A 144,179-nucleotide genomic window follows, 5' to 3' on the forward strand; every position below is an offset into this window, starting at 1 on the left:
GGGCTACTGGAGTCTGCCCGGGACGGAAGAGAACACGTCAGGAAACTCCGCCACCAGACCGTGAGCCTGACATTTCTGTGCTGGTGTCAGATTCTCCGCAATCTGTACCGACCCTTTTCTTGCCAACACAGAAAGATCAGGTCAAAGGTCTGGGACATCATCTGCGTGCACCACTAGCAATGCCTCCGGTTGCAGCCAAGGCTTTAAGAGGTTGATATGGTAAATGTGTCTCTCTCTCCATCGCTCCAGCTGGCAGATTTCATAGTCCACCTTCCCAACCTGGCATGTAACCTCAAAGGGTCCTTGCCACTTAGCCAAGAGTTTCGACTTGGAACTGGGTAATAATAGAAGTACCTTATCCCCCAGCTGAAATATGGGCAACCGGGCTCCTCGGTTGTACCTTGTCTCTTGTCTGTGCTGAGTCTGCTGCAAATTGTCATCCACCCATTTCCCAACAGACTCAAGACGTTTGCGCAGGTCCAACACATACCGGACGGTATTGGTCGAATTGTCCTGCTGCTCCTCCCACATCACTCTGATCAGATCGAGCATGCCCCGGGGTCTCCGCCCATACAACAGCTCAAATGGTGAAAACCCTGTGGAAGCCAGGGGTACTTCTCTGATCTCAAAGAGAAGGGGAGGAATCAGCTGGTCCCAGTAACGCACATCACTATGAATAAACCTGTGCAACATGTTCTTAAGGGTCTTATTAAAGCGTTCCACCAGACCATCGGTCTGAGGATGAAACATCGAGGTCCTAATGGTTTTAATTCCCAAAAGCTTTCATGTTCCGCGGATTAGCTGGGACATAAAATTGGTGCCTTGATCGGTTAGAATCTCCTTGGGGATCCCCACCTGGGAGAAAACCTTCACAAGCTCGTTGGCAACAGACTTAGTGGACATAGAGCGTAGCGTAATACAGAATGACCAGTAGGTAGGTGTATCCTGCCGCGCTCCTCTCCAGTGGCCCAACTATGTCCATCCCAATACTCTCAAACGGAGCTTCCACTAGGGGCAAGGGCACCAGTGGGGCCCGTGGAACGGCTCTAGGGCTGGCCTTCTGACATTCCCCACAATGCTTACAAAACCGCTTGATGTCGCCATCCAGCCCCAGCCAGAAGAACCATGACATAAGCCTTGCTTTAGTTTTATCCCTTCCCAAATGACCAGACAGGGGAATAGCGTGAGCCAGGGGTTTTACAGGGTTTAAATTTATGGAAAAACCACTCTGGATCACGAAAGGGAAAAATCTCTCCAATTATTTCCTCTTTCTTATTCAATAAGGAGGACTGGGCTGTCAGGGCAGCCAACCAATCTTTAAATAAATTGTTCCCGTCCCAGAACTAGAGGTACTGGCAATTGAGGACATAATCCTACCTGCACCTGCATCACCTGCTGGCCAATAGTCATATTCACATTGATCTTGGGATAGGAGCGTACATCCCCATGAATACATTTAATATACACCCGTCCCAATATATGTTTGTGCCCCAGTGAGATTAAGCTCTCCTATACTAGAGACTGACCACACCCTGAATCCAGGAGAGCCTAGGTTTTTGCACCATCCACTGTCACAGGAATAACAAAACCTGTGTTCTGAAGTGACTGAGGTAATTGAACGCGCCTACCTGGTCGGCCGGGGTCACACTCCATCACGGGGCAGTCCCGGGCGAGGTGGCCCACCTCCCTGCACGTCCAACACCTCGGTGAGCTGGTTTCTCTCCACGAGGCTTCGGCAAAAGGTGGAAACACTGGAGCCATAAAAGGGGCTCTCCGATAAGGTGTCCGCCGAGACCCAGGTCCAACACTGCAGCAGCCCGTGGATAGCCACACCCTGACCCAGTTCCCGGACCGGGAGCTCCCGCCGACACCCCCCGACCAAATCCTTGACTACCCCTTCCCCCCAGTCCCTTCTTCCTCTCCCTGGCCAGTTGAGGGGACGATCCGGCAGCCACATTCCTCCCAGGCAATCTAGCGGGTGTTGGCTCCACTGCGTGGTACTGCTCTGCTAACTTGACCGCCCGGTCCAGAGTATCAAGTGCCTGTTGCTGGACCCACAGCCGAGGTCCTGGGGCTAGACACTCCAGGAAGCGCTCCACCATGATGATCTCCACCAACCTGGCTTTGGCGTTCACGTCCGGGTTCAGCCAACCTAGGGCGTAATCTTTTAGGTGGTGGGCAATGGCTCGTGGGTGCTCCCCTGCCGCAAACTGCTCCTCCCGAAATTTCTTCCAGTACCCCTTGGACGTGGCTCCCACGCGATTAAGGATGACCGTCTTCAGCGTGGGGTAATCCATCATGCGCTCCGGGGGACAGCGTCCTCACCGCTGCTTAAGCCTCCCCCATGAGCTGAGGCAGCAGGTAGCTAGCCCACTGCACCTGAGGCAGCAGGTAGCTAGCCCTCTTTCCCATCTCCCCGTGTCACTGCCATGACTCACAGGCAGTTGTTGGAAGACTGCTGCCCTCTTCCTGCTGCACTGTGAACACGCCAGCAGAGTCAGCACAGATCTTCCCCTGCTACAATACTATATAATACATTACACGTATATTTATCTTTTAAAGAATATGTGTCTGGAATTCAATTTTTGTCACCAACAGACAATGCAAAGTCTATAACTAAGGCCTTATCAGCAACTGAAAAGAGGTCCCTGTTCATTTCAGATTTAAGCCCGTTGTTAAACTGCAAAGGAGTTTTGGACCGAATGGTTAAAATTGCTGTAAATTGAGCAGCTGCCCATATTCACTCTGTCTTATTACAGTCTTCATATTTTTGAAACATTACCCGGACAACGGGTTTGTATACCTGGTGCACTTTCTGTAAATGGCTTTACAATAGTTTCTCAAACCCACTATAGGATGTCAGACTGGACAGTATACCAGTGTATTACCAATTATAATAAATATTAATAAAATTAATCTTTTCATTGTGTAGTGTCAGAGGGGGGTCATCATATCATTCTGTGCATGAAAATAACAGAATTGGAATATACAAGGGGGAGTCTTAAACCATTCTCTCAATCTTCTTGGTTTCTGGTCTCCAACTCTCCCACTGACAAAGAATGTTTTTAGAAAGAGTCATAAACTAACTGCTGGACAAGAGTTTTATATCTACCTGTCACTGAATGAGTCATTTTGGTGCCAGTAGTGTTTTGTTGAGGGAAACTTCCAGACAATTCTGAGTTACATGACACTAAGACAAGAAAAAGTACTTGTCGTAAATCCAGCTGACAGGGGGCGAAATAGTGGACTAATGGAGAACAAGACCACGTTGGTACGAGAACAACCAATGAAAGACACTTCACGTGGACTCAGGCACTGCCCAAAATAACCCGACTAGCCAATCACAGGGTTGAAGAGAGAGTCATAAAACCTGCTGACTTTCGAAATGTGAGCTGCGAGCTTCTGCTGCGCCCAGACATGCATGCTGGCCGCAAAGGAAGTGTGCACAAGTAGTGTCCTCCTGCTAGAGTTGTCTTGAAGTTAGGAGGGACGAATGGATGCTACACTGCTCTGGACAAAGTTGCATGGGAGAATACATGCTCTAATTCACAGAAGGCAAGGAAGCCATGGGAGAATACATGCTTGAATTCACAGAAGGCAAGGAAGAACCAATGTTCTGAATAATAATAATGGCTAGAATCATCTTCTGAGGAAGGGCCGTGCCGTCTGTCCTACGAGAGACTGGATCAGTGACAGGATACTGCATTAATCGGAAAGCGGGTCGTTGTTTCTACGTATCTGCACGAAACAAACTAAAGCAAAGCCGTACAGAAGAATTGCCACAAGAACACTTTTACAAACTATATAACTTTTCAATTGCAACACATTAGTTGAACTGAGTTACGTCTGATCAACAGAACTAGTCCCAGTGGGAAAACTGCCAACAACACAGATAATGTTGCAAGCATTTGAGATCAACAAGCTGATCTCCATTTGAAAAGGAACTATTGGTTATTGCGAGCCTACGCAATACAATGTGTACAGCAAAGTACCATTTACATTGCAACTGCGGGAGAGCTGCAGTATTCATCAACACAGATTGACGTCTGTATATGAAAATCGATAAGTATTCAACATGTCTAATATTAAACACTTCATGACTTGAGAAAGTAATTGAAGCAAATGCTATCAAGTTAAGTGGAAACTGTTCTAGAAATAGAATATAACTTCCTGTTTTATAGTGTGTAAGAAATGTTTGTTTGGAATGTGCAACTCAAAAGGAGTTGCCTCGTAAATGCGGAGAATTTCATCATTGCCCCATTTGAGTTAATTTGAATATAGAATCAACTGAGGTTGATAACATATTAGTTTGATACATCACATCTAAACTAAATTAACACAGTACAACTAATTTGCTAAATTAGGAACTGGAATGTTTGATTCCTTGCAGAATGGGAAGTTGAATTATTACTTGTGCATATTGACATGATCTATTACAACGAGAAATGGGTGTTGAAAATACTTATGCAAAGTAGACACTCTGTGTGATAAGACATATTCAATATTATTATATTAACCATGTATGCTAATGATGTTATGTTCGTTGTAATTGTTTGACTATGGAACCAATGAACTGTATATTACTATTCACGCACATCTCTAACCAATAGCCTTTCCTTTCTGTAATATTCAATTAGTTGTGCACCCCTTTTTCCCTTAAATAAACAATTGTTTTATATTTCTGACATGTTGTATGGCTGTCAATTGTTGTCAAGGGAATCCGAGTTCTACGTGATATCCCCGAACTATTATGGTATGTCTCAGTTACTAATATTTGGCCATTCTTAAACAGTGCGCCTAGAGACTAATTTATATATAAATAAATTGTATACAAAAGTCACTTCAATTGGTTAACAGATTAATTGATTAATTGATTACTAATCAGTTAATTACATACCTTATATACCCCAATATGATATGGAATTGAAGAATTAGTAAACCTCCAAAACATTTACTAAATTAAAAACACTGACATTAAAATTAAGGAATTAAGCAAATAAAACCTTTATTCTAGATATGGTAAAAATTGACATTCAAGTGCCCCTAATGCATAATAACAATGTAATAATATGTAAGTACACATGTATTTACTAAGTAACTACTATGTAAATACACAGTAATTAGAGACTCGTCATGTAGTGTTACCCATGATATATGTGGATTTTATTACACTCTTGTGACACGTTAATGACAGCTAATACGTTAAAAGCAGCTGCGGACAATTTTATCAGCATTTTACAGCTCTGACAGGGAGATGTTTGAATAATAAATAATAATTGAATAATAAAGCATAACCCTTTTAAGATGATTTATCCAGTACTTCTCATGCATAACAAAGATTATATATGTGCCTGTATATTGTAACAATAACTTCAATAGAACTATATTTTGACATTTTTACTGTGGCACAGCACATGACATTCATTTAATTTAATTTAGAAAGTGAACTGGGAGTATTTATTCACTGATACAGAGGTCTCATTCGCCAGGTATTATTATTATTATTATTATTATTATTATTATTATTATTATTATTATTATTATTATTATTATATTTAACTACCTCTATGATAGATTCTGTGACCTGCATATCCAGTTTGGTAGTGTGCAGGTTATATGCAAATGTACATTTCCTGTCATACTGTTGGTAAATATGAAGATGTTCTAATAAATACAGTCACTCACATTATAGGTTTGTTGCCAAGTTACTTAGGCTCGATGTTACAGGTAAATATACCTAAGTGCAGTTTGCAAACTAGTCTTGCACTTACTTGTGCCTTGTTAGATACAGCACACCTATGGCATGGAATAGTCTGGACCCTAAGAATTCGGGATAAGATAGCGCATCAGATAAATAGCACATATTTATCAGTTAAATGTCGAACCTTGCTTGTTTGATCTGAATGGCTCTGTGTGGTGCTGATTTTGAATCCTGTGGGTTGGATGACTGGCCAGCCAGTATCTGATCTGGCTGCTGTGGAGAGGATGAGACATGGGGGGCAAGTCAATCAAAAACATCCCTGCAGGGAGGAAGTACGTGTTTAGGGCAAAGTTTGCGAAGTCGATCCGCTCAACTTCTCACAACTTCCCAGTATTTACAGAGAAGGCAGGTGTCATATTTCTGTTAGGAATGGGGCCTGTTCCCCGGTAATCAAGAAAAAAACCTGAATGTACTGCAGAAATAAATGGCAAGAAATTAATTGTACTAACAACATTTACAAATGATTTATAAAAACGTAAGAGATGATATCATCAAACTACAATACACTTAAATATAAAACCTCTTATGCACAGCTACGCAATGAATGGATGTCAATCTTTTAGAAATCATATTTTAATGTCATTTCATTAAACATGAAGTTTTTACTACTTTTTAAGTGTATGTGACAATGTATGCTAGATAGCAGTTAATAGAAATGTCATACACGAGCAGATAACTGGATTACATCATAATGCAATTCTATTGATTCTGGTCCTGGAGTTTGTGCAAATGTATTTATCATGTGAGAGTGCCCTTTAAAATAAAATGCCTACCCATAAGAGCACATATTTAAAAATAGCAAAACATCTGTCTCTTTTCCCAAAGCACTGACAGTCAGCTTCAGGTTAGTATTAGAGATGTTAGATTGCAGACAGTCTTGCTTCTAAAACACAGCTGTATGCTTCATTGATTGGACAGTTTTTAGAAACTGTCAGGTTAGTCCGTTAAAACCTTGACTTTGGTACAGCAGGATTGCAAGCACTGCGGCGGACCTCTGTATGAGCAACTCCTTTAACAAAAGAAAATCAGACACAAAATATTCTACTCGCAATTATAGATTCCAGGTAATCATCTCTCCTCAGTGGCGGGCTACTGGTTGTCTGCAGAGGTGTTAAATGAAAGTTTGCAAAAATAAAATTCATTATAATTGAATGTATACTTTCATAACATCCTTCACCCACAATCAACTGAGGAAGCATTACAATGAGATACAAGCCATAGAGCTGCTCCTGAGCACGGACCATACTGACACCCAGCCTTATCCTTACACAGTCTAGATTGAAACATTGATAATAAAACTTAAATCATCCAGTAAACAAGCACATTATTAATATCCAGCTCTAAATATAGCCTCTTGTACTTTCCAGCATCAATATTGTAAATAATAATCGGTGGCAAGAAGTCTTGATTCGAACTAATGTAAACAAAACATAAATGCTGTATGTAGTACAGTATTTTTTATGCATATACTACGGTGGCCCTGAAGTGCAAAACACAAACACAAAAATAAAAGCAGAAACACAAAAAGAAAAACACAACGACACTAAGGAAAACACAACAACATTAGGAAAAACACAATAACATTAAGGAAAACACAACGACATTAACTTCAAACCGGAATGGGTAGGTACATAGGAAAAGGGGTTTCTCATCACTGATTGTGTTTGTGTTTTGCATTTCAGGGCCACAGTAATATACTGATAGACAACGATTTTTCACCATATATGACTTGCTACAGAAAAGGTCATTTGGTTTCCATGAGCATTTTAATCCCTAAATATGTGCTTGATAAAATAGAGCGGCCAATGCACATTTCATCTGATAAACAGAAATCTCATGAATCTTTGCTGGCATTTAAAAAAAAAGACTCATTCCTGGAATTAGACTTCTTCGTGAGAAAGCAACTCAGACACTTCCCAGCATACCTTATTCTGCCAATTTCTCCTTTTCGTATCACACAGGATTTAGGGTTAAGTGAAACCTTGCCCACAACATTTAGCACGCACATTTGAAGTTACATACGCATTAGAATAAGTTTTATTGACATGATGTTTAAAACAGATTGAGGTGGAGATAAAGATTATCCTTAGAGTATGATATGTAAATATTAATACACAACCTGTCGGATTACATTACATTTTGTTATAGATATAGATTAAAGGCATGTAAACTTCAGTCTTAGATTTATACGAATAGAATTGTAATCCATGTTCATCTGGTAGTACAGTTGTCTAGCAATTTATAACATGAAGTGAAAGTAATTCTCATTCCTAGCAAAGTATAATCTGTGGTATGTATTCAATGCCTGTAGTATAGTCATATTAACTTCAGGAGTACCTCAGGCAATTTGAACCTGCCTATTTGTGGTCTATGAAGTGCCTTGGGCCCACGGCTGCTTTTACTGAGCTCTGAGACTGCTAAGGTCCACACAGACCTAACATCTTAATTGATGCAGAAAGTCCCTTGTTTATGGTACATCTGCAGTAAAATCCTGGTTTCCATAATGGAGCAAGCAACATTAAAATGAATGCATGTCCCTTTTGTGCTATAAGTCATTAGATCCTTTTACGTGGAAAGTCTCGGTTGCAAGGGTGTGGGGTTCTCTGATGGACCTAGATTCACTTAAAATGTGTTTGCTCTCTGATGACGGGAATTAGAATGCAGAGAGGGGAGCCCCGCTAACAAGACTGAAGTTTTTACAATTTTAATTGGACTCAAAATATTCTGATCCAGCGAGAGCAGAATGGCAGAATCTATTGAGCACAGTTAATGTGCCAGAAGCAATCAAACTAGGTTTGATTATAGTAAGAAAAAACAAAAGTGTTTAAATAAATAAGAAACCTGATATAATAACATTAAGCAAATGTTAAAATATTCAATTAATATTAAAAATTAGCCTCTTGCCTTCTGTGAAGTAAAATAGAATTGCAGTTCATAAGAGATTGCTATATTGACACACCTGAATTGGAGATACATGTTATTAAATAATTTAAAATATAAACTGTAACTTTAAATATACAGTGAAGCGATTTGTAACCCTGCTTTACCGGCCTATAGTACAGGTAGTGTTGAAGATGACTCATTGGTTTTGGTCAATGTAACTGGGATGTTTTGATGGTCAAAGATTTAAAAGCCAAGATTCTTTTTATAATGAGCAATCTTGTTAATATTAACAAACAAAATACCTTTTGGATAACAGCAGATGGGAGTTTATCTTACAATAATCATTTTCTATATAATACGGAAATTAATTAGAACCTGTCAGGAAGAGATGGGAATGGAAAGTGTAGGATGTGTTAATATGTTCAGTTAGATATTGGTTTGAAATAATGAGCATTGGAAAATGCTTAAACTTGGCGAAAAGCAAAGGTTGTCTTAAAACCTGCTTTGACTGGATTTTGAAGGAACAGTGAAGAAGGTCAAACTTAGTTCAGTCACTATAAAACTATTACATTCTAATATATTAACAGTGGCTGGAGTTTAGATATAAATAACTGGACCTTCCATTAAAAGCTACAGTTACAATTTCCAGGAGCAACTCTTATACATAAGTAATTTAATTAGAAATACATCTTATAATGCCATTTCAAGTTAAACTGTTGAAAGAACATATTAAAAGTTTATTATAACAGAAGCATGGCTTTCACAATATTGCAAACATATTGTTAAGACACATTTGCAATACTGTTCATTTAATTTAATCAATTTAAGAATTAGTTCAGTTTTTCCAACTAAACAAAAAGTCTTTTAGACATTACAATATCAATTAATCCAAGGAATATACATGCTTAGTTTATATAAAGGTTTTACTGCAGTAATAAACAGATGTACTTGTTTGCAGAAAAAAAAAATACAGTTTGAAAGTGAAATAAATAATTTTAAGCTCTACAGTTTTTCTGTAAATGTTTATCTCAGTCACACAGTATAATTTTGGAAGGGCATTAGACCTTCAAAAGATAAGGCTTGGTTTTTGGCACCTCAAAGCAGGATTCTGCATTGGCTTGTTAAAAAGCGAGATTCAGTGGTAGTCAACAGTTCTGAATCGAAGGTCTTTCCAAAATGAACTCTCTTCATGATATCATAGAAATTAATGATCACTTAGCAGGCGAACAAGCATTTGATTAAAATAGAAAAGTCATCTACAGTATCAGTCCTTATCAGATAGGTAGTGATTTTATTTGAGAGCCAAAAATGACTTCATGCGGTGAATTTGGAAAAGTGCTTTATAATTTCATATTAAAAAAAAGAAAAGTTTCATATTAATTAAAACATTAGGCTTGGCAAGTAAACAAGGTGTGTGGAAACCTACTTGTGCAGGCGACTCTAAGAAACAAAGAGAGGTTAGTTTTAGTCCAAGCATGGCACAAGTTAATATAAGGTTATTATATTTAACAGTTTTTATATATAGCTTAAATTTAGTTAGAAAACGATTGAGTGCAAACAACCAGTCAGTCTAGCAGGCTTCTCTTAACTGTGAATTATATTTTAAAATCAATCCGCGCACAAATACTGTTTTTTTCCAATAACATTCTAATCTACAACTAATCTGATAACATAAAAATCTAATTAAACATACTTCCTGACGCTGGTCTAGAGACAAGGGAAATCATGTCTGTGACAGGACACCGTAATGAAGGCTCAATTCGCAGCTACTGGACAGCAAATCAACAGGGAAGACACGATTGGTCCACAATTCTGTCATCGGTTGTATCCAAACAACACCCTCCCTGAAAATCATCCAGTCAAACTGCCAACCCTGTTTCAGGTCTTTCAGCACCAGCCAATCCACTGCCTGCCTGCTTGAATGATGCCCCGCCTCCAACAACAAGTTTCGAGACAGATTCAGTACACAGACTATTCAACAACTGTACATGACCAGATAAATTATAATAAGAAAGCGTAAGACCCCAATAAATATATGAAGACATTATAAGAGAAGGCCTGATCTTATTGATACCCAAAGATGGTAAAAATGTACTGGTTTTGGATAATTGGTGGCCTATCACACAGCTAAATTCAGATTATAAAATGATCTCTTTAATTATGTCAAACAGACTGAAACGCACCTTACCCTATAAATGAAGCTCAGTCAGGTTTTATCTCGGGCAGACATATCATTAATAATATCCGACTGGTTTTTGACATGTTGGATTATGAACATTTGATTACTTCTGATGCTTAGATTTGTTTCTTAGATTTTTATAAGGCTTTTGATTCTGTAGAGCATTATTTTTTATTTTCAATTTGGTAACCAATTCATGAATTATATTAGGATTCTATACAAAGACAGCAATCGCTCAGTTGGCCTTTCTAATGGTACATCACCGAAATTTAATCTAATAAGAGGTATCTGACAAGGCCTCCCTTTGTCGCTCTTTCTTTTTGTTTTGGCTGTGGAAACACTCTCCATCTTAATAAGATACAGTAATTTATTTGAGGGAATTAATATTGGTGATTGTCAGATTCTTATTAGCCAGCTTGCCGATTACACAACTCTTCTTGAAAGAGAAAGAGCAGGTTGCTGGAGCTCTAAATACCCTACACAATTTTACCAATGCCTCTGGTCTTTATCTAAATTTAAATAAATATGAACTGTTCTCAATCAAAAATTCTGGCATTCCCTCAGTTGAAAATATAAAGGTGTGTGATAAGATGAAATATTCAGGGATATATGTGTGGAAAAATATAACCTATAGAATCGAGCATAACTTTTCTCCCAGGATAAAAAGGGCCTCTCAGATATTCAATATCTGGCTTCAAAGAGATCTCACTTTACAAGGGAGGGTTTTTGCTCTCCAAAGCAGAAGGGATATCCAGGTTGGTTTATCCAGCTTTAGCGCTTTATACGCCCTCTGTATGGTCAGATAAGTTAAATAAAGTAATTTTTAACTTAATATGGAGAAATAAAAATCATAAAAGTAAAAAAACTGTCATGTCCAATTAATATTGTATAGGTGGATTAAATGTTATAAATTTCACAATTTTAGTGAACACTTTTTGAGTAAAATGGATCAGGAAAGCCTTGTCAGGGGATAACTCAATGTGGTTTCATATTCCGAAATTAATCTTTAGAAATTATGGGGGTCTTAGCTTCTCGCTTAAGTGTGACTTTGATAATGAGAAATTGCAGAGTAAACTCACTGGATTCTATCTTGAGGTACTGAAAGCAGCAAGATTGACGTTTGTCACAACTTCTCTCCTCACAGACTTCCTATCTGGAACAACAGATGCATTTTGTACAAACGGAAATCTATATTTAAACACAAATGGTTTGCTAATAATATTATATTTGTTTATGATCTGTTAAAAGCCAATGGAGATCCTCTAAATTACTTATCATTTTTGGATAAATTTAACATTCCAGTGTCTCCAAAAGAATATGCAATAGTATTTGGCACCATTCCTAGTAGCATTTTTCACCTCTGTAAATCATCGTTTGAATACAGTCATCTTCACTCTACCTTTCTAGATTTGCATATTCATAATGTTAGTTTATTTGACTCCAAGTGCAGCAATAGATTTGTAAGACAGCACTTCTCGGACTCTCGGACTTGGAAGAAAACATGGACCATTTCTCATAAGTATACCCTATTGTATATGCCTCATTGTTATTCACTGCACCATTTAGCTTTTTTGAATATTACTGAATCTTACTATATTAAAGTTAATAAATGAAAAAAAGAGTGTTGCTGTTCGCTATTTGCTAAATGAAATAGTTATTTATTTTGGAAGATAAAAGTTGTATGTATGGATTCTTACCCTACAATCAGGGTCCGTTTCTGTCTGTAATATTATGATACAAGTCATACTTGCAAAATAAATGACTCGTATGGCAATCAACGTTTTAATTTTCTTTCATGATGCAATCTTAGTTTTTATTAAGTGGAATGCAAAACAAGAAATAAAACAGTGAGTAAATATTGTTTCTTTTTCATTGTACAACACCTTCTTTTTCAAGTTTGTTTTATTTGAAGTGTTTCTGCAAGTTAAAAACTAATGTTATTACTTGATGAAAACGGGTCAATGGCCACTTTGTTTGTTCCGAAGACACAACAATGGCAGAGATAATTAAAAAAAAAATGTGTTGTCTTCTTTGCTTTAATTAAAATACACACAAGATTGAACTACTGTATTGCTTTCTTGTTTTGTAGTTAATTCACAAGGGTAATGTACGGCCTTTCTTACATCTGGGATATTTTTCAACTTTAATACAGTGTTACATATAATGGCTTTGATAGCGTTTTGAAAACGAATATCTGAACTAATATCTAAATCTTGAACAACTGTCTGAACATGAGACCTCCATGTTCATCCCGGCACTAAAAACAATTGCGAAACCTAAATAGATACTGATTATTTTTTTACTCGCCAAAAGACAAAGAACATTAGTGACACTGCTGCTGCTGCTGCTTCCTGATACCTGGAACCTGTGCTTGAACCAGCGCAGCAACATCTGGAGACTGGGCTGAGGATATCTTGAGTATCGAGTTGAGCTGTGTCAGTAAGTTGATAACAACTTTTTGATTTGTTGGCATTCATGACTGAGAAAACTTGCCGCTTCTTGGGACAGTGAGTAAAATAATCAATATTTATGGGAATGTAAATATGCCATGTATGATCATTTTTGTTAAATACAATAACTTTGAGTTTTTGGGTTCGTCTTTGTATTTTTTTAACTGTCATTCGGCCCGCGCCAAGCGCCAGGGTATTGGATCAAGCCCGCCAAACTTAATGAGTTTGACACCTCTGTTATAAAATGATACATGTTTTTATTATCTGAGATCTCTGTGCTACCTCCAGGTCTGTGGCACATGTCTATGCCCACATCCTGCCCTGTTTTGTAAAAGGTTAAAAGCTGAAGGTATTTGCTAGGGCTGTGAACTTTGCTAGGCTGCTCAGAGTGAGCAAAAGGTAAGATTGACCATGTGTTTAATAAGTAGGGCATAACAGTAGTAAGTATTTCCATCCAGATCTGGTCTATGTAATTTGTTTATACTGCAGTGTGTTTGCAAATTCCCCAGTCAATTTTATATTCAAGATGAGCTTGTCTACCCCTGCGCTTCTGCTGTGTGCCCTCGTGAGCGTGTTTCAGGATGCCTGCACGCTGTGTCAATGCACATGCCTACTAAGTGCCAGTCTGTTAAAATATTCAATGGTTACAAACACAAAATGTATTCTTTCGAGAAAAAATAATATTTGTTTTCTACGGCTAGTTTAAGTAGCAGATGTTCAATTAAGATACTTCTGTTGTTAATTTCAGAGTGTTCTAAACTTTTAAATCAGCAGTGCAACAGTTTAATCATTCCTGTATATAAAAGCAGTGTGGAGATTTCTTCCCTTTTAATTGCACTCTACCTTAAATAAGCATAAACTCTGTAACCTCCTCTAAACAGACACTGTGCTCCCCTCAGTGTTTAGACAAGAACTAGTCAAGAGTGACCTCACAAGATGAAGGTTGCATGTATTCGGACCTCACTGGCACTCAATATACAGTTAGTACTGAGGCCTTTAACAATTCCAGCTGTATGTATTCAGGGAGATGGAAACCATTGTATTACTGTATGGAAGCAAGGCCTCAGACTGAACCAGAACCTGAGACCTGCTAATGGACCCCGGCCATCAAAAGGAACCATGACATAAGAACATAAGAACATAAGAAAGTTTACAAACGAGAGGAGGCCATTCGGCCCATCTTGCTCGTTTGGTTGTTAGTAGCTTATTCATCCCAAAATCTAATCAAGCAGCTTCTTGAAGGATCCCAGGGTGTCAGCTTCAACAACATTACTGAGGAGTTGATTCCCATGATTCTCTGTGTAAAAAAGTGACTCCTATTTTCTGTTCTGAATGCCCCTTTATCTAATTTTCACTTGTGACCCCTGGTCCTTGTTTCTTTTTTCAGGTCGAAAAAGTCCCTTAGGTCGACATTGTCAATAGCTTTTAGAATTTTTAATGCTTGAATCAGATTTCTGCTTAGTCTTCTTTGTTCAAGACTGAATAGATTAAATTATTTTTGCCTGCCTGCATATGACATGCCTTTTAAACCCATAATAATTCTGGTCGCTCTTCTTTGCACTCTTTCTAGAGCAGCAATATCCTTTTTGTAACAAGGTGACCAGAGCTGAACACAATATTCTAGATGAGGTCTTACTAATACATTGTAAAGTTTTAACATGACATCCCTTGATTTAAATTCAACACTTTTCACCTTTTCACCTGGCCTTTTTTATAGCTTCCCCACATTGTCTCGATGAAGACATTTCTGAGTCAACATAAACTCCTATGTCTTTTTCATAGATTCCTTCTTCAATTTCAATATCTCCCATATGATATTTATAATGCAAATTTGTATTGCTTGCATGCAGTACCTTACACTTTTCTCTGTTAAATGTCATTTGCCATATGTCTCCTCTTTGAATGTTCTCTTGCTGTTATAATATTGGAAAACATTTTTGGAATTGGTTTTAGCCCCATTAGCAATGTTCATTTCTATCTCTCTCTTGGTCTTTCTAACTTTCTTTTTGACTTGTGTTTGCTGTTCCAAGTACTCTTTCCATGTACTTTGTTCTTGGTCCCTTTTAAACGCTCTGTAAAGTGTCCTTTTCCACTGAATATTTTTTTTAATTGATCTATTAAACCATTAGGCCATTTTATTTTAGATTTGAATTTGTCTACTTTTGGGATGTAATTGTTTTCTGCCTCTAGTACTACTTTTTTTAAAAAAAACAACCATTCCTTTTCTGTGGATGTTTCTCTATTTAACTCCAATCAGTCTCTGTTTCATATCTTCATAGTTTACCTTTCTAAAATTGTAAACTTTAGCTTTAGTCATTACTTTTTGGGTTTTAAAAAGCACTTCAAATGTGACCATGTTGTGGTCTGAGTTTGCCAGTGGTTCTCTGACCTCTGTTTTAGTTATTCTGTCTTCGTTATTTAGAAAGACTAAATCAAGGCATGCCTCCCCTTTAGTTGGTGCCTTAACAAATTGCATTAGGAAGCAGTCACTTGTCATTTCCACCATTTCAATTTCATCTGTCGTGCTCCCCACTGGGTTTTCCCATTTTATATGGGGGAAGTTGAAATACCCCATTAGCTACATGCATTTCTAATGTAGATTATTTTGCTCGGCGTCTGAATTTGACGGTCTATAGCATGCCCCTTTTATTATGAATTTTATATGAATTTTTGTCCATTATTCTGACCCATATTGATTCTGCACTGTTTTCTTTGTCCAGATTTAACACCTGGGCTTCAAGACTATTTTTGATGTATTTTGCTACCCCTCCACCTCTTCTGTCCTGCCTTTCCTATACAGTGTATACCCACTAATATTATATTCATCTCCATCACTCTCGGATAACCAAGTTTCTGTAACACCTATCACATTGTAGTTACTTGTTAGTGCAGTAGCTTCAAGTTCTACCATTTTGTTTTTGAGACTTCTAGCATTTAGATAAATACTTTTAATGGCTATCTTACCTGAGTTTGTGCTCTTGTTTTGATGTGGTCTCCTTTCTGTTTTTTTTGTGATTTGTCCCCCCTTGTTTTCTAGTTTAAATGCTTCTGAACCTCCTCGAGGATACTTTCTCTGAGTAGAGTGAGTGCAAAGACAGGTATTTTCGTGACGGTAGTGCAGTGGTGATCCAGATTGTGCTGACCCTCAGCGACAGCTCCGGAGGTGTGCTTTAACTGTCTGGTGATGCAAAAACACGGACAATTACAACACAGACAAACACAACACAAAACAAGGAACACATCTTCCTTTTTTATATGAGTGCTCCTCTCTCAGTCCTTCTCTCCACCGAGCTTTACCCAAATGAAGGAAAAGATCAGCATTACCCTGGCCCCTATATGTAATCCCGCATGACATCTTGGTAAACAGTTGCAGCTGCTTTATTACTTGCAGCTGCCCCTCGTTTACATTTCAGGTCAATACGTTCTAACAACAGAGTCTCGCTTCTTTCCAGGCTGACCAACTTCCTGGTCCCGGAAAACTAACTGTCAGACCAGCCCTTCCAGATACTTCTCCTCACGTTCTTTAGCGCCCTCACAGGTCAGGAGGGAGATTTATCACCAGAAATCATTATCTTTCTGTCACAGTGCAACACAAACTTCTTTGGGCAGCATTTGATTTTTTCAGCGTACCAATGACAATAACAAACTTAGTGAAAGCCTACTTTGGAGATTTGCAATTTAGTTTTTCAACTTCAGAATTAAGCACTACATTTCAATGCCTAGAAGTTGGAATAATGGCAGGATGTACCATTTCTCCACTGGCTTTTACCATGGCAATGGAAGTAATTATAAAGGCATCAAATGGGTAGTGGGAGGAGAGCGCTTGGCTTTTGGAATGCGACTACCACCAATTCGAGCATACATGGATGACATGACAACAATGACTACAACAATAGCCTGCACTAATCAGTTATTAGGCAAATTAACCAATAACATTGAATGGGCATGAATGCAATTCAAGCCCACTAAATCAAGGAGCATCTCTATAATTAAAGGTAAAGTAGTAGATAAAAGGTTCTACATTAATGGTGAGGCAATACCAACAGTGTTGGAGAAGCCAGTGAAAAGTCTAGGGAGATGGTACGAAGGGGGTCTAAAGAACACAGTTCGTGTGGGAGAAGTTAGACAACAAGCAGTGGAAGGATTGAAGAGCATAGACAGCAGCGCTTTACCAGGCAAACTGAAACTCTGGTGCTTTCAGTTTGGTCTACTGCCAAGACTGCTGTGGCCACTGACTCTGTACGAGGTTTCTTCTGTGAAACTAGATGTTTGAGAACGATTCTCCAGCTTTAAAAAGGTTAGACATGTAAACCAGTGCCAAGGTAGGATTAAAGCTGCCAATTCCACTGTGAACTGCAAAGTTTTTAATGAGCTCTTTTCCTTATTTAAAGCAGCTACAAGGAGCAATTATTTGGACCCCCTCTCCCAAATGATGTACCAATATAGAATCAATTGTCCAGACTGACTGAGGACATGGTTTTGCTGGTAACTACACCAATTAAATGTGCTTTTCATGTTTATACTTGCAGTGGAAGGGTTGAAGAGCATAGACAGTAGCGCTTTACCAGGCAAACTGAACCTCTGGTGCTTTCAGTTTGGTCTACTGCCAAGACTGCTGTGGCCACTGACTGTGTACGAGGTTTCCTTGACAACAGTTGAGAAGCTGGAAGCTTTAATTAGTTCATACGTCAGGAAATGGTTGAGAGTTCCACGCTGCCTCAGCATGGTGGGACTTTATGGTAAAGGTATACTGCAGCTACCAATCTCTGCTCTAACCGAGGAGTTTAAGTGTGCCAAAGTCTGACTGGAAATGACATTAGTAGATTCATGTGACAAATGCATAAGGGAGGCAGCACCTGTGTTGAAAACTGGAAGAAAATGGACGGCAAAGAAAGCTGTGGAAGATGCTAAGGCTGCCCTTTAAATCGAAGATATTATGGGGCAAGTTCAGCATGGAAAAGGAGGTTTTGGTCTCAGTTCAGCTCCTCCTACATGGCACAAGGCAACCCCGGCTCAACAGAGGAAGCTGGTAGTCAATGAGGTGCAAAAGCAGGAGGAGAGGATCAGGTGTGTAAAGGCCGTTTCCCAGGCCAAGCAGGGAGAATGGATGAGATGGGAAAGTGTGGACCAATGCAAGATCGGCTGGCAAGACCTATGGACAATGGAACAGAGCAGGATCAGTTTCCTCATCAGATCAGCATATGATGTTCTCCCATCACCACAGAACCTAAACCTCTGGGTGGGTGAGGATCCCTCATGTCCTTTGTGTTCATCACCTGCAACATTAAGGCACATTTTGGCAGGATGTAAGGTGGGTCTTAGTCAAGGATGGTTTACTTGGCGCCATGACCAGATGCTGCGATGTTTGGCCTTAGCATTGGAAGACAAGTGTAACCTGACCAATGAGTTGCCACCAGTGCCATCAAAGCATTACACACAAAAGACAATATTTCTCCATCCAAGAGAGCAACCACCAAGAAAAGGTGTTAAAATCAAGCCTCACTCAGGACAACTGGAAGCTGCTAGAGACTGGAAGATGCTGGCAGATGTTGATCAACAGCTTATTTTTCCACCTGAGATTGTCACCACTAACCTCCGACCAGACATTGTCTTGTGGTCTGGATGTTCATCTGGTAGAGTTAACAGTGCCATGGGAAGATGCTGTGGATGAGGCATATGAGAGGAAGAAACTATTGTATGCTCAACTAGCTGCTGAAGCGGAACAGCGAAGATAGAGAATCCGAGTTTACCCAGTGGAGGTGGGTTGTCGACACACTTTACAACCCGGTTTCTCAAGGATGTCGGGTTCAGTGGCCAAGAGTTGCGTTGCACAGTGAAGAACTTATCTGAAGCAGCAGAAAGGAGCAGCAACTGGCTGTGGTTGAGATGGAAAGATTCCGGATGGGGATCTCAAGCACAATAGAAAGAAAGCAACGCTGATGTACAGGTAAGTAAGCTGGGCTGAGCTGAGTGGGAGATGGAGGGAGATGATGCTGGGATGCCAGAATCCCTGCTGAGCACTCTTGAGGTGTCGTGGGCTAGTCAATGAAACACCGAGGATGGAAGGTGCCCACTTAAAGACCCCAGAGATGTACCCTACTTAGCTCAATCCAGACGGTTGTCATGCTGATGCGCTGGGGAGACCGCACTGGGTTGATCCCCGGATCCAGCATTGTAGCCGATGTGTGTGCTGATGCGCTGGGGAGGCAAAAGGAACTGATCACTGGAGCCAGCATTACACTTCAGCAATGAACACCAGGCAGAAGGATATCTACATCATCAAATGGAAAACAACGCAAATAGATGGAAATGCAGATGGATCACATTAGTTTACTGCAAAGCTACATCTTAGTTGGTGCTTATCTTGGCTAGAGCCGAGTTCAAATCAGCATGAAGTTCAACATCTACTCTCATGTAATGGAAATAAAAATCATGGTTGGGCTATTTGCTAAGCGCAAATGGGTTTTTCAGAAATTATTCCACATGTTTAGTTAGAGGCTAAACACTAAATGCTTTACACAAGGGCTGACAATTTAAGGGGCTTTAGAAAAATGAGTAATAAAATACGATTGGAACAGGCCATTGAGATAAATTTAAATTGCATTAAAAAAACATTTGCATTCCACAGAATATATTTTAGAGATTTAATGGCAAATGTGTCATATTCTTGCAAGTTTTTCAGTTTTTCAGTCTCTTAAGTGGCGTTCATTTCAAATATTTGACTGGCGTCAGGTCTATTTGCCAGTAAGAATGTTTCCCAATGATATAGTTCCAAACACAAGAAGAATGAACGCTATTTTAATCAGCTCAGCATTACCACATCCTCCTAACTTTTGACTATGGCTAGTTCAATGGGAGGACAGGTCTACAATTGTTTTTGACCAGTCTAGAATGAAATGAAGTCACTGCCTGGCTGGTACATTGATGCATACGGCTCATTCTCTGCTTCTCATTATGACCTTAACAAGATTTAAAGGGTGTTTCTTAAAGAAGGCTGTCATTTGTAATTCTGGCCTAGGCAGGAAATAGTTTTGCCTTCTTAGAGGACACAAAATAGTCATTCATTTAAATGTACCCTGCTTCCTGCTCTTGTCTTTCTTGTCTTTGTTTGGTTTTCGTATAAGCTGCAGGAACCTCCTTGTCGGATTCTCCTCAAAATATTTTTAATTTCTCCGATGGACCATCTACTTTTAATACAGACCTCTACCTAGCACACAGACCTGATGTCCCGGAGATGAAAACGCCCCCACCAGCAGGCTCAGCCTCCGGAGCAGCTGTTTAATAAGGATCCACCACTCGCCAAACTTAAAAAAATAAATAAAAACCACTGCACGACAACAATATCAATATCCTGGCTGGAAGCGAGCGTATATTGCTCAATAATAAATGTATCTTTATATCAGCTTCATCCATGTTGCCTACTTCACTCAAACGCGCTTCAGCAAACTCGCTCGCACAGTCACTGGACAAGCTGCAGTTCTCACCACAGCAGCAGTGTAGCAACCAGGAGACGTACCAGAACTCATCCTTCAGCTTCATAACAATATTTCTATGACATGAACTCCCTCATTCACCTCATCATCATTTCAATTGCTCAATTAATACACGGTTCTACAATATTTCATCCTCTCATGAGAATCTCCACCTCTCCTTCATTACATCTTCTGTTTGTTACCCACATTAAAGGAGCAATTGGTCCTCAGGTTCCGAAGCCTGGTTCCCAATGCAGATTCTCTTCTCCCAGTTTGTCCCTTTCAAGGACCTGACATTTGTCTGAACACTACCCTCTCTGGTCTTCTCTGCACAGCATGACAGTTCATGTCGGAGGTTTTAACTCTTTCCTCCCGGTCCGCTCACTCCACCGCCTGGTCAACATTCCTCCTACCCAGAACCAGATCTCTTACTCAGTCTTCAACCTGGACCACTTCCTCGCATTCATTACCTACCTCCAAGTCTCCTTGAACCGTCTCCCTTCATCTATCAGATGCTATGTCTCTGACATTCAACATCAGTTCCATCTTCTGTCCTTCCCTGCACCACAGCTCCTGTTGTCTCGGCTATCCACCTGACTCTCCGCTGCTTGGAAGTGCTCTCCCGTAGCGGTGCCTTCCAGGATATCAATATCTTTGGACGTCCTTCGACTTCTGATCTTCACATTCAAGAAGGGCTGCTTCAATCATTTGGATGATCTCACCATGGAGGTACTGTGCCTATGTGCTATCTTCAGCTTCATCCGCCGTTTGGAGTTCTCTGTTCCTTCTCCAACCAACTTTCCTCCGTTCCTATCCCAGCTTCCTGGTAGTCACTTTGTTCTTCTCTCGAGGTCCTCCAAGATGGATCAACTCCATAGAGGTCAGTTCGTCCGTCTGTCAAAGATTCATTCCTCTCTCTGCTCTAGCTCGGTTTTCTCTCCACAGCGCGGATGGCCTCCAATCCATAGCTTGTACCTACTAACCTGTCCATACTCTCCACAACTGCTTAAGGAGCTAGCGGACCTCCAAGCAGTAGGGGACCTGTCCTGTCTGTTCGATTTTGTCACTAACAGTCTGTCGCCCAAGTCCCTTCTGTCACACTCCATTCCCTTGTGCCTTCGCAGGTGCCCCATGAAACAATTGTGGTGAAAAATTATAAGGCAAGAACATTTCAAATACAGTCCATGCGCAGATTCTACAATGATTCATGAGAAACCTATATTGAACTGGCGTGGGCACCCAGGAGTACAAATAAAATGAGGGCTGTCAAGAGGTATTCACAGTGCTGCCTTAGGGTCTTTCATTCTATGTGCAGTAGGTGTTTTTATTGTAAAATAACATCTGTCTGGTTTCCTTCTCTTCTGTCTGAGCTATGGCAGTCCCTTTCCAATTCAAGTGTTCTACATCATGGCATGATGTGCCTCTAGAACCTGTGTGCAGACAACTTCACTCTGATGGTAAAGTCCAAAGTTAGTCAGATTTATATTGGGCAGGGCTGGCCCAAATTAGACCTGATTATTAACCAAAGTATTCAAACAGCTGACCTTAACTATCCCTTTAATTAGGTTGAGTTAACTAGGGGGGCGGGTAATAACTTTTTCACACCTTAAGATTGCATGTTTGATTACCTTGCACACCAAACAAATGAAAGAAGCACCAAACTTTGGTGTTATTTTTACTCTCAGACTCTATATAATAAATATAAATATATAAACTCACAAAAAGATCTGACTAGATTCAATGCGAAATTTGCAAAAATGCAGAAAATCAAACGGGGGGCAAATACTTTTTCATTGCACTGACGGTAACCCACGGGAACTTAAAGTGATGTTTTCCAGATGACTCAGTGAGCCTTGAATGTGTTTTTTTTAATAAAGATATTTAATGCATTCCTAATTGGTTTTCTCATTATTGGATTGGAAGAGCTGCTATTTTAATTCAAGCACTATGGAAAAACACTGGGCGGTCTTTATATCCTGAACATCCTGGTAATAACTATTCACTTTAAAGCATCTTCCTTAGTTAAACAATTTGAAACCAAACAGTACAATTAATATATTCATTATTCAGAGAAGGGGTTAAGTTTTCCCTGCCAAAAGGCATGTGAGAATGCACATTTGGGTGTTTAATTGTTTGTTAATGGTTTAACTGTTTTATTATTAGTTATCCCCTGCACCTGGTGTTAATTGTAAATTAGAGCCAGGTGCAGGGTATTTAAAGAAAGCAGCCTGTGTGCTCGAGGTTATAGTGTGAAGAGCCCGGTTGTGAGTGTGTACAAGCGTCAAAACAGGTGCTGTGTGTGAACCTTGGTGTGTGTTTTGTTTAACCGGGAAACAGCCTAGCTGTCCGTTAGTAGGCAGGGTAATCATTTTGGTGTAGTTAGTGCTCGATTAGAGCTAGGTGTTATTTTGTGTTTGTTTATTTTCTGTTTCCGTGATTATTAAAAATAACGCGCAAGTGCTTAAAATTCAATTTCCGTGTCCTGGGTCTACGTTCTTAAAGGGCAACAAACCATGAGAATTGTGGGATCAGTTGCTATATATATGTATATGTATATATATATATATATATATATATATATATATATATATATATATATATATATATATATATATGTAGTGTAGAGATGTAATATAAAAGTAGCTAAATAAGTTAAACAACAAACAATCGGGGCATATTTAATCCCCATTTGTTTTATTCCAGTAAGAACTAGTAGCTACATAAATAAAATGTGCTTGAACTTGGCCCCTTTTGTAGCTATCGCATGTTTGATAGCTGTAGCAGTGCCGAAGATTTCCTGTTCAGTTCAGTCACAGTAGTTTTCCTCTGTCCTTTATTCTACCTTAATTTATTACAACTGAAGGAACTATCATGACTCCCAGTTACATTACCTGTGATCGTCTATCTTCCACTGTAGCAGAAACCATTTGGAAGAAAATGGGTAAAACTTTTGCTGCCAATTACCTCATGTGTATTATTTTGTTCAAATGACGAGGTTTCACAAAGTGCTTTTGTAAAGAAAAGATCTGCACTCAAGTAGTTTTCCATAAACGACATCCACAGCAGAGGGAGAAAACACCATGCCTGTTTTTTTTTTTTCAAACTACATTCAAATCACATCCATATTCAGGCATCACAACTGATCTGAGTGCCTTCGGGTGCTGGTTTACTGGGACTGTCTGGTCTTGTCCTGTCCTGATTTAAATCTTATCTTTCTGATAGGTTTCAGTTTGTCTCTATTGGGAAGGTAAAATCGTCATTATGGGAAGTTGTCTGTGGTGTTCCACAGGGTTCCATTCTAGGTCCCCTGCTGTTTTCATTATATATGCTACCATTAGGTGACATTATCCAGAGACACAGAGTGAACTTCCATTGCTATGCTGATGATGCCCAGATATATTTGTCCCTAAAGCCAGGAATTTCTTCTGCCTGGGTGTTATTGGTTACTTGCCTTACAGATATCAAGCATTTGGTGAATTCAAATAAAACAGAGGTTATGCTAGTGGGCTCATTGAACCAACTAAAAGGAAATGTGGGATTACATGCACTTGACCCTTGCAGTCTCTCATCAAAACTTAAACTAGAAATAGAGTTTGGGGTCGTCTTTGATCCTGATCTATCATTTGAGACTCATATTAGGGAAGTTACTAAAGTATCTTTTTACCATTTGAGAAATACAGCCAAACTTAGACCAATTATTTCCTTATCTGATATGGGGAGACTAATGCATGCCTTTCTTTAATTTAGAATTGATTATTGTTGTGCACTTTTTTCTGGTGTCCCAAAACATGTGGTTTCCCCCTTGAAGCTCATTTAGAATACAGCTGCTAGAATTATGACTAAAACCAGGAAAAGTGAACACATTACCACTGTTTGGGCCTCATTACACTGGCTCCCTGTGCAGTATAGAATTGATTTTAAGATTTTTCTGTTAACTTACAAGGCCCTGAATGGATTAGCACTGAGTTACTGACCCCGTATCTTCCAAACTGCATTCTGAGATCACAGGATGAGGGGCTGCTGGTTATTCCTAGGGTCAACAAGAGCAATACGGCAGGTAGGGCTTTTTCTTGTAGAGCTCCTAAATTATGGAATGCTCTGCCTTTGTTTTTCAATGAAGCTGGGACTGTTACAGTTTTCAGGTCAAGACTGAAAACACACTTCTATAAAATGGCTTTTTTATCTTAGTGGTTTTTAATGTAACTTTAAAATTGCTGCTTTTGTATTATGTGCATACTGTTTAAAAATGAATGCGGCGGTCGCATGTGTAACAGGATTTGCAAATGTATTGTGGTTTGTTCTTTTTTCTGCTATGTACTGTACAGTGCTTTGCAATGCTTTTGTATAAAAAAAGCGCTATATAAATGCAATACATAATAAACAAATCATAAATAAATAAACTGACTGGACTGTCCATCAAAGCAATTGTGAACAAACGTGTTATTTAGTAACCAGTTCTATGGGTGTGCAGTCACATACTGCAGGGTCGGTATCACATGGTAGATTGGCAATAATTTAAAAGTTTGGGATTAGACTTAAAATGCTCCAAGATGATAGTGAAATAATTGAATGCCACCCTGACCACAAGGGGAGCTCTATCACACTGTGCACATTTATTACAGGTAGATTTACCAGTTATTCAAGTTGCTTTTAAAATAAACTTTAAAACACATCAAGAAAAAAGTACAATTATAATGGGCAATGCAATCAGCTTGAATTTGGTTTATTCTTTAGAATTTGCATGCATTGTCAATATAATTGTACCCCCAGAGAACCCTCTTAGTGTGCTACCTGACATATGTAATTAAATTGGGACAGAACGTCCTACACATCACAGGGGAGTTAATAAGCTGGAGAATCAGGTTATGTCTGCATGTATGGTTTTAGCAAATCTGTAGAGTTGGAAGGATTGCTAATACAGTGTTGTGTGTGTGTGTGTGTGTATTTCAGACTGCCTTGTCAAAGAAGCTACCCTGTGCAGAGACTGCGGTTATTATGAGGGTAGATGCCTGCAACTCTACAGCAGCATTCCTCTGAGGCAAACACTCCAATCAGAGAACACGGTTCCTGATTCCATTTTCAAAGAAAAGTTGCATTATTGTGACAATCTACTGACTGCCAGCAGTGTAACACAATTTATATATCTTTCACTTTGATATGCAAAGTGAATGAAAAGAAAACAGACAAGGTAGAAAAGACATTTTATTAACAATAATTTTGACACAATAGACTATACAGAAACATTTATAATAAACAAAGTTTTTACTGTTCAGTGTAGAATAAAAGCCAAGAAACATCAAGCATTTTACTTTTTCAATAAAATAAAATCATATTCAAAATGCTGTACTGGATCAGCATTTGTGAAAAAACAACATGCATGAAATAAAGTATCAAGCAGAGAAAACTGTACATTGAAACTTAAATCTCAGTCAAACAACACACATGGACTGCTTATATTTAACTGATTAAGGAATTGATGAAGAGTTGCTGATAAAATACATTTTACTCTTTAATTTCTTTAAGCAGCAAAACCATTGTTCTACTTATTTGCAAATATAACAGACAGAGTCTGGGCGTGAACCGGCAACCACACGCACCATGCAAACGAACCTGGCTTTTCTGCATTCGTGGCTTCACAGCTTCTAAACTCATTTCCTCAGACTGACAGGACAGAATCCACAACAGCAGTGTATCACACAGCGACAATATCTACACGCACTGGTTCAGTAGTCAGATGTGTTCTATTTTATTGCAGTAGGCTCTCTGTGATCATGAAGTGCAAAAGGATTGTGTTCAATATGCCCCATGGTAGTCTGCAATTTGTCATGAATTTCCCCTCTCAGCATCACATTTTTAAATTATTAATAGACTTGTTTCCTGCTTTAGAATGCCATGCTGTGTCTGATGTGACTGTGCAATGTTATTTTTGTTTCATTGTTTTATTTGCAGCGTCATGTACTCTATGCTGTCCTGTAAGTTGATTTTTTCAGGCTTCTGTCACAGATAGGATAAAGGCTGTTGAATAGGGCATAGAGAGTCACAGCCATTTATATAAGCTGCTTAGAGAACCTGTACAGGAATCTCCAGAATCGTTTCTGTATCATAATGTGTTGGAAATGTATTACATTCACATCATGTAATACTTATTTACATGAAGCTGTTTTACATTTTATTAAACTGTATTTTATTAAAACATTCAGTGTTCTGTTCTAACACACTCATTTCAGATTTATATTGTATCCTATAGTCCTAGCCAATACATCTAATTGCATTTGTTTCACACATTAAGTGAATCCAAATTAACATTACTCAAAACTGTTTGACTATAGAGCATGGATACTAGCTGAGCATGAAGTTCTGGAGCATGTCTAACAAAGAGCAACACATTATGGTTCAGACTTTGGATATACTGGGAAATCTGAACATAATGCAACCGATGATATTTACAATTCATTTAAGATAAGGGTTAGCTATATTATTTATGTATTCATATGTAGCTACATCATTGTTAGTCCAGCCCCTTTTCACAAGAGAAAATGGCTGAACTCGGATTCTGTGAGTTAACATACTACAAAAGAAAGATACTCAAACACTAAAATTGTGATTCAAACGTCACTGACACTGTTTACTGACTTTCTGAAATTCAAACAAATTCATCTTGACGAGAACAAATATGACGGGCAGGATATGAACTGGATTATGCAGCAGTCGGCAAACCAGATGGAGAAAAACTTTGTTAACTGTATGATATGAATTTCAAAAACATTTTCTGTTATTTGTTTATGGTACAAATTTACTTATGGTGTATAAACTATATTTAAACAAGATATATAAAGTTGTATTTACTATATAACTTTGCCTCACTTATTTTCTTGATTGATTCACATATTAAACATATACTGCAGACTCAGCCATAGTGGAAAATGAAACGCTCCTTGTGAAGAGAGCATTATAGCCCCCTGGTGGTAAAAATTGTCTTCCCTCTGCTATAATTGTCAATCATTCTCTACTATAGCCCTCCTCTCCAGTCCATATATATATATATATATATATATATACACACACACACACACACACACATGCATATGATGTAGTACTCATATTCCAAATCATTGTTCAAGTGACCGGGGTCAGTAGGGGTATTTGAGTTAGGAATTTAATATCCCATGGCACTCCATCACAGAGACTATTAAACTAGAACACTCTTACAGTAAAAAGTTGAGACTTTTGCTGGCAAGCAATGTTAGCAACTACTTCTGGTCTGTTTTTTCATCGATGCTGAAATGTTTTGTTTTCCATTTATTGGCAAAATCAATCCCTGGAATGTAATTTGGCATATCCAAGACTAACCAATTCACACTGCTCACTAATCACATCTGTCTAATTGACCAGTTCACTTGAGTTTTGCTCAGGCACAAATATACACAAGAGGCTCCTAATCCCCAGGAGGTCCCTCATAATTAGCAAAAATCAGGCTACAGCTTCTACCTATTTCCACAGATCCAAAGTGGTTCTGCACAGCACACACGTGGCACATGATCTCAGCAAACACACTGTGTGCCTACTAAACACATTGTATTACTCTGGAGACCTTGCTAAACCATTCTGAAGCCAGCATTAATTAATCACTGCAAGCTGTAGTTCTTAGTTATTTCGTAGTGGGAATATATGCACATGTGGAGAACATTAAAACCTGTTTATTGTCAGGTACTTCTAAAAGGAGTAGATGATGCTATAACTATGCTATAACATTTATATACACTGCTGTACAAAAGTCTTAGACATGTTGCCTTTTTCTACATTGATGCATTATGAGCATCAACAATTTACTCAAAGCATGCACTAGTGTTTTCTACTATAACAACCTTTACTTGCATAAAGAAGGATAAACATTGAGTGAAATTGCTCACATCACTTGATTTTCAAGGTGTGGTATCCGAAGCATAATCAACAAGTACAGAGAAACATCATCTATAATTGACAAACCCAGGACTCGAAGACCCAAAAAGCTGTCTAACAAAGTGTTGAATTGACAACAGAACTAGCAGAAGGCACAGGTGTCGTCGTCCATCCATCGATAGTCCAAAGGACCTTTGACCATTGTTCCATAGTCCAATTTCTGTGTTCTTGTGCATATTTTAGCCTTTTAGTTTTGTTCCCCTTTCTTAACAGAGGTATTCTTACTGCAACACATCCTCTAAGTCCTGATTTCAAGAGAGATCTTCGTACTGTTGATTTGATGGACAATGACACATGTGCCTTCTATCTGTTCTGTTGTCAAGTCAAATCAGATGCAAGCACATGTAAAGCTTCCCAGACCACAAGCAGCAGGTATGCTTGAAATTCCTTGCTTCAGAGCTTCAATGGTATGTGTTATTAAAACCATTTATGTCTAGAGATCCAAGAATGGAACGTCAGTGTTTATATTAACAGAATACAGCACTCATATTAAATAAACACCAGGAACAGAAGTGGCAGAGAGGCATCAGAATAAATGCACTAGTGATTGCCAGAAAACCATTTACTGGAGCTTGAAATCCTAAAAGTATTCAAATGTAACAGCAGTGTTATTATTATTCAGCTATATATATATATATATATATATATATATATATATATATATATATATATATATATATATATATATATAAATATAAATAAGAAACAACATACACTACATTCATACAAAAGTTGATTACCAACCACATATATGAAGTAAAGCTAAATGTGCTGAAACTAATGTTGGATATTGTACGACATTAGCTCAATTAAATACATTTACATGACGTAATGTTCAGGCAGGCTTTGTGTTTTTAAGGTCAAAACAAAGGTTTTCCTCTTGCTATATTAAAACAATGGAATAAAAACAACAGCATGACCAATAACCAGGTTAGATACAAGTTAGAGGTGCAGTTATCCAGTCACATTGCGACACAAGCAGCCCGGATGAAGCATATTGTCATCATGCCATTCAAAGGGCAAGTCGGGCCACTATTGGGCTAAAAGGAGCTTCGCTCGGTGCATATTCAATCTCTTTTCAATTTGTAACGTAGCTTTTCACTTCAGACCTCTCTGGCAAAATTCAGATAAATGAATTCAATGAAATCGATTTAGCTATGTTTGTGAGTACGACATTACCATGTATTTCACTTCATTTGCATTTCCTGATCCCTGTCAAAGCTGCAGTGGGCTGCATTACTTTAATAAGAGCAAACAAATACATTAATGTATGAACAAAATATAGTATGTATGTTTCACATTTCTACATAAACATCATGATCCAAATAACAAATGTAGACTTAAATATTCTATATACTGGGTATTATCATTGAATGTGGGAAGTGTTGTCACCGTGATTCAAAGATTACAATTAATCAAAGCATCTCTTTCAAATTCAGATCCATTTTCTTAATAGTGACATCACTGTTTTGTAAACTGGAACAATTATTACATTTTGTAAATGAAAAAAAAAAACAATACCACATTCAAGTGTTGATGTTATCATTGACTAGATTCTCAAAGCTATTTATTCCAAATCATCCTTTGATTTTCAACCCCTCCGAAAAAAAAAAAAAAAACAATAAATAAGAAACAACTTTGGAGTATTCACATATAATACACTGAATGTCCGAGTTATTCGTTTCTGATCTGGTCATTTAGTTGTTTACAAAACAAACTGCTAATGACATTTATGAGTAAAGACGCTGAGGGGTAGATGCACTAAGGTGTTGCAGCTGTCGCAATAGTCCCAAACCAGTTGCAAACCAGTCGAAAGTCTAACTGTACTTGACAAGCTGGGAATGTTTTTAGGGAATGCTTCGTGGCAGCAGTTTTTCTTTGTGGTTCAGCCTTAGATGAAAATGTAATTATTGCCGTTCCTGCATAAATTCACAAAAATTGGGTGATGATAGCGTAAATAAGGGTTCTCAAATTATACAATGAGATGTACCGAAGCTGCAACACTTACAATTGCATCAATTTGTTAAGAACTTTTGAAAGCATGTTTTAAACAGTCGCAATTGTTGCTGGCATTTCCCAGTCTGGTTTTTCTCATGTGCTGCCAGATGTGCTCAATGTGTTTGTGAAGCGAACACTGAAGTACCTAATTTTTCCTAAAAGCAGGGCATACTTACAAGCCTTGAAAACACATTTGTGGTTTCCCCAGTGTGATGGGAGTAATAGACTGCACACATGTGCCTCTAACCCCTCCAGCTCATTCTGAGCATCTGTATGGGAATAGGAAACACACCTGTTCTGTTAATGTGCAGGTGGTTTGTAATTGTGCAGTTTAGCACTGCACCACTGACTAATTTAAATGAAAACTGACATATGCATTTGTCATACAGGCCACTTATGATAATACAAATTAGTGGTATAATGCAAAATTTGTCGCTGGTCCCTTGAAATTCGTATTAACAATAAGTGACTGTCCTCCTGTAAGAATCATAACTTGTCAGTGCAGCACCATGATCTATTTTGTGTTAGATGTCTAGGCTACTAAGTGGGCCAAGTTAAAAATAATAATAATTAAAAAAACACTAACGTAATTTAGTCTCAATTTAAAATAATCTTTTGTTCGCATTGTACAGCAATGTACAAAATGCGGTAGCCTACATGCTAAAGTAAAAAGAAAGTGCTCTAGGTGTTCATTTGATTTTACTACTGTACTGTATACTGTATAGGTCTACTGTACAGATTAATATATTATAATGTAACGTGTAGCCTACCCAAAACACCTGAGAGTGTAATTTCAACACAATGATTTATACATTTGAAATGCATTGAGCATTACAGATGTTTGTGTGTGCAATTTTACTGTATTTTTTAAAAATCCTGACACCTTCTCATGTCGAACAAACATGAAAATCTTTTTGATAGAAACCTGTTTTTTATTTGGGGGTGAAGGTATATAATCTGATGGGATTAAACTGCCTTTTATTATTTATTTGAAAAAACGACACAACTCTTGCAATGCTAGAGCTCTCTCTAAGATGATGCAACAAATATTTAAATGAGTATACTGTGGCTCTCTTCATTAACATACTTTCTCTCAGTACATACGACAAAATGTATACTTGGCAAATTGTCGCAACAAAAATTCTAATTGCAGTAGTTTTGCATTGCGACTGGCCCATCTTAGTACATCTACCCCTGAGAATCAAGCCCTGTACTGCATGTCTTATGTCTTAAGGAACAATGTTTTTAATTTTCTAACTTCAATGGAGCAAATTACACCCGGGTCTTAATATCAAGTAAGGTTTATAAAGATATTGTTTAGGGTTAGTTGCTAAATTATTGTATTTTTATTAAAATTGTAAATACACGTAACAATTTTAAACATATACATCTTTTGGTATTATTTTTGCAATACAACCTTTTAATCATTAAATTTGGTGCCATATACACAGTTATGTTCACATTTATATTTCTGCAAATAACGGTCCTCAATGTAAAACGAAGACCGACACAACAATGCTCTCATACACAACTGCAATGGCGGGGGTTCAGGACGCTTGGGTTATATAACTGAAGTTTCTGTCTGCTGGAAGGACTGAGTCCTGGAGTTGCGGTGGAAATCAGACACACTGCCAGAGCCGTTTCTGGCAATGGACGAGTTGTGCAGCCTGTAATCTCGGCTCACATACAGGTGCAAACACAAGCGCCATTTCCTTTTCACCTCACTTTGTACCTGAAATTAAATTTTGTAAGAAAGAAAAACAGGGTGATATGCAATGTTTGCCTCATTATAGCTGGTCACACTGATAAAGCATTTAAATACATACTACATATACTATATGTTTAAGTTTAGTAGAAATGCATGCACCTCTAACATTTTAAACATCAACAAAATATTCTCCACTATATACATTATAGGTCACAAAAGTACAGTTTTGAAAGAAACATGTTTTAGGAAATTATTTTTTATTTTAAAACCCAATTCCTCAAAGAAATGTCTGCTTGCCATGCTTTTAGACTGTCTTGACCTTCCTGGGTCATTTCACAAGGTTGAAATTGCCCCCACCCCTTCACTGGCACCAGACCTCTCAATAACCAATCAGCTGCTTCCTTCTTCCCTTATTGGCTGACATGCTTTCAGCCAGTAACATGCTTTGAGCCAGAAGACACTGCTGGGGTGACCAAGGAAGTAAACCAGTAAGACTTCATGAAAGGCAAGTCAAGCACACTGAGAACGTTCATTAATTTAGTGTTGTATCAGATTTCAGTTTTTCAAACACAATACATGCTTGCTACAGCAAGTGTCTTTTTTAAAACTGACCGTCTGAGACCAGTGTAGCTAATGCAAGTGCAAAAGATATATGGGTAAGATATATGCAACAAAAACTTCAAGGATTTACACTGAGCAAAAATGTAAACACAACATGTAAAGTGTTGGTCCCATGTTTCATGAGCTGAAATAAAAGAAATGTTCCATAAGCACAAAAAGCTTATTTCTCTCACATTTTGTGCACAAATTTGTTTACATCCCTGTTAGTGAGCATTTCTCCTTTGCCAAGATAATCCATCCACCTGCCAGGTCTGGCATATCAAGAAGCTGATTAAAAAGCATGATCATTACACAGGTGCACCTTGTGCTGGGGACAATAAAAGGCCACTCTAAAATGTATAGTTTTCTCACACAATACAATGCCACAGATGTCTCATGTTTTGGCATGCTGACTGCAGGAATGTCCACCAGAGTTGTTGCCAGAGAATTGAATGTTCATTTATTTACCATGAGCCGTCTCCAACGTCATTTTAGAGAATATGGCAGTACGTCCAACCGATCTCACAACTGCAGACCACGTGTAACCACGCCAGCCCAGGACCGCCACATCCAGCTTCTTCACCTGCGGGATCGTCTGAGACCAGCCATCTGGACAGCTGATGAAACTGTGGGTTTGCACAACCGAAGAATTTCTGCACAAACTGTCAGAAACCGTCTCAGGGAAGCTCATCTGCGTGCTCGTCGTCCTCACCAAGGTCTTGACCTGACTGCAGTTCGGCGTCGTAACCGACTTCAGTAGGCAAATGCTGACCTTCGAAGGCCACTGGCATGCTAGAGAAGTGTACCCTTCATGGATGAATCCCGGTTTCAACTGTACCGGGCAGATGGCAGACAGCATGTATGGCATCGTGTGGGCGAGCGGTTTGCTGATGTCAACGTGGTGAACAGAGTGCCCCATGGTGGCGGTGGGGTTATGGTATGGGCAGGCATAAGCTATGGACAATGAACACAATTGTATTTTATCGATGGCAGTTTGAATGCACAGAAATACCGTGACGAGATCCTGAGGCCCACTGTCGTGCCATTCATCCGCCGCCATCACCTCATGTTTCAGCATGATAATGCACGGCCCCATGTCGCAAGGATCTGTACACAATTCCTGGAAGCTGGAAATGTCCCAGTTCTTCCATGGCCTGCATACTCACCAGACATGTCACCCACTGAGCATGTTTGGGATGCTCTGGATCAACGTGTATGACAGTGTGTTCCAGTTCCAGCAAATATCCAGCAACTTCGCACAGCCATTGAAGATGAGTGGAACAACATTCCACAGGCCACAATGGTGGTCACACCAGATACTGACTGGTTTTCTTATCCACTCCCCTACCTTTTCTTTTTTTTTAAGGTATCTGTGACCAACAGATGCATATCTGTGAAATCCATAGATTAGGGCCTAATGAATTTATTTCAATTGACTGTTTTCCTTATATGAACTGCAACTCAGTAAAATCTTTGAAATTGTTGCATGTTGCGTTTATATTTGTGTGCAGTGTAATATTAGGCAGTTAACACGAAGAACAAGAAGAAGAAAAAGAAGAAGAAATAGTGTTATAAGAACATGTAAAAACATTAACATTGTAATTATTTTATAACTTGACTTAACACTAGTAAATACACTAGTCATTTTTTGTTTTATATGTTATTGTAGTACACTGGCGAATGCAATTGTGCAGGGTACTGTATGCAGATGTTTGTGGTAACGTGCTGTGAGAGCCCTATTAAAGACAGGTGAGAGCGTGTGCAGCTATTCAGCCATTTAGCAACAATCACGGGAATCAAAGCACAACATTCTTTGTTTGTAAACCAGGTTTACTGTAGGGTCATGTGACGAGGCTATGCAACACATAACGGGGTGATGTCACTGATGAAACCTGGCATTGTATTTGCTTGCAGTATATCAACCTTTGTGTGTACATGAAATTGTCTTCTGGATTGGTACAGTATATTCTTTTTAAGGACTGCAGTTATCAAGACTAATACATTAATAAAAAAAAAATTGTTTACCTCACTGTTCAAAAAGCAGTAGAGAATAGCAACAACCAGCCCCTGTAATGAGTAATATTTCATATTATTAATGCAACTTTTTAACTTTAAAAAAGCAATACTTCTGACACATTTAAGAAAAAGAGTGTTTTACCTGGAAAGACCCAATGGCTAATTCAAAGACGATCTGATATTCGCTGGCATCGGGCTGTGAAATAAACACGATGTAGTGAACTCCAAACAGTGGGATAAGCAGCAGTGTGGATTTCGCCAGTCTCCTGAAAGAGAAACCACAACACAAATAACAACTGCACCATCTTTTGGCAGTGTTAGCATTTAGGCACATACTGTAATGCCAGTAGTAGGAAGATCATTAAAAGAAGCTGCATTTACACTGTGGAACGATTTACAGCTTCCCCAATTTCCATAAATAAAACGCCCCCCAAGAATCCCTAGACTTGATCTTAAACATATGCTTACTTAAACACATTACAGTGCGATAATGAGTTTAGAGGCTGTTCATGCCAGTGGCGTGCTGTGACTAGTTTTCAGCAAGTTATGCAATAATGTTTTAGATGACAGATGAGGAAAAACATTTTCTTCTAAAGTACACATAGTAATTAAATAAACCAAATACATTGGTTTTGGCAAATACACCGGAGTCAAATATAATGGAACACATATGACATAAATAAACTGCTGCGGCCTGCCTATGGATGCATGCATCCCTGTTCTTCTGCTTATAGGGTTGTTTTCACTCATGAAATTCAGAAGACTTAAAGCATGTTCAAACAAGTAAAATAAATCACATGTGTTTATAGACAGTATGCTGATTAATTAGCTTACAGCTTACTTGTACTGAGACTGATCATTGCCTCCAACATCTGGTGACCTTAACTTCTGAACCAGGATTCTGATTATACTAATAAATAGGATGAAATTTACCTGCAAAAAAGAGGAGCCTGAGTCATTGACCCACATCTTATATCTATTTATGACTATGTATCAATTAATTATTCAATTAAGGAGCAGCCACAGTCTCACATGTTTTTGGCAGGGACAGGAATTAACTCCATCCCTGCCAATCACTGCCAAAACACACACAAATACCACAATATTTACAGGCAGAACTCTCGCTCCCCCCCCCCCCCCCCCCCCCCCCCATGCAAAGCACACACAGCCATTCCACGGCCACCTCATCCCTTAAAGTCCCAAAAGTCTCTTTCCTCGTCTCTGCCCACAAACAGAGGCAACAATGGGTTTATAGGTGGCAGCCACAGTGTGAGGGCCTCTCCCAATGACCACACTGGCATTGGCAATGCTGACAGTGACCAGGCTGGCTCTTCCGGCAGGGGCAATCCTGGAAAGGGAAATGCTGCCAGTGGAAATGATAACAGCAGCCATGCTGGCTTCTCAAGCAGTGAACATGCTGTCAGCGGAAAAGTTGATCTTGCAACGGTGCACTCTGAAATTGGTGGTGGCATAGACAGCGGTAATGCTGCCTTCAGTGCGGGACACTGCGGCAGTGGCAGCGGCTCTGCACACTCTGGCAGTGAACGGCAACAAGTGGAGGCAGTTTCCTGACCATCCCCCACCCTTCTCTGTAGCCGGAGGCTCCCTCTTCCTGGGCTCCGGTCCCAGAATTTCCGGCAGCGGAACTGCTGCTGGTAAACACCACAAATCCCTGTGTGATGACAAGCAGGCATCCCCAGGCAGTGAGGTGCAGGCATGCCCGGGTGGTGACGTGCAGGCATCCCCGGAAGGCGACAGCAACAGTAGCAGACCCTTGGGGGGTGACGGCAGCGATAGATGTGCAACTGGCTTTCGTCGGGCTCCCCTCAGCAGCAAATGCAGTGTTGGCCCAGCTGTTGTCCTGTAGACTCCACTGGCCGCAATGCTTCTCCCTCTCATTTTGGCAACAGCGGGGCTTCTCCCTCTCACGCTGGAGACAGTGGTGTTTCTCCCTCTCGTGCTGGAGACAGTGGGGCTTCTCCCTCTCATGCTGGGGACAGCGAGGCTTCTCCCTCTCATGCTGGAGACAGTGGGGCTTCTCCCTCTTATTCTGGGGACAGCAGGGTTTCTCCCTCTCGTGCTGGAGACAGCGGGGCTTCTCCCTCTCATACTGGAGACAGCGGGGCTTCTCCCTCTCGCTCTGGAGACAGTGGAGTTTCTCCCTCTCGTGCTGGGGACAGTGGGGCTTCTTCCTCTCGCTCTGGAGACAGTGGTGTTTCTCCCTCTTATGCTGGAGACAGTGGGGCTTCTCCCTCTCGTGCTGGAGACAGTGGTGTTTCTCCCTCTCATGCTGGAGACAGAGGGGCTTCTCCCTCTCGTGCTGGAGACAGCAGGGCTTCTTCCTCTCGCTCTGGAGACAGGGGGGTTTCTCCCTCTCATGCTGGGGACAGCGGGGCTTCTCCCTCTTGCTTTGGCAACAGCGGGGCTTCTCCCTCTCATGCTGGGGACAATGGGATTTCTCCCTCTGGTGCTGGAGACAGTGGGGCTTCTCCCTCTAGTGCTGGAGACAGCAGGGTTTCTCCCTCTCATGCTGGAGACAGTGGGGCTTTTCCCTCTCACGCTGGAGACAGCGGGGCTTCTCCCTCTCGCTTTGGCAACAGCAGGGCTTCTCCCTCTCGCTCTGGAGACAGTGGAGTTTCTCCCTCTCGTGCTGGGGACAGTGGGGCTTCTTTCTCTCGCTCTGGAGACAGTGGTGTTTCTCCCTCTCATGCTGGAGATAGTGGGGCTTCTCCCTCTCACGCTGGAGACAGTGGTGTTTCTCCCTCTCGTGCTGGAGACAGCGGGGCTTCTCCCTCTCGTGCTGGAGACAGCGGGGCTTCTCCCTCTCACTCTGGAGACAGGGGGGTTTCTCCCTCTCATACTGGGGACAGCGGGGCTTCTCCCTCTTGCTTTGGCAACAGCAGGGCTTCTCCCTCTTGCTTTGGCAACAGTGGGGCTTCTCCCTCTCACGCTGGAGACAATGGTTCTCCTCCCTCTCAGGCTGGAGACAGCGGGGTTCCTCCCTCTCATGCTGGGGACAACGGGGCTTCTCCCTCTTGCTTTGGCATCAGCGGGGCTTTTCCCTCTCACGCTGGAGACAGCGGGGCTTCTCCCTCTCGTTTTGGCAACAGCGGGTCTTCTCCCTCTCACGCTGGAGACAGCAGTGTTTCTCCCTCTTGTGCTGGAGACAGCGGGGCATCTCCCTCTCATGCCGGAGAAAGCGGGGCTTCTCCCTCTCGTGTTGGAGAAAGCGGGGCTTCTCCCTCTCATTTTGGAAACAGTGGGGCTTCTCCCTCTCATGATGGCGGCAGCAGGAGCAGCAGGTAGTCTCCCTCTCATTCTGGAGACAGCAGGAGCGGCAGGTAATCTCCCTCTAGCGGTGGAGGCGGGAGCGGCAGGTAGTCTCCCTCTGTTGCTGGAGGTGGGAGGAGCATGTAGTCTCCCTCTCGCGCTGGAGACAGCAGGAGTGGCAGGTAATCTCCCTCTGGTGGTGGAGGAGGGAGCGGCAGGTAGTCTTCCTCTGGCGGTGGAGGCAGGAGTGGCAGGTAGTCTCCCTCTGGCGGTGGAGGAAGGAGTGGCAGGTAGTCTCTCTCTGGCGGTGGAGGAGGGAGCAGCAGGTAGTATCCGTCTAGCAGTGGAGGAGGAAGCAGCAGGTAGTCTCCCTCTGGCAGTGGTGTAGGGAGCAACAAGTAGTCTCCCATTAGCAGTGGAGGAGGGAGCGGCAGGTAGTCTCCCTCTGGCGGTGGAGGAAGGAGTGGCAGGTAGTCTCTCTCTGGCGGTGGAGGCGGGAGCAGCAGGTAGTCTCCTTCTGGCGGTGGAGGCAGGAGTAGCAGGTAGTCTCCCTCTCTATCTCTGGAGACTGGTACAGCTCCCCCTCAGTCACTGGAGACTGGTGCGGCTCTCCCTCGGTCACTGGAGACTGGTGCAGCTCTCCCTCGGTCACTGGAGACTGGTGCGGCTCTTTCTTGGGTTCTGGACAGGCAGGTTTCCCCCATCGTGGGCTGTGGACACTCGGCCTGCCCCCATCTGGGTGCTGGACGCTCGGGCATCCTCCTTCTGGATGCTCAGGCTCCCCCCTTCTGGGCGCTGGATGCTCGGGCTCTTCCCTCACAGCCATTAGGGACAGCACTTCCTGTATTAGGAGTTCCACCTTCCCTCTGTCCATCTCTGGCTCAGGACATTCCTGCGACCCATGTCCAAAGTGCTCACACAGTCGACACCAATCTGTCACACTGTCCTCCAGGCTCTCCTTCCAGCAATGATAGGGATCACCACTATACTCACATTAGAACCAGGGAGTATGTGCTAGGAGCAAGAAGACAGCCAGTCTTCCCAGGCGGTCAAGCTTGTCGTCAAGCCCCAATTATGTGGTTGCCTGAACTTGGCAAAAAAAATCCAGCAAACACCTCAGCTCCTCAGGCGCAGGTAATCCACAATGGCCCCAGTCAGCTTCCATTTTTATATTTTTAAACTACAATCCCCTCTGAGTCTCTGTGGAAGTGCTTGAATCCCGTCACTGACACCATATATGACAAACCCGGGGGGAGCTTGCCACATGCAGGACCGCCTTCACTTATCTTTTGTGTAAAAGGAATGGCACGCCACACAAGCACAGGTAGGTTTTCAACAGGGCAGACCTGTATGTTTATTTTAAACTCCAAAACAAAAATAAACAAAACCAAAAACCTAACTCATTAATATATACTGAGTGTTGTGTATAATGACACACACACACACACACACACACACACACACACACACACACACATATATATATATATATATATATATATATATATATATATATATATATATATATATATATATATATAGGCTTTTACTTGCATACACAGCTGATAAAATGCACTTAATCATTTGGATTCATATATAAGTCTATGCATCTGTCTCGGATTGATGCATAGGCTTATAGATTGTAGGTGAGATTGAACATAAGTGTAAATGCAAGACGTGGAGGCAAAGATTATCAGAAATCTACACTACTATACATCAGCATGGTAAGTTGTGAGTGTAACATTGATAACAGGCTAAGCTTGCATTCATCCATTGGTCGGGATTCAGGAATCTTTAGGGCTCAAAGAGATGCTGAAAGGCTGTATCATTTACCCAATAATAATTAGAGCAATGCTTTCTAATTTATTGCATGTCATTCTCCTAAACGAGGCACAATTAGAAACATCAATGTGTGCTCTCTGGAGAGCCTGCTGTGTAGTTTCTCTGTGGAATGAAACCCATTCATTCTGTAGGCCATGAAGCTCGTTGGAAACTTACTACAATGGAAACTAGAATTGGTCCTCTGATAACCCACCACGGAACCCACCACTTATCACTTGTATCCCAGCAACTGAAAATAAAACAAAAATAATTCAAATAAAACAGTTGCTGTAGTTTTACACAAACTGCATGTGCTCCAGTCATGTTGTCCACATCATCACTGGTTATAATTCCTCTATCTTTCAGCATGTTTCATAGGCTCAGTATGTCTATCAGTTCTTGTCAGACAATCTTCAGAATTTAGGATATGCAGATGATTTAACATCCACGTTATGGATTTGTAAGTTGAACCTGTTTCTTCCTGCTTCACTTCCTGCACTGCAGTTCACCATCAAGCCTAGGTTCCAAGCCTCACTTTGGTTGTGTTTCAGCAGCCTGGTGTTTCTTAGCAACCATGGAATAGAATTATACTTACCCAGTGTCCTCCAAGTATATCCTTGTCAAAGTCCATGTAATAACAAACACTGTTGGGATTCCTAAATAAAACAAAATAAACACAAAACAATTAATAACTGCTGGGAAGATATGTTAACCACAGAATCATAGTGTTCATATCTGTCATACTGTTTGAAAATACCAGGACCCTAATGTTGTGATTAAAAAAAAAAAGTCATTGCTTGGAAATTCTGTCCTGTGATTGGTTAAAACCTCGTCATAGGAGGAAACTATTGCCATCGCATCCTTACACCAGTGATTGGTTCACATCACTGTCAGTCCTGCCCCTTTTCAAAGGAACGCCCTCCACTCCTAACAAGAAGATAAGATGGATGAATGAAAAAACTTCTGAATGGAGATTCTGTGACTTAACCGAAAATTAGTTACAAAACACACTACAAAAGAAAGAAAAAAACTTGTGCTATGAACTTCAAAAACATTTTATGTTATTTACTTATGCTGTATTGGCTATATTTAAACAAAATACAGTATATAAAGTTAACGTCATATTTACTATCCAACCTCGCCTCTTATTATTTTGACTGACTCATATATTAAAAATGCACTGCAGACTCACAGTGGAAAATGAAATGCCCCCTGAGGAAGACTATTGTTACCTCCAGTGATATAGGTGATAAATGATATGATGTTAAATGAGAGCTTACACTTTTATCACCCCAGGCAAATTAACAAGACATTGTGAAATGCTTACTTAATTAAATTTTATACATAGTTATACAAGTTAATCAGCTCTATACAAATATTTGTAAAATGGTCACGATAGACACATTGAGTTCATACAGTACTGCACATAAGAGCAAAGTTTGAGTTTGAGTTTATCAGAAGAGGGAGGGCATTAACCCAGCTGCCTCTTGTTTAACTTGGACTTCTTAAAAACCCACCTTCATAAGGTTGATCCTTTTCACATTATGAAAGCACTTCATGTTGTGTTGTTATAAGTAATTAAACCTTGAAATACAGTTGGGGGAATGCAGTTCCTTCAGTCTTCAAGATCCCTCAGTATCTGAACATTGTTACTAGTTGTGCAGCAGTGAATGAGGGTTATTTTATTTAGCTTCACACAATGAAAAAGAGATCACCTTTCTCCCACACTCTCTCCCTGGCTTTGCATTACATCCATGACACTCTCCTAATAACACAAAATAGAATACTGCTGCTGCTTTCCACAACTCTGAATGCAGGCTTAGCACACTTCTAAATCTTTTGTAGTCATTTTTGTATTACTTTAGTATAAATACATGTTCATTTGGATTCATATGTTGTTTTTTTCTGACTTTATGTGAACGAAAAGACACACATTTGCCCGTTTCCCCATTGGAGATAGTGATATTTTGAAATATCACCGTCCTGGTCACAAAAGCAAAGTTTGTGGGGAATAATAGCATTTTCTATACTTTTGAGGCATAAGCAATTAGGAAATAACACTTACTACCCAAGAACAAAAATTGTTTTACATAGTGCAGATATGTATCCACTTAGGCAGCTGGAACTAAACTGAACTGGTGGGCTTAAGGCCCCTGTATTTATACTACTATTTATATTACTGGAAAGTTCTAGAAGTTACTCCAAGTTTACTCAGCACTGAATCTATCTGGAATGTTCTGGAAAATAGGTAAATTTCAAAATATCACTGTCCTGGTCACAAAAGCAAAGTTTGTGGGGAATAATAGCCATTTTCTATACTTTTGAGGCATAAGCAATTAGGAAATAACACTTACTACCCAGGAACAAAAATTGTGTTACATAGTGTTATTTATTAAAACAGTGACTAGACAACATGACTACATTACACATATTTCACACTACATTCTTTGGCCTTTGTTTGCAGATAAGTGAGAGGTTGACCGTGAGAAGCCATGGGCATGGGGGCAGGATAGCTGCCTTCCCCGTTAGATGAAGCCAGAAAGCAGGTGGAGGCTGTGGTGGAGGCAAACTCTGACGCACAGTAGGGATTAAGGTAAGATATCAATCCTTTTCTTGCCTATCATTGGACATATTGTTTATCAAGGAAAAATAAGATAGTAACTATTGGATTGATGATTAGATCTCATATTGGAAAGTGATTGATGTTTACATGATTTGGTCTTAGGTTAAACTGAGTTCCCTGCTAGAACCCCCTTTGCTCAATTACTTTCAAAGGGATGACACCATTTCAAAGTTTGTAAATCTGCAGCGGTAAACACATAGGATAGATTCTCAAAGCTATCTACCTGTACTCCAAAAAATCATTAGCAATTTATTTTTCAGATAGTAAAAACACCCAAAAAGTTTACAAACCAGAAATATACAACTCAGACATTTACCTCAGGTGCTTGGGAGTAGTCTGATGTTGTTTCTTTATTGGTGTTTTTACCTTCCTATTGACAATTTGGATTTTGAGAATCTAGTCCATAGAATCTAGTTCATCTACTGTAATGGTTAGAATGACACCCAATCATTTAACAGCCATGGATTACATGTGGGGAAATGCCATGCGGCTCTCAACACAATGTCACTGTTGGAATGCAAGAGTTTATCATGACATTTTAAAAATGTTATATTTAACACATCTTACCCCACCCGATCAGGAGATACACTATAAAGTGTCTATTTTCAGAGAATATAACAACAAGGAGAGTGTGAAGGTACAGGCCTTCAACTAAGAGCCAGAAAAAGTTTGCCATAACGCAGTACTGGAAAATCACCAAGATTGCCTTGCAGCCAATCTGAAATAACAGAAAGACAAAATTACAGTGGGAATTGTTGACATTGTAATAATAATAATATATAATAATAATAATAATAATAATAATAAAATAAAGTACAGTGCTTCAGTGGTGTTTGTCTGAGAACATTGTGTTTATCTACATGGTCATTTCATTGTTTCTTCACTTATTTATTTCAACTGTAATTCAGTTCACACTAAGTAACCATTTCCTAATACTATTAACAGGGGTCACTTGGGTGGTCTAATTCTTATAGGTTTCAACATGTTTCAAAAATAGGGCCCATAATGTCCTGCTGTGCTCCAAAAGTAAATGATTCTGATTTGCTGCTGCTCTTTGCATGTGGAAGCTACATGACCTCAGTTTGCAGATGTGATGTCTTCTGACATTTGCTTTAAAAAAAAAAAAGTTTAAAAATGCTTCTTTGAAACCAAAAAAACCCAGTAAACTCCACAAAACAAAAAAAATAAAAAACCCAGAATGAAAATGTTGTGGTCAATCCCTGGGCATTCTTGCAGGGTGACTGCAGAGGTTTGTGTTCTCAAGACTATCTCCTTCAGGTAACTGCTTCCCCATCAGTGAGACCATGCTCATGAATTGATTTACTATAGGAATGACTTGGCAATGGATCTAGCTGGAAGGGCTTGCACTAAATGAAATTGTGCCCCCCTCCCATAGCTTGAAAGTAAAGCAGACCTATTGTCATCCAGCTTCAAATAACATTTGATTTGGAAAGAAACAGGACACCACCTGGGGTCCTTTTCGGTAATCTAAACAGCATCGGGTCCTAAGATCAGCACTGGGGTGAAACCAAGAAGGATTCCTATAGAATTAAAAGGTGTCCATATTGAGATCAGCCACTCATTAGTTCACTAAAACAGACCCCACAATCTACAGTATGTAAAAGCACAAAACATGAAACAGAGTCATATTAGCGGACATGATTAAGAGTATATTCAACTGGAGGTGTCGCTCGCGAGGAAAGAAGGAAGTTTACTAACCAGTGAAGGATTCTCCTCTGTACACTGAATGGAATTGGTGTCTGAATAAAGAATCTTATCCTTTACTAAAACAGAGACTGCTTTCAAAATGAAAGAGAAGAACAGGTTCAGGTGGATGTAATTTCGTGTGCAGTGAAGCTTTCTGTGTGCAGAAAAAAAAGAGAAACATTTTCAATTACCCTCTTGTCTTTCACTGTGCCTTTATCTTTTTCCAAAAGTCAGCATTTACAGTACAGACCAACTTTGTTACAAAATGGCTAGAGGTACACTGTGGTTACTCTAAATATTTACATATTTTATACCCAAAATATAGTGGAACTGTTACTCTAGTAAGTTACTCTAGTAACATTCAGGCTTCATAGCTTTGAGTGTTTATCCATTTATGTAGATTTGCGCTAAATGTTAAACTGTGTTAGAAAATATATTTAATTTAGCTTTCTGAATGCAAATCCCAGCCAGATCAAAGATATCTAAAAAAAAAAAATCTAGCACAGCCCTAATAGTTATGCTGTTTTTTTTTTTGTTTTTTTTTGTTGCTTTGTTTACTTGGAAAGCATTGGAACAATTATTGGACCAATTGTAAGGTCGGAGATACACAAGCAATTTTTACTGTAAATTCTAGTTGACTACAAAAAATGGACCATTTCTGTTACTAAATGTGCCACACACACACGGGACATCGACAGTTGTTTTAAGCAAATTTAAAATGGAGCCTGTGCTCAGTAAACATGCTTCAGCAGCTGCTATAGTAATTGGAATCATTTTGAAAAAAGTCGACATAGAAAACCTTGAGTGTGGAGCAGCAGAGGTAAAAAACAAACTGAAGAGCCTCTGAACTCAGTATTTTGAAGGGAGAAGGAAAATTCTTCAGTTTGTCTTTTACCTCTGCTGGTGATTTCCTGAAAATATTTGGTAATTCCTTATATTTGTCTTTTTTTTTTTTTTATAGCAGCTTTTATATTCCGCTCATCAAACATCCCATAAACATTTTCTACTGTGAAAAAAATCAATCAATTGCAAAGTGTCCTCATGAGTCCGCTTGTCTGTAGCCATACTTCCTATTTAGCAAAACTGAGAGTGAAATCAGGTGATTAGAAAATGCAATATCATTGGCTAAACACACGCAGCCCGTAGAAAACTTGTCAACTGAATTTCTGAAAATAGAGCAGTGGTCTATTCTAGCAACTTGATTGCCAATTGGAAATTTGTTGATAACACGCTCAATTTATACTGTTAATTTAAGTTGCCAAGAAAACAAATTCTTACAAATTGCTTGTGCATCTCCAGCCTAAGGGTGTGTTGAGTATCAATGATTGTATTGCAAACATGTATAACACTTACTTGAAAACACAAAGGACTGCACTCCCTGTGGTGAGGGCAATTAGAGATGTGCTGTATCCTAGCGTGTAAAGAGCCTTCACCACCTTGTAAAATGTCAACTATGAGAACAAACAAGAGATGCTATGATAAAAACTGCAATGTGTTTTTCAGTGGCAGTTGCATGGTTTTGTAACATTTTTAACATACAGTAATAACTGAGGCCTGAAATACTTTCTATATAAACAGTAAACATATGGTAGTTTTATAAGTCTATCACAATTGAAGCTGTTCGTGAGCACTCAGCTGTATTTGTGTATATTCGTGTTTCTCCAGGTTTACTGTACAGAGTGCAAGTCATGAACTCTTAAAAGCAGTAATATGTTATTATTTGATTTATTATTATTTATTTCTTAGCAGATGCCCTTATCCAGGGCTCCTGCTAAGTCTATGGCCCTCATGATTAAAGGGTGAAGCTCCAATACCAGTATTGTGGTTAAGCAGTGAATAAAGGTTATTTTAGTACATGTATGCAGGTCTGAGATATGTTTGTGCACATTTCTGTCACTGTGGATTAGTGTGTTATACAGTTTACTGTAGCTTTAGTGGGTTTCACGATCTCAGCCTTGCCAGTCCCCCTGAGCTGGACAGAGCTCAATGTGGCTAACAGTGTGTACCTAGTACTATACACCAGGTTTCATCTGAATGACTTCAGTGTTTCTTCAGTGTTATCTAAAAATGTACTGACACTGTATCTCACCACTAGGAATGATAAATTAGGCCTCTCATTTTTAATCTGCGATGCTCTATGAAACCCAAGAAAGACACACACAGACACAATTTTATTTATTTTTACAGCAGTGTTATTTGAATTGTGCATGAAGCTAATGAAAGTAGTGTACACAAAGTATTGGAGTATTTAGAAGGCCACCAGCTGTTGTATGTACTGGGTGTGTTTTGTTTGTTATAGTGTTTTACATATATATATCAAGCAAGGTCCCTGCTTGAAATGAATCTTCTGGTTTTCTATCCTATAAAACAGCTCAGCATTCAATCTTGGATACTTATTTTTGAGGTTAAAAGAAGGACAAATACCCCAACTTGCTATTCTTCATTGGTAGTAAACGGATAACATTTGGTGAGCAATTCCCCTGTACAAAACCTTTGCCTATTTTTGAAGAGAGGACCATTATGTATTCAGGGATAGCAATATACTTTCATTTCTGAAAACTTGCTTAGAAATTGAGATTGAAATTAGTTTCTGTTGGAAAATTGAGTCAGTGTTTCTAGATTTCTTCAAACTTGGGATGCTGTGTTATTGTCAAACACATAATAATTTCAAAAAGCCTTGTTTTACTGAATTGCTGCAGTAGGTAGGCTAGTTAAGTTTCTGAATGTAAAACAATGCACAGCAAAAAAAAAAAAAAAGTCTTTGTGTAAAATGATGTGCACTGAGACCATGGATAATATGTGAGGTGCCAAGATAGGTTGAGCTGAACTTAAAAGGCCAGTTTACTCTTCATGTAACAGGGCAGAGGCTGAGTGTGAACCGGCGACCCTGCACACCGCAAGCGATCGTCTGAACCACGATGCAGAAGAACCAGGCTCATAGATCTTTTAACCTCATGCAATCTCACCCACAGGGGACAGGATCTGTAACAGCAGTGCAGCACCTGGACAATGCCCTCCTTGTTTTCCACTTTTTTTTTATAAATACAGAATACGGGTGTCTGTCCCTTTTAATTAGTTGCTAAGGATTTTTGTTTAAAATTTTTATTGGAAAAAGGCAGTATGAGCTATAATTATCTTGTTTACAGGCGTCCAACAGCTTCAAATTACAATCACGTAAAACACAGAATACACATTTAAAACTATAAACAAGATACACATACACGGGGCTTCTTCGGATAATGAAACAACACATTAAATTGACGATGGGAAGTCTCTGATCAAAGTTCCATTGGCAATGCATTCCAAACTGAAACTGCAGCAAAAGGAAAAGATTTTAATGTGGTTCATGCTTGTCTTCCTCTTTGAATATAGCAGTTGGGACGCTACACTCTGGGAATGCCCATGACTCTGCAAATTGTGAGCTTTGGTTCTTAGAAAAAAAGGAATCCCAGTTTTCCCAGGATGTCTGGTAACAATACTCATAATTGTTTGAATATAGGGCCCTTAGAATACATTCTGCACTGCTGTGTACAAAGTGTAATAATAAACATCTAACACTTAAAAGTAAAATAAATATACATTTACTGGTTTCATTATCCTCAGGAAAATATAAATAATTTTCTCCACTGTAAGTGTTACTGCAGTGAACACATTCATCTGGAATTCCAACAGCCTCGAAGACTTGTCCAGAGTTTTTGAGCTTGTGGCACTATTCGTAAAACAAGGCTTGTATGGAGCTTGCTTTTCAAATTAAGAACATAAGAAAGAACATAAGAAAGTTTACAAACGAGAGGAGGCCATTCGGCCCATCTTGCTAGTTTGGTTGTAGTAGTTTACTGATCCCAGAATCTTATCAAGCAGCTTCTTGAAGGATCCCAGGGTGTCAGCTTCAACAACATTACTGGGGAGTTGATTCCTGACTCTCACAATTCTCTGTGTAAAAAAGTGCCTCCTATTTTCTGTTCTGAATGCCCCTTTGTCTAATCTCCATTTGTGACCCCTGGTCCTTGTTTCTTTTTTCAGGATGAAAAAGTCCCTTGGGTCGACACTGTCAATACCTTTTAGAATTTTGAATACTTGAATTAGGTCGCCATGTAGTCTTCTTTGTTCAAGACTGAACAGATTCAATTATTTTAGCCTGTCTGCATATGACATGCCTTTTAAGCCCGGAATAATTCTGGTCGCTCTTCTTTGCACTCTTTCTAGAGCAGCAATATCTTTTTTATAGCGAGGTGACCAGAACTGCACACAATATTCAAGATGAGGTCTTACTAGTGCATTGTACAGTTTTAACATTACTTCCCTTGATTTAAATTCAACACTTTTCACAATGTATCCGAGCATCTTGTTAGCCTTTTTTATAGCTTCCCCACATTGTCTAGATGAAGACATTTCTGAGTCAACAAAAACTCCTAGGTCTTTTTCATAGATTCCTTCTTCAATTTCAGTATCTCCCATATGATATTTATAATGTACATTTTTATTTCCTGCATGCAGTACCTTACACTTTTCTCTATTAAATGTCATTTGCCATGTGTCTGCCCAGTTCTGAATCTTGTCTAGATCATTTTGAATGACCTTTGCTGCTACAACAGTGTTTGCAACTCCTCCTACTTTTGTGTCGTCTGCAAATTTAACAAGTTTGCTTACTATACCAGAATGTAAATCAATAATGTAGATTAGGAATAGCAGAGGACCTAATACTGATCCCTGTGGTACACCACTGGTTACCACACTCCATTCTGAAGTTTTTCCCCTAATCAGTACTTTCTGTTTTCTACATGTTAACCACTCCCTAATCCATGTACATGTGTTTCCTTGAATTCCTACTGCGTTCAGTTTGAGAATTAATCTTTTGTGCGGGACTTTGTCAAAAGATTTCTGGAAATCTAAATAAACCATGTCATATGCTTTGCAATTATCCATTATCGATGTTGCATCCTCAAAAAAATCAAGCATCTACAAAAATCTACAAAAATCTACAAAAATTGTAACCTGAATCTCTATAAACTGTGCATAAACCAGTCACTTTCTGCCACTAACACAACTTCTGCATTTATTTATTTATTTTCTTGAATGTGATGTACCACACCACCACAAAAAGAACAGAACATGTACTTGTGATACAAACCATTCACATTGTCTGCGATGCTATGGTGTGACATTGAAGCTATGCAAAGAAAATAGCATTGGTGTCTATTTTTGCGATTTTTGTCACGTGGAGGCTAGGGAACTGACCAATGACTAATCAGAGTCACTTATCATGTCGCGTGTGCCTGTCGCCACTTCCTGGTGTGAAAGATATTGTCGCAGCAAAAGTATAATTTTATCGCAGGACAAATTGCATTGCATCTGGCGGGAATAGGCTTTTCAATGTCTTGTGACACATGGGTATATGCAATTTTGTCCTTCTAAATTACTGTAAAATAAACAGGCTGCCTAACTCAATAAGCACATTTGCAAGTTTGCTTTCTCTGGCACTGCATTTTAATGCATAAAAAAGACATTAACTGCTGTTTAAGAATATATCGGTATGTAGGCCACAATGAATGATGACTGAACATCGATAATGTGGACAAAAAGGGATCTAGCAGTTTTTATTTTATTTCATGCAACCCTAACCCTAACCTACCACCATGTGTTTCTAAGCTAAATTATAGAAAAGCAGGGTGCCTAAAATATTTTTTGTAGCTTTAAGTCTTTTTTTTTATTATTCCGTGGATCAATAAACACATTTCTATTAATAGTCTAAATTGAATTCACTTAGGCTTGATTGAGCAATGTAATGAAAAAGAAACAGTTTGTGATACTGGCCAAATAAAACAAAACAGGAAAAATGCCAAGGGGGGTCTATACTTTCGCAAGCCACTGTATATGCTGAAGTTTTTTTGGCTCAGTAGATATGTTCCAGAACAGTGATTTTGGACATAGTAGTGTGGCATTATGCAGATGTTTGGGTGCACACAGATTATTATACAGCGACCAAATACATTCAGAACACAAGGTGGGATAGTTTATGCTTTATCGTTCATGTAGTGCTGATGTGCCCTTTAAGTATGAAAAGTAATCACAGCCAGACATGCTGATATCAATTCCTGAAATGTTCAGATGCCACATAGTTTAAAGCTGCAGTGGAAAAGAAGGGAGTTTAGGGGGGTTTTTTTTGTCTGTTTTTTTAACTCTTTATAGACTATCATTGATCTGGAAAGGAGCCTGTTGGTGAACAGTATCAAGCTTTTGAGGTGACAACTCGAGCCCGTTGACAGGTCAAACACTAAACATCCCGTACAGCTCTAATGCTCTGGGCAGGGTTTTATGAAAATAGAATAAGTACAGATTATCAGAATGACAGGCATTGCTGCTACCTGGAAAAGGCTGACTTAAAATATGACTATTTATGGCAGTTGACCTTTCCTGATTTTTATAAGCCTGTCCTAAAATTACTACACTGGCTTCCGTTTTCTTATCAGGTCATTTTTAAGCTTCTATGACCTTTAAAGCTTTCCAGTGAACTAGTCCTTCATATTTGACAGATTGATAGCATTTGTATGTCCCTGGGCGTCAGCTCCGTTCCTCAGGAGCTGGGCTGCTGGCTGTTCCATCAGTTCATTGCACTAACCCTACTCTTTGGAACTCACTGCCACTATTTGGGAAAGGCTGTGATTCTGCAGAAAAAATCCTTAAGGAAGTGAATGGCATAGAGATTCCTATAATGCGATTTGCTTGCATTTCTCTGAGCATCCAAGTTTCAAGGAGGTTTTGTTACTGCTTGTTCATATTACAGTGCTCTAACTTTGGAACGTCACTCCGATACTCACAGAAAGGTAGAAAGAAGAGATAAATTACTTTATTGTCTCCCTTATTCTAAATGAAGCGTCTGGTCTCTACACAGTGTGGTATAAAATAGGTACAATTCACAAAATCTATGTTCTTGTGGTTAACCATCACAATCACTCTATTTAAATTACAATGACTCGTGTTTTTCTATTAGAAAGGTGTGATCCCAGTCCTGATTGTTTTGAAATGTTGCCTAGTTGCATGAATTAGGAGAGCTGTCTTAGTATATTATGTTGACTGGGGCTACAGTATATGAAGCCTGATGCAGTACAACAAAATGTATGCTACTGAATAAGACACTGACTATTTTTCTTTCCAGTTATTGTATTGTATCTTTATGATTATTTGTGATTTGACAAAAGCTTTTTGAATGCAGGATGTATTTTATTTTAACAATAGTAAAAAGCTTTGATGTGTTTTTCATTATTTCAGCCCATTAAGGTTTTTTCAGCTACATAAGAAAATAAGCGTGAAGCATTGTTCTGTGAAAACAGCCGGCAGTTTAGAAAAAAATAAAGCAGCAAGCAGGGTCAGAAGAGCCATTCATGAAATACAATACAATGCAATAAAAGACTTTAACTTTTGCACCCCCAAAAATACTGTGTTTATTTATATTTCAGTTTAATGGGAAAACATATCGCATACTTGATGAGAATAACCTCGAACCACATGGGTCACCGATTCTACTTCAAGTATACACCAGAGATTTCAAGAGAGAGCCTAATTCGGGCATCATAGCTCTGATCTGAAAACCTTTTGTTAAAAACTAAAACGACATATTTGCAAATTCCCATCCATAGAAGACAAAAACCTAGTTCATATAGTTGTACTGCCTGTACTGGAACTGCTGGTGCTTAATGCACATAACATAGACTCAGTCACTAACATGATTCAGTGAGAATCTCATGTAATAGATTATTGATTAAACAGACCAGACAACATGACTGCATTGTACATATTGCACACTACATTCCTCGCCTTCGAGGTACCCCTGTCCATAAATTAGCTTGCAGATATGTGAAGATGCTGACGGATAGGATAGCTGCCATCCCCTGTTAGATGAAGCCAAAAAGCAGGAGGAGGAGAACTCTGGCTCAATTTATTTATTCTTGCCAAGTAAGAGATTAGCTATTTGACTAACGATTTATTCTGGTATTGGAAGTTTTGAACTATGGTTAGAGTGACTTCCCTGCCAGTTTTTGTACTGCTTATTCTCACCTTGCCAACAGTAAACAATGCAGCTTGGTAGAGCCTTGCTGTACTGTACACAGGACAATGCTTATGCAACGACAATGAAAACAAAAAACTGACCGACATAAAAAACATTGTAGACGTAGGTTCTCTTTAACCTTTCAAGTTTGATGTTGTTCAAACAAATCGCTACTTTTACAAATGACTCCTTCTCACACGACTGAGCAAACAGACATTGTGCAGGGCCAGGCAGCAGGAAGATGGGCAACACAGACAATGTGATATGCTACAAGGTACAGGGGTGTGGAAGTGAAGGATGCTGCTCCCTGGCTAGCAGCATCCCACACTTCCACACATTGTACTGTATTGCTTTATAAATTACAACTGCATGTTATTTTTACAGTAACCTATTCTGCACTGTGTATTGTTAGTGCACACAGCTTTAATGACCATATTTAGATTTTTGTTAAAAATGCAGATTTAGTTCATTGTTGCACAATGGCGTATTATTTTATTTTTTTAACAAACTGGATTTTGTGTGTAACTGCTTCCTCCTTTATTGGCTCTATAGCCAATGCTTGTTTCTCCTGTTTCGGTTTGAAATTATGGATTATAATAATAATAATAACAATACTTTTTTAATGAGTTGGAGTGTGTAAGTGGGTATGTTATTGTTTGAACATGTGCACAGTACAATACCCATGCATCACTTACCCATAAATAACTTCTTCCCAGGACCCTGTGTACAATGCTGCACTGAAGGGCTGTTTACAGCAGTTTCCTGCATTTTCACCATGTTGGGCTAATGACACAGAATACACAGTATTCCTTACGCTTACATTATTTATACATTGATACAGATATTGCTATTATATTGAGGCGCACAAGGTTCTAGTATTGTGTACAGTAGCTTGTACAATTAACAAAGATTATTAAACTGGCCAACATTACAAGCTTGTTTTAGGAACAGAGCAAACCTAGACATTGTTTAGATTCTGTTGTCCTTTTAATGGTTTTGCTATTTTGTAACATTATGTATCACGCCATTAGGCTTTTTAAATACTGGTAATATGGGATATATATATATATATATATTTTTTTTTTCAGAACAAACTAAAAAACAACTTTTCTTGCATACATTTTTGCCTCTGATTGACGATGGTGATGTTATTTATAATATCTACTGCCACGGTTAAGAAAACTGGATCCTGGATACTGCTACATAATTGTTTATAAGGCTATCCTTGGCAGAACCCCAGATATCTTAATAAATTGCTAATTAACTCCAGTAGTACTTCTAATCTTAGATCTCTCAGTTCCTAAAGTCTGTACGGAATTTTTTAAAAAGACATTGCGTTTTACAGCTCGGTGGTCTTGTTATAAACTGCAAAAAGAACTAAAACTTACTGTAATGATCCCTTTAAAGGCATTGAAACCAAAAATGTGGCATCTGTAAAGCCGAGACGCATTTTTTTTTCTTGTAGTGTGCTTCACTTATTTGTATGTGTGTGCTTATTTGAACCTGTGTGTTTATTTTATTTTATTTATTTTTTTTTTTTTTATTATATCGCGGTCTTCTTGACCATAGAGAGGAACATTGTCTCTTAAAAATCAGAGTGGACTCCCCTGGTTAAACAAATAAATAAATACATATGTAAATAAATAATATTACAATATGTAAATGGAGTTATGCTCTTTCGAAAAATGATAGACCCGGTTTATTGTATGATCAGATGCATCTGCCTCATGTACAGTATACAAGCTTGCTCAATCTCTGCTTGCACACTGGTGTCCATGCTTTGAAAAGCAACACACATCAACAGAAATATTTGTATTTTAGAGAAGAAGTATATATTGTTATAATTGTAATTGCTTTTGTCTTAGTGTAAAACTACTGTATTCCAACAGTCAAGCAGTGGATTATCATTCATTTCTTTCTCTGGTCATGATCAAATTTCAATGTCTTTGTTTTACTGGGGGGCGAGGCAGTCAATAAACTGGAAGGCTGGAACAGTATCTGTAAGTGTTCACACTTTTACTAGGGAATGTGTGTGTGTGATCAAACTCTTAACATAAGCAAAACTGGTTAAAGTGCCTTTGTAGATCAAATGCATATGCTATGTTCTAATGAAATTGAAGATCATGCTCAATACATATCTAAAGAGAATAATTAAGAATCAAAGAAGGTTAGAAGTTGTCAAATTCCGAAAGAAGAGAAGAGAACAGAAGAGAGAAGAGAGGAAGAAGAGGAGGAGGACCAGAAAGAAGAAGAGGAGGGAAAGAAGGACGAAAGAGAGAAGAGAAGTGATGCAGAAAGATAGAGAAAAAGGAGGAGAGAGGATATTCTCCCCCCCACACCCCCCTTTCACTCAACCCCCCTCTTTCCTCTCCACACACACACAACAAAAGAAGAAGAGGTTGTGACCCCCCGAAAGAAGAAGAAGAGAGGAGTTATTTGTAGGGGGAAAAAAGGGAAGCCGACACTTGAGACTAAGGAGAGGTCTGAACAAGTGTGAAAGAAAGATGAACAGATTCAATAATAGTTTGAAAATTGTAAGAGAGAGATCACAAATGCCACCGAAGATGCTAGTGAAAAGAGTAAAAGAAACGAAAAAAAAAGAAAAGAAGCCGTAACAAGAACGATTCTAAGAGAGAGAAAGAAGAGGAAGAGAATGTCTGATTGAGTCGGAGAAGAGAAAGGGCAGAACCCCCACACCCCCCCCACACCCCCCCACACAGCCACCAACACAACAACGAATCTAGTTATCTGCAACTAAAAAGTTAGATGCATTATTTCAATACATACCCCCTGAGCCACAACCCTGTAACAATGCAGTACCCTGTGATAAGGCATGTTCTGTAGGCCCATGAAGCACAGCCTGATGCGTGTTAAAAAGTTGTTAGGTTGTAAAAATTAAAAATGATAGAAAAGTAATTGGAACAACACATTGGTAAGTATAACTGTTGAGACCAACATGAAAACGAGCCCACAAAAATGCTTTTAAAAGATTAAAAAACTAACTTGAAAACAATCATCAAAACTGTATTGTAATCGTAAGGTGGAGATCCTACAGTAAACACCCATTAGTCATTACAGTGATTAGAAACTCTACATAACGAGCAAGAACCATTTAATAAACATCCCAAGAAGAATAAAATCAACAAAAAATAAACTTGTCTTTTAAAGCAAGTAAAGAGAAGTACGAAAGAGCAAGCTGATATTCATGTAAACTTTCCTCTCAGAACTTCACGGAAAAAACAAACGCTGAACATGAAAGGGTTTTAACTCCAGTATTTGTAGTTCTTTGTAGTGATTAGAGCTACACTTCTTTATTTGAGAATACGATGTAATAACCAAGTAATCCTTAATTCCAACTTAAACATCATGCAACAGTTATCTCAAGGGTTGTCATTACCTGGTCTCAGTAGGGTTGGATTTGTTTTTCCGAGCGCAGGTGTAGAATAAACTACTAAAGTATTGATGAATGGGAACTGTTGGGAGACTGGAATTCAGTTAGATTGAGAGGGTGGTTTGGATGTTCTTCATGTTCTTTCCTGGCAGGCCTCCAGTGGAATGTTGCAAGTGCTGCTATGTGTTGATTCATCCTCTGGCAGAAAAGGCTCCCAACACACCCTCTGCTCCAGGAGTACCACATAAATGTTTAACATCACTAATGGGTCAGAATGATAGCTTTAGAATTTAAGTTGATTTTACTCTGAACGAAGCTCCCGCTATGTAGAACAGGGTTTATGTTTACAGGGACAGAAATAAGACTCCCATTGCAAAGCAGTTTGATCCATTCCTGATTTATCCTATGTATTTAATAAGACACACCTGAGCTTGTAACTATACACTGTGGTTAATCAAGCTCGTAAAAAAAAAAAAAAAACCTGGAATAGGTGAAACTGCTATGCAATCGGAGTCTTATTTCCATTCCCATGTCTGGGTCGGGACTATTCTGGTAACTTGTAGAAAGAAGTTTAATTTCCATCATGGATACAGACAACATGCCCCACATGTTGACCTGTTCCTATCCAGTTTTAAATAACTGTAGCATAATAGAGGCAGAAGTCTTAAAGGGACTAGGAACTCTTAAAATAAACACATTTTTGGACTGGATGAGATCCTTCCAATAGAACTCAAATAAATGAAAGAAGTTATTTCCAAACTGCTAACCAAGATCATGCAACTGTCTTGAGACAGGGGTTGTACTGACAGACTTGTACTGTAGAATTGCAAACGTAATTTCGATCCACAAAAAGGAAGGCAAAACCGAACCAGGTAACTACAGACCAATAAGCCTGACTTCTATTATATGTAAACTATAATACAATCCAAAATGCTAAATTACATTTTAACCAATAGTATGGTTCGGGGGGTTAGAGCTAGGCTCCTCCCTACCTTTTGATCTCCTATCATCAATCAAATCTACTTCCTGTTTTTCATGTCGGATGTGATCCTAAGTGGATTGCAAGACCCCCAGCAATTTCTTTCTGTGTAAAGAATAAAAAAATATCAGATTAAGAATGGAATACTTACCGCATGACTCTTCATCGGAATCGGAGGTCCCTGAAGATCACTTCTTATATGTAGCAGAACATTCTCCTACAGCTATATTATACCATAACCCTAACCATACCCCTACCAAGCACACTACACACTGCTACATTATACCCTAACCCTAACCATACCCCTACGAAGCACACTACACACTACTACACTGTAGTCCAACCCTAACCATAAACCTACCAAACACACTACACACTGCTACATTATACCCTAACCCTAACCATACCCCTACCAAGCACACTACACACTGCTACATTATACCATAACCCTAACCATACCCCTACCAAACACACTACACACTGCTACATTATACCATAACCCTAACCATACCCCTACCAAACACACTACACACTGCTACATTATACCCTAACCCTAACCATACCCCTACCAAACACACTACACACTGCTACATTATACCCTAACCCTAACCATACCCCTACCAAACACACTACACACTGCTACATTATACCCTAACCCTAACCATACCCCTACCAAACACACTACACACTGCTACATTATACCCTAACCCTAACCATACCCCTACCAAACACACTACACACTGCTACATTATACCCTAACCCTAACCATACCCCTACCAAACACACTACACACTGCTACATTATACCCTAACCCTAACCATACCCCTACCAAACACACTACACACTGCTACATTATACCCTAACCCTAACCATACCCCTACCAAACACACTACACACTGCTACATTATACCCTAACCCTAACCATACCCCTACCAAGCACACTACACACTGCTACATTATACCCTAACCCTAACCATACCCCTACCAAGCACACTACACACTGCTACATTATACCCTAACCCTAACCATACCCCTACCAAGCACACTACACACTGCTACATTATACCCTAACCCTAACCATACCCCTACCAAACACACTACACACTGCTACATTATACCCTAACCCTAACCATACCCCTACCAAACACACTACACACTGCTACATTATACCCTAACCCTAACCATACCCCTACCAAACACACTACACACTGCTACATTATACCCTAACCCTAACCATACCCCTACCAAACACACTACACACTGCTACATTATACCCTAACCCTAACCATACCCCTACCAAACACACTACACACTGCTACATTATACCCTAACCCTAACCATACCCCTACCAAGCACACTACACACTGCTACATTATACCCTAACCCTAACCATACCCCTACCAAACACACTACACACTGCAACATTATACCCTAACCCTAACCATACCCCTACCAAGTACACTACACACTGCTACATTATACCCTAACCCTAACCATACCCCTACCAAGCACACTACACACTGCTACATTATACCCTAACCCTAACCATACCCCTACCAAACACACTACACACTGCTACATTATACCCTAACCCTAACCATACCCCTACCAAACACACTACACACTGCTACATTATACCCTAACCCTAACCATACCCCTACCAAACACACTACACACTGCTACATTATACCCTAACCCTAACCATACCCCTACCAAACACACTACACACTGCTACATTATACCCTAACCCTAACCATACCCCTACCAAACACACTACACACTGCTACATTATACCCTAACCCTAACCATACCCCTACCAAGCACACTACACACTGCTACATTATACCCTAACCCTAACCATACCCCTACCAAACACACTACACACTGCTACATTATACCCTAACCCTAACCATACCCCTACCAAACACACTACACACTGCTACATTATACCCTAACCCTAACCATACCCCTACCAAACACACTACACACTGCTACATTATACCCTAACCCTAACCATACCCCTACCAAACACACTACACACTGCTACATTATACCATAACCCTAACCATACCCCTACCAAACACACTACACACTGCTACATTATACCATAACCCTAACCATACCCCTACCAAACACACTACACACTGCTACATTATACCCTAACCCTAACCATACCCCTACCAAACACACTACACACTGCTACATTATACCCTAACCCTAACCATACCCCTACCAAACACACTACACACTGCTACATTATACCCTAACCCTAACCATACCCCTACCAAACACACTACACACTGCTACATTATACCCTAACCCTAACCATACCCCTACCAAACACCCTACACACTGCTACATAATACCCTAACCCAAACCATACCCTACCAAACACACTACACACTGCTACATTATACCCTAACCCTAACCATACCCCTACCAAGCACACTACACACTGCTACATTATACCCTAACCCTAACCATACCCCTACCAAGCACACTACACACTGCTACATTATACCCTAACCCTAACCATACCCCTACCAAACACACTACACACTGCTACATTATACCCTAACCCTAACCATACCCCTACCAAACACACTACACACTGCTACATTATACCCTAACCCTAACCATACCCCTACCAAACACACTACACACTGCAACATTATACCCTAACACTAACCATACCCCTACCAAACACACTACACACTGCTACATTATACCCTAACCCTAATCATACCCCTACCAAACACACTACACACTGCTACATTATACCCTAACCCTAATCATACCCCTACCAAGCACACTACACACTGCTACATTATACCCTAACCCTAACCATACCCCTATCAAACACACTACACACTACACACTGCTACATTATACCCTAACCCTAACCATACCCCTACCAAACACACTACACACTGCTACATTATACCCTAACCCTAACCATACCCCTACCAAACACATTACACACTGCTACATTATACAGAAAGGTATAAGCATATGGGTTCCACCACCTTTTTTCTCAAGAAACATTTAAACAAAATCTTTAGAAACTAGAAGAAATCACAAAAGCAATATAACTTTTTTAAAATAGAATTAGAGAAGGTTTCCACATAACCTTGTCCCAGCTACTTTCTCGGATGCAATTCCTTCGTCTTACTGAATAGTTTACAGACAGATCCATCTCTCCTCTCAGATTCCTTCTTTGTTACCCACCGTTCTCATTTCTTGTGGCTCACTACTTGGCCTCTTTGTTGATTCTCTACCAGTTAGGCCATCTCCATCTCAAGTGCATATTCTAGTACCTCAAGCAGTTTCCCTCCATACACTCATCAGTAAGTGCTACACACAATGGGCCAAAGTATCTTGTGTCTGCAGTGGGGCCTCGGGGTAGTTCTAACTCCTCTTCAACGTCAGCTAAAAACTCTGAACAGCTGCCCCCTGGAGCTCAGTCCATGTCAAAACAGCCTGCTGAGTCACTCTGGATAGTATAATGGTCAATCACTTGAAGGACTACTCTTTGGCCCATCAATTTACATTAAAGTGTAATAAGCCTCCAAGGGTGAATGACTCCCCTTATGTCTATCATATTCTCACCAGTTACCATTGCTGCCTCCTGTGGTCTGTATTTTTGCAATAAAACAAACTAAGAAAAAAAAAACATACATGATTGTTGCATGTCCTGGGCCACAAATCATCTCCCATTGTAAGTTCAGTGCCTACAACTCAGCCAAGGTTTTTTTTTTTTTTTTTTACTGGGCATCATATCTCTAAGTTTTGTGCCAACCCCTCTTGAGTACCTCTTAACCACCAAATGGTTAAGAGTTATTTAAAAAGAAGTTCCAATGTGAACCGAGTTCTTGGACTAACCAAGAGACCATCTTTTGCTGATCTGAACGTACAAGTCAGTTTATAGCGAATACGTAACTCAAGCAGACAGGCAGGGCCAGAACCATGAATTAACTTGTAAGGGAGGAGCAGTCTTTTGAAATCAATGTACTGCTTCACGGGACCTTCAAACTGGGGAAATATGGCACATATGAGGTGTGGTATGAGATGTCAGAGAGAGCAACAAATCAGGGCTAGAAGCAAACCAGGGAGAGGAGCAAATCAGGGAGAGAAGCAGATCAGGGATAAGCAAATCAGGGAGAGAAGCAAATCAGGGAGAGCAGCAAACCAGAGAGAGAAGCAAATCAGAGAGAGAAGCAAATCAGAGAGAAGCAAACCAGGAATTACCATAATCAACCCTAGAGGTTATGAAAGCATGAATCCGTGTCTCCAAGAAAGGTACTGGCAATGGAAGCACCACCAAGTTACAACTTTGTGAAATACAATTCCGAGAGTTCTGGTTAGGCAAATAAATGATACTAATTTAAAGAAACACAACAAAAGACTGTGCCAGTTAGTTAATGATTTGTCACCAGCAGGATAAGGGTATCTTGAATCAGAAAATCCTGTTGAAATGGTTATCATGCCAGTAACAACTGTCTGATTGCACAGTTAGTTTATTGTAAAAGGCTATATAGTAGTATCTGCTACACTTGTGGTTACCAGGGGAAATAACAGGGTGGCTATGTAAGGAAACTACATTATTTATGTATGTATTTCTCTATTCTATCATTGCTGTGTTGTACTGTATGGTCCTAAAAGAATGTAAATCACAGTACAAATAATAATGTATGTTGATAAATAAATAAAAAAAGTTTTCCGAAAGTAATGAATTACTTAGAGAACTATGTCACTGGGTGCTGCACATAAATCCCAGTAATGGTTTGTTGTGAAACATCCCAAACATAGCATGGTTTAACACTAATACAGAGTGAAGGGTCCCTGTCAGGCTGCTGCTGTAAAGCATCAAAACATTCTGTGATGCTGCTGATCAAAGATTTGTTATGACATGACTTGTGAATGAAGGCTCAATATAAACTCTTACATGGTAACAGAATCCTAAACATATACACAAAACATCACTGAACTCGACAAATCGTAATCTGAAAGACAAGTCCTGCGTATTTAGAGTGTTTCTTAGCAACAGAGACGTACAAATGTTTAGCAATTGTTTATTTTTTAAAGTTTCTGCTTTAAATGCTATAAGTACAGCAGGAGTTGGGTACCAGCTACCAACAATACACTTGATTTTCTGTTATGCACGTCAAACACCACTGACACTTCAATTCAAAGCAGCTTGTAATAGATGCATTTGCTTTTTCCGTATAGAAGCTGAAGAAGAAATTACATGAACACAACCTTATAATACATTTAGAAGGGTATTTTATAATTAACTCCCCTCCCCAATAACATAAGACTGATAATTGAGTGTGTAAAAAACATGTGCCACAAAGATTAAATTGGGGTAAACGACAGAAAACGATGCAAAGCACAATTCCAAACTACAATGGGTTCTATCCAAGTATAATTATACCAAATGGCACATTTCTCAGCTAATGGGCAGAGAAATATATACCAGGCGGCACACCACACTAGCAAAGCAGAGCTCAGTTATTTTATAAAAAGTGAAACAAGCTTTTAATAAAATAAAAGTCTTGCATTACCTACCAACAAACAGCTGTTCACTCTACCTGAAAAGAGCTTCCCTAGTGTCTGGTATAATATGAGAAAGCGCTCTCCTATGAACATTTGCAACTGGGAGCACATTTTTATGTTTTCAGTATTAAAAAAACCCACTTTATAAAATCTGTGTAATGGTGGTTTCTAAATGTTCCTTTTGCTTTGTTTTCTTCTGATTGATCACTAATATGTTATTTCATGAAAATATGTTATTAACATGTTGCGTTATTAAAATGCAGCCTATTGTAAAATGAATTGCATCCCTTGGTGAAAGCCCAGATATTCCTTTAATTTATTACCATATATAAGTGAAAGCCCAGAGATTTTCCTTTAAAGGATTATAATGATAAACACGAGTGTAACAGTTTTTTTTTTTTTTTGGTTCCTGGGTAGTAAGTGTTATTTCCTAATTGCTTATGCCTCAAAAGTATAGAAATTGGCTATTATTCCCCACAAACTTTGCTTTTGTGACCAGGACAGTGATATTTTGAAATTTACCTATTTTCCAGAACATTCCAGATAGATTCAGTGCTGAGTAAACTTGGAGTAACTTCTAGAACTTTCCAGTAATATAAATAGTAGTATAAATACAGGGGCCTTAAGCCCACCAGTTCAGTTTAGTTCCAGCTGCCTAAGTGGATACATATCTGCATTTTTCTGAGATGGCATCAAGAGGCTGCAATGGTGGCATTCCTGATGGGTCTCCAAGGAGGTTTTACCAAGTTTCCCTGCTATCTTTGCCTTTGGGACAGCAGGGACACCAAGGCGCACTATCACAGGCGGGACTGGCCACAGCGGACCGAGTTCTCTGTGGGGAGGAACAACGTCAAGTGGGAGCCACTGGTGGACCACCGGAAGGTGCTGATGCCACCACTGCACATCAAATTGGGCCTTATGAAACAATTAGTCAGAGCTCTAGATAAGGAATCGGCAACCTTCAAGTACCTTCAAGACTTCTTCCCTAAGCTGTCTGAGGCAAAGGTCAAAGCCGGTATCTTCGTCAGACCACAGATAAAGAAGATCCTGGGGTGCAATGAATTCCCCAAGAAGCTCACTAGTAAGGAGAAAGCGGCTTGGAACAGCTTTGTCGCAGTGGTTCGGGGCTTCCTGGGCAATCACAAGGCCGAAAACTATGTGGAGCTGGTTGAGACTCTGGTGAAGAACTACTGCACAATGGGCTGTAGGATGTCCTTCAAAGTCCATATCCTTGATGCTCATCTTGATAAATTCAAGGAGAACATGTGAGCGTACTCGGAGGAGCAAGGCAAGCGCTTCCACTAGGATATACTGGACTTTGAACGTCGCTACCAAGGACAGTATAACGAGAACATGATGGGAGACTACATTTGGGGGCTGATTCGTGAAAATGATTTACAGTATAATCGTAAATCTCTAAAAACTACTCACTTCTAAATCTTTTGTAGTCATTTTTGTATTACTTTAGTATAAATACATGTTCATTTGGATTCATATGTTGTTTTTTTCTGACTTTATGTGAACGAAAAGACACACATTTGCCCGTTTTCTCACTGGAAATAGGTACACTTCAAAATATCACTGTCCTGGTCACAAAAGCAAAGTTTGTGGGGAATAATAGCATTTTCTATACTTTTGAGGCATAAGCAATTAGGAAATAACACTTACTACCCAAGAACAAAAATTGTGTTACATAGTGTAATCACATCTAGAACAAGTTTTGTGCCTAAACGTAGCAGACTCATTAACTGCTTGAGCTAACCAGCTGAATATCTTGCCCTACCTGTCTAATGTAAGTGATGTCATTGAGGGCAGTGTAAATGATAGTGGATGGAAATCTTTGGATGCTGTCTCACTCGGGGACATATACACAGTAGATAAAGAAGTATTGTTTCCCCCCAGGAAATGAATAATGCTGTTACAGTGGATTCCAATTAGAACTATGCTGGGAATTAAAACATTCTAGATAAATTAAATGTATATATAACATCTTGATACAATTATAATGCAGGTAACAGTCATGCAGCTTATTTTAAAGATGTAAACACAGCCCAGTGTGTGAATGCACAGTTTAGTTTTCAGTTATCAAAGTAGTTATTTTACAACCACAGTAATTCCATTTCAATATGTATTGATATTAGTACAGTACTTCAAAAAATCAGAAGGAGCAACATTTCAAAGTTGAAAATTTTCCAAAACACAATAAACAGGAAGACTCTACTAAGTGATCAAACTGTAAGAAAGAAATTCTGTGTAAGTGAGTCCCTTCACACTGAATTGATGATGTATAACCCCAGATTCCAGCATTGGAGCAGTAATTGCAAGCTGGACTTCAGTCAAAAATCTTTTCTGACACCACCTGGCATAAGAAGAAGCCATGATTCCCAGACTAACAATAACAAACTGGTGATCACTCTACTAATGATCAAATCTGGAGTCCAAATGGGAGTAGCAGCTCTTGGGGGTGTGTGTGTGTGTGTGTGTGTGTGTGTGTGTGTGTGTGTGTGTGTGTGTGTGTGGTGTGTGTGTGTGTGTGTGTGTGTGTGTGTGTGTGTGTGTGTGTGTGTGCGTGCGTGCGTGTGCGTGTATGTATGTGTGTGTGTGTGTATATGTGTGCAGCCAGTGCATCTCAACCGCTGTCACCATTTACAAGGTCTATCTGGCAAATGCCTTACCAACGTTTTGGACTGTACAGTACAGCAAAATCTGTCTAATCCAGCCCTTCTTCATACCAGCACTCTGTCTGATTTTTGGATCCCGACCAAATTCCTATTGAAATTAATGGTGTGATGCCCTCTACAATGCAGAACCTGTCTATTCTGGAATCTGGCACGATTTTCATGTCTCGTCTGCCTAAAATCAATGTCAATTTGACTATGCAATCTGCCATTGGGTCCTTACTAAAACAAAACGAAAAAGGTTTATCTCCATACAAGGGCTTTCTGTGTGTGTTTACTGACCCCTGACAAGAACCACAGTCATCAAAGTGGAAGGTAAAACTTAAAAGTGCATTATTAAAACAGAATGCGTAAAGCAGGCTGCATTTCAGATTACAGTCATGCAAAGCTAACGTTTTGCAGAGTTGTGCATAATGACCGTCTACAGCTGCTGGTTACTATAAACAAGAGAACCTTGGAACTGGAATAGCATAAGCAGAGAAAGGTTAATGGTCTTTTAAACTGGTATGCTTTATCCTATTAAAAAGAATGACATCTTCAAAGACCCACTCTTAAATCTGGCTTCGTATAATTAGCCACATGCTGGGTCACCAACTGAGATAAAAGTCAGCTCTGTAAATGTAAACTAGGCTAAACATTGCTTTTTTTAGTAACTGTATATACTACTTTATACTATTAGTACAGTCGTAGTTCATGTGAAAATGAAGAACAGTTGTTCTGCTTAAGTAGCAACTGAATATCATATTTGAACTACTGGTAGTAATTGTCTAGTCCATATAACTGGGTACGACATTCACGATCAAGAGCATTTACATTTATCCTCAAGACTTTGCACAGAAGATATTTTAAATGTTCTGCTACAGACTACTTCAAATATGAACTCAAAGCAAAGCTGATGAGCTTCTGCTGCTTTTAGTTTATGTTATTTGGTTCTTCAGGGTAGCATATGGTGGATGTAACTTCAGAATATTTTTGTGCTAATGGCCCTTGCTCAAACCAGAAGTTACTGTTCTCCTCAAGAAGATATGCCCTTGCGTCTCAAATCTAACTCTGTTTAGTACACTTTCTCTTTTGAAGGCTGGCATTCAAGCTGAAAAATATTAAATAGATCTGTGTTTTGTAATATTGTACATGCAAGGATGTGTTTGTAACATGAGGAAGTGCACCACCGTCCTGCCTGCCTTCTCCTGCCTTGTTTGGTTTGCTCTAAAAGTTAGAAAACGATGTACCACAGGAAACTAAAACAATAAAACCATCCGCTTTAAAGAAAGCAACGGAAGATACAGTAGCTACCTAATCTGCCAAAACACCCAGACATTGTTTGATGACAGTGCCATACAAAATAATTGTTCATCATCCTATTATTATTTTTCTACTGATTAAAACATTGGTCTAGACAATGTAACTATGTCAGGTACACCTTGCAAACATGGGAAAATATGTGTAGATCTGAACATCATTGTCATGTGTATGGCTATACAGTTAAATAAGGTCACATAGTGTATAGAAAGTGTATGCTCCGTGGCTGGCCTGGAATCAGCCTGCCATGGGTTCGAGGAGTTAATTGCGTGATAAGCTACAGGTGTTGCTAGTATAGGAAACAGAGTTAGCTTATTAATTAATAATTGCCTCGTTTGCCCAGCACCTGTGGCCTATCTGGGCCGCAGTTGACTCCTCACAGAAACACTTTAGGCTTTATTTGTCTGTGTTGGAGAGGTCGCTTAGACTGCCTGATCCGAGTGGAGAGATGCAATACAAACCAGAAAGTATCTCATTGTAACAGAAGTACTGGAAGTAGTCTGGATAAACAGGACCCAGTGGACATATCTGTTTGTGTTTTGTTTATTTTACTTTTGTAAAGAGACCTGCTTCTGGTTTATTTTTTGTTTGTTTGTGGCAGCAGAGACGCTATTAGAATACATTCTTTGGAACTTTGTTGTCCGTGTCCTCCATTTGCGACCAACCCCTCACTATAATATATATATATATATATATATATTATATTATACACATATATACACACATATACACATACATATACACACACACACACACACACACACACACACACACACACACACACACACACACACACACACATATATATATATATATATATATATATATATATATATATATATATATATATAGTGAGATAGCAGGGAGGGGGTTAAAATTCCTCCCTGCTAAAACCATGTGAAAATGCACTGTTGGGTGAATGGGCTAAGGGTTTTTGATTGTGTTAATTGCTTTATTGTTTAGTTAATCCCTTGCACCTGGTGCTAATTGTAAATTGGAGCCAGGTGCTGGGTATTTAAGAGAGGCAGCCAGTCTGTCATAGGCTGCTGAGTGAGGAGGGAGGCAGATGGTGTGGTCTGTTTCCGAGCAGTCAATGGGTAGGGCTGTGTGAAACCTGTGTGAATTTTTGTGTTTGTGTCAGGTAAATGGCTTAGCCGTCCTGAGTGTTAGTTAGGTTCCAGTGGTGTTTAGTCAGAGCTCTAAAGGAGAGCTAGGTGTTTGTTTCTGTTTGTTTATTTTAATTTGGTGTTTATTGAAAGTGCGTGCAAGCGCTGAAAACCTTCAATTTCTTTTGTCCTGGGTCTACTTTTAAAGGGGCAATGAACAGTGTGAGTGGCAGGATCTATTACCATATATATATATATATATTATATATATAATATATATATATATATATATATATATGACACACACACACACACACAAACTATATATAATTTTTGCTTGAGAGCCGACTTTCCAACGTTTCGATATGTTTAACATACCTTTGTCATGGGAATGTGTGTTGAAAACTAACAGTGAAAGTACATTTCATACCATTTATTTCTATTTAAATCTATTGATGTGTTTGTGATGTCATTTACTACATAGTTAATGATGTAATGATCTACTATTCCTTTGAACCCCAGGCATCATGGCATTGAGTCTATTTATCCAGTTATATTTCATTTATTCTTTTATATTGTACATTATCAAATTTTGTTTCTCCAGGTGATACAGTATGTGGGATGTTTGTCTGGTCCTATATTTGCTTATCTCTTTTTCACTCTTACATTTGTGCAGATATGTGGTTAAGCGCTTATTAAACTGTGATGAAACTTGGAAAATTACACATAAGCATGAGGTTGTAGCAGATTGTGGAGCTATACGGCAGTATCTCTGTCTGTCTGTCTGTCTGTCTGTCTGTCTGTCTATCCTGAGAACACAAGAAGTTAATCCACATCATGTAAATCAGTCATTTTAATATACTTCACCATGATACTAACACCTCACATGCGTACCCAGAGATTTGAACTCCCAATTATCCAGTTTATTGTCCTTGAACTAATCCTTGCCTTTTCTTATTCTGCACTGTTCTGTACACGTGATATTATTGCTGATATATGTTACACTCATCAGCATTTTCTTCACACTGAGAGCACTCATTTTTAATTTATAGCCATAGTGGGTGAGGTATCTTACTGACATAGTGCTCTTCACTGAGTCACTGTTTTCAATATTTTACATTGTTTGTGTACTTTTGACTGAGGAATGTATTTATTACCTACCTTGTCATCTGGCTCAACATTATCCTTCAATCCACAAGCACTGGATATATCTGGAAAAATCTCTGACCATCCATTTGCTGTGCAGTTTTTGCTTATATTTCCTGTTGGGAAAGAATATCTTTTTAGAAACACTGAGCCCTGTTCACACACATTTAACTCCTCCATTATATTAAGTCAATTTTCACTACTCAGAGAGCCTACAATAATTTATAGTTCAGTGAATTGTGTTGGTTTAGCACCAATCTTCCCCATTTATATTGAGATCAAAACAGATTTGATCAGTGTATTTACTTAATAAAAGCAATATTGAATTTTGCAGATAGCTACACTTACGATTACATTTCTTACTCATCTTGTTGTATCATCCATGCTTAACTAATTTCAGAATTCAGTACTATGTGAGTCCATCCACAACACTCATGCATTTCAGTCACCTGAGTCATTTTGGTAGGCAGCTAGAAACTGTTCAGTGTGTGAGGGAGCAGTTCATTTTACAAGCCTTTCCTGTAGGTCTTGCCCTCTTGCGACTGCATGAGGTGCACAGACTATTGTAATTGCTGAGGTGTGTGGTGTTGAGGTTATGTAAACTAGAGTCCTCTGAAGACTTGACCATATTCCCCAAGTGACCTAAACTCTATTTGAACCAAGGACTTCAGAGGTGAAAGATTTTTAACTGCATTAGCCAAATGAGCCACTATGTATTTTTACCAATGATTTTTTATCTTTTAAAATAAATCACTGGGGTAATGTACAAATAAAGGCCTCTTAAACTTGTAGCAACCTCTCTTGATGTTAACGTGGACTTATTTTAGTGTGGATTAAGAACAGCAATGGACTTGTCACAATCAATGATTCATAACAATAACCATAGATAATATCTCACAGCCGGCACTGCACTCATCTGACAGTGCAATATTAATCATTAAAAAAGGAGGGTGAATAATCACAGAAGCATCCATAGTAATATAACTAGTGCCGCACAGCTACAATTCAAGAGGTAGAAACTGTGTGAAAGAACAACAGTTATATTTGAAACACACAGTATTTATACTGTAATATAGTATGGTTACCAAATTCTACAAGCACAATTCAATACATAACAAAGAATAATGAATATACACAACATACATCTTTACCGTGTTATGATGTATAGGATTAACCATACTAGGCCAATAGAAAATATTGAAATACCTTTTTTACTGAAAAAGTGACTGAACACTTTTGGACAAGAAAGAGTGACGGTGTCCCCAATCTTAGCTGGCTTCCAGCAGGTCAGGTTATCCCATGTTCCCTCACACCCTGCAGCAGGAAACACAAATGTGCAGTATGTGAGATTACAGCTGTTTAGAATAGCCACCTGTATTCAGTGAACACTGATGAACTTGCATGGTACACATACAGTGGTGTGCAAATGTATTACAACACCACATTGCTTCTGCTGTTTTGATTTGCTGTGCATATGAAATCAAACCACAGGAACTGAAAATCCTGGAAAACAGGTAAAATAGGCAAATTAGTGACTGTCTAATTTAATATATGAATGTAAAAAACCTCACATGCAATTCATTTAGAATAGTAAGACAAAAGGAACACATTGCTACACATGGTAAAATGCATTAAACTTTTTTTTAAGAGGCCTAATTAAAACATTTTCACACGTGCCTATTGTTTCTATATTACTGATTACTAATTGTAGGTAGGAAGGTATATAAATATACACTGCTGTGCAAAAGTCTTAGACATGTTGCATTTATCTACTCTGATGCATTATGAGCATCAACAATTTACTCAAAGCCTCCTCTAGTATTTTCTACTATTATAACAACCTTGACTTGCATCAGGAAGGAAAAACATTGAGTGAATTAACTCACATCACTTGATTTTCAAGGTGTGGTATCCGAAGCATAATCAACAAGTCCAGAGAAACACCATCTGCAATAGACAAACCCAGGACTGGAAGACCCAAAAAGCTGTCTTACAAGGATGAGCAATACTTGAAGATAATATCCTAAGGAATAGAAAGAAGAGAAGTTTGAAATGGTAACCAAACCGGCAGAAGGCACAGGTGTCGTTGTCCATCCATCAACAGTCATGTGTTCTTGTGCATATTTTAGCCTTTTAGTCTTGTTCCCCTTTATTAACAGAGGTATTCTTACTGCAACACATCCTTTAAGTCCTGATTTCAAGAGTGACCCTCGTACTGTTGATTTGATGGACAACGACACCTGTGCCTTCTGCTAGCTCGGTTGTCAATTCAAGCTTGTCTTCTTTCTATCCCTTAAGGATATTATCTTCAAGTATTGCTCATCCTTGTTAGATAGCTTTTTGGGTCTTCCAGTCCTGGGTTTGTCAATTACAGATTATTTATCTCTGTACTTGTTGATTGTGCTTTGGATACCACATCTTAAAAATCAAGTGATGTGAGCTATTTCACTCAATGTTTTTCCTTCTTTATACAACTCAAGGTTGTTATAATAGTAGAAAACACTAGTGGAGGCTTTGAGTAAATTATTGATGCTCATAATGCGGAGTAGAAAAATGCAGCCTGTCTAAGACTTTTGCACAGCTGTGTATATATTTCATACTGTATTTCACTGGGTTGCCTTGGACACTAATGCTTGCTGTGCGCTGCTAATTATAACAGTTTCAGGAAAGCTACCAGAAGCCCAACTGAGGTGCATCAAAAGCTCCCAGCCAATGCTTGCAACAATGAGCAGAGTTGCTGTCTGAGGTACGGGGTCTTTTGCCATTCGTAAAGCCATTGGGAGGGAAAACCATGGGAGGGACTGCTCCTGCCCTACCTCACTCCACCCATGGATGCCTGCATCACTTCGCCCAAGGATGCCTGCCTCGCTTCACCAAGGATAACTGTCTCACTTCACAAAGGATGCCTGCCTCGCTTCACCAAGGATAACTGTCTCGCTTCACAAAGGATGCCGGCCTCGCTTCGCCCAAGGATGCCTGCTTCGCTTCACCCAAGGATGCATGTCTCGCTTCACCTAAGGATGCCTGCCTTGCATCGCCTGGGGTTGCCTGCTGCTCCGCATCTCCTGGGATTGCCTGCTGCTCCGCCTGGGGTTGCCTGCTGCTCCGCATCGCCTGGGATTGCCTGCTGCTCTGCATCGCCTGGGGTTGCCTGTTGCGCCACTTCGCCTGGGGTTACCTGCTGCTCCGCATTTCCTGGGATTGCCTGCTGCTTCACATCGCCTGGGGTTGCCTGCTGCTCCACACATCGAGTACAACAGTTACAGTGGTACAAGGGATGTCCCATGTTCCTCTTCACCTCAACGGCTGCTGTTGTCCCGACAACAGGGGTGGGCTCCAGACGACGACGGCAGCAGAGGGCTCCCAGGTGACTGACAGTATCGGGTCCCAGCGGCCTTGATGAAACGGACCCCAGCGGCAGACAGGATGACACCGGGCTCGGGGGCCTTCTCCCTCGACAGCCGAGGATGCTTCTTCCTCCCTCCAGTCCTCTGGTGGGGTGTTTCGTCCAGCAGGTCGAAGGCCCTAATGGAACCGGTCTCCGGCCCATGTATGGTCAGCCTGGCCGCTACAGCTGTTGGGGTGGGAGGAGGACCTCCCATCGTGGCCGCCACCTTTGGCCCGTTACTGCCCCTGTTCCTGGGCCGGGACTGTAAACCGGGACTTTGGGGACTAAGGGGGGAGGTGGCCTTTTAAGGCCATGTGTGCTGCACACAAGGGGGGGCATGTGTGCTGGAGTGTCCCGCCCCTTTGTTTTCTATTTGTTATTATTATTATTATTATTATTATATTATTATTATTATTTGTTGTTTTGTGAGATTGGCGAAAAGCCAGTCTCATAATAGTCACATGAATGGGGTTAAAATCTCCATTCATAAAAACCTTGTGCCGAAGGTGGCCATCTCCCAAGTTAATTCATTGATTAATTGTTGCTAAAAGCCTGCAGTTGTCTGCGTCAGGTGGAGGAGTGTCAGAGGAGAGACATAAGTCTGTGTGAAAAAGAAAAAAGCAATTGCTATGTATGCTGGTTTCGCAACCAGCATACTATTTGTTTACTATATGTTTGTTTGGCCCTTGTGCCATTTTGTTTTGTGTTTGTTTAAAGTCATTTGTTTGTATTATTATTTAATAAAACACTGAGTGCCATTGTGCTTCAGTTTGCCCCGCCCTTCACTTGTTTTGAGTCTGTTTCTGGTCTGACGTCAACTCTGCAAAGGCACCCTTTCACAAGCTGTGGGAAACAGATTCAGAACATACTTTGGGAAGACTGAAAAAGACATAGATCTCTTCTAAAGAGAGGATGAGAGATGTGAAAAAAATAGGGTCGGGAATACAAAAGAAAACTTAAATCTATGTACAAGGCAAGACAATCAATCTTATCAAATCAATATTGCCCAAATAGTGTTAAAGGTTGTGCTTTATGCTTCTTGCATATTGGAAACATTTATTTTATCTTACTCTTAAGACAATATTTACTTTCTTTGTGGTTACTCAAGCCATCTGCACAGGAATAGGAAGATATGCACTAATTAGCACGTTTGGCTCTCTGTTCTGGTCCTTTAGTGCCCAAAGACACTTGCACAGAGTCATCCCTTCAGATCTACAACAGGAGAACAGTGTGACATGTCACTTTGTCAAAAGGGCATTTAATGGAAGGCACAGAACAGTCAGCATCAATGACCCAGACCACCACAGAGTTTGGACATGAACTCCACTGTGCAGGATGGATCATCTTGACAGGCTACTCAAGTGCATAATGAGACATACTGCTTACGTAGGAACTGACTGTATTAAGGAAGCTGTGACTAGGCACTATGCTGCCAGATATAATGGCATTTTATGTAGCATTCTTATTTACAGTTATAAGGGATAATCATTTCTGAAGCAGGCTGTTGGAAAAAAAATAATACGTTTTTAGATCTGGCCATACTATTCTCAGCCTGACGTTCATTAAATAAAGTTTTTAGTACAACATTGGGAATGTGGGGTATAGCGTTCCTGGAGCACTATAAGTTTCCACGAATGAGGATGGACTGGTGACTGTCAAGCCCTCACGGATATAAACACAGCACTCAATGAACGTTCATGTTTATATAATAAGCACAATGTAATGTAAAGAATGTTTGTTTCTAGATCAGGCTGAGCTTCAACACAGATTCATTTCAAGCCCTGTTTATGGCCTCTTCACAACCATCCTTTTAGATAGAACCTTGAGCTCTGTCTGTTTCAGCAAAGACACATTTAAAACTAGTCCCACTAAACCTACTGTCCCACTTAAGTGCAATAGCAAATAATTATCCCACACTACACTTATACCCAAGCTTCTGGCAAAAAATGTGATATTCTTCACATTGGTCCATCAGATACTGTCGACTTTAGTCTTTCCCTGTGAATAGGTATAACGTCTGACCTCCACCTTTGTGTTAGGAGACAATGGACAGTGTCTTCTTAAAGTCTAAATGTCTAATGAATCCTTTTTATTCCTTTACAGTGGTAACGACATCAATAAATACTGAATGCATTCTCAAATGCTCTGAATGCTTGAGCTGCTCCAGATCAGTGGCAGCAGCAGACATGGTAGGGTGTTCACAGCGCTTGAGGTTTCAGTGTGCTGTAGTGGAAGCTGAGCAAGTACAGCATCTCACTTGAGCAGAGCCTGGGGTATATGCAGTATATGGTACAAGATACCAATTCTCTTTTCCCTTGAGTAGATTGGACAATAACAAACACAGAGACTAAAATGAAACCCATTGGTAGGAAATACTTTTCTACATTGCATTACAGTGTTTATTATCATTATGTTTCCATCTTATGATAAAGATATGCTTATGTTTTTTTCAGTTCATCCATGAATGCAACATTGTACATTTTTTCTGAGTTTAGCTTGTATTAAACTATGTAGACTAGATGCTATTAATTGAATAGAATGGTCCCATGGCACAGCAGTAACAGCAGGCTGGAATCTAGGCTGCAGGCAGTAGGTAGGTATCTCCTCTCAGTGCACAGCTAACCCATCTGCAAAGCGCTGAATTGCTCTCTGTGCGGTCTTGGTGATGACAGCTGTGATCCTCCGAACACTGACACTGTCATTGGACGAGATCAGGGGGAGAAGCTCAGTGTAAAAAAGAGTAGCTTCTGTGGAGGAGCGGTGGCGGAGGAACTGGTTATTGAATATATTGATCAAATAGGGTATCTTCTAGCAAGTTCACTTTACAGTAAATACAGGGAGCACATTTACATACCCCTTTTTACATTTTACCTATATGTAACATTACTGGTTAAAACAAAACCATTTTTTTATTACTCATTCCGTCCTCTAGTCATCTACAAGGCACTTCATCCCTCATTGTGTGCATATAGTGCTCAGAAATAAAACCCAAAAACCAAAAATCCTAAATATCTGTTCTGGTATATTTAGACGCATTTGACTTTTGCACTTGAAGTAAGTGGGACACTTCAAGGTTTACTTCAGACAGAGCGTCACTTACACTGGTAGTTGAGTTGAGGGTTGTGTCGAGTTCATAGGGCTGTGGTTTGCAAAGAGCCTTGCAGCTGGTCAATCTCATTAACAGAAGTCAAACGCATAGTCATGAGTATGTCGAACACAGCCAAACAGCCTATCAAAATCGACTGGTCAGTCAAAAACCGAGCTGAACTACACACTGGTTATGATGCGATTACAACTCATGCAGCTAAACTCTCTCCATCTTGTCAACATGCTTAAGCTCATTTTATTTGTGAATGTGATTTTATAATAATACCACACAAAACATTATGTATGCAAGCACTTGTCTTCTCGGTATTTAAAAGTCAAGTTTGATAGATTTAAAAGTAAGTATAGTGTCTACAATAAATATTCTGGCATTATTTTCTTTTATATTGAATTTGAATGTTGCAAAGAAAAAGGCACTTATTTTCACTGCACAAAACCACACAAGTCCTGCAAATTTAGAACCTCAGGTAATCAAATAACTTATTCAGAAAATAATGGAAGTGAGCAGGTTGTGGTTTTTGCAATAGGAACATTCATTTTAACTGTAAATGTCTATGACTTCTCTGGTTTAGGTGCTATTACATCCACAAATATGGTATAACAATGTTTGGTATCCCCTTGAAAACATTGAAAGTTGTAGAATTTAACTTTGTAGTTCATGTAATAGCTTTTAGCTTGTTTAACATTTTCAGTTTAGCACCAAAAATCATGGTAAAATAATTGAGATCATAATCCAGTTATGTTTACACAAAAACCTTACAACCGTCAATCAGCATATGAACAATTCAGGACTTTCGCTTTCTTAATCATGTATTTCTAAATAACCACCGCTGGGTTTGAAAGCGGTGTAGCAGGGTTAGCTTTCATTTACCTTTGACCAGCAACGTCTTTGTAATGTGACTAGATATGTCCAAACGTTTTAATGAACAGTTGAGAGTGTCTTGATTCAGTCCAACATTCACTAGAAACCTCCAGCAGTGGTGGCAGAGACCCCTTGCCATGCAGAGGTGAAATCCATGAGAGCTGCTACAAAACCAAACATGAGTTTTGTATTAAGAGTAGTAATTTAGTTTGTGAAGCCTGGAGCTTTGTTTGCCTTCTGCTTTGCATATTTGCCAAATAATACTCACAGATTGTTCTGTACTAAGAAAATCTAGGATGAATTTAGCGCGGATGAATTTACCTAGGATGAATTTATCTAGGATGAATTTAGCTCGGATGAATTTTGCTCGGATGAATTTAGCTAGGATGAATTTAGCTCGGATGAATTTATCTAGGATGAATTTAGCTTGGGGGAATTTATCTAGGATGAATTTAGCTTAGGTGAATTTATCTAGGGTGAATTTATCTTGGATGAATTTAGCTCGGGCGAATTTATCTTGGATGAATTTAGCTCGGGCGAATTTATCTTGGATGAATTTAGCTCGGGTGAATTTAGCTTTGTCATCCCATCACTGACTATCAGTTCACCAAGGGATTGATTTTAAAATCTGGCTTTTACTCTACAAAAACACAAGAGGTTAAGCCCCTTGTATCCTTACCAGTCCCTTCACTCCCTAGAGTCATAAAACCAGCATCTGCTTGCAGAACACAGAGCTAATACAAACCACACACAGGATGACAAAGCTTTTAGTTGCTGTGCCCCAGGACCAGTCCATTATTCACCTTAAGACCTGTTTATTTGAGTAGGAATATAACAAAGTGTGATCCTGGCTGTGCTGGCCAGCAGTTTGGCATGTATTTCAAACATGCTTGTTTTAGCCGTCGACCTGCTGTTTTAACAGTTCTTTGTGTTAAGCTCTTTGGGACAGTCTTCCCTTAGTGTTAGTGTAGTTGCTGTTGTTGTTGAGCTTTTTCTAGTTTCTTGCATTCTCAGTTTAAAAGAAACTTGTATTCCTTTTCCAGTCATACACTGCTATATAGAGCACAGTCAGACCCGGTACTGTACAGAGATGCACTGCAGTAGGTTACTTCAGTAGGGATCGTTGAAATTATTTCAGACACAGAGACTTTGCATTTGTAGCAATGCACTTCTAGAGAAATGAACAAAATACTTGGATAACCAAATAGGTGAGACAATCAGAATATTATATGGAAAAAAGGCAAACAAGGGAAATACTTTGAGACACTATTTCTGGGACATAAAGCACAATAATCTTAGGACTGTTGAATTGGTACTTAATATATTCTCGATGTAGTTTAACCAAAGTATCTTAAATCAAAGACATTCTGATGATAGATTTTACTTTTGGGCCCACGCTGTTAAAGCAATATTACCCAATCTATTTTAACTGCTCTTGCCTATGAAACCCACGGGCCCTTGAAAAAGATTACCACCGTAAATCTGCAGTTTTCCCATGCCATATTTTTTGTATTTCTTTTGCAATATGATTCACCATAGCTCTTTGATATTTACAATGCTTCCCTCTGATTCACCATAGCTCTCTGATATTTACAATGCTTCCCTCTGATTCACCATAGCTCTCTGTGCTTTACAATGCTTCCCTCGGATTCACCATAGCTCTCTGATATTTACAATGCTTCCATATGATTCACCATAGCTCTCTGATATTTACAATGCTTCCCTCTGATTCACCATAGCTCTCTGATATTTACAATGCTTCCCTCTGATTCACCATAGCTCTCTGATATTTACAATGCTTCCCTCTGATTCACCATAGCTCTCTGATATTTACAATGCTTCCCTATGATTCACCATAGCTCTCTGATATTTACAATGCTTCCCTATGATTCACCATAGCTCTCTGATATTTACAATGCTTCCCTCTGATTCACCATAGCTCTCTGATATTTACAATGCTTCCCTCTGATTCACCATAGCTCTCTGATATTTACAATGCTTCCCTCTGATTCACCATAGCTCTCTGATATTTACAATGCTTCCATATGATTCACCATAGCTCTCTGATATTTACAATGCTTCCCTATGATTCACCATAGCTCTCTGTGCTTTACAATGCTTACCTATGATTCACCATAGCTCTCTGATATTTACAATGCTTCCCTATGATTCACCATAGCTCTCTGTGCTTTACAATGCTTCCCGTTAATTTACCATGTTTTCAATTCCTCATTACACTGCTCTGGTTATGCTGTGGTCCCCTTGTATAAGGGCCCTCTCTACAGTCCTGCACACTGTGTTCCCATTAGCTCCCCACTCCTGACACCAGGCAATATGATGAACACGATTGCAGCAGTGAAGGGACTTAACAGGGTCCCATGCAATTGACAACTATGTCTTGACAGCCTCAGATCTCAGTGTCTGACAAATTCAAACACTTCCAGTGCAGAAAATCCACTGACCTTTCTCAAACCATCCACCTGGATAACTAATTTATTCTTACTATAGCACAGGGTCTTTTTAGCTCAGTATAAGTCATATTATAATGTGAATTGCAGTTCACTCAGGAAGCTCATGTGATAGATTATTTATTAAAACATAGATTAGACAACAGTACTATATTAAACATATTGCACACTGTATAATTGGGCACACAACATTTTTTTTTTTTTTGTAAAAGACAGAAATTCTTCCCTTGCTGATTACTGGACATATTGTTTATCGAGAGAGAAATAAGAAACAAGTTATTAAGTTGAAAATGTAGTCTGGTATTGGAAGGACATAAAATATGCTTGATATTTATTTGATTTGATCTGAGGTTAAAGTGAGTTCCCTGCCAGAACTATCACTGCTTAATTTCACACCCTGGGCCCAGTGCCAACAAGGGAGAAAAAAAAAAATGAAGAGGCAACTGCACTAACAGATCAATTCAATACAGATCTCCTTGGGTTACAGTTTAAGAATTTCCCTTTGTTCATCATCTACAATGGCAATTTATCTTAATAGCAAGCATCCGGTGAATTAATCATGGGGTCAACTTTCACTGCTGTGCTGATGACACCCAGCTATATCTGTCTTTAAAACCAGGTGGTGTCTCTTCTACAAAAAATGTGATAAGCTGTCTTGCTGACATCAAGGTATGGATGTCTAATAATTTCCTTATGTTTAATTCAGATAAAACAGAGAGAATGATTTTGGGATCAAAAGATCACAGAGGAACGTTCCCCATATTCTCAGAAAACTGAAATGAGGAATCTGGGTGTCATTTTTGACCCTGACCTCTCCTTTGAGCCACATATTCAGAATTTAATTAAAGTATCTTTCTTTCTTTCACCTTAGACATATTGCCAAGGTGAGGCGCTTCCTTTTACAGCACGATGCTGAGAGACTGATGCATGCCTTCATATCTTCTAGGATTTACTGCAATGCCCTGTTCTCCGGTATTCCAAACTGTGTTCTGTCACGATTGCAGCTTGTACAAAATGCTGCAGCCAGGGTGCTAACTAAAACAAAAAAAAGTGAGCACATTACCCCAGTGTTAGCAGCCCTCCACTGGCTCCTGGTGCTGTCCAGGACTGTCTTTAAGGTCCTTCTTATCGCCTATAAAACCCTAAACGGTTTGGCTCCAGCCAATTTGAATAGCCTATACTGTGTTAGCATTTCTGTAATAAAATAATTTCCTAGCAAGCAATCATTCACATTATACATTAATAGTCTTAAACAAACAAACAACACCAAAAATGAAATAAAGTGGGCCAGGGCTAATTACCAGGGATTTTACAGCGAGAAGCATTATAAATATCCCCTGCAACGAACATGAATCTACTGTAACCACCCTGGGTCTACTGTAACCACGTTCTGGAAGGTTCTGTGACCCACGGTCAACAGTTCAGTTGCAGCTGGTGTTCAGGAGAATTGCCACCAATCAGGGGCTCGGCTTGCCGTGCGAGTGGTACCCAGCTGCAACACTGTTGGCACAAACAGGGAAAAGATGTTGCAACCATCAGGGGATCGAGAGTGGGAAGCTGTGTCTTCATGGGATTGGTGGCTGGTGCACTGGTTGCATGGCCTGGACGCGAGGATAAGAGGGGGGCTACTGAGATGAACATGTTGCTGGTGGAGTAAGAAGATCAGAGAGACAGAGAAGAGCAGAAGAAAGAGAAGCGGGGGCTAGAAAGAACCAGCCAAAACGGTGTGCTTTGGACTTTTACTTAATTGTATTATTTGCCACAGTCTGAGCAGCACTACGCTGCTCAGCTGTAGTTGTACCACTGGCTGGTAAAGCAGCACACTTGTACCTGCCCAGTGTAGAGTCCTGTCTTAATAAACCATAAATTCAAGACCCTGCAAATCCTGAATGAGACTCCTTCATTTGCACGCAACACTACAATATCTTTATAAACATGACTGATCATGAATGTTTTTTTTTTATTCTGTTGTGATTTTTAGCCAGTATAACAGAATGTATAAATACAAACGTCCATGCAAACTTCTATCAAATTCATGAGAACACCAAATAAAAAAAGATGACATTTTTATAAACAGTTGCTCATAATACTACTGACAGAAGTTCCCTAATGTTAGGCAGAGTTGCACTGGATGTATACAGATGTGAGTTTAATTCAAATTATAATTGTATGAATATCCTAATAATGCCTCAATATTAACGTCTTAAAAAAAACACAATTAAACTTCAAAGCCATTACCCACAGAACTATAAAGACTCAATAGCATTACTATTCATAGCATTAGTATTCCTAAACGTAACTTCAAAGCCAGCAATTTTGCAAAATATAGCTGTGTCTATCGAGATACCAGAGCAGGTTGTAAAATCAGAGTGTTTTCATTGAAGTGAGCCAGCTTTAATCTTCTTTTATAGGTTTCTATATCGACTCACATCTGAATGGCATTTCTGTTTGCATCTCTCTTGGTAGGAACTTTAAAGTGCACTGTTCTTTTTATAGCTAAATGTGAAAACATCTGACCTGATGTCCGATTCAATGTCAGATTGCATTTTCTCAAACTGGTAGATACCAGCACTTTGGGCAATCGTTTTTTTTTTTAAATCCTCAAATCTATTTTTTATCTCTAAGAGCCTACATTAGCTGCAGACACAGATTTATTTGTTACATACATTTTAAAAAGGCATAAAAAAAACCACTGTCTCTGTGTTCTTACTAATACTAATACTATACTACTACTGCGTGAGAGATCTCCTGGTGAATCTGCTCCTGGCTTTTGCTAGACTGGCCATCTGCAAGACCAGGAAGCGTAAGATCGCCTGGGAGGGTCTCTGACTGCGGATCCATGTTCAGGGCCCTGGTCCAGTTCTGGGTTAAGTTGGAGCACGCCCATGCGGAGTCTGCTGGCGACATGTCAGCCTTTGTCGACCGGTGGGCCTGGGTGGCATTCTCTGTACCATCCCCCCTTTTCTTTTGAATATTTAATTTCCAGTCCTTTAAACCGGTTTTTCTGTTAATTAGTTAGTTACCAGTCTTTCTCAGCACCCCTTTTTGTATAAGGGGTGCAGAATTTTATTTTTGTCTGCCTGTCACTGGGCAGCCAGTGCACCTGATTGCCACTGGGTGGGCGGTGTAGTCCCCTTACTGGTACTAAATAGGACTACTACTACTATACTACTACTACTGCGCGAGAGACCTCCTGGTGAATCTGCTCCTGGCTCTTGCCAAACTGGCCATTTACAAGACCAGGAAGAGTAAGATGAGCGGGGAAGGTCTCTTTGACTGCGGGGCCATGTTCAGGGCCCTCGTCAGATCCAGGATTCAGTTAGAGCACGCCCACGCAGAGTCTGCTGGCGACACGGCCGCCTTTGTCGACCAGTGGACTCTAAGGGGTGTGCTCTGTACCACCTCCCCATTTTGTTTGAACATTTAATTTACAGTCCTTTTTCTGGTTTTCTTTGAATTAGTTAAATGCCTACCTATTTAGCATCCTCTTTTATGGGATGCTAATTTGAATTATTTTCTCCAGTCGTTAAATATTGACGGCTGGATGTGACATAGCCTATTAGGCATTTAAATAGGACTACTACTACTACTAGTACAACAACTACTACTAGTACAACAACTACTACTACTGCAACTACTACTACTGCTACTACTACTACTAATAATAATAATAATAATAATAATAATAATAATAATAATACTTTTTAAAAATACAGTGCTCACCCTTTATAAAGCTTTAGTGGGCATTATGGAGCAAATGGGAGTCATGACCCTACCGTGTTATAACAGATTCCTCACTATAATGAGGCGTGTTATAACAGATTCCTCACTATAATGAGGCGTGTTATAACAGGTGAGCACTGTGTATATTCATGTGTTGTTTAGCCATTTTAGTGGTTTACAAACACTGCACAAATTGCAGTTGTTGGTGTGTCCTCTAAAAACCCGTGAACCTGATTAAAGATGTATTTAATGAAATGCCACAGAGCCCTTGGTGTAGAACATGCTTAAATGATTTCTTGACATGATTTTCTGTCTTGGTAAGCATTTATGAAGTCTTGAAGAGAGTCTCAATGCACCAGACAGTAAATAAAATGTTGCCAATGTGTTATTACCAGCTGTCTGTTTGCATCAGTGGGATTTCTACCATTGCAACAGAAACTAAAACAGAAGCAAAAGCCATAATGATGGAAAAGTTAGCTCAATTCTCAAAGGGAAATTGTACTTTTGTGACTGAAGTAATGGATATAAATCTCATATGCATCATACACATGATAGGGATTATACGCAAAAAACACTCATTATCATACAACACACGCAGCCCCCTAACTCAACACCACACCATCATGATAGTAAACACAGGTACAATGAAGCGTTCTTCCCTTTGTATAAGTTACTGATCAGCAGATGTGCCAGCCACACCAAGAGCACATCATGTGGTTTTAACTAGCGAAGTTATAATATTATATATATATATATATATATAATATATATATATATATAATATTAATATATATATATATATATAGAGAGAGAGAGAGAGAGAGAGAGAGAGAGAGAGAGAGAGAGAGAGAGAGAGACTTTGTGCATTTAATATATATATATATATATATATATATATATATATATATATATATATATATATATATATATATATATATATATATATATATATTTATCTATACTATATAAGTCAGAGTAATAAATATCGGGACTTTCTTCCTATGCATCAGGACGGGATATTTGCTAGGACATCGGGACTGTCCCGACCATATAGGGACGGTTGGCATGAATAGGGTGGTGGTACAGGGACTGGGAAGCTACGTATGCTCCACACTAAGCTTGATTGTTTATTAATAAAACAAGAAAGTATTTCTATTTTTAGTCTTTTTTTCTACAAACATAAAGCCCCTCGGAGGCCTAACTGAAGATGATGGAGCTTCTGATGTTTATCACTGACATGGCCAGAGAGGAATGCAATGTGGCACTGAAACAAATTCAGAGTAACTATCCTCAAATGAAGAAATTGCCTTTCTCAAATGGTTCCCTTATATTGTTCTGATGACTGCAATGATTCTGCAATGATAATAGTTTTAAAAAAAAAGAAGTTTTAAAGATATTTTATTTTAATGTTAAGGGGCTTTGACCTTAAAGTGTAAGTAGCAGGGTTCCAAAATGTATACCGTTACACATCTCCACGTGTTGCTACAAATGTTTAAATAACGTAACTGTCACCATTTTTCATTGTTAACATCCTGACAACTTTGAACACTAAAACTTTACAGTCTGTTTCAAAGCTCTTTTCAAAATATCCACTCTAGTGCATTGATAGTGTGAGGATTATTGACCACATTGTCAACAGGTAATACAACAATAACTGAAAAGCCAGAGCACTTGTTGTTATTTTTGGTTTTTTTAATCGCTCTTCCTGCAGTGTTTTAGAGAACAGATCTCAAACTCCAGTGCAGATGAGCGGCCATTTTGAAAAAAGCTTTGAAACAAACTTTAACGTTGTAAGTGTAAAAACTTGTCAGGATGTTAACAATGAAAAGAAAAAAATGTCAGGTACGTTATTTAAACAGTTGTAGCAGCACGTGAGGATGTGTCACGCTATATTTTTTGGAACCCTGCTACTTCCTCTTTAATGCAGGAGTTGTTTTTCTGTTCTGGTTTCCTGCCACCTACACATGCAATCCAGGCTAGATCCTTACCCTGTCTATACTGAAGTGAGAGCCAGCACGATCATGTGCACAGCTGTGTTTTGTAATAACAGGCAGCGTCTCACTGATTGAGGCTTCCCCACCTTACTATTCTTTTTTCCAGAAAGCTCAGGGCAGTGAGGTGGACCTGCTACTATTTTCCGTAGTGAATATAGAATTATAATCAGGTTACTGTCCCAGGTTATTCATCTTTTGAACTGTTAACATTAACACTTCTTATCTGTAGATCAGATGGTCAATACTTACAACACCTCATCGACTGGTCAAAACTCAAGGGTGGGGGGGTTTAAAAAAAAGCTCACCATGGTCTGATGATGCTACTCGCAAATTGAAATATGATGGTCCGAAATTAGAGCAGAGATGGCGGGTAACGAAACTGCATGTTCGCTACACTATATGGAAGGACCACCTGGCTAAATATAGGCAGACTTATTACTCTAACTGAATTGAAACTAATAAAAATAATCCTAGATTTCTTTTTGATACAATTGATAAATTAATTAATCCTTCTCCAGATAGTTCCACCCTTGATACTGGTTTTATTCCACAATTATGTCCTCAGCTGGATCCAAACAACACCCTCCCTGAAAATCATCCAGTCAAACTGCCAACCCTGTTTCAGGTCTTTCAGCACCAGCCAATCCACTGCCTGCCTGCTTGAATGACGCCCCGCCTCCAACAACAAGTTTCGAGCCAGACTCAATACTGCATGGACTATTCAACAATTGAACATGTCCAGATAAATTATAATAAGTGTAAGACCCCAATAAATAAATATGTTAGCAATAATAATAATAATAATAATAATAATAATAATAATAATAATAATAACGTTTTCTCTAAGTGTATGTTGTTGTTCTATTCGAATTATGTTAGGGACTATTTTCCTCAGCAGAATGTTACCTGGCGAAATATCAGAAGTTCAAGGTAAATATAGGTTTTAAAGTTGTTGTTTTTTTAAAGCGAAAATAAAGAAATAAATCATTTTCTACTAGCGATACAGCCCTCTTGAAGCGGGCTCTACTGTGTGGTAGATAACCTTGATTTTCATTAAGGCTCAGGAAGCATAACTCCAGGCGCGGTCATCTATCATACGGTAGAGCCCACATCGACGGGCTCTATCGCTTAATCAGATTCCACAAACATGCTCTATTAAGGAGGTTTGTTGCACAGTATTACTTATTAGTGCCTCTAAGGTGACTATGGGGGTCTTTTTTTTATTACCCTTCAAGAGCTGATAGCTCTGATTCAGCACAGGAGAATTACAGCGTGTTGTCTTGAACCCATTCCTACAAAATCATTAAAAAATCACTCTTGGAGTTATTATTACCCACATTTTAAAAATTCTAAATAGTTCTCTTTCTTCCGGTATTGTTCCCTCAGCACTTAAGGTAGCTATAGTAAAGCCAATGCTCAAGAAACACAACTTGGATCCTAAACTCATTAATAACTACAGCCCCATCTCCAGCCTTCCATTCTTAGACAAGGTTTTACAGAGGGTTGTTGCATTTCAAGTACAAGGTTTTTTTTTAACTCTTAATGGTGTATCTGAGAAATTTCAGACTGGATTTATTGCTGCACATAGTACAGAGACAGCCCTTGTCGTCATTGTAAATCACCTACTGATAAGCTCTGACTTGGGCTTTCCATCAGTTCTAATTCTTCTTGATCTAAGTGCTGCTTTTGACACTCCATCTTATTAAATTGGCTCAAATACTTAGTGGGACTGTCTGGCCTTGTCTTATCCTGGTTTCATTCTTACCTATCTGAAAGGTATCAATTTGTCTTGACCAAAGTTGATTGTGGTGTTCCATAAAGTTATATTCTGGGTCCATTGCTATTTTTATTATACATGTTACCATTGGGTGATATTGTTAGGAAACATGGTATGAACTTCCACTGCTATGTGGATGACACCCAGGTGTATATGTCTTTACTACCTGGTGATACTTCTGTTGGGGTTTTATTTGCTACTTTGCCTTGCTGATATCAAGTGCTGGATTTCAAAACTTCCTATTGTTGAATTCAGAATTCAAGATTCCCATAACCAACTACAAAATGTAAGATAGCAGTCTTTTATCAAATCCTAAAACTGAAATAAAAAATTTGGGGGTTATCTTTGATCCTGATTTATCATTTGAGTCTCATATTAGGGAAGTTTCTAAAGTATCCTTCTATCACTTGAGAAATAGCCAAACTGAGACCTATTATTTCCTTATCTGACGGCGAGAGACTAACACATGCCTGTTTCTTCAAGAATTGTTTATTGTAATGCACTCCTCTCTGGCATCCCAAAACGTGCAGTGTGTGGCACTGACCAAACAGGTTTCAGTGCCCTGTCGCAGGCAGAACAACAAGACTGCAAATTCCACGGGAGCCCGTACATTCCACTGTTTCCAAGGAATTCCGTTATCCGCAGATTTGAACTTCCTCTAAGGATGACAGATCTGTACTTGAATATAATGCTCATTGTTGATTTACAGGGGGATAGGCTCATCAGAAGCAGGCACATTACAAGTTGGACATTTTGCAGATTTCACTGTTAGGTTAGGTATTTGATTTGAGTTTGTTTTGTTATTGTATTGTGCAATTAAAATCACATTATCCAGGAAGTACATCACAAAACACAAAAGATGTCAGCACAGGTGCTGCAGCAGCGAGACGTCAGATTCAGCTTCAGGATGAAATATCCTCAATCAAATTTTCAAAGGCTACAAATAAAAACCATTACCAGAATGCACTGAATACTAGAGGAGAATCAATGCACAACTAATTCAAAATGTCATTGAGAAGAGAAATAAAAACACGCCAGGTACATGGCATGTTACTGGTCATGACCGCACAACATTTGACATTTAGATTACAGATGATTTCTGAGGCTTGAAATAGTATAACAACTCCAAAGGAGCAAACCCAATGAGACCTCCCTGACTGCTGTAAGAGCCTCGGACCACTGGGAGTTCAAGGGACGAGGAAGATGGCTCAGGTTCTTCCTATCAGCTACAGACTGTGAGCCCTTCATTTGCAATGTATTCTTAAAGGAATACGTTCTTCACATTTAATCTCTTACCTGTCTCTAATATCCTGCTCTGTGTGTGTGCTGTATGCTTATATAACGCTGCTTCAGTTCAGATCAATCAGGACTTCTTGGAAGACTCCTTGTACCTTCTCTAGTCCACACATGTCCACACAGCAGCAATAAAGAAGGAATACATTCCAATATAATCTCATCATTGGACTAACTATCATGCCAAAGTATTCAAAACCTCACAAACAAGAGTGCTACTGGAAGTGACTTAAGCATCCAAAGACTTGTTAGTGAAACCAGTGTATCTGGGAACTATTAAAAGAAAGAACGGATGATGATGTATAACAACAGGATTCTATGTCCTTTTTTCTATTGAAATCCTGCCTTAATCTTGTTTTAAGGGTAGGGACAGTGCTTTTGCTATCCAAGTAAAGTCATTTTAAAGTTGGCCAGTTTTCATACAGTATGCAATACACCACAACAGTGTTGTGTTTTTAAGGTATTTTAACAAGTGGATCAAGGGGTGTTTCTTAAGAATTCAGGATCTGCTAGCTCTGACAGACAACACACAATATTTTCTCCTGGAAAATGTGTTTCATGTGTTTTTTAAATTAAAAAATGCACGCAGATATGTCTCTTTTCTGTATTTTCTGGCAGCAACAAAAGCCACATTGGTTTTTCCTGCTGACCTGCTTGCACAGTTCCAAAGATCAGTGGTGTGTCCTGCACGCCTCTGTGTTCTACACTCGGAATCCTAGAGCTCTAATTACAAGAGTAGTTAAAGAATGTTTTTTAAGGACTGTTTTATAAACACTCTCTTAGGTAAAACAGTGCTTTGAAAGAAAAAAAGACAATACGCTAACAAACCCTCTCTAAACAGATTAGATGAATTGCAAACTTGACTTAGTAAATCAAATTGGGACTAAAAAACAGTCCCTTACAAAACATTCCTTAAAAGACCTGTTTCTGGTTGTCAGCAATTAACATGATCAACATGTTAAACCAACAGGAGTAATGTAGCACATTATGTTTCCAAAAACAGAAATAAACAACTTAAGATTGCTTTAAGAGCAGCTTGATATGGGTGTCTTAACTAATCTATTCATCTTCTTCTTTAAATTCGCTTTATATTTCATCCTGCTGACTTTTTAAAACTCATTAAGTTTAAAGACATGTCTTCTTTCTAAGGACAGCAGGTACACCAGTGTCACTGTTACCCTTCCCCCTGCAACACTGCTGAGCCTATATGTGTTCCATATGTTACATCTTACTGATGGATTTCATACATCCACTAATTTTAATTATTAAAAAAAAGAGATTTAAAATGTTTCAGTTTAAAAAAAAAAAAGTAAAATTACATTGTCTCTAATTACTGTGTATTTACATAGTAGTTATTTAGTAAATACATGTGTACTTATACATAATTACAACATTATTATGCAGTTACAATGTACTTAATGTGTAAAATCTTGTATCAGCAAATTATTAGGGTTAGGGTTAGGTTTAGAGTTATGGTTAGGTATATAGTTTGGGTTATGTAAACTGTAACTATGCATAATAACATTATGTGTAAATACACATGTATTTACTAAGTAACCACTATGTAAACACACATGATGTAAAGTGTCATAAATGGCATAAATGTGGTACAAAATGGCATTTTTTGAGTTCACAAACATGAGTGGAAAGGACAGAACTCTGGGGAACCTCTTTGTATTCCCTGGGTGGAACTCTAGGGAACCTCTTTGTATTCCGTGGGTCCTCACCTTTAGAGTCTGGTAGCTCGAGACTTTTGAGATTTTCACGGCATTCATTCTCTTCTCGACGAATCTCCAAATAAAACTGACACTCTGGGTGGATGCCATTCACCTGTAAAAGATAACAACAGACCTTTATTATTTTGACCACAGTTTAGTTTAAGGCAGGGCTGTCCAGAGGATGGCTCCTGTGCTCACTGAACTCCACAATATGGCTCTTTTGAAGTACCCCAGGGTGTTTAATGTACTGTAGTTCTAGGCAGAATGTGTTGTATGACGCTGTGAAAACTCCCTGGTCATTGGTATGGCTCTTATACAAAAAGGTACGACACAGGAACCTTCCCTTAACAGCACATTTTCATCAAGAAAAGAACACAACACACTAATCCCCCACTATACCTGTCTGTGTACAGGCTATAGAAGACCTGCTATTGAGCCAAGGGGTTCTGCGAGCTTGCTTTATGCTGTCTGAACAAATCCTCAGGAGATTGCCACAGAACATATCGATATCCACGCAAACAGCCTTGTTACTAAAATAAACTACGATGATAGGATAGGCTGCACAAGGCAGCAAGCGTCTAAATACTGCCTTTCGTTAACTAATCCAATTAACCAATTAATCCCACAGGTGTTTTCCCCACAAGGGACCACCTTACTGTATAGAACACCTTCCCAGTTAAATACAATAAAACGGTGGTTAAACGAGGTTATATATGGAGCAGGGTTGCAAGTTTTAGGGTGCTGCCACTCTTTAGATCAAGAGATCATTTTACTATGTTGTAGCAACTGTTCTGTTCTCGCACCCACTCTCTTCAATATGTATGTCTCGGACCTTCCTCATACAAGATCTAGCAAGTTCATGTATGCGGATGACATCTGCTGTGCCACTCAAGCCCAAGCTTTCGAAGAACTGGAAGAGCGTCTCAACATCGATATGGTAATATTATCCGACTACTGCAAAAAGTGGCGACTCCAACCAAGCATCACAAAAACTGTATCAGCAGTTTTTCATCTGCACAATGCAAGTGCTTCACGGGAACTGAATGTAGTCCTAGATGCTAAATGGCTTAAGTGCAATCACAGCCCAATTTACCTCGGTGTTACCCTGGATCATTCACTGACATTCCACGACCACCTGATAAAGACAGCCGCGAAAGTCCGCACACGAAACAACTTGCTGAGTATGTTGGCCGGCATATCATGGGGAGCACGAACACAGGTCCTCCGGTCCACAGCCGTTGCTCTCTGCTACTCAACAGCTGAGTACTGGGCCCTAGTCTGGTGTCGCAGTTCGCATGCAAAGAAAATTGACACTCAGCTGAACTCTGCAATACGGACCATCTCCGGCACTTTTCGCTCAACTCCGGTCCAGTGGCTACCGGTGCTGAGCAACATCACACCTCCACACATTCGGTGCAAGGAAGCAGTGGTCAAAATTGTCAACAAGATCCAGGATAACCCGGCACTACCATTGCATGACTTTATCCTCCATCCACCAAAGGTGCATCTGGAATCTAGACGTCCAGTCTGGCTGTCACTTCCTGACCCTGATTGGTCATCAACAACCCAGTGGCAAGAGCTGTGGTTCCAGAGTGACACTCGCAACCAATTCCTCATTGCAGACCCAACAGACCGCCCGCCCGGCTTTGACCTGCCACGCCAAGACTGGACTTTACTCAATCGCTATCGTACTGGTCACGATCGGTGTGCAGGGTGTCTTTATGACTGGGGCCTCGTAGACAGCCCACTCTGCTCATGTGGGCAGAAACAGACAATGCTTCACATTGTGGAGGACTGCCCGCTGACAAGTTTCCCGGGCGGACTCCGTGCTTTACACACAGCTGTTGATTCAGCAGTTGCTTGGCTGCGCAAGAACAGCACATGCTAAGAAGAAGAATACTATGTTGTACTGTTTCTTTAGCTGTGTTTACAATCAATCTACAGTATGTGATTCTTATTGCAATTACTCAAATACTGTGCTGTTTCTGTGTCTCTCTATTAAAGGACGTTGACTTCAGGAGTTTCTTTTCAGTTTTAGTTTCCGTAGGCATACTGTATAAAAGCTAAAAGTTAAAGCTAAAAGTTGTGTGATATACTGCCGTTATGGATTTTGACCCCTAGCGGTGAGAGGAGGTTAAAGGCTTAAAACCACGCATGCAGACGAGCCCAGCTCTTTTGCATTGTGGTTGAGACGCTCACTTGCGGTGCACGGGGTCGTGGGCTCACTCCTTGCCTCCGCCCTGTCACATAGGCTAGCTCCGAAGTGTGTTGGTTTCAGTAGGTGTTCAGCCAGAGCGAGGCTCTGTCAAGCTTTTCTATTTCCAGCTGCTGAAATGACTGTAAGCACTGAAAAGCATGCAGTTTCTTCTAAACCCTGTGGAAAGTTGATCAATGTGCTCTGTTTCTGCTGCTCCCTCTGTAGAGCTCTTCCAGTAAAATTATATATACAGTACTGAACAAATCAACGTTTAAAGCAAGGCTATATGAGATTGATATATACAGTACTGTACACATCAATGTTTAAAGCAAGGCTATATGAGATTGATATATACAGTACTGAACACATCAACATTTAAAGCAAGGCTATATGAGATTGATATATACAGTAATATACACATCAACGTTTAAAGCAAGGCTATATGAGATTGATATATACAGTATTATACACACCAATGTTTAAAGCAAGGCTATATGAGATTGATATATACAGTACTGTACACATCAATGTTTAAAGCAAGGCTATATGAGATTGATATATACAGTAATATACACATCAACGTTTAAAGCAAGGCTATATGAGATTGATATATACAGTACTATACACATCAATGTTTAAAGCAAGGCTATATGAGATTGATATATACAGTACTGTACACATCAATGTTTAAAGCAAGGCTATATGAGATTGATATATACAGTACTGAACACATCAACATTTAAAGCAAGGCTATATGAGATTGATATATACAGTACTGAACACATCAACGTTTAAAGCAAGGCTATATGAGATTGATATATACAGTACTATATACATCAATGTTTAAAGCAAGGCTATATGAGATTGATATATACAGTAATATACACATCAACGTTTAAAGCAAGGCTATATGAGATTGATATATACAGTACTATACACACCAATGTTTAAAGCAAGGCTATATGAGATTGATATATACAGTACTGTACACATCAATGTTTAAAGCAAGGCTATATGAGATTGATATATACAGTACTGTACACATCAACATTTAAAGCAAGGCTATATGAGATTGATATATACAGTACTGAACACATCAACGTTTAAAGCAAGGCTATATGAGATTGATATATACAGTACTATACACATCAATGTTTAAAGCAAGGCTATATGAGATTGATATATACAGTACTGTACACATCAACATTTAAAGCAAGGCTATATGAGATTGATATATACAGTAATATACACATCAACGTTTAAAGCAAGGCTATATGAGATTGATATATACAGTACTATACACATCAATGTTTAAAGCAAGGCTATATGAGATTGATATATACAGTACTATACACATCAATGTTTAAAGCAAGGCTATATGAGATTGATATATACAGTAATATACACATCAACGTTTAAAGCAAGGCTATATGAGATTGATATATACAGTACTATACACATCAATGTTTAAAGCAAGGCTATATGAGATTGATATATACAGTACTATACACATCAATGTTTAAAGCAAGGCTATATGAGATTGATATATACAGTACTGTACACATCAACATTTAAAGCAAGGCTATATGAGATTGATATATACAGTAATATACACATCAACGTTTAAAGCAAGGCTATATGAGATTGATATATACAGTACTATACACATCAATGTTTAAAGCAAGGCTATATGAGATTGATATATACAGTACTATACACATCAATGTTTAAAGCAAGGCTATATGAGATTGATATATACAGTACTGTACACATCAACATTTAAAGCAAGGCTATATGAGATTGATATATACCGTAATATACACATCAACGTTTAAAGCAAGGCTATATGAGATTGATATATACAGTACTGAACACATCAATGTTTAAAGCAAGGCTATGCCGTTAATTAAGCAAGCGGGGAAGCATTTTTGTTTCTAGACCTAATGTACCTACCTTGATTTACACTAGCTTCTATTCATATATGCTTCATGTTGTTATTTTTTTTTTATAGGTAAACAGTATTATTATTATTTGTGTATTTAGCGGACGCCTTTATCCAAGGCGACCTAACAGAGACTAGGGTGTGTGAACTATGCATCAGCTGCAGAGTCACTTACAACAACAGCTCACCTGAAAGACGTACTCATGGCGCATGATGTGCTCAGTACTTCATAAAGACATGTGAAATAAGAGATAAAGTGAATGTGTCAGAGCCTACACCTGAGTTAAGGTCAAAATGCGTAAGAAAGTCAAGGTAAAAAAAAAAAAACTCTGCCATCTAGTGGACATTTTTTTAAAAAGAACACAACGGAGATCTAAAAAGAAGGGACAGGACAGACAGAGATAGATTGCACCCTGGACAAAAAAAAAACTAGTTTCATTTTTCCAAGGTAAGTTTCCCAGATCCCACAGAGAGGGCACTGAAAAATGGATTTGATTTTTTAAATGTCTCGCCTCTTTAAAAGCATGTCCAATAGCGTTGCATGTTATATTTGTATAATCAAAGGGTGATAGCGTATACTGGTGCTTAATAATGATAAGAGAAGACTAATTAACTCATTTACTGACTGCTCAGGGAAACACATTGCTAATCATCTATCAGAGTGGATTAAAAACTGAAAAGCCTGAATGATCTTGGGGAAAATCGATTCCGATTGATCATTAAAAAAAAAAATTAAGCTACACTTCCTGCAGTTTTGTAAATTAGTTGAAGTTTTCTGCACTGGGTTTTACATTTAACCTTGGCAGATGTTCTCAAAATGGGGGTCAACCCACTGAAAGTCTAAATCCCCTTTTGCGGAACCTACCCGGGTCAGGGCCCGGTGTCATGCGAGTCGGCTACTTGATTTCACACTGCTTTTGATAAAGCTGGGTTGACCTGGGTGACAGACACAAGTACACAATGCGCGTATCAATGCCCTGGAAGCAGCTTGGTACTGACGCTTCTATCCAAGCTTCTCAGCCCAAATGTTGATTACAGTAAATGTGTCTTCATCCCTGCTACAATCTGGCTCATGGTGTGTCTCAATCAACAAATGTATATCTAAACAGAATAGACAGAAAGGTTCCTTGCGGAAGTGAAAACTTCACGTAGGCGAGGCTGTCATGAATGGCCATCATGCATTTTGTCTTGCTCAACCTGGATCAAAGCGTGTCGACCCACATCCTAGGGTGGGTCGTTGGGACTCAGGTCAACCCGGGTACAACCCAGGTAGTGGTTTCACACTGCGCAAGATTGTGACCCTGGTAGCCAGAACCAGGGTCCAGACCCAGGTAGAAGTGCCAGTGTGAAAGGGGCTTTAGTGAAGTCACGCTATAATCACACCAAATCTGCTTTTTTTCATGTTCTGCTTACACAAACATATAAAAACAAACACAGCTACACAATAAAAATGAGCACTCAAATCATTTCTGCTCTGTCACCATGATGTCACAGCTGCAGTGCACGGACACAGGTCTGTAGAATACCGCAGACATGGTAGGCTTTAAAAATAAATAAATAAATAAATAAATAGAAAGTGTTCTATATTCCAAAGGTTTCAGTGGATTCCATATGGAATTGCCAGCTCAATGGAGGCACTAATCCAGACACTGTGACAGACAGACGCTGTGGTAGAGAGCACTTACTAGACTAATTAAGATTTACTGAGCTCAGGAGACACTTTTTTTTATAATTATTACTTTTAAAAGGGAACAACTAATTGTACTGTAGTCCCAACGCTAGTAACAAACCATGCAGCTATATGAACTGCATACCAGATCTGGGACAAATATAGTTGCAATTGATATTTTATTTGTAAACAACAACTATTTCAAATAGTTGAAATATTTAAAGATCTATGCTCGAATAAATCAATTTTGTTTTTAAATATTAATTGAACAAAGTTATATATATATATATATATATATATATTATATATTATATATATATATATATATATATATATATAATATCTCCCAAATATTCCCAAATAATAATCAAAAACTAAAACCTAATTATTACCGTAAATGTATAATTATGTACCAAGTTTTGCAATTACCACATGGTGGTTGAGGAGGATTTCTAACAAGGAAAATGCTAAACATGTTCAATTCAATAACTTCAAAACATGCCATTAAACCAGTGGTTAAAGATATCTCATTGTTTTCAAATATTTACCAACTGAAATAAAATGTTCAAATATTTAAATTAATTGATCGAATTAAATCTAATTGCAATGGAGCAGTTTCCAAAAGATAACTAACAAGGACAAGGCTTAACCTGCTTAGAATGCTTAGTCAGGCTGCTGGTACTTATTTATGAAGATTTTCAAGTATTTCAATGCATTTCAACCACTTAAGATATTTTCAAATAATAGTTGCTTTCTGTGATATGTATTTAATTATTTTTAAATAATAGTTACTTTTCACAAACCATATTTATAACTATATTTATATGTATGCACCATTATAAATATTCTAAATTACAAACAGGGTTTAAATTTTTGTTTTACAAAAAATAAGTGCTAACTCTGCACTGAAGTGTCACTACAGAAGCGTGCCGCCAGTTTCAATTTCCGGGCTGGTCAGAAACAACCCAAGCATATAATTGTCTTTTTTTTTTTTTAAGCAGTTAGTTGTACAGCTCGACTTTATCGGAAAAAAAAAACAAAAAAAAAACACACCATTGCAATGGAAATAAATCCCAACATGCAGCAATTACCTTTTAATTACATTTTTTGACTGTCTGTATGCACTGAAAAAATATTGGAAAAGCTGCCTCACAAGCCAGAAATTTTCATATGCAGTACAGTATGCGGCAGTTCAGGAAAACAAAAGTGTGCTTTGCATAATGAAACAGCTTATGTCAATCACGACTGGGAAATCAGGGTTACTTTGTGATCTTAATTTTAATTTCTGTTCTTCTCAGTTCTGCTCCAGCTATATTTGTAATGAAAGTACTATGGATATCAAATTATATTATGTCACCTCTCCCCACTCAATAGATAAATAAACAAAACAAAAACTTAACCTGTAGACTTTGGGCAAACATACACAGGGTTTTGTCTTGTTATCTTGCAAGGCTCCATGCTTTGTTTAATTGTTTATATTATTATTTCCAATGGTAACAGTTCTCTGAACGATGTTGATTACTAAGATTATGCCTGCCAACACTAAAGATATCACTACACAGTTTACTGGAAGACTCTGAAAAGGCACTTTGGGTTGTAGGTGAATCTGTTTCCAGCACTGCAGTTTGTATTTGTGTGTTTCTTTTCTTCTTTTTATAATGACAGCAATCTAAATGACTGCAGACACTACCATATACACACACATACACACACACACACACACACACACACACACACACACACACACACACACACACACACACACAGTATATATTGTAACAGCTGTAGGGAGGCATGGAGAAAGAGACAGTGTACCAGCAGCAGCAGCAGGATGGACTGTGGACTGCGGACTGTAGAGTTGTCATTGTGTGCCTGTGTATTCATCTCTGTTATGTCTTCATTTGATAAAAATGTATTTGTTTCTAATTGTATGCCTGCGTGTCTCCAATCAGAACTGCAAGGACTGGCTTTAGATGCCGTCGCAGTGGCCTGGTTGTGTCAGTCTGTCGTCTGTTCCAGTCCTGTGTGTTTCATTTAATAAAAAGACCTATGTGTTTCATTTAAATGTTGTTTCCTCTACTTTATTCTGCTTATATATTACAAATTCTACTGTTTAGTGGTTTTATAGATGAAAGTTATACCAAAAAAAAATGCAAAGACAGAAATATCTTTCATGTTAACAGACATGATTTAAACGCTGTCCCGCTACTTCTTGTGCTTGTGTTTAATCTAACTAAGCTAACCAAACTACAAAAATAAAAATCTGCTGGGGATACATCTGGTTTTAAAGCAGGCTAATCCCTTGACTACACTTTATTAGCTATGGTGTACACATGAATTCAATCTCTTCAATACACAAACAAAGCTGACAGGCATTACTACAGGCATTACGTTAGCACAGAGAACAGGGCCCCCAACGGCATAACTGAAAGCAGAGTAAAGTTCATAATAAACGCATGGAGGAAGCACTTCTAGGCTGCACAGTGCATAATGAATGAATAAATGAAAGCTTAGCAATTGAAGTAACAGATACAACACCTGAGACCATTCAAAATGCATCCCTAAAGTTGCTGCTGTAGTGTAGAAGCTTGCTATGTGTTGTACAGTCTTAGGTGTTCAATTAAACAGTGATGGCAGTTACTGTTTAAATGCAAGGGTTCCAAAAGCTAAACCCAAAGAAACTATATGATTCTATACAGATCCTTCTTTTCTAAGAGTGTGCCCATCCCAACGTTGCCTGTGTCTTTTCAGTACAAATGATCAAAATCTCAAACACTGTCACCCTTTCTGATGGTGCGTGTGCATTTGATCTTGCACTGGTGTAATGCCATTTTTTTTTTGGTATAGGTGCAATCAATTGGGATGTGATTTGTTTTCCTATAAATATTTCCATTTTTTTTTTTTTTTTTTTTTGCAAACTCAAACTGGAAACAATCAATTCTAAAAAGAAAAAAATAATTCACGATGAACAAGACAAAACGAGAAGTCCACTGCAAAGTTGCAGAAGTAAAAAAAAATAAAAATGTACAAGAACCAAATGTATTGCATAAGATAAATATTTGCATACTATTTTCTTGATGGTGGAAAAATATGATAAATTATATTTCAATAATTGAAAAAGACCGAAAACAGCATAAGGTACCAGATTTGAATGGGCGCTTGCCTGCTTTCTGAACGGACATTGTTTAGAAGTTGTTTAGGCATGCACAAGCATCACTGTTTACCTGAGTACCTGAAAATAACACTACCCTGGTAGCCGGCTCCTTTGCAAGGAACGTATATCAGGCTTATGTCTATATATAGCAGAACTAAAATAATGTAATATAATTAGCGGACAACATGATCGGAATTCACACCAGGAAATACCTCTAATAATAATAATAATAATAATAATACCTTTGAATAACAGTTTTACAAAGGTGTACTTTAGGGTTACTTATACTAGTGTCAAGAAAAAGCTGCGCTTCAATATAAAGAATATGTGGTCAGCGTACGGTCACCTAGCTCTACAGTAGGGTAGACCAGGGTTGAATGTCACACGGGCTGGTTGTCACAGTGCTCATAGCTATGAAGCTAGACAGCGCAGGCAGGTGATACTAACACTGAATGTGGGTTCTATTGTCTGGAAGTCAACCATCTTGTAATTTGAGGTCAATTGCATCTGACATAAAGGTTAGCACTTTTTTTTCATACCCAAAGTAAGAAATGTACGTCTTGTTATTTATGTTATAACTCTTAGTAGTATTGGAGTTTGTTTGAACTGGTGGCCATGTTAAATAGAACCAGATACTGGCTATCTTTTGGTGTGAAAACAAAACCAGTAGGTTCTCCCAGTAGTACTGAGAGAATTCAATTATCATGTAAAGTCTGGCTGGGGCAGGTTGTCTCATAGTTTTGGGGGTTGGTTGTCACATGTAAATCCTATAGGATGAAGTCTTATATTTTTTCTTTCTACTTTTTTTACACTAAAATGTGGGATATGTCGCCATATAACGCTTATTTAAATTATTTACTGTTTGTCCTCTGGTTCTGTGGAGGCTGTGGTATTATTTTGTAGCATGGGTCAACATTTCAAATATATATATATATATATATATATATATGGTATTTTTTATGTTCACAAGTGTTTTCGGCCATTGTGCACAGTAGAAATCTTTCTTATTTATGTATTTTAAAAAAAAAAAAAAAAAAAAAAAAAAAAAAAAAACTAAAAAGAGCATTATTGTCTGCTGTAAAAGCAAGAACATGCCGCTGTGACAACCAACCCCAGTATGGGGCAGGTTGTCACAGGTGACCGGCGCATTTTCAACCATCTAAATATCATATTTGGAATAAAGTTATGCTGAAATCATCAATTTGTATGTGAAGAGTTATTCTTCAATATAGCGAGGAACAGAACCCCGCAGCATGGCACCAGATTGAGGAAAATAATAATGAGTGAAAAGTGTGCCACCCAGCCCCGGTCTCCCCTACACTGTAAATTCGTTAACACCAGCTGTTTGTATTTAAAATGAAACGAATTATTACATTACATGACTGATTTACTTGCATCTGTTTTTATGATTGACAAATTACAGCAGTCTACTTTAAAGCCATTGCCCAGGCAGGATTAGCAACAACCGGGTACTTTCGAAGGATTCCAAAATTGCCGTGTAGAACTCAGATTAATGAGACTCTTCGTTAGTGAAAGTTAACACTTCAGAAAATGGGTTTAAACACCTGCCCAACTCTCCTACTGGGCAAAACGTTATAAAATAAATACATGCAACTAATAATTTATACACTATACTTACAAAAGCCAGGCACCCGAATTTTAAAACAACGATAATCAGTATATTCCTCATCCTGACATCTGTGTCAGCCCTCTAGAATGCGAGTACTCCGTTCAAAAACCATCCGCTCCAATTGTTGTCTCAAATAATATCAAATTTAAGCCAAGTTGCTTCACTTGGGCACGATTAAAAAAAAAAAAAAGTATTTATGTAAAGTGGAAAGGATTTACACATAAGACAAAACGAAAACGCGTAACAGCTCAAATTGCAATCAAACTACCGACGCCCGGTCAGAAGTTGTAAGGCGCTCAACTGCTAGACAAACTCCTCTTTTGCTCCTGTCACTTGTGCAGTCTGATGTGGGCTGTCTGCGGTCAAATGTGTTCCATGAGACTGAACAGGCTAAGCCACTGAGACGCGGCTTTTATAAACAGCGAGCCCCAACTTCCAGAACTCGTCCTCAAGCCCGTCTGTTTAACTGTGTGGTGGCTGGTTATAAATGGAAGGGGATTCGTGTTGCTCTACTAGGCTATCTCCAAGCCAGGGGTCTGCATTTTTAATATGAAACATGTCTATTGTATTTGCATTGTATTATTCATTTGAAAACGTTTCCCTTATGGACTGCCAACTAGCAACATTACCATGTGTTTATTGAGGACATGTGCGTAATTTAATCGTGTGTAAACTGTTATAAATTTGTCCATAGGTACAGAGCAGTTGTGTAAATATTGTTAAGATCCTTTACTAGGCAAGTACAGTAGCCTAGGGCACAATTCAACGAAGTGACTGTAACCCTTAGACAAATGCAGAACGTCAAAACCAATTACTCTACCGGCATACCAAAATAGTTGTATCTTTTGAAAACATTAAACGGGTGTTGTTGACCTGTGCGTTTACAAGGGAAAAGCGCGTTGTGTTTCGAAATGTCTGTAGTTCTCATTCAGGCTACACGTTGTTAACCAATAGGCTACTGATTGAGTTCATGATGGCTATTTAAATCTGAAGGTCACGAGACGATGTGAAAACGTGATCAGCGTGAAAATCAAAAGCTAAACTACACAGTTTTTAATTAAGACTGCTGCCAACTGTATCCATTATTTCTGTTGCTCAAACACAGCATGCGTGTGCGGTACACACACCTACGCGCATTTATTTGGACAAAACATAGGCCATTATGATATCTAATTTTTAGACAAATACTTTTTAGTAAGACGATACAAAATTATCACATTTCGGAGGGAACATCCCTCATTAGAATGAATATAGAGAGAATAGAGAATGAGTTATTCTCTCTTTCCAGATGCATATCCTGATACAGCGTGCAGTAGAAGTTGAAGAGAATGTGGGAAAATACGGTTTTCATCAGGTCACGATTTTTAAATCATATAGGTTTTTGAAATGTTAAAACAGTATGTGTGTTTTGTATGGAGTTCAAGAAGTTGCCCTACTTAAATAAATAAATAAATAAATAAATAAATAAATCATATATGCTTTATAAACCAGATACTAGATATGGCTATGTGAAGAAAAAAATGGGTACTATGCCTTCAACTTTAATGTTAAAGACGTTTTAAATGCAAACGATCTTGAATCTGCTATTTCCATTTTATTTATATACACAATATGCACTCTACTTGTAAAATGTAAAAATAAATATCATGTTTATAGCCAAATGAAGAAATGTCCTTTCGAATTCCACCAGCGGATATCCCTAACAGTGTCATAATGGGTTAAAGGTATTATTGTGTTCCTTGTTTGTATTACTGTGTGTGACTGTGAACTGGCAGTGTCTGGCATGCCTGTATCCTCTGCCTGCATAGTTCCACCCAGTAATCGCAGCTGAGAGTCGCTCACAGTTGAGAGAAGCTTCCAGATCTGCCCCTTACCTGGTGTGCAGAATAGATCCTGAACAGCAGGCTGGATCACTTCAATGAATATGCAAATTTACTTTATTCGATAAAACAGACTTAACAACATTATTTACAGAACTCACTGTTTTGTGAATGGGGCTGGTTGTAAGATCTGCTATGACTGTGCATTCCTGGGCTTTCCAAATGAGAGCTTCTCCAGTATGCTGACATCACTTTCTTCTCTGGAAGCCTTGCACAGTGACAGTGAAACTAAATATATCAGGCAACATTTTCAGATTATCAATAATTCTCATTGTTTTGTAACAAAAGTATATTTATAGAGTTACTATACTCACTTTTTAGATAAACAACACATCCCTTTTTGGCTCATTTATACAGTGGCTTGCGAAAGTATTGACCCCCCTTGGTATTTTTCCTATTTTGTTGCCTTACAACCTGGAATTAAAATGGATTTTTATTTGGATTTCATGTAATGGACATACACAAAATAGTCCAAATTGGTGAAGTGAAATGAAAAAAATAACTTGTTTCAAAAAATTCTAAAAAATAAATAACAGAAAAGTGGTGTGTGCATATGTATTCACCCCCTTTGCTATTAAGCCTCTAAATAAGATCTGGTGCAAGCAATTACCTTCAGAAGTCACATAATTAGTTAAATGAAGTCCACCTGTGTGCAATCTAAGTGTCACATGATCTCAGTATATATGCACCTGTTCTGAAAGGCCCCAGAGTCTGCAACACCACTAAGCAATGGGCACCACCAAGCAAGCGGCACCATGAAGACCAAGGAGCTCTCCAAACAGGTCAGGGACAAAGTTGTGGAGAAGTACAGATCAGGGTTGGGTTATAAAAAAATATCCGAAACTTTGAACATCCCACGGAGCACCATTAAAGCCATTATTAAAAAATGGAAAGAATATGGCACCACAACAAACCTGGCAAGAGAGGGCCACCCACCAAAACTCACAGACCAGGCAAGGAGGGCATTAATCAGAGAGGCAACAAAGAGACCAAAGATAACCCTGAAGGAGCTGCAAAGCTCCACAGCGGAGATTGGAGTATTTGTCCATAGGACCACTTTAAGCCGTACACTCCACAGAGCTGGGCTTTACGGAAGAGTGGCCAGAAAAAAGCCATTGCTTAAAGAAAAAAATAAGCAAACACGTTTGGTGTTCGCCAAAAGGCATGTGGGAGACTCCCCAAACATATGGAAGAAGGTACTCTGGTCAGATGAGACTAAAATTGAGCTTTTTGGCCATCAAGGAAAACGCTATGTCTGGCGCAAACCCAACACCTCTCATCACCCCGAGAACACCATCCCCACAGTGAAGCATGGTGGTGGCAGCATCATGCTGTGGGGATATTTTTCAGTGGCAGGGACTGGGAAACTGGTCAGAATTGAAGGAATGATGGATGGCGCTAAATACAGGGAAATTCTTGAGGGAAACCTGTTTCAGTCTTCCAGAGATTTGAGACTGGGACAGAGGTTCACCTTCCAGCAGGACAATGACGCTAAGCATTGCTAAAGCAACACTCGAGTGGTTTAAGGGGAAACATTTAAATGTATTGGAATGGCCTAGTCAAAGCCCAGACCTCAATCCAATTGAGAATCTGTGGTATGACTTAAAGATTGCTGTACACCAGCGAAACCCATCCAACTTGAAGGAGCTGGAGCAGTTTTTCCTTGAAGAATGGGCAAAAATCCAAATGTGGCCAGATGTGCCAAGCTTATAGATACATACCCCAAGAGACTTACAGCTGTAATTCCTGCAAAAGGTGGCTCTACAAAGTATTGACTTTGGGGGGGGTGAATACTTACGCACGCTCAAGTTTTCTGTTTTTTTGTCTTATTTCTTGTTTGTTTCACAATAAAAAATATTTTGCATCTTCAGACTGGTAGGCATGTTGGGTAAATCAAATGATACAAACCCCCAAAAAATCAATTTTAACTCCAGGTTGTAAGGCAACAAAATAGGAAAAATGCTAAGGGGGGTCAATACTTTCGCAAGCCACTGTATTTATTGTGATGTGTCACTTCAATAATAATGAGCTGTTAGTATAAGGACAGTCTTCATCACAAGAAGATAAGGCTTTTTTTCTGGCAGGAAATCTAATTTCTCTGCCATTATTATTATTATTATTATTATTATTATTATTATTATTATTTATTATTATTATTATTATTATTATTATTATTGTAAAAGCTGTACTACTCCAATGAAGGTCTCCTATTTACAGCAATTTCGAATTTGAATAGTTTCCTCTCCAGTGTTAATGCATCTTCTAGAACAGATTCGAAAGAACTTTATTACTAATCTCCCCCTTCATTCTATTTGAAAAAGCTGAGAACCACCAAGGTCCTCAATATCACAACAGAAAGGTCCAAATGGTCTAGATAGACATTGGTCTCAACGTAACAAAGGCGAAAGCAATCGCAGCAGTGATTGCTGGCCTATTTAGTCTTTTGCTTGCAGGTTAATTTCCTGAAACTATCTCAAATTCAGCTTCTTCACAACTAATTGAACTGATCAGAAGTGGCCTCATTTCATTGTTATAATAATTTGCAAAAATTGTCTATCGCCATCTGAACTTCAATTTAAATAAGTGTAATATCTATCTCTGAAATTGCAGAGAGAAATATTCTACACAGAACTCCTCCTATTGATATTCAGAGAAAACGACTCTGACTTCCAGGGACAAAAGTGCCATTTTAGGTTCCATCTTTTCTGGCCTGCCTGAGGCTTTTGTTCTTGTAAGTACATAGCAAGCTATAATAGAACACTGTTCTCTGCTATTGCTATGGATTAGGTTAAGAGCAGGGAAGCAGATCAATCTCAGTTTGTGATTAAAGAAGTTAGACTGGCACCCATTGATTTTGCTGATTATGATGCGCTCACATTGCTCCATCATGGAACAAACTAGTATGTCAGCAGCCAACAGTGCCTCCCTTGATAAAACTAGAGATGTCCGCGTGGCGATCATGACAAACATCAGCAGTAAATATAGAATAGTATAGAATAAGAATGAGCAATTCAATGTTTAATCACAATTTGATAAGCAATTCTCCAGGTGTGCAATAATGTAAGTGTGTGTGGCAAAGTGGTTGATAGTGTGCAGGTGCAGGTTATTAAAGAACAGACAGACAATGTAATCCTGGTGCAAAGTTAATAATGGAGGTAAGTAATACAGCAGTGTGTATTACTTAATTTATAATCCCTGAGTTGCCCTGCAAATAATAATCCTGTTATTATTATACACTCACACAAAACACATAAAACAAATCTGTTAGTGCATGCATTAGTGCTAGTGGTGCAAATACAGTTTTATTTGTGACTACAGTACATACCCAAGCATTCTGTTTCCCTTTTTGAATGCCTCCCTGCATTGGTGTCTGGTTATTGATAGCGACGAGTCTAGTACAACACTAAGGTATTCCTCTTGCATTTGTTCTAGTTCTATAGCCCCCCATTTGGTATTTGTATCCAACATTCCACTGAGTACATGGCTCTAGCTAGGGGTTTCTCCTCTTACAAGTGCTCTCTGCATCCTGTGTTTTAACCAGCTACGTGTACACTTGTATATACTGCACTTCCACCTATTTCCACTGATTTCAACTTTTGTGCAGCACCTCCTTTGCAGTAATGTCTTCAAAGATGTTTGTCAGACAGGATTGTCCTTTTCTGAATACATGTTGTTTGTCTCCTATGATGCTGTTACTATATAGATGCCCCTCTAGTACCACATCCTGATTGATCTGTCATTAGAGACGGCCTCCTTTGTTTCTTTGAGCACTCTTGGGTATATGTCATCTGGACCAGGGGATTTGTTACTCCCCAGTCCTCTTAATACTTCTACTTTATAAGACCATTTGAGGATGTCAGGGGGCATGCTGTTGCGTCCTCACTGGTGAAAACTCAAAAGTAATACAGCAAAGTTGTCTCAAACTAGGTCTTCCGGTCTCCTGGAAGCAGGTTTCAAGCCACTGTTCCTGAAAAGGTGGATTTGAGTTCCCTCAGCTTTAGGCTCTTCTTCCTTTACTGTTCTTTGTCTGTTGTGGTATTAGAAGAACTGTTTGAGGTTATTTTTAATGCTTGAGGCAGAATGTGCAATTCTATATCTGTTTGCATTATATATATATATATATATATATATATATATATATATATATATATATATATATATATATATATATACTTGTTTTTTTTTTTTTTTTTTTTTTGCTGTGCAGACATTTCCTTATACTATATTTGTTTTGCTGTGGTGTTATCGTTTTGTGTATTTGATGCTTTTCTTGACGGATCCAATAAATTGGTCCTGCATTTCCATCATGATGTTTCTGAAGAATGCCTGTGTTATAATAAAATATCTTCATGTTTTATATGCAAACTTTTTTTTTTTTTTTCAATTATTTTTATTTCAACCCTGCTCACAGCTGCCGCCCCTATGCTGACTTGGGAGAGACGAAGACAGACACACACGTCAGTGTGTAAATTTACTCGACCCTTGCCAAGTTTTGAAAATAATTGTGTCACTGTCTTGTTAGTAAAGTTACATAATCAGATTTTGTCAACAATAGAAAATACCAATATATAAAACTAATAATATTCATGTAAAAAAAAAAGGTTCATCCTGATATACTGAAGGTAAATCTACTTACACACTTCTGAAAATACAACCCCCCCCCCCCCCCCCCCCCCAAGCCCTTTGAATCCCTCTTGTTCAGTTGGATCCTGTCCCATGTGTACAAGTTCTGTATTTTGTGGAAGGGTTCCCTGTGTTGGATGTATAGGATTCCTTCTTGATCAGTTGGATCCTGTCCCATGTGTACACGTTCTGTATTTTGTGGAACGGTTCCCTGTGTTGGATGTATATGAATCCCTTTTGCTCAGTTGGATCCTGTCCCATGTGTACAAGTTCTGTATTTTGTGGAATGGTTCCCTGTGTTAGATGTATATGAATCCCTCTCGCTCAGTTGGATCCTGTCCCATGTGCACACGTTCTGTATTTTGTGGAACGGTTCCCTGTGTTGGATGTATATGAATCCCTCTTGCTTGCACCAGGTTTAGAGTCATTCAATGCTGATAGTAGGTTCTGGCTTTGATCTTGCCAATACATTTTCTTGCAAAACCTTTGGGCTGCCTTTTCTTACATGACTGGTTTCAGGTCTGCTGCCACTTCTGTGTTCACTCCGGTTGGTAAACATTCAAGAGTGATTTGTTGTACTGCATTTGTAGTCTGGAGTCCTGTTTGATGTTTGTAGCTCTTGGGTGGACTTTGTAAGATTGGCTTGTCCTTTCCTTCTACTTCTGCTTACTTGTACATAGAGGCTGTCTGCCAGTGGTGTGGATATACCTATTAGTCCTGTACATACATGACATAGAATAGCGGTATTTCCATAAGGATGTTTCAGGTATTTTTTTTACAAACCCTACGTGTTTAGTTTGAGCCCAGCTGATCCCAATCACAATGAGGTGTCCAGGAGGTGCAGCTGCAGTAGTATCTCAGGAGAGTGTTTAGCTACATAAAGACCTTCCTGACATCATTGTTCTTCCACTCCGGGGTGCATTCACCTGGTACTCTATTTAACTGAAATAAATGTCCATCATTATGTTTCAGTAAAAGGAATTGATTTGGCATCAGTTGTCTTGATTCTTTGAAGTATTTACCAGCTATCTTTCTGAAGTAGCTCATTAGTTACACAAAATGATTTGTATACATGATGTTTCTCTCAAGGTCCTTATTCATTCCAAAACTATGATTTCAAGGATAGGGTATCTTGTTCATTTTAACATTCTTGGAATTCCTTTCCTAATACAGCTATAAAATATTATCACAAGCATTTAAAAGACCAATACCTGCCTTTTTAAATACTGGAATGTTTTAAATCTCTAACTCTACATATTGTTGTATGACCATCGAGTTTGATTGTGTTGTTTTAGCTCTGCTGTTGCAGACAACTGGGGCTCATTTGTAAATACTCTTATTTTTTACTCGCTTTTTGTTAATGAACAACAAATTGACCTAAGCTACATAAGAAAATGTACGCATGAGAGGAGGCCATTGGGCTCATCTAAGCTGGTCTGTTTCCCAGCAGCTGATTGATCTCAAAACTTTGCCATACTGGGTCTTGAAGGATCCAGGTGATTCTGCCTCAAGGACGTGACTAGGTAATCTCTTCTGCTTTGTTCTATACCAGATTCAGTTCTTCAGATTCAGTTCTTTCACTCTGCTTCACAGCTCATTCCTTTAACACTGGGATTAGTCTGGTTGCTCTTCACTGGACTCTCCAGAGCCACAGTCCTTTTGGTACTGTGGTGACCAAAATGCGGACACAGTGTGCGGTCTCACCAGTGCATTATACAACCTCATCATAACCTCCTTGGATTTGTACTCTACACGTTTGGCTATACCCAAGCATTTTGTTGCCCGTTTTGCTTGCTTCACTGTCTAGTTGCTGACAGTGAGGCATCTATTACTGTATTGCATTGTTATATTTACAATCCTGGGTGAGACCAGATGGGAAATGTCTCCCTCTGGAGGCAAATTTATTTCAAACTAATCCTCAACAAGAACATACAGTATGAACAAGAAAAAAAAAACACATTCAAATATCACAACAGGTTTAGAGTTTCCAGATATGCAGCAGATATCTGATTTATAACCATCAATGTATTTATTAATTGGCTATTAATTTAGTCCACTGAAATGCAAGCCCCTTCACAAGTCCATCCCGATGGCAGCGGGGAAAACAGAAACAATCAACATGAAAGTAGAGAAATATTTTGTTTTTATTTTAATTTATTTTTCCTGAGATGCTTGCTTCATATTACCAACAGCAAACAAATACAATGTTCTGAAAACTGTTTGTCTGTTTTTCCACCACACAGTTTGTAAAATTAGAGACTTTTAAGCACAGCGATGAAATAGTAAATGAGATGATAAGCTATTTACAAGCACACGATGCAGCGTAAGCAAAAACATGTTTTCCCAGATCAGTTTTGCATAAGCTGTAGGACACCCTCCAGAACCTACGTTAATTTAATTTAGCATTGTGACAGGACAGCATCACTGGCAATGGTGTTTAGATCAGGAAGGGAGACTCAGACACAGAAGTTACATGTAAAGCGTGAATGTGTACATTTAATGAAATAATAAAACAATAAACAAAGCACAGGAACAAAACAAAAGGCACGCTGGCCAAAATAAACAGGTTTAACAAAAACTCACCAAATGTAAACAAGCATGGACATGGACAGAAATACAGAATAACGGAACACGGAACACGGAACACGGAACACAGAACACAGAACTCCACCTCTAACACCAAAATCAATCCTATCCTAACCAACTAACACCCGTGATCACCCTATTTATAAACCTGTGGCTGGAGCCTTAAAAACATTTTAATAACTCAGCACATTAAACCTGTTCACTTATATACTCAGAGAAGACAAATTATAACTTAAATAAAGCAGACTGGGTTTATTTTAGAATAAACTTACTGTAGAGTAATATAATCTAATGGAAAGAGAGGATGAGCTCTGTTCAGTTGTGTTGGCCTCACTGAAATGTGCATTCCATTAGAGACCTGGTGATTTTCCAGACCTCATATTTATATCTGACAGGGGCTGGAGACGAGTCCTCCTACCTCAGATGAATGTGGTTGTTTCCAGTAGAAAGACTTCTTTTTTGTTGTTTGTTTTTCTATTAGCCTGGCTTCTGGAGTAAGCTTGAGAATGTCATTACTCAATGTGTTGTTTTTTCAGCAGGAGGCATTTTATCTTCATCTCAACTTGACTGTTGAACAAACTTCCAGTGATGATTGATTTCACTGTACTCAAGGAAGAGCCCTCGGCTGTCTGCGAAATTATTTTATTAGATCCATACGTTGCACTAATTAGCTTTTGTGTTCTTTCTAATTACTGTCTGAGCTGTTTTTCCCCTCAGTCTTATCTATTTTCATTTGTTTTTTATAGCTTGTTTTCTGTGATCAAAGAACAAAAAAGCAAATCTTTAGTTAAACATGAAAAATAAATCACATGTCTTTTATGTTCTGCGCCTGGTGTTGAAGTAAATACAGAGAAGATTCCTAAAAGAGATGGTACTCAGTGAATGTCTGATCAGAAACCTCACTACATTGATCAGAGCCCTGCTGTTCTTGTTGTCAAGGAGTTGGTGTACCACTATCCTAAAATACCCCTTTCACCATCATAGAGCCTCTTACAGTATAGCAATGAAGATGCCTTTTCCTTAATTCTATAATTTCCTTCTCAAAATGTTTTTGAAAAGACCTGAAGGGATGAATGCCTAATCTCTGGTAATATGTGGATGCCCAGGGAGTATATTAGCCTTTGAAAAATGAATAGATGGTAGCTTGCTGTGTAGCCTTATTGACACTCATTGGCTGGGATTACTTGTCCGCCAGCACAGCGTCATGTCCAAAAGTCCATTCCCACTGTCTAGCAAAGAGATATTATTCCAAGGCCTTATTTACTTGTTCTTATAGTATTACACCACATTGCTGTTGCTTGTTACCTGATTAAACATTAAGACACAACAATAAAACACAACTGTGACCAGTGAGATTTCTAAATATAGCCTAACTAGCTGTAACCTGTACTGTGCTTTCTAGATCTAAATGCTAGTTACCATCCCACTGCAGAAGTTGTAGATTGATCGGTTTGTAGAACTTCATGCATTGCCAAACAATTTAGTCTGCTAGAATCAATCATGAGGGATTGATCTGTGAATGAAGTCCCATTCCCTTTCATATCTTGGCTGCCGAACACAAAACTTCATTGAGCTGCAAGCCTAACTACTAAACAACTGCATGGAATAAATGCCATTGCTAGTGAAGCAAGGACAACTGCTGTAGATTGACTGGGGATGTAGTTCAATAGAAATTTATATTTTAAAATGTTTACACAGGTTTATATTTGAAATGTCTTACACTGATATATACGAATAACGTTAAGAGATATACTGTATATTTTGAAAGATTTGACACCTGTGTTTTTGCTTTGTTAAGAGATTGTACATAAGTACATATCAATGTTTAATTAGCTTACAAGCTCCTATTTCTAGGAATTTTGAGGTAGTGTTATTAATAATAAAAATAATGAAGTGCTGATACATTAAATGCTTTTGTGTATAAATACATTTGCTAAATCAGGCAGTGTTCTTCTTTACAAAGTGCTTGCACCTTTGGTGGCAACTGCATTGTATCATTCATGTTGACATATGTTGATATTCATAATGTATTAAAAGAAATAGGCATCAATATAAAACTTGCAAAACATCTGTGGCACTCCCCCCAGCAGTTAAACGTGGTTCAACCCGTGCACCTCTGGAAAGAAAGGAAAGGACATATGTTTTTAGTTTGAATACGGCAGGTGGGGCACTTAAATCTGGGAACTCCCACCAAATTATTCACTTTGATACATAGAATAGGAAAAAAAAAGTTGTAAATTGGCCTTGGTTGAATATAGCAACTGGAAAAATGTGTGCTTAATTCAGGCATTTTGACAGGCAACTGGCCCAATTAGGCTCCCATTTCTTCTGAATATGTGACCCAAAATGTTTTTTTTTTCATTACAATGTAGGGGATGACATCTGTACAGAGTAATGGTATTTTTTATTTTTTTTAATTTAGTCATCACCAATTTTTTACCCCGGTTTTCTCCCCAATTTAGTGTGCCCAATTATTATCTGTATCCTCGGCTCACCGCTCGTAACAAATGGAATTATTAGCGTTTTAATATCTACGGTAATTAAGCTAAACTTATCTTCTTTATAAGCTATGTGTACTGTAGATGTCAAGATAATTACAATTACTGCAATGATGTCAAAGTTGCTGTGCAAAGTAGATAGATCAAATTGAGGTCAGCATCAGCCTGGCACACTTTTATTATGTTAAAAAGGTCAGCAGAAAGAACATTGGTCTTCTTAAAATTAGTTACATACAATTAGAAAATGGATTGGAGATTTCTTTCAACCTGTTTGGTCAATATGGGACCTCTAGTAAAGGACATTGACTGTCATCCTTCCAAACGTGTTTAATCTTTGTTCCAAATCCATCTGCCGGTAAACATGGAAACATTTATTTTTGTAATGTACATTTTTTTCTGCTTGTTGAAAGAAAATTTCCATTCTTGTACACTCTCTCAGAATGTCACGGAGACTCTGCGTAAAAGAGGATGGTGGAGGGGGTGGCTGATCTGGAATGCACAGGGCAGCGAGGAAACAGACTTGGTCTACATTGACACACAGCATTCAGAGGGCATAGACTAGAATGGAGATTTTCTTTCATCAAGTACAAAAAAAGATAGATAAATGAACACTGTATTTTCTGGTAGATTGATCTGGAACAGAGATTAACCCTTTGTGGTCCTATGTTGGACCAGGTCCGACATTACAATTTTCCCTTTCCAGACAACGTCCGACATCATCAAAAAGACATAAAGCAGTCGTTTTTTCTCCGGAAAAAGCCGAGAAAACCTTTCAATGGCCAAGTCAGATCGATAGGAGCCGAATGAAGCAGAATTTTTTATTTACCCAACATGAAGTTTGAGAACAGATGAACTCAAGCTGTGCAGCAATATTGCTGTGCGGATTTGTCAGGCATTCAATTTAAATATCATGCATAATTCACATTCTTTCAATGCGTAAAACCACCTTTATAGAGTTGATCTGGAGCACTGGCTGCACATGTATATTCAGCACCAGAGTTACCCTGTGTGGAAACTGCAAAGGGACCAGTCCATAATGCTTTATCAGATGCATCCATCGTCAAGATAATATTACAGCAGTATTTTATTCAATGAAATGAATAGGATGAGCCCCCATGGAGTTCTACCTCTCTTTCCAAGGTGGTCCTTGAGGACAGCAGCATTTAAAATAACACTAACAAAACTACACTTGCAATTGAGAGTTAAACAAGTCATTAACTCATCGTTTAAAACTGGTCCACATAGGCATGTTCAATTTTATATTGTTTAACCTGTGACTGTATGAAAGGGCAATTTCCAGGGAAAGTCTGCAGTATTGGAAACCAGAACACTTCTGTAGCTCATGAATACAGATTACAAGTTGCCTCTGAGGTTAATTCACTGTTACCCATTCCTAAGAAGTTCATTAATTAAATGAAGACAAGTGAATCACAGAACATATCGAGAAAAGAACAAGTTCAGTTGTGAGTTTGAGCAGGACTGGTCTTGTTTGCCTCGTGAGCACCTTGCTTTCGGTGCAACAAGACAGAAATGGCTTTTACTTTTGCTCAGATTGTTACTGGATTTGGAAAAAACAAAACACTGCAACTCTGTACACAGAAGCAGAAGCACAAAAACACTGCAACTCTATACACAGAAGCAGAAGCACAAAAACACTGCAACTCTATACACAGAAGCAGAAGCACAAAAACACTGCAACTCTATACACAGAAGCAGAAGCACAAAAACACTGCAACTCTATACACAGAAGCAGAAGCACAAAAACACTGCAACTCTATACACAGAAGCAGAAGCACAGAAAATATTTGTTTTATTGATACAGGGCTGTTTAGAGAATTCAATAGTTATTAGAGATATTTAAATATAAAAGGAAAGGCTTCTTATAAAACAGTTTGACTAAATAAAACACTTAAGTCAGGTGAGTGAAATTGTATCCGACGTGGTTAGGTACCAAAAGCAATTAAACACAGGGGTAAGATACTGGTATTTTATTAAACACAGTGGTAAGGTACTGGTATTTTATTAAACACAGGGGTAAGGTACTGTTATTTTATTAAACACAGGGGTAAGGTACTGGTATTTTATGAAACACAGGGGTAAGGTACTGGTATTTTATTAAACACAGTGGTAAGGTACTGGTATTTTATTAAACACAGGGGTAAGGTACAGGTATTTTATTAAACACAGGGGTAAGGTACTGGTATTTTATTAAACACAGGGGTAAGGTACTGGTATTTTATTAAACACAGTGGTAAGGTACTGGTATTTTATGAAACACAGTGGTAAGGTACTGGTATTTTATGAAATATAGTGGTAAGCTACTGGTATTTTATGAAACACAGTGGTAAGCTACTGGTATTTTATGAAACAGTGGTAAGGTACTGGTATTTTATTAAACACAGTGCAATTCCTACAAACATTTATGATGTATGCTCTTAATTGTTCTTTTTTTAATCAAACAACAATGCAAATGATTTAAAATGTTTATTTAAATTGTATTTAGCCAGCATACAACCCTTGAGATATGCATCTAATTTTCAAAGGGGTCCTGGCAAGAGAAGTAGCAAAATCACAGGCAAAAAAGAGACAAATCATTCAAACAGGACAAAAACACTTAAAACAATCATACAAACAGAAACACAAAATAAAAGCATTAAAACAATCAAACTATTCCAATTCTCATGATCCCGGTGATAGTCAATATTTACAGGGTTTGCATTCCTGGTCTGACTTTAAATAAATATTTATATGTGTATTTAAAAAGGCATTGTGAAGAAGTCATTTTTCGTTTGAAGTCAATGAGTTCCAAAGATGAGATGCTTGATTCAGTATACGTACAATGGCACATTGTCCCATATTAGCTCTCAATTTAGAGATCTTAGTGCATGGATGCAGTAATCCTTTACTTTTTGTCTTGGTAATGTGGTTTTAGAAATTTAGAAATGTACCCACAAACAATTACTGCTTCCTATCACAAAGGATTGCCAATTAGTTTTAAACATTACTATATCTACTGCTACATGTTTTTCCTAGCATATTAACCATTTGTTTTCAATTCTCTTTTGAATTGGGCATGCGTAACAAATTACTTTTTCTTTTTTTGTATAATACTACCTTTTATGTTTTCATAGATTTATTTTAATTTAAAAAAAAAAGTTTATTAGGTATTACAAAACGACTGAGTGTGAACATCCAATCAGCTTCCAGATCTAGCAGGCTTCTATTTTGCATAGATGCCCGCTGGAATGTTGAAGTGCTGAACTGTGAATTAAATTTTAAACCAACCCATGCATAAATACCGGCTTTTCCCCTTAACATTCTAATCTACAACTAATCTGATAACATAAAAAGCTACTTAAACATACTTTCTGAAGCTGGTCTAGAGACAAGGGAAATCATGTCTGTGACAGGACATCGTAATGAAGGCTCAATTCACAGCTACTGGACAGAAAATCAACAGGGAAGACATGACTGGTCTACAATTCTCTCATCGGCTGGACCCAAACAACACCCTCCCTCAAAACCAGCCAGTCAAACTGCCAACCCTGTTTCAGTTCTTTCAGCACCAGTCAATCCACTCCCTGCCTGCTTGAACGACGCCCCGCCTCCAACAAGAAGTTTCAAGTCTGACTCAATACTACATGGACTATTCAACAATTGCACATTTCCAAATAAATTGTAATAAGAAAGAGTAAAACCCCAATAAATAAATATGTTACCAATAATAATAATTTTTTTATAATAGTAATAACGTTTTCTCAACGTGTGTGTCGTTTTTCTATTCTAATTAAGTTAGGGACTACTTTCCTCAGCGGAATGTTACCTGGCGAAATATCAGAAGTTCAAGGTAAATATAGGTTTTAAAGTTTTTTTAAAAGAGAAAATATAGAAATAAATCGTTTTCTAATAGCGATAGAACCCTCCCGATGCATGCCCTACCATACTATCGTCTATGGCTCGGGACACACAACTCCAGTCGCGGTCATCTACCACACGGTAGAGACCGCATCTACAGGCTCTATCGCTTAAATAGGAAACGGTTCAATACCAGTGGGCTCTAATAGACTGTAGATGCCCGCTGGAATGGCTCAGCACCAACTGTGAATCCAATTTAAAATCAATAGTAGCTGGCTTTTTCTTTTTGACTTGCTGTATTTTTAAGCATACTTCACATCAATTGGACAGCAAATACTAAACAAAGACACAATTGGTTCAAATTCATTTTGTCATCCACCAAAACCAGCTAATCAATACTTTGCATCTATGAAAGCAACCAATCCTGTACACCTGCAATTGCCAAGAGCCAATCACAGCTTGTCAGCTCGACTGGAGCACAGACACACACAGCATCTTTCAACAACAAAGAGAGAGAGGACCGTTCAGTAATATTGCTTCATTCATATACTGTATAGATTCAGGAGAGAAAGGCTTTGGCTGAAGGTAGAAACATGGTCAGTTAGGAAACATTTCAGAGGCATTCAATGAGAGATTGCATTGGTAGTTCAGACTCTATTTAGTGAGAGATTGTATTTGTAGTTCAGACTCTATTTAATGAGAGATTGTATTTGTAGTTCAGACTCTATTTAATGAGAGATTGGATTGGTAGTTCAGACTCTATTTAATGAGATTGTATTGGTAGTTCAGACTCTATTTAATGACAGATTGTATTTGTAGTTCAGACTCTATTCAATGAGAGATTGGATTGGTAGTTCAGACCCTATTCAATGAGAGATTGTATTTGTAGTTCAGACTCTATTTAATGAGAGATTGTATTTGTAGTTCAGACTCTATTCAATGAGAGATTGTATTGGTAGTTCAGACTCTATTTAATGAGAGATTGTATTGGTAGTTCAGACTCTATTCAATGAGAGATTGTATTTGTAGTTCAGACTCTATTTAATGAGAGATTGTATTTGTAGTTCAGACTCTATTCAATGAGAGATTGCATTGGTAGTTCAGACTCTATTTAGTGAGAGATTGTATTTGTAGTTCAGACTCTATTTAATGAGAGATTGTATTTGTAGTTCAGACTCTATTTAATGAGATTGTATTTGTAGTTCAGACTCTATTCAATGAGAGATTGTATTGGTAGTTCAGACTCTATTTAATGAGAGATTGTATTTGTAGTTCAGACTCTATTTAATGAGAGATTGTATTTGTAGTTCAGACTCTATTCAATGAGAGATTGTATTTGTAGTTCAGACTCTATTCAATGAGAGATTGTATTTGTAGTTCAGACTCTATTCAATGAGAGATTGTATTGGTAGTTCAGACTCTATTTAATGAGAGATTGTATTGGTAGTTCAGACTCTATTCAATGAGAGATTGTATTTGTAGTTCAGACTCTATTTAATGAGAGATTGTATTTGTAGTTCAGACTCTATTCAATGAGAGATTGTATTGGTAGTTCAGACTCTATTTAGTGAGAGATTGTATTTGTAGTTCAGACTCTATTTAATGAGAGATTGTATTTGTAGTTCAGACTCTATTCAATGAGAGATTGTATTGGTAGTTCAGACTCTATTTAATGAGAGATTGTATTTGTAGTTCAGACTCTATTCAATGAGAGATTGTATTTGTAGTTCAGACTCTATTTAATGAGAGATTGTATTTGTAGTTCAGACTCTATTCAATGAGAGATTGTATTTGTAGTTCAGACTCTATTCAATGAGAGATTGTATTTGTAGTTCAGACTCTATTTAATGAGAGATTGTATTGGTAGTTCAGACTCTATTTAATGAGAGATTGTATTTGTAGTTCAGACTCTATTCAATGAGAGATTGTATTGGTAGTTCAGACTCTATTCAATGACAGATTGTATTGGTAGTTCAGACTCTATTTAATGAGAGATTGTATTGGTAGTTCAGACTCTATTTAATGAGAGATTGGATTGGTAGTTCAGACTCTATTTAATGAGAGATTGGATTGGTAGTTCAGACTCTATTTAATGAGAGATTGTATTTGTAGTTCAGACTCTATTCAATGAGAGATTGTATTGGTAGTTCAGACTCTATTCAATGAGAGATTGTATTTGTAGTTCAGACTCTATTTAATGAGAGATTGTATTGGTAGTTCAGACTCTATTCAATGAGAGATTGTATTGGTAGTTCAGACTCTATTCAATGAGAGATTGTATTGGTAGTTCAGACTCTATTCAATGAGAGATTGTATTGGTAGTTCAGACTCTATTTAATGAGAGATTGTATTTGTAGTTCAGACTCTATTTAATGAGAGATTCTATTTGTAGTTCAGACTCTATTTAATGAGAGATTGTATTGGCAATGCAGACTCTATTTAATGAGAGATTGTATTGGTAGTTCAGACTCTATTCAATGAGAGATTGTATTGGTAGTTCAGACTCTATTCAATGAGAGATTGTATTTGTAGTTCAGACTCTATTTAATGAGAGATTGTATTGGTAGTTCAGACTCTATTCAATGAGAGATTGTATTGGTAGTTCAGACTCTATTTAATGAGATTGTATTTGTAGTTCAGACTCTATTTAATGAGAGATTCTATTTGTAGTTCAGACTCTATTTAATGAGAGATTGTATTGGTAGTTCAGACTCTATTTAATGAGATTGTATTTGTAGTTCAGACTCTATTCAATGAGAGATTGTATTTGTAGTTCAGACTCTATTTAATGAGAGATTGTATTGGTAGTTCAGACCCTATTCAATGAGAGATTGTATTGGTAGTTCAGACCCTATTCAATGACAGATTGTATTGGTAGTTCAGACTCTATTTAATGAGAGATTGTATTTGTAGTTCAGACTCTATTTAATGAGAGATTGTATTGGTAGTTTAGACTCTATTCAATGAGAGATTGTATTGGTAGTTCAGACTCTATTTAATGAGATTGTATTTGTAGTTCAGACTCTATTTAATGAGAGATTCTATTTGTAGTTCAGACTCTATTTAATGAGAGATTGTATTGGCAATGCACACTCTAATGAGAGATTGTATTGGTAGTTCAGACCCTATTCAATGAGAGATTGTATTGGTAGTTCAGACCCTATTCAATGACAGATTGTATTGGTAGTTCAGACCCTATTTAATGACTGATTGTACTGGTAGTTCAGACTCTATTTAATGACAGATTGGATTGGTAGTTCAGACTCTATTTAATGACAGATTGTACTGGTAGTTCAGACTCTATTTAATGACAGATTGTATTGGTAGTTCAGACTCTATTTAATGACAGATTGGATTGGTAGTTCAGACTCCATCGAACAGACTGTTTAGTAATTGCTCTGTTCATTCCTTAGGCAATGTCCTGATTATAAATAGCTACACAGGTTCATAAAAAAATGTATTTACTGAATAAAAACTCATTGTTTTTCTCTTTATATGTATGTTACACTTGTTTTTTATTTAAAAAAATGTTCAAGACTATTTTCTTAGAACATCTTTACTCAGCAGAAAGTACCCAACAAATCAGTACAAGTTCAAGGTAAATCTAGGTTTTAAGGTGTTTTTTTTTAAAGAAAAGAATGATGAAAATCATTTTCTAATAGCAATAGTGCCCTCTCGATGATGGCTCTACTGTGTAATAGTTGACCTTGACTTTCATTAGCGCCCTCGCCCAAGTCCAGTCGCAGTCAATTATCAGACAGTAGAGCCCTCATCGACGGGCACTATCGTTTAAATATTGCAGTTTTGCAGCTCCAGGGATTACATACTGAGGCAATTTGGGCTATATTGTAGTTGATAAGGGAGTAGTAGGGCAGAATTAGTTCCCATTTAGAAGAACTTTGACAAGCTTATCCTGGTTTGAAGATCGCAAAGTAAAACTTTGAGATTCTGATACCCTTATTATTATAGTAATAACAGAAGGAAAGATAGCTGGACAACATTTTAAAATTAATTACTTTGCAAAAAACACAAATTCCTGCATAAATTCAAACCATCTGTACAGGAATAAAGACAAAAAAAAAACAAAAAAAGGAAAGATTATATGATGACAGGTTTATGAAATGACAAATGCTATGAAGAATGTTTTCTGAGCTTATGAGTCATAAAGGGCCAACTTCTGGAATGATACATAGCATTAAATCTTTACGCAATGTGTCAAATGTTCTTAAGAGACTAATGCAGCTGTTTGTGATCAAAGCGTGCTACCCTGTCGCCTGAGTACTAGCACTATGAGTATATACCCTTTTGAACTTCCTTCTCAGATATTTAATACAAAATTCAAAACCACATGGGGGGATGTAGACCAGGTTGACCATTTCGGTATCTAAGCTGAAAATGTTTTATCTTATGGCACCTGGAGAAAGGTTCATCTTGAAAAGCAACATATTGCAGCATTTCACAAGAGGCAGAAAACAGGAGAGGCACTTGTTTTCTTTTCAAGGCTTTATTTGGACACTCTCTCAGGACCCACCAGAGTCCACAGCTCTGTCAGCAACACAGGATCCTGAAACAGTGACACAGTGACACAGAATGCCAGGCACAGCCTCTTTTTATATACTTAGCTCCGCCCCTGTATGTAAATTAGGGTGCAGAGCTTACACGCATCCTATTGGTCCTCGGCCACACACTTCGGAACAATGGGAACACACACAGATGGGACCAATCTCAGGGGAGGCATAGAACACAAACAGGCTGAATTACACAGACAGAGGTAAACACAGCGGCAGCAGAAATAAAGTGGGAAACACAATTACAGTGCTTAAACACATTAGCGGGAATACAGGGAGGGAAACACAAACACACAGATCACTACAATAGTAATTGCTTTATTACCTGCTCCATGACAGAGCCATAGTTTCTATTAGGCTTTGTTAGTGAGAATGAAAACTAAATGCTCTGCCCATCAAACAGACATTTGAAACAGTCAGTAGACCTGATCATAAGAACATAAGAAAGTTAACAAACGAGAGGAGACCATTCAGCCCATCTTGCTTGTTTGGTTGTTAGTAGCTTATTGATCCCAGAATCTCATCAAGCAGCTTCTTGAAGGATCTCAGGGTGTCAGCTTCAACAACATTACTGGGGAGTTGATTCCAGACCCTCACGATTCTCTGTGTAAAAAAGTGCCTCCTATTTTCTGTTCTGAATGCCCCTTTGTCTAATCTACATTTGTGACCCCTGGTCCTTGTTTCTTTTTTCAGGCTGAAAAAAGGGTCGACACTGTCAATACCTTTTAGAATTTTGAATGCTTGAATTAGGTCGCCATGTAGTCTTCTTTGTTCAAGACTGAACAGATTCAATTCTTTTAGCCTGTCTGCATATGACATGCCTTTTAAGACCGGAATAATTCTGGTCGCTCTTCTTTGCACTCTTTCTAGAGCAGCAATATCTTTTTTATAGCGAGGTGACCAGAACTGCACACAATATTCAAGATGAGGTCATGTTACACACTACATTTCAAATCTTGAAGATCCAGGGGGTAGGCATAAAAAGCATTTCCAGATTGCCCCTTTAATACACCATAATCTTCATCAGATTAATAAAACCGCCGGCGGTATTAATATAGTTATGAACCTGTTTTACTGGTTGTAAAACATAGTCTTGGACTGTCAAAAGAAATAACAGAATGTCAGATTTCAGTAGGGGGGCCAACTTTAAGCAGGGGTCAAGGGGCTCTTGGTTTTTTTGCAAATGAAAACTTAAAAATCAGTTTATTACTGGAGCATTTTCTGTGGTTATTTCCTATATTTTTTTTATAACTCATATGATAACAAAATTACCAACAAAGGATAATCAGGCAACTTTTAAAGCCAAGCAATGGGAACCTGTATCGTGCAGGTCCAGTACCAAATAATGCCTCAGAATCAGTTTAAGTTATGAACAATGTGTTGTTTGTGTCTTTCTCGTAGCAAAGTACAATGGGTTTTACACATGTTAGCATTTTATTTTCCATTAAACCTGAGTTAACCTTTGAAAGAGTCTCTGTAGAGAGAGAGAGAGAGTGAGAGAGAGAGAGAGAGAGAGAGAGAGAGAGAGAGAGAGAGAGAGGGAGACTTTGACTTTTAAGATCCTTTATTTAAATATTCCAAATAAAATCCATTAAAATTCAAATAAAGGTAAAACACAACAAAAGTTAAGATTCCTACTGCCTCAGCAAAATTTAAAAAATCCTAAAATACATCGTGTTCTCCTTAAAAACTGATTTTAAACAAAATAAAAGGATCATTAAAAAATCAATATTAAACAGTGTTTTTTTCTTTGTTGAAAACAGATAAAAGCCAAAATAAAACACTGTAAAACAAAAATTAAATAAAATTAAAACAAAAACTGGAGCTCCCCCTCCTCACTCACAGCACACAAGGCGTCTCCCACACACCACCTCTCCTGAAAGTCCTCCAGGTTACTGACCAGTTTAAAATACTCAAACTCTACTCTGATCTGGCTGACCACGAGCACCCTGAACTGAACCACTAAACTGGTCAGTCCAGAACCAGAGAGTTGATTTTTCCTTGTCTTTAAAATAGCCAATTTTGCCTGTCCAATTAAAAAATTAATAAGAACACACCTGTTTTTCATTTTAAAACTGTATAGAACCCCAAAAATAAAAAGCTCCTTACTAAAAACGACCCCTAAATTATTCAGGATTCCCTGCAGTAAATTAAAAAGTGGCCGCAGCCTCTCACACTCACTGTAGGCATGAAAGAGAGTTTCCTCTGCTGAGCAAAAAGCGCACTGCTCACTGATGCTGGGGTCCACTCTATGGAGAAACCTGCCTGTGGACACAATGCAGTGTAGAATCTTCCACTGCAGGTCCCCCACTCTCTTGGCGAGAGGCGGCTTGTACAGCACCCTCCACACCGGCCTGTGCCCCTCCTCTACAGCCAAGTAAGCTCGCCACTTAGAGTCTACCAGACCCCTTAGCCTACTATACTCTGTGGCTTTAACACACAATTTGTATATATGTTTTCCATTCATTGTGTGAAAGATAATTTCCTCCACATTCTGCAATTTAAGCAAAGTCCCTCCATTCTCTCCACCGCCCTCACCTTCCTCACCTACTGCTGGTGACACGATCATCCCTGGAAATAAGGAAAGCTGTCTCTGCTCTGTGCCTCTGGACAACTCCTCCCTCAGGACTGCCTTGAGCCGCGGGGAGAGGCAGCCCCTCAACTCACCCATCAGTCTTTCTGCAAGCCTCTCTGAGTGCCAGCCTAGCTGTGCAGTTAGCTGGGAGGCAGTTAGCCAGCAGGAGAGCTCAAGGTTTAACAGGTGGACCATCCTGGTTACACCTGCTTTTAAAAAACTGGCACAGAGCGTCATCGACTGGAGGAACTTAACTGGAAAGAGTGGATTAAAAAATAGGGGCTCCTCAAACAGGTCCTGCCCTGTCAAGGACTCCACATCCCTTTCCACCCTCACCAGCTGCCAGGCTTTTAAAATACTTTGATAAAAAGGAGGAAGTCCTGCTTTACTAAAACTGGTGTTCTCAATTAAAAACAGGTGTTTTCCTAACCCCAGCCCCCCAAATCTATTGAGAAGGAAACAGGCCAGCCTCTTCCAATGAGCCTCCTCCTCAGTGTACAGGAGTCTCTGAACCGCCTGCAGTCTGAAGGCTGCCACCCTGCTGGCAATGCTGACTAGCCCCTGCCCCCCCTCATCACTAGGGAGGTAGAGGACTGCCGGCCTTTTTCATAGTCTCCTTCTCCAATTTCAATATCATAAGAACATAAGAACATAAGAAAGTTTACAAATGAGAGGAGGCCATTCGGCCCATCTTGCTCGTTTGGTTGTTAGTAGCTTATTGATCCCAAGTTCTCATCAAGCAGATTCTTGAAGGATCCCAGGGTGTCAGCTTCAACAACATTACTGGGGAGTTGCCAGACCTCCACAATTCTCTCTGTAAAAAAAGTTTGCTTACTATACTCATAATTTTCTGTTCTGAATGCCCCTTTGATCCTAAACTCCATTTGTGACCCCACTCCTTGTTTCTTTTTTCAGGCTGAAAAAGTCCCTTGGGTCGACACTGTCAATACCTTTTAGAATTTTGAATGCTTGAATTAGGTCGCCACGTAGTCTTCTTTGTTCAAGACTGAACAGATTCAATTCTTTTAGCCTGTCTGCATATGACATGCTGGAAAGCCTAAATAATTCTGGTCATCTTCTTTGCACTCTTTCTAGAGCAGCAATATCTTTTTTAAGCGAGGTGACCAGAACTGCACACAATATTCAAGATGAGGTCTTACAACCATTGTACAGTTTTAACATTACTTCCCTTGATTTAAATTCAACACTTTTCACAATGTATCCGAGCATCTTTAGCCTTTTTTATAGCTTCCCCACATTGCCTAGATGAAGACATTTCTGAGTCAACAAAAACTCCTAGGTCTTTTTCATAGATTCCTTCTCCAATTTCAATATCTCCCATATGATATTTATAATGTACATTTTTATTTCCTGCGTGCAGTACCTTACACTTTTCTCTATTAAATGTCATTTGCCATGTGTCTGCCCAGTTCTGAATCTTGTCTAGATCATTTTGAATGACCTTTGCTGCTGCAACAGTGTTTGACACTCCTTCTGCTACTTTTGTGTCGTCTGCAAATTTAACAAGTTTGCTTACTATACCAGAATCTAAATCATTAATGTAGATTAGGAATAGCAGAGGACCTAATACTGATCCCTGTGGTACTCCTCTGGTTACCTTGAGCCATTCTGAGGTTTTTCCCCCTAATCAGTACTTTCTGTTTTCTACATGTTAACCACTCCCTAATCCATGTACATGCAGTTCCTTGAATCCCAGTTGCGTTCAGTTTGAGAATTAATCTTTTGTGCGGGACTTTGTCAAAAGCTTTCTGGAAATCTAAATAAACCATGTCATATGCTTTGCAATTATCCATTATCGATGTTGCATCCTCAAAAAAATCAAGCAAGTTAGTTAGGCACGATCTCCCTTTCCTAAAACCATGTTGACTGTCTCCCAGTACCCTGTTACCATATAGGTAATTTTCCATTTTGGATCTTATTATAGTTTCCATAAGTTTGCATATAATAGAAGTCAGGCTTACTGGTCTGTAGTTACCTGGTTCAGTTTTGTTTCCCTTTTTGTGGATCGGTATTACGTTTGCAATTTTCCAGTCTGTCGGTACCACCCCTGTGTCAAGAGACTGCCCCTGCATGATCTTGGTTAGCGGTTTGTAAATTACTTCTTTCCTCAAACTTTGAGTACTACTCCAAAAGAACTCCAGCAACCCAGGGGATTTGTTTATTTTAAGAGCTCCTAGTCCCTTTAACACTTCTGCCTCAGTTATGCTAAAGTTATTTAAAACTGGATAGGAACTGGATGACATGTGGGGCATGTTGTCCCTATCCACCTTTGTAAAAACTTGTGAAAAGTAATCATTTAAATATTTGCTATTTTTTTTTTCATCTACGATTTTGCCATTTGTATCTCTTAAACTTTAATACCTCCTCTTTGAATGTTCTCTTCAGGCAGGAAAGGAGGGGTGCCCTCATCCCAGCCGCCTGACAGGAAGGTGTCACATTTCGCCCAGTTTACTCTGGCAGAAGATGCTCTCTGGAACTCATTTAGAGTCTGCTGCAGCGCTTGGACATCTGCATCCCCCCTCACAAACACAGTCACATCGTCTGCGTAGGCAGACACCTTCACTGTGGCAGAGGAGGGTGTGGAGGGCGAGGAGGGCACTGTCCATCCAGCTAGCCTGACCCTCAGCAGGTGCAGCAGGGGCTCTATAACCAGTGAATACAGCATACCAGACAGGGCACAGCCCTGCCTTATACCCCTGCACACTGGGAAGGGCTGACTCAGCCCATTGTTGATCTTTAAAATACTAAAAATGTTGGAATATAAAAGCCGAATATAAGAAATAAAACCAGGACCGAACCCGAAGGCTTCCAGTGTATGAAAGAGGTAGGTGTGGTCGACTCTGTCGAAAGCCTTCTCTTGATCCAGGGAGACCATTCCTACATTAAAATCACAAATATCACTTACAGTTAAAAAATCTCGAATAAAAAACAAGTTATCAAAAATAGAGCGACCCGGTATACAATATGTTTGATCCATATGTATTACAGTTCCAATAACACTTTTTAATCTATTAGCGATTGTTTTGGATAAAATCTTTAAATCAGAACATAAAATTGACACAGGTCTCCAATTTTTAAGCTGGCATAGGTCTCCCTTCTTGGGCAGCAGTGTAACCACTGCCCTACGGCAGCTAAGAGGCAGTTCCTTGTGGCTGAGGCTCTCTCTCAGAACCTGGAGCAAATCCTCCCCCATTATATCCCAGAAATTATTATAAAATTCTGCTGGCAGTCCATCGATCCCGGGAACCTTTCCGCTGGAGAGCTGCTTGACAGCGGCGGTCATCTCCTGGTGGGTCAGCGGTGCGTCCAGCTGAATCTGCTCCTTCTCACTGAGGCTGGGTAACCCCTGGAGCAGCCGCTCAGTGTCCTCTATGTTGCACAGTTCTTTATTATAAAGTTCCTTGTAAAAACGCACCGCCTCTCTGCTGATTTCCTCCCGGGTGTGCAGTTCTTTCCCACCAGGAGTCCTGATACAACACAGCTGTCTACTGTCCGCTCTCTTCCTCTCCAGGTTGAAGAAGAAACTAGTGGGGGCATCCATGTCTCTCAACTCCATGAATCTGGAACGCACAATCGCCCCCTTCACTCTTTCCTTCAGCAAGCTCCCCAGCGCGATTTTCTGCTCCTTTAGGTTCTCCAGGGTCTGTTCTTTAAATTCTGAATTTAAACTTTCCTCTAGGAGGAGGATTTTGGACTCCAGTTCTCTCACGGCTGTGTTCAGTGACCTGGTTGCATTTATAGTATATTGTTGACAAAAACATTTAATTTGTATTTTGCCAATGTCCCACCACTGTCTTAAATCTTTATATTGTGCTTTTTCTTTTTTCCAAATTATCCAAAAAAGTTTGAATTGTTGCTTAAATTTTACATCTTGTAATAATTTTACATTGAAATGCCAGTAAGATGCTCTGTGGGGTTCTGATTGAATTATTACTGTAATTAATAGACAGTGGTGGTCAGAGAGACTACTGGGGATGATTCTTGCTTTGATAAATTTATTTAAATCGTTTTTAGAAGTATAAAACCGGTCTAGTCTTGCTCTATATACACAGTCTGTGTGATACTGAGACCAGGTGTATTGTCTTGAACTGGGGTGCAGGCATCTCCATATGTCAACCAGGTCACTGGACTCTAACAATGCAGCCAACTCTCTGGAGGACTGAGGGTGTGGTTCATCATTATTTCTATCAATATTAAAATTAACAGTACAATTAAAATCTCCTCCTAGTACCACCACATCATTATTATTAATATTAAAAAGAGCTTGCTTTAATTTCTTAAAAAATAAAATTCGTTCCCCCCCTCTATTGGGGGCATAAATATTAATAAAAACATACACTGTACTGCCCAGCCTAGCTCTTACTTTTAAAATCCTCCCTTTCTCGATTTCATCCATATCTAGTAAAACTGCCCCCAGGCTGGGTTTAAAAAGCACGGCTACTCCTGCACTAGTACTAGCGCCGTGACTCATCACGCACAGCCCCTTCCACTCCGCTCGCCACGCCTCCTCATTCTCCTGATCCGAGTGCGTTTCCTGCAGAAACACCACCCCCGCCTGCTTCTGCTCTAAAAACTCGACTAGCTGCGCCCTCTTAAAAGACTGTCTGCAGCCGTTTAGATTAAAAGAAATAAAAACGCACCTTTCCATCATAGCTAAAAAAACTAACACACTAAAACAAGTAATAAAAGAAGTTTCATAAAACACAGCCATTTTTAAACAAGAGATTTTGAACCACTTTTAAGATCCTTTTTAATTTTCTGAACAATTTTTTTTAATCTATAACGTTTTGGCTGATCAAATTCTTCTATTGTGGCTTTCCTTGTTATAACGTGAGCGGAGTGGAGAAATAACCTTAGATCAGGGAAAAAACTCTCTATTTCTACTCCCCTTTTCCCTTTTGTTTCTATCATAAAATCATTTACCTGCTCAAGCGTGTATAACTTTTTCTTACTGACGGGTTGGCTATCAGGGATGTCTGAGATAAGCGAGGAGTCAGAGAGCTCCCCCTCCATCTCATCCGCGCTGTCCTCTCGCTCGCCCCCGAGAATCCGCTCCTCCGCAGCTCCCTCCGACTCCTCGACACCGGTCTCTGCCACAGCCGTCACTATTTCAGGCGGCTGAGATTCAGCTAGCGGAGAGTCTTGCACCGCGCCTGGCTCACCCTGCGCTGTGCTCTCTTCCTCCGCGTTGGGAGGGACTGACGCCCCGCCTGGAGCCCGCAGTCTCCCTGTCTGCACGGGTTCGGAGTTCTGCACTGGCTGCGCTCTGCCATCCGGCAGCTCTGCAGCCTTCCGCTGAATTCGTGTCTTTTTCGCTACTACCTTGAATGATTCTTCACCATTCTCAGTAGTAGCGGTATTATCCTCCGAACCCGTCAGTGACAGGCTGCGGCTGGGTCTCTTTGTGCGAGGCCGTGGTGTTGGTGGTTCTGCTCCGGTTTCCTTCTGGATCGCCCCCTCCTCGGTCAGCACGGGCTCGCTCTGCGGCTGCGGTGCAGGAGCCGACTCTTCCTCCCGCTCACCCCCAACACCCCCGACTTCCTCCCCGCCAGCATCGCCCTGATCCTGCCCTGTCTCCGCTCTAGCCTCCTTTCTCGGGCAGGCTTTCCTCTGGTGTCCCTGTTCTCCACAGTAAAAACATCTCATCGTTTCGGAACTGACAAAAACTACACAATTCATCCCTTCCACGTTAAAATTCCAGGCAACATTAATGACTTGATTAGGATCATTTAGTAAGACAAACGCCTGCCTTCTAAACGACATGACGTGCCTAACACTGTTATTTTTGCACCCCAGCGGGATTCCCTTAATCGGGGACACCAGTTTACCAAAACGAGCTAAATTCTTTTCTAATTGCTCATTTTTTAAAAACGGAGGCACATTAGAAATAATAACTTTCGTAACCGGGGTTACTAGAGGGGAAACCTGAACAAATTCACCTTTCACTGTAAATCCTTCCTCTACCAGCTTGTGTACCAGAGACACCTCCACTAAAAATATTACCAGCGCTTTATTCATTCTTGACGCCGACATAATATTCTCAAACCCCACCACCTCTCCTACTGCCAGCAGGCACTCCTCCACCGAAACCCCGGGGTCAGGCAGGCAACGGACCCTGTGTCGGCGGGTGAGAGCCCCCAGCCCTCCTGAACGAGACCCCATAACGGGATCTCCAAACACCCTACAAACAAACAAACAAACACACACACACACCACTAACCTACGAACAAACAAACACACAAAAAGAACAACTAAGTAACTATCAAACAAACTAAATAAATAAATAAATAAATAAATAAATAAATAAATAAAGTTTTAAATTTCCCGGTCCTACCGCACCGGCGTTCCACCTCTCTGCAAGCCCTTCCCACAATCCTCCACGAGAGAGAGAGAGAGAGAGAGAGAGAGAGAGAGAGAGAGAGAGAGAGAGAGAGAGAGAGAGAGAGAGAGAGAGAGAGAGAGAGAGAGAATGGCTGCTTATTGAATCTGCACCCTCAAAATTTCTCAAGCTCACGTTTTACTTTGGAAAGTGATATACAGTGAATCGCAAATTAAAAAATACAATTCATGGCCATTTATAAAATGCACACAACCCCCCGTCCCCCCCGTCCCCCCCCAAAACATACATATCTGTGACATAAAAAATCTGTCTTCTTAAAAATGAGAGGCTCTCAACCCTGATCCTGGAGCATGTATTATGCACTTTCCACTGTATTTAATGACCTATTTCATGTATTATGCACTTTCCACTGTATTTAATGCACTAATTCATGCATTATGCATTTTCCACTGTATTTAATGCACTATTTCATGTAGTATGCACTTTCCACTGTATTTAATGCACTATTTCATGTATTATGCACTTTCCACTGTATTTAATGTACTATTTCATGTATTATGCACTTTCCACTGGATTTAATGCACTATTTCATGTATTATGCACTTTCCATTGTATTTAATGTACTATTTCACGTATTATGCACTTTCCACTGGATTTAATGCACTATTTCATGTATTATGCACTTTCCACTGTATTTAATGTACTATTTCATGTATTATGCTACTATCATGTATTATGTGCTTTCCACTGTATTTAATGTATTATTTTTTTTTTACAGTATATCTTATATTATGCATTTCTCTGTATTTGAAGTATTTACTGCATCTTGTAAAGATGTTTGTGATGGTGGTCCACTCTGAAGGGACTATATAAAATAAAGATTGATTGATTGAAAATTGACATAAACCTTGAAAAAAAGGCTAAAAATCCCCAAATAAACGTAATATCAACAAAATATACAAATAATAATGTGTGTTTTAGGAAAGTATATCCTTTCAAAGTGAACATATGTAGGAATTCGCTGACAGCAGGTCTACTCCAGAACTTCATGAACACACATACTGCCCTATTGGAGCCAGGAGCTGATTCAATACCATTTTGAATCCATTTTTTTTACTAAGAATAAGAAGTAAAAGAAAATTACTCATGTAATACTTGCACATGGGAAACATGGTCATACTCATTAAGAATATACATTTGTCCTTGTTGCTCGGCAAAGCAATAGTAAGCAAACCCCATACAAAAAAAAAAAAAAATCACAGAATCAAATTTGCAAGAGACTTAGGATTCAGACAACAGGCCATTTATTACCTCAGCGATAAGGTTAGCGTTGATTCAGCTAAGATATGGCCAAATCCTGGCCTTTCAAGAGGGTAAATAAATGGGTTAAACCAACCAGGACAGAATGTATCAGACTTTTATCATTTTAGCCAATACCTTGCAGTCTACATTAAGAAGTGATATCGGTCTGTAGCTGCCAGATTGCATAGAGTCGTAGGAAAAGGATGAGAGACTATCATCTAAAGACAATAGCATTAGTAACTTCTGTTGGCGGGATGGGGGCATCAAGTAGATCACCAAGCCCCCCACCAAACTCTGTTTTCTGATTAATTTAGTTCTTCATCTCTGCTTTAACTTTCTGAAGCTCTTTACAGTGAAATCCTGGGTGTCATGCAAGTGCAACTGCCCAACTCTTTAATCCAGTCTGTAAATCAGACCATGGCTTATGTAATGATTCACATAACCAATCATTTTCCCCCTTATGGTGCATTTAAGTGCCACCCAAAGTGTGCCAGCAGAATCAACAGTGTGCCCATTAATCTCCACAAGGAACTAAATCTCTGATTTAATGTATTTAGTATTACATCTCCATAGTGAGATCTGATAAAGCTAGGTGATGGCACAATCTATAATATAATCATTGCATGATCAGAAAGGGTGTAATAACCAATACTGGCATCCAGTGTTGCCATTATTACTTCTAGTGGTGCTAAAAACACTTCAGAGTATGAATTGTGTACAGAGAATAAAATCCATACCGCCTATCTTTGCTGTGGAGTAACCTCAAAATATCCATCAGACCGACACCTCTGCAAAGAGAGAAAATGAAAACAGATAACCCTAAATATAATATATTTTGTACGGGTTTACCTCCACATCCACCGAACCCCAACTACTGCTGTGTTTCTTCTGTGGTGAAAAGCTATCCAACAATAACGTGAAACCTGCCCATCTACAATGGCATCTCAGCACCAAGCATCAGGCGTACGTAGGTATGACAGCAGAGTTTTTCCACTGAAAGCTGTCTGAATTCAAGGGAAGTTAGTCGACAATGAAAAAAGCTGCTTCAACCTCAACAAAGGCACCGAAGGCTTCATATGCAGTCTCATTACTTGTGGCAAAGTCTAAAAAGCCCTTCACAATAGCAGAGGAGCTAATTTTACTAGCTGCTGTAAAACTAGCAGAAACCATGATAGACAACAAAGCAGCCGATGCACTTAAGACAGTATCGCTTTCAAACAATACTGTTGGCCTAGTGACATTGTTGAACAGGCCATTGAAAAACTAAAAAATGTTGGTTCGTTTACTCTCCAACTTGACGAATCAACCGACGTAAGTGGAGAGGGACATTTCTGACATTAAGGAGCGCATACTTCTCTGCAAAACATTACCAGGGAGAACATCCAGTGAGGCCATTTTCAATGCGATTGACAGTTTTTTCAAAGAGCACAAGCTACACTGGAATATGCTTACTCGTGTGCACAGACAGTGCAGCAGCGATGACCGGGAGAGTGAATGGATTAATGGCCTGTATCAAAAAGGTAAATCCTGATGTAGAGTGGCATCACTGCATCATTCATAGGGAGGCATTGGCATCCAAGAAAATGTGCCCAGAGTTGCATGATGTTTTGAATGATGCTGTAAAAGAGATCAAATCCAGGCCTCTTAATGAACAACTGTTTCGACAACTATGTGAAAATGTCTGGTCTGAGCACCAGCAGTTACTACTACACACAGACATAGGCTGGCTGTCAAGAGGGAAAACACTACAAAGACTGAACTGCGGGATGAAGTAATATCCTTTCTAATCAAGCACTCACACCCTCTTGTGTCCTTTTTTGAGGACACAGAATGGCAAAGGTGCCTTGCTTACCTCGCTGATGTGTTTGGCAAACTTAACAAGCTGAATCAGTCCTTACAAGGTAATGACACAAATGTCCTCAATATGTATGACAAAGTGTGTGCTTTCATGAAGAAAATCGAATTACGGGGGAGGAAATGTGAGCATGGGGATTGAAGTTGTTTCCCTCAGCTTGACGCCTGGTTTAGTAATGGTGATATCGACAAAACTCAAACTGTGCAAATAGTGGCCAGACATTTGGTCAAATTGGCAAGTGGATTCAAGTGACACTTCCAGGACATTGAAAACAAGCCTGCTCAGCTTGATTGGGTGCGTAATCCATTCACGCCTGGCATTTATAACACCAACATTCCTGCCAAGCTGCATGAAAAACTTTTGGATCTATCATCAGACCGTTGACAGGAGATGAGATTTTCAGACTCAACATGAAAACATTTTTGGTGCTCTGTCCACAAGGAATATCCTGATTTGGGGAAATATGCTCTGAATGAACTGCTGCCATTTGGATCTACATACTTATGTGAAGTGTCATTTTCCGCAATGACCCAAATCAAGACTAAACAAAGGAACAGGCTCAGCCTGGAGAAAAGCCTGATGGCTGCTGTTGCAACACTGACGCCCAGGATTACCATCCTTATGAGTGAAAGACAGCGTCAAGTGTCACATTAATTGGTAAGGGCATAATATTTATCTCAAATGTTTCAAAATTTCATATCTGCACATGTTCAAACAAGCATCATCTGAGTGAGAACCAGGCAGTTAAATTCTGAACAAATAAGAACACTTAAAAGAAAAACAAAAAAATAGAGTCAATTTTCTTATTCTCTGCAATAGACCCAAATGTGTGTGAATGTCAGCTTGTTATAGGAGTACTCTGGGCCCTAGTTAAACTGTACAATTGATTTGCTTATACTTAAATCCCTTTCATTTCATGGTAGCCTACCTACAGCAAGTTTTTTTTTTCTTATTTACATTGTATTTGTCTCTTTCCACCCAGGAACTCAAGAGCTACCGGCCTTGAAGGACAAAGGCAGATGTCTGCAGACTCCTGGCCTGTAAGGTCCGCTGTAGCGTTACCTCTGAAATCTCCAGTGAAGTCTGGTGACTCTCCACAGCCAGGACACAAACCACACTCCCCTGCCTGCATGACTCACCCTGCACATCATGCCATCATGCTTTTACCAGACGAGCCCCTCAGGACCCCTGTGCTCCCCTGCCTGTATGACTTTTTCAGTAGCAGTCAGTTCTGGGGTTAGGATTATAGCATTATCTGGAATGTTTGTTGCATGCCAGTAATTGCTGTTAATTCTTAATTTTAAGTGCTTTTGCTTCAGTACGGCACTGTATTAATTATTCTAAGAAAAAAAGAAGAAAACAAAAATGATTCATAGGTTTGAACTTGTCCTCAGAATATATTGCTCTCTGCAGGGATGGGATTTCTCAACTTAATATGTCCAAGTGATAAACATAAATAGGCAGCTGTGTTCCTTACATGAGACATGAAAATATTTCAGAATAAAAAAGAAGCAAAATGAGAAGCTGAACGCAGATGTTCAAAAGGGGTATTAAAATAGACAGGAAATACACTTATATTTAGAACTTGGAAATCAGGCATTTTCATGTTGGATTTTGCAGATGGGCTGAATGTGAACAGTATGTGTGCTCTTGGATGACCTTCCTGGTAGTTCATTAATGCATATGTAACAGGGCGGAGGCTGGGCACAAACCTACGACCCTGCACACCACAAGCGAGCGTCTCCAGACCTCTTCCATCAGTGGTGTGATTATTATTTATTCAACCTTTTGAACTGTTGCCATTTGCAGATGACTCCTAAAATGAAGATGATGATTCATTTAGTAGCTTATGAAGCAAGATCATTAAAAATAAACAACTGTAGCTACCATACTATAAAGGAAAATCTTGCAAAAATAGACACACTCCTCCATGTGTTATTACTCAAGTACACAACACCACACCTATTGTGTTTCAATTTGTGTATTGCAGAATGCTATTCCTGTGACAGAGATTGAATGATATTCAGTGATAAATCTTTCTCCCAACCTGTGAGGTCATCTAAAAAGGGGGCGGAGCTATGACACACTAAATCATCGTCCCAGGGGAAACGACGTGGCAGCCACGGACTGGAGGAGCAGTTGCACTAGTTAACCAAGGGGTCATGACTGACGGTACAAAAGGGGGAGTAGCGAGGTGATCTGTTCCTTTGTATGGTTAAAACTGAACCGGAAGGATAACGTGTTTTGTAACTCAAGTGTTTTGTTTGTTTTTGTTGTGTCTGAAGAACCACTGTGTTTGTTGTTATTAGACGGCTGAACACGATCCGGAGCTGTCACCACGGGCCAGCACTTGTCCGCACTGCACTGCACTGCACTGTTGTTCATGATAAACTGTACGTGCACCACGAGCACTAAATCACTCGCTGTGGACTTGTGTTTGTGTTTCGTGTTACGTGTGGGTGTTTAGGAAACAGGACTATCATTATTTCAGGCCCAACCCGTGGATTACAACAGAGCAATTCACATCACTGTATTGCCTGTTTCTCATTCTTATTATTTACTGCCGTTTGTCATAAGACGTTGGATTGTACAAATAAACTACCATTGCACCTGGATTACACCGTGTAACAATTTTTTTTTTTTTTTTTTTTTCCTGGGTAGTAAGTGTTATTTCCTAATTGCTTATGCCTCAAAAGTATAGAAAATGACTATTATTCCCCACAAACTTAGCTTTTGTGACCAGGACAGTGATATTTCAAAATACCACTATTTCTAATGGGAAAACGGGCAAATGTTTTTCAATCTTTTCATTCACATAAAGTCAGAAAAAAACAACATATGACTCCAAATTAACATGTATTTATACTAAAGTAATACAAACATGACTACAAAAGATTTAGAAGTGAGTAGTTTTTCGAGATTTACAATTATACTGTATTTACAGTAATTTGGAGTCATATGTTGTTTTTTTCTGACTTTATGTGAATGAAAAGACACACATTTGCCCGTTTTCCCACTGGAAATAGTGATATTTTGAAATATCACTGTCCTGGTCACAAAAGCAAAGTTTGTGGGGAACAATAGTCATTTTCTATACTTTTGAGGCATAAGCAATTAGGAAATAACACTTACTACCCAGGAACAAAAATTGTGTCACATAGTGTTATCGTTGTCTGTCTGTTTATTGATCACCACAGCATTCCTGCACACTGTTAACCACTTTGCCACAATTCCATATATTATACATGGTAATATTGGACTCTGCTTTTGCTAATATAAAGTGAGATAGCAGTAGTGGGGAATTAGCAGGTAAGCTGCAATATATGAGCCTTCAGTGCTTTTCCTCTAGGTAATGTGGATTTCCTATTGGCCCTATGTTGAAATGTAATGCTGGCTCCAGGGTTCAGCTGATTTGTGGCCTCCCTGGCACATCAGCGTTGACAAAGGCAGCGATGCTGGCTCAAGGGATCAACCAAAGTGCGGCCTCTCTAGTGCCTCCTGTTTATATGCTGACATTAGCTTTAACTACGGAACTGCATTCCTGTGAGTTCAAACCGCCACAATGCAGACAGAAGACTTTATTCTATAAAGATGTAAACTGCATGTATTTGAGTATTATAGAAGTCTGCTTTCTCGAAGATAGGTCTGTAACCTTGTGGTAAACTAACAGCTTCTGTATTGGAACAAAACTAATAAATACACCGTTGTAATATTGAAAAGTAAGCAGCGGCAACAGAGCATGATTCAAAAGAGACATTATTGTACGTGTGGGTGAGGCTTGAAGTAACTGACAGGCTTGAACCCATTTTAAATACTATACAGGGTGAAGAGTTGAAGTGATAGCTCCCGCAACTCATTCATTATAGAATGTCTTTTTTGTGTGAAATGCCTGTACTCATTTTCTGAAACTTTTAAAGCTGCTTTCCTTGTCAGAAAGAATAAATAAAATATTAATCTAGCATGCCTAACGTGGACATTGTGAGATTCTGCTACCATCTCAACAACTTCAAAAGTCTGCTGCAACACAAAATTACAACTAAAAGGATAGAATCGTTACAGGCAATGGAAAAAAAAGAGTTATCACAGGGCATCACAGAGTTTAGTTTTACCTGCTTTTTATGATAAGTTGGGTTTAAAAACAGTAACTTATTTTGTAGGTTTTAATGATAAATATATAAATGCAGGACACAAAAATATTCAAACGATGTATATTATGGCTCTGTGTGAGGTGTTAGTACAAGCTGCTGGGTCATTTCCATTCGTTGTTGTGTAATATGTAGTTTCCTGTGAACTTTTCCATTTCTGTTAGAATAGTGTAAATATGCACATTCTGTATCACATAAATAAACACAGCAAACTTTTGCCTTATTGACGCACTAGCTGTTACATTGCATTAGGAACATGGCTGTTGGTTTAGTTTGCTTCTAGTAAATGATTGAATACACACTGCATAGAGCTGCACAATTTGTTTAAAATGTCTTCAGTGATAAAATAAACCAATTGCATGTACAATTTAGCATTTACTGCTTTTCAGGTATTAGCATTTCAATATTTAGGAACATTTGTTGTATAACAACTCTAGAGAAAATGATCAGATTTGAATGTAACAACACTTTTTTGTGTTTTAATAAATATGTTTAAATTGTGAAATACATTGAAATACCTATTTTAGACCATGAAACAAATGTCTTCTTTTTATAGTGGAATAAACACAGGCCTCATTATTATGAATGTGTTTCAAAACAAAAACGAGCCTTCCAGAAGGTCAGTAATACACTGGTATTGTGAACAGCACCTGTGCTTATTATCTGAGCTTTGTTTAAACATTTTTTTTAAATGCAAGCTGTGGCCAATGGCAGATGTTTTGAACTCCATAGACCATCCATATTCTCTCTGTTGCTTGGCAGCATTTTGAATTATCGGAAGTCTATTTAAAGAGCCTGCACCAACATGACCATTGGTTAATATGTCTAAAGATGTGGCTGCTGTCTAAAGTCATATTGTTTCTTACTGGAATGATGTCTAAAGTCATATTGTTTCTTACTGGAATGATGTCTAAAGTCATATTGTTTCTTACTGGAATGATGTCTAAAGTCATATTGTTTCTTACTGGAATGATGTCTAGGTTGTTTAGTGGAGCAATGGGAGCACTTCACAATATTGTTATATGTAAACTTGAGTCAAAGGATGTAGCAGATTAAATAAATACCTGTTTCCTGATAGTGAATTCTTAAATATTTGCCATCAGATTTGTTTATATTTAATGATAAAACCATTAATTTATTATTCCAGGATTTCAGAAGTTAACATGCAGGCAAATTTATGGCATGGGATGCTTTTGTTTTTCTTGATGGTAATAATGAAACAGGGCAGAGGCTGGACACGAACCCACAACCCCGAACACCACAAGCAAGCGTCTTAAACACTGCATTGATGGTCTTAGAGCTTATAACCTCCTTAGCTTACTGACAGGACAGAATCTGTAACGACAGCGTATCACACCATTGACCATTACACTAACAACTCTGTGTATGTTTCTGCCCCTGTGCTTTTGTCAAAGTTAGCTGAGGGGGAATCCTGATCACTTACAGTATAATGATTTCCTATATACGTATATACCTATATTCTTATAACAAAAGAGTACACATACAAAAAGGACTATTATAAATCACTTTTTTTTGTATGGTTAAAACTGATGCAATCTTTCTAACATATATGGATTTAACATTGCGGCGAAGTTTATAAACAAAATTCAGTCTCTATTACAAGTGGCTTCCAGGAGACAGGAGATTGAAGGATGGACCGGAGCTCCAGCGCAGCCTGGAAATCCTGGTAATCTCATTACCTTAATAAACAGATCAGCAGCAGTAGAAGCAGTTTATGTGTATCACTGTTTACTATTAAAACCGGCCCAAAACAACAAACATAAACCTTAAAATAAACAGACCAACAGGAGGTGCAGCAGTTTCTGTGTATCGCTCAATTCACCAACCACCAACCACCAACCACCAACCACCAACCTTAAAACACAGCTGCACCTGTAGTTTCTGTACTGATAAGACTGATTTTTAAAGACTTCCCAGATTGATCAACAGGTGAATTACTTAATTAGCAGGTAAGCTGGTTAAAGAGGGGAGTGATTAGCAGTGACAAAAGGTGCAACTACTCGAAATGCTACACGTGAATATTACAAACTCAAATCAAAAAACCAGTGCACAAAGCAAGCTTGAATAAAATAATAAATGTGTCCTTTATATAATAATATGAATAAAACACAAATATAAGAGCTCAAAAGACAACATGATTAAATAAATAAACATGCAAATAATAATAAAGAAAACAAACTATTACTAAAATGCAGCCTTACATATGATTCTAGTTTTACTACAAGATAAATGTATTTCTTCAGTGGTGATTCGCAAGACAGTTGTACCAGTTCCAGCCAAGCTAGTGGCTTTGCCCATCCCGTTTCCCATATTCGACTATACAGTATATCAGTGTTAAACAGTTTACTCAGCTATAGGTCAGCTATCCATAGCAGTACACGATGTGGCATGGTGAGTCATACTGTATCGTGTTATTAAATAGCTGGGGTCTTATTTAGATTTCCCCATACTTTAAAACAACAACTCCAGCTTGTAACTTGAGCGATTGAACTGTGTGTCTAAACTTGGATTCGAAGAATGGTTTCTCCTAATGTTTTTTTTTTTTTTTTAAGGCAAACTGTTCACTTAATTAGATGTGATCGGATCGGGTACACAATCTAACTATTTAGCAAAAGCTATAGCAGGCTTCCAAAAGTGCTATTGTTGGATAGTAGTGTGTAACAGATAATGCAGGTGTGATGTGTTTATAAACCAAATGCTGAGGATGTGTCATTGACTGATGCCTTCAATATAAAGTTGTTTTGTGTTTGTGTGGTCCCCAACATATGGAATTAATAAGGAGGCATGCTTGAATTCCAGCTTTTCTGAATCACTGGATGCTTAATCATTAGGAACAGCTTAGTAGAGTTTTCCCTATAAGGTTAATTAAGTGACATTAATTAACATTGCTGTGTATTTCTTGGGATTATTGTTTAAGGTCACCAGACCTGGGTTACAAAATAAATCATTTTCTGATTGGATTAGCACTGCCTGAATCTTCCTTGAACACCGCATCACTCCTACACCTGTACCCTGCAAACCACTTTGCCACAGTGACCTACAGGTTCTCGCTCTCTCTCATTTACATACCCCAATGGAAATATATAATTTCTAGAAATTTCTGGAAAATAAATAATTCTAGAAGTAAAAGTTTTGCTTTTGTGGATGAGGAAAAAAAGTTACAAGAAATAGATGCTCACAATTATTTATTTCAGCAATGTTTCTTACAAAACTCCAAAAATGTTAATTAAGAAGTATTCATACCCTGACAAGGAAAATGAATTGACTATCTATTTGAGACACCTTTAGCAACAATAACCTCTTTTAAACGATTAGGATATTTCTCAATGAGCTTTTGGCATGATTCTTTAGTGATTTTTGACCATTCTTTAACACAAAATTGTTCCAGTTCATTCAAATTCTGAGGACTTCTCTTGTGCACAGCCTTCTTCAACTCATACCAAAGCTTCTCAATCAGATTTAGTTTGTGACTTTGACTAGACCATTCCAGAACCTTGATTTTATTCTTCTTTAACCATTCTGCAGTAGATTCTGACGTGTGCTTAGGATCGTTGTTGTGTTGGAACTCCCAGTTGCGCTTTAAACTCATTTTTGTAGCGGAGGGTTACAGATGATTGTCCAGTATCTTTTGGTATGCTATGGAATCCATTTTACCACGTATTGGAACTAGATTTCCTGAGCCATTAGAGGAAAAACAGCCCCATAGAAGGATATTACCACCTCTATGCTTGACAGTAGGTATGATGCTCTTTTCTTTGTACACCTCACCAGACTTTCTCAAAACGTACTATCAGCATGACTAAATACCTCGATTTGTTTCATCACTACACAAAACCTTTGGCCAGAACACACACATCTATCATTCAAATGCTGTTCTGCAAACTTTAAGCGATTGTCCTTGTGATGTTTTCCTAAGAGTGGCTGTTTCCTTTGCCTGCAGCCATTGAGACCTTCACCATGCAATACTCTGCCTATGGTTGAAATGGAAACCCCAGTCCCACTTGCAGCCAGTTCACTTTGAATATCTTTGGCAGTCAATCTGAGATTGTTATTAACCTTCCTCACAATTCTTTTACTTGCTCTTGGTGAAAGTAGTCCTTCTTCCAGACTGAGGGAGTGTTGTGACGGTACCTGTCTTGTACTTCTTGATAATAGAAACAATAGCTGAAATTGGGATACTAAAACACTTGGAAATCTTCTTGTATCCTTCGCCAACTTTATGACAATAAATAATTTTCTGCCTAAGGTCTTCAGATAGCTCTTTACTTTTTCCCATATTGACTTCTTGGTAATGACAGCAATCATCCTATGCCTAACCCTTTTATACTCTACGAATGTTCACCTATAATCTAGCATTTTCTAGAATTAGGTTCTGCATTATCATATTGAAATTTACAGCACCTTGTAGACAATACTATCATAGCATCAAAGAGTGGGAATACTTTTGAATTAGCATTTTAGGAGTTTGGCAAAAAAAAAAAAAAATGCTGAAATAAATTATTTCTTGTAATTTTTTCCTCATCCAAAAAAAGCTAAACTGTAAAAGGATTTTAAGCAATCACACTTCTTTGAAGATCTTTAGCAGATTGCAGCGCACGCGATAAGAAGGGTTGCAGCAAAAGACTTTTCCTAAAATTATTAGGTTGAGAAATTTCTAGAAATCCTAACTTTCCATAGGGGTATGTAATTTTTGACTACAGCTATATGTATAATCAATATTGGCATATTGGAAAAGAGTAAAATACAAAACTTGAAACAGATAGAGTTGCAGTTCTCCACAATCATGTTTAAAAAAACCCAATATTTTCGCAAATTAAAATCATAATAAATAGTGAAAATGTAATTTGAGTGTATGCTCTTCGTTCTTTTTAAATTCATGAACAATGAATGCAATAAAAAAGAACAACAAGGTCCAGCATTTAAGTGCTTGGTTGGCAAATGGTATCCAGTCTAACCACGAAAGCCATTAAATCAGTTTGGACTGTAAATAGATTTGCTTCTGTTCCACAAAATAACTGTAAATCCTACAGACAGTTACTAACTACAACCACATGACATCTATACAGTAGTTTGGAAAAAAAAAACAATTACATTGTTAGAGGTACAACTGTATCATTCTTGACTACCAAAACCACAGACGTGACTGTCTGTCTGTCCCACTAGATGACTTCTGTTCTTACAATCCATCTTTAAAACAATGATTTAAAGAACCATATAAATCATGTAATTATCCTAGACTAGCAGTGCTTATGTTAATGCAATGGAAAGAAAGTCACTCTTAGATCACCTGTGACAGGACAGCATCACTGGCAAGCTCACCTGTGACAGGGCAGCTGGCAAGCTCACTTGTGATAGGACAGCATCACTGGCAAGCTCACCTGTGACAGGACAGCTGGCAAGCTCACTTGTGATAGGACAGCATCACTGGCAAGCTCACCTGTGACAGGACAGCTGGCAAGCTCACTTGTGATAGGACAGCATCACTGGCAAGCTCACCTGTGATAGGACAACGTCACTGGCAAGCTATTTCCACCAGGAAGAGAGACTCAGACACAGAAGTTGCAGGATTTTTTTTTTTAATGCGCACTTTTAATAATATATGCAAATAAACAAAATTGCAGAAACGTTAAACAAAACACATTTAACAAAACAAACGTTGCAAGGGCCAAAACAAAAGCGTATACAAAACGCTCACAAACACAAACAAATACAGACGTAACTACAGTGCAGCACACAGCACACAGCACACAGCACACAGCACACAGCACACAGAACACACCAACATTTACCTTACCATTTTAACTAATGCCCATCATCACCCTATTTATACATCTGTGGCTGAGGTACAAATTGAACCACTAACATACGGCATTTGCTTTTTAAAAATAAAATCCCATTTGAACCCATGGTACAAATATAGCCTTAAAGAATGTGAACATGTGTGTTTACTGCACTGCCAGCCCTGTGATTGGGCCAGTTTTTAGGTTAAACACACAGGCTAACAAGCTACAGATACCTTGCCCAGCTTGTATACCAGTTTAATTTACATGTTTGACCACAGCAGTACCTTTTATCCTGTTATGACAAGCTTAAGTAAATATACACATACAGTATATACATTTATTATAACTGAGTCTCAAAATTGAAACTCTTCATCTGTTGGGTCCCTGTGGCAAAGTAGCTTGTAGTGTATAGAGGTGATGCAGTGATTATAATAATAGGACAAACACAGTTCACTGTCCAAACAAGCTCTTTAATTCTTGTTGGCACGGTTTGACACTGTTAAATAATGCTACACAACAATGTGTATTTGCACAGCTCAATAATAAATGTTACAGTCCTGAAACAGTAATCAATGCAGGCACGGCTCTGTGTCCTTTTCGCGGTGCTCCTGTGCTGGTTGTGAATACACAGTTAAAGTGACTGGTGTGGTGTTTTGTACTCCAGGTTTTAATGCTGACTTCACAGCGACAGCTCCCAGTGTTATCCGTCTAGTAAGTATAAAATAAACAAACAAGCACAAAGACACTCATAATTAATAGGTTACGCTACAGTTCAATCACTGTCCTGGAGAGCTATTCGCCTCCAGCTTTAACAGGTAAATGAGATAATGAACTGCTTCAGGGTCTGGATGGAGGTTTATTTGGTTCAATTAAACAATTTGTAACAGGGTTAAAATGAAGAACAGAACTAGAAGGGTCAACTTTGGCCCCCCCTGCTGGATGACACATACAATTGAATGATTTCTTACAAAAAGCTGTCCTGGTACCAGCAAGAAACGTAAATCAGCCTGATGTTTGGACAATAATCCCAGTAGGATGCACTTCATTTAACTATTTTTATTAAGAAAGCTTTTAGTAGGCGCAGATGTTATCATGTTGGACTAGTTTAACAGTAAAATGTGAGACCATCCTGCCTGTTCTACTATACATGCTCTACACAATAAAAGTGTTGTTTTCCCGCAGTGTAAACATGGCCTAAGGGGCCAATTCAAACATTAAACACCACATTACATAACCTGCATTATTTCCTTGTTTTATGTTGTATTCAATAAATTCTCCTGAACCATAGAATCAGTAAACATATCTTGTAGCCAGGGTCTCAGCTGATAAAGCTGCTAAATAGAATTTTGAATGTAACCCTTACTACCATGTGTCATAAAGACGGCTATGTGGGGGACGTCAGACCAGAAACAGGGACCAGGAAATAAACAAAGAGATGGAGTTTTGGGGAAGCTGAGCACTTCCTTGCGCTCAGCGTTTAACAAATGAACAAACAGTCAGAAAATAAAAGGTTGCAAGACAAACAAAAACACACAGGACACGGCACTTTCGCCAAAACAAAAAGACAAACAAAATGGACTATACAGACAAAACACTGTGAGCTGATGTTTTTAACTACTATTATTATTATTATTATTATTATTATTATTATTATTACCTCCGTCTCCAGTCCCATTCTGCAGTCACCGAACACACAACCCTGAGTAAGTGAAAACATGCTGCTTTTATGCAGCTGTATCGAGACTCGATTGCTAATCAATCATTCAACTGGAGTCGCAGTACAACTGCACGTGAATTAATAAAGTGCAATTACCCGTGCTCACATATTATTACATTTTACTTGCACGTGAAGTGCTGTGCAATCCTCGTGCCTAAATACAAATATACATATTAAACACTAGTGTTACACAGACCCGTTTATATCCTGTGTACCAATGACTACACACCAACATTAACACACAACATACAACACAAAATACACACAGGGACGGGCACTTTGCCACAACATGGTATGAGCTCTATTGGGCATTTATAGTCTATTTCCTAAGCCCGAGGCAACAGTATTCAACGCTATACAACAGAATGTCTTATTTCTACAGATTTACTCAATGGGGTTCCTCTTCAACCAATGGGTGCCACGAACCAAGAAGGTTTGCGAAGCACTGCTGTAGAATATATAGTTCAAATAATCATACTGCAGGCACCACTGAAAGACAAGACTATCACATGTCAGCATAAATCAATGCAAACCTATCACGCTTAGGGATAGCCTATTATACTGTATAAAGCCAGGTCATTAGAAAAACCTCTGTGTAACTGCCCTAGATGTTAATTCAGTACATAGCACCAGATCTTAGGAGAGAATAGTGTGGGTATTTAAACATGAGAAAAAAGCGAATGACAATCCATTAAAAGCAGAATGTCAAACAAATGATCAGAAAACAACCTTTTACTTTACGGATGCAAAGAAAATAATGTTAAAAAACACTATCATGGAAGATCAAAGTGAATTAACTGCAGCTGGCATTAAAAGGATCTCTAGGTATTTAGAGTTGTCA

The 144,179-nt window shown here is 38.9% G+C and overlaps 1 protein-coding gene across 1 annotated transcript; it reads right to left on the bottom strand.

The window, feature by feature from the left end:
- Nucleotides 1-31,452: 31,452 nt before the first annotated feature.
- Nucleotides 31,453-99,935, bottom strand: LOC121314073 (vasoactive intestinal polypeptide receptor 2-like). The gene is made up of 13 exons (XM_041246895.1): nucleotides 99,579-99,935; nucleotides 88,987-89,089; nucleotides 69,856-69,963; nucleotides 68,665-68,765; nucleotides 45,801-45,898; nucleotides 44,460-44,601; nucleotides 43,308-43,458; nucleotides 40,713-40,773; nucleotides 40,295-40,367; nucleotides 35,868-35,959; nucleotides 35,169-35,292; nucleotides 35,036-35,077; nucleotides 31,453-32,434 (listed from the first exon to the last, which is right to left on the bottom strand). Exons 1-13 carry the CDS (start codon nucleotides 99,627-99,629, stop codon nucleotides 32,264-32,266), a joined length of 1,317 nt encoding a protein of 438 aa, XP_041102829.1. The 5' UTR covers nucleotides 99,630-99,935; the 3' UTR covers nucleotides 31,453-32,263.
- Between the last annotated feature and the right edge of the window lie 44,244 nt (nucleotides 99,936-144,179).

The sequence above is a fragment of the Polyodon spathula genome, chromosome 4 (genome assembly GCF_017654505.1).
Source record: "Polyodon spathula isolate WHYD16114869_AA chromosome 4, ASM1765450v1, whole genome shotgun sequence".
NCBI lineage: Eukaryota > Metazoa > Chordata > Actinopteri > Acipenseriformes > Polyodontidae > Polyodon > Polyodon spathula.

What these genes read in the sequence shown, in the direction of transcription:
- LOC121314073 (XM_041246895.1), bottom strand. Translation starts at nt 99,629, where the DNA reads ATGAGGAATATACTGATTATCGTTGTTTTAAAATTCGGGTGCCTGGCT. An exon ending in GTATCTCCTGATCGGGTGGG is followed by an intron (nt 40,774 to 43,307) that starts GTAAGATGTGTT and finishes TGTTTTATTTAG; the next exon opens with GAATCCCAACAGTGTTTGTT. An exon ending in ATATACTTGGAGGACACTGG is followed by an intron (nt 40,368 to 40,712) that starts GTAAGTATAATT and finishes TTTTATTTTCAG; the next exon opens with TTGCTGGGATACAAGTGATA.